Source organism: Danio aesculapii, chromosome 12 (genome assembly GCF_903798145.1).
Source record: "Danio aesculapii chromosome 12, fDanAes4.1, whole genome shotgun sequence".
In the NCBI taxonomy this organism is placed as follows: domain Eukaryota; kingdom Metazoa; phylum Chordata; class Actinopteri; order Cypriniformes; family Danionidae; genus Danio; species Danio aesculapii.
The window spans coordinates 38,316,556-38,460,734 of record NC_079446.1 but is presented as its reverse complement, the minus strand read 5'-3'; the positions used below and the strand labels follow the sequence as shown (position 1 = coordinate 38,460,734).

General features: G+C 36.1%; 2 protein-coding genes across 2 annotated transcripts; both read right to left on the bottom strand.

Annotated features, from left to right (window-relative positions):
• Positions 1-24,457: 24,457 nt before the first annotated feature.
• hs3st3b1b (heparan sulfate (glucosamine) 3-O-sulfotransferase 3B1b) lies at positions 24,458-55,332 on the bottom strand. Its single transcript, XM_056469386.1, has 2 exons — positions 54,482-55,332; positions 24,458-29,574 (listed from the first exon to the last, which is right to left on the bottom strand). Exons 1-2 carry the CDS (start codon positions 55,051-55,053, stop codon positions 28,956-28,958), a joined length of 1,191 nt encoding a protein of 396 aa, XP_056325361.1. The 5' UTR covers positions 55,054-55,332; the 3' UTR covers positions 24,458-28,955.
• Positions 55,333-66,664: 11,332 nt separating this feature from the next.
• Positions 66,665-134,212, bottom strand: LOC130238699 (protoheme IX farnesyltransferase, mitochondrial). Its single transcript, XM_056469796.1, has 7 exons — positions 134,072-134,212; positions 133,174-133,316; positions 130,300-130,588; positions 128,511-128,635; positions 83,879-83,949; positions 71,841-72,073; positions 66,665-67,875 (listed from the first exon to the last, which is right to left on the bottom strand). The coding sequence occupies exons 1-7, from the start codon at positions 134,127-134,129 to the stop codon at positions 67,451-67,453; spliced, it is 1,344 nt and encodes a 447-aa protein (XP_056325771.1). The 5' UTR covers positions 134,130-134,212; the 3' UTR covers positions 66,665-67,450.
• Positions 134,213-144,179: the final 9,967 nt, after the last annotated feature.

Here is a 144,179-nt window from a genome sequence, read left to right as displayed (position 1 = left end):
GGTTTGTCAGAGACACAGGCACGCTCGCACACCTTACACTTTTTTTCTCTGCTCTGATGACAGACAAGGGCTCGAGCCTGAGGCCAGTCAACCAGGTCACTGAAACACATCTGCGTTTGTTTGGATTTCCTTCATCAGACATGCTGCATTCAGATTCACAAGCTCCATGCTTTCTTACGTAACTCTGAAAATGTACTCGTTACTCAGTCAAGTCAAGTAACTAGTTACTGTAATTAAACAACTTTTCCACTGAAAAGTATTGGTAAGGTGTTAGCTTTCTTTTTTAGGTCATTTATTTAAAGCTACAACATACACTTACCAGTCACATGATTAGGTACACCTTACTGATACCGGATTGGACCACATTAGCCTTCAGAACTGCCTTAATCCTTTATACTAGCATAGATTCAACAAGGTACTGGAAATATTCCTCCGAGATTTTGGTCCATATCGACATGATAGCATCACACTGTTGCTGCAGATTTGTCAGCTACACATCCATGATGTTCCACCACATCCAAAAGCGGCTCTATTGGATTGAGAACTGGTGATTGTGGAGGCCATTTGAGTACAGTGAACGCATCATCATGTTCAAGAAACCAGCCAATCAGAGTAGATTCATGCTTTATGACACAGCGCGGTCTCCTGCTGGAAGTAGCCATAAGAGGATGGGTACACTGTGGTCATAAAGGGATGGACATGGTCAGCAACAATACTCATGTAGGCTGTGGTGTTGACGCAATGCTCAATTGGTACTAATGGGCCCAAAGTGTCCCACGAAAATATCGCCCACACCATTACATCACCACCACCAGCCTGAACTATTGATACAAGGCAGGAGAGATCCATGCTTTCATGTTGCTGACACCTAATTCTACCATTATACCCTACCATCCGAATGTCGCAGCAGAAATCGAGACTCATCAGACTAGGCAACGTTTTTCCGATCTTTTATTGTCCAATTTTTGTGAGCCTGTGCAAATTGTAGCCTCAGTTTTCTGTCTTAGTTGACAGGAGCGGCACCCGGTCTGGTCTTCTGTAGCTGTAGCCCATCCACCTCAAGGTTCAACGTATTGTGCGTTCAGAGATGCTCTTCTGCATACCTTGGTTGTAACCGAGTGGTTACAACTGAGTTGTAAGTGGTTATTTGAGTTACTGTTGCCTTTCTATCAGCTCAAACCAGTCTGGCCATTCTCCTCTGACATCAACAAGGCATTTGTGCCTACAAAACTGCCATTCACTGGATATTTTCTCTTTTTCAGACCATTCTCTGTAAACCCTAGAGATGGTTGTGCGTGAAAATCCCAGTAGATCAGCAGTTTCTGAAATACTTAGACCAGCCCTTCAGGCACCAACAACCATGCCATTTCAAAGTCACTTAAATCACCTTTCTTCTCCATTCTGATGCTCGGTTTGAACTGCAGCAGACCGTCTTGACCATATCTACATGCCTGAATGCATTAAGTAGCTGCCAAGTAATTGTCTGAATAGAAATTTGCGATAACAAGCAGTTGGAAGGTTGTGTACCTAAGTGGCCGGTGAGTGTGAGTGTGTGTATATGTATATATATATGTATGCATGTGTAGTCCAACTCATTGTACATGCAAGGAATAAGATATACATATTTACATGAGCTACAACTGAATGGAAGCTTCCATTAGACATAAATAAAACAGTATAGTATCAATCAGTCAATGTATGTGTGCTGGTGAAACTGCACCTCTTGATGGTTTTGTTCTGACATAAATAAAACAATATACTACCAATCAGTCAATGTGTGTGGATGTGTGCCAGTGAAACTGCACCTCGTGATGGTTTTGTTCAGCTTCTGTCTCCCTCAGGCGCTGAAGTGTCTTTCTCTCTGAGCAGCTTTAGCCTGCATTAGTCTATCAGAGAAACATATCAGATCAACATCCAGCCAAATGGTTATGTGGCACCAGTCTGCTCCCCTAACCAGAATCATTCAGTTCTGTCATGAAGACATCTGCTTTCCGTTCTCCATCTCATCAAATGACAGAAAGAGAAAGAGAGAGAAAGGAAGAAAAAAGTACACTAGGTTTAGGTTGCAGAGTGAAAAAAATCCTGTGGATGGAGTAGATTCTTCAGGATTACTGGAAGAGTTCACACCTGTAACAGCTATAGATCGTCTTTTTTTTTTTTTTTTTTTGCAGAAAGACAGAACATGCTCTTCATGTTAACTTCCCTCAACCTAAAGAGCGATGAAATCCCCTCCTTCCACCTCTCAAAGAATCATAAATACGTCATTTAGAGTACTGAAAGTGGCTCCAACTGAGCACTTACACGGAGATCATTTTTATGATTTAGAAGTGCAGCTCATTTTTGCTTTTAATATGAAACTCTAAATCAAACCCAGACAAATCCAGAAGCTTTTCCCCCTGCTACTCTTCTGCAATGTGGATACCTCAAACCAAAAAAAGACTACTCAAAACTCTTCTCAATCTTCAAACTAATGAAGATTAAACTCCAACAACTCTTTCGCTTAAATTTATACACCTAAGATTGCTTTTATTCATTCATTTTTCTTCAGCTAGTGCCTTATTTATCAGGGGTCACCACAGTGGAATGAACCGCCCACTCTTCCGGCATATGTTTATGCAACGAATGCCCTTCCAGCCACAACCAAGTACTGGGAAACACGTATACACTCTTGCATTTACACACTCATACACTATAGACCAGTGCTGCCTAAACTCGGTCCTGGAGGGCCGGTGTCCTGCATATTTTAGTTCCAACCCCAATTAAACACACTTGAACCACCTAACCAAGCTCTTACTAGGTATACTAGAAAGCTCCAGGCAGGTGTGTTGAAGGAAGTTGGAGCTAAACTATGCAGGACATCGGCCCAGACGAGTTTGAACACCCAGACGTTTTTGTTTTACACAATTCACCTAAAGCGCATGTCTTTGGACTGTGGGGGAAACCAGAGCACCCGGAGGAAACCCACGCTAACAAGGAGAACATGCAAACTCCACACAGACATGCCAACTGGCCCAGCCGAGACTTGAACCAGCAACCTTCTTACTGTGAGGCGACAGTACTAACCACTGAGCCACCCATTTTCAAAATATTAATTCAATCCCATGCAAAGCATGCTGGGAACTACACATCCATTACTACATATCCACCATTAATATTTACTTAATATTACTACATTTGCAACGATTAAAAAAACCTGATTATTTAAATATTATAATCAAATGAATATTAACTCTTTCCACTGATTTCATTTATTACCTCAAGTAAATGTGTAAATATTAAATATTTACTTAGAAAATTCTAGTTGTCCTTGACAATATTACAATTTTAAAATTTAGAGAGTAAATTTACTAGATTTTACTACACCAAAAAGTAATTTCTTTTAAAACAGTTCTCATTCTGTATGCTTTACTTTTTCCACGAAACACACCCATTATAAGTAAACATACTAATTAAATTTAACAAATTAAAACGCTTTATAAATATTTATTCAGTTTTATCATTTAATATTGAGTTGCAAACTTCCCATAGCTAAAAAAAACAAATTGATTCATTTGACAGATTAGGGTTTATTGTAGTAATTAGTTTGCTGGTTTAGTTTGCTGGTTTTACAAAAATAAAAAAACTATTTTTGCCGCTTGCTCAAACAGCTTTTTTAAAATGAGCTGAATAAACACAATTTTTTTGGGAGGGGGACAACTTAATTGTTTTATGTTCAATCCAATTAAATTTGTACAGACAATTAAGTTAACTTAATCATTTTTTTTTACAGTGTACGAAATCAAATCAAATAATAATAATAATAATAATAATAATAACAATAACAATAACAACAATACTACTACTACTACTACTAATAATAATAATAATAATAATAATAAATAAGAAGTCACGGTGGCGCAGTGGGTAGCACAATCCCCTCACAGCAAGAAGGTCGCTGGTTCGAGCTTCGGCTGGGTCAGTTGGCATTTCTGTGTGGAGTTTGCATGTTCTCCCCGTGTTGGTGTGGGTTTCCTCCAGGTGCTCCAGTTTCCCCCACAGTCCAAAGACATGCGCTATAGCTTAATTGGATAAGCTAAGTTGTCCGTAGTGTATGTGTGTGAATGAGTGTGTATGGATGTTTCCCAGTGATGGGTTGCAGCTGGAAAGGCATCCGCTACGTAAAACATATGCTGGATGAGTTGGCGGTTCATTCCGCAGTGGTGAGCCCTGTCTATTAAAGGGACTAAGCCGAAAAGAAAATGAATGACTATATGAATGTATAAATGAATATATAAAAATAAAATACCAAGAAATAAATAAAAACAAGAGTTGGTTCTTTTGTCGGCAGGTGAATTTCCAGATTTAATCATCTGACATTCATCTCTGGAGCGGTGCCAAAATTAGCATAGCAACATTAGCGTTTTTTCTGTTATCTCTGTGGAAAAATTTGTGTGGGAGAAAGACGAGGTCTGCAATTTGCCACCACTGTAATTTCACTTCTCCAACTTTAAAATCACAACACGGAGCAGCAATGGAGATCAGATGATAAACTCACAATGAGTTCTTCTAATTACAACTCAAGCCCTCCTCTAACTTCCTCATCATCAGTTCTGTTCATCATTAGCCCACCCACTCCTCTCCAAACCAGTGTAATTGGAAAAAAAACAAGCCGTGATCACTGCAGACGTTTGGTTTCAATGCAGAAGAGCACAAATCAAGAAACAATGAGTGTAAATAACTAGCCAGGAAACCTATTAAAGAAAAAGTAATCAAAGAATTTAAAGTTACAAAATGTACTAAAAATCATGAGAAATTTTAGAAGAGTTTCTGTTCTGTTAACATATTAAATATTTAATTTATGCAAATATACTGTATCCTTTAAACATACATTTAAAGAAAATATTCTGATCCTTTACTTTTCCCTTTAATTAAAAAAATTAAAAAGTTTAAACTTTTGTACAAGGCCATTTTCATGAGCAATTTCATATTTCATTTAAAATGTGAGAGCTTTTAAGTTAAAAAATATATATTTATAGTCAAATTTCTCTCTTTTAAACTCAATTGGGTAAAGAGGAACACGTTTTCAAGGGTGTTTTTGAGTTTTCGTTCCCCTATTCCATCTCCCTGAAGCCTGTGAATCCATTTTGCTGAACTGCACCGACAGAGTTAAGTATGCATGGTCAAGCATTTTTTTCTTATGGCTGCTTTTATAGGCCACATTTTTATGCAGGTTTATATTGCACTAAAGAAAACCAACAACCTCCACCTCTCTCTCTCTCTCTCTCTCTCTCTCTCTTTTGAGAAAGCCATTAAGCCTCTGTTTTCTTATTTAAAATGGTAGGTGTAAAAGTGTGTCAGGCCTACACCTCTGTGCTTGAGCCTGGATATAGTGCTGTCATGGCCTCATCACTTCATCTATTTAGAAAAATGCCTCAGGTTATGACGCAAACATAAGCTTTTGCTTTTAGTTTTTTTAGAAATATTAGCAAATGCAAAATGGATCTCTCTCAAAACCAAATGCAATTCCCGAAAATGGAACTTTAATTATTGTACACCATGTTTAAAGTACACATAAAATCAAAACTAACCATATAGATTTTGTTAGCTTACATTGCCAGTTTTGTGGTGAACAATACACTTACAGTACCCTTTCACAATGCACTTCCCATTTGTTTTCAGCTCAATACTCAGATTACGTCTGTCTGAGATATTGGGCGTGACTAACATAGTTAACCACGCCCCTCCAACAGAAATGGTGAGGAGGAGGTGTCTGTTAGGTTATAATAACTCTCTTAAAAGCCTTTTGCCAAATCCAATCAGCTCCCAGTAGAATAAAACAAGCCACGCCCACTGTTCCATAGCAAAATACAACTATCCAATTAGTTTCCAATTAGAATAAAAATCAACTCCTGTCCTATTCTTTTTCCCTGTTCATTCATTCAAACAATTTAAGGCATTACAGTGAAATGACAGTCAAAATTCTGAAGAGACTCTTTTGGAAACTAATTTTATTTGGTATAATTCTGATGTATTTTTGTAGTTATTAAAATAAACAGAAAACAGAATTAGAGGTGAAATTACATGTGTTCAGAGCCAAAACAAAACCACGACCACATGTATTGTCAGATTTTGTGACAAGTTAATCTTGGCCACTTTTGTCATTATAATTAGTGTTTTTGTTTATTTATTCATGAAATAGGCATAGGTTAAATAAATATTTTAATTGAGCATATAGCAGCAGCCAATAGCCTAATAACATCATCATTTTACCTACAGTTGATTTAAGACGTCGATCCGCCAATAGTACCTGATCTGCTCCAAATTCTCACATATATACATATACAACTATATTTCATTTATAACACAGCAAGCTTAACATCGCAGGCAGATCCAAACCAAAATACAAAAGAGGTAGGCCTACAGGAATTTGAAAATGAAAGCAAACTTCATCCCGCAACACTATTTAATAGCCTAGAATGCTCGTGGACGCAAAATTCAAAAGCAAAATTGTAAATAGCGCGATCACGCATTCAAAGCGGGCGCCTTCGATGTTCATCGTACTCAAGAATGAGCATCATAAATGTAGCATGTAACAGCTTTATTCAGGAGGATTTGAAAAAACTTCTGGAGTACCTGGAGTTGACTCTGGTATTTGGTCCATTGAGAGTCAAGGAATCGACTCTTTTGAAGTCGACTCCCCATCTCTAGTGCCATGCCTCCTTTTTAAAATCGTACATTTTTGTACGACTAAACTCAAATTAGTACAAATTAGCCACTAAACTGAAAAAAACGGAAAATACAAAAACCTACATTTCCATGTGAGATCAGGCTGACTAAACCAGCTGCAACATGCATTCTCAGATGAGAAAAGGTATCACAATTATGGCAGGTCGAGGACAAATGTGTAATTCTATACTGCCTGTTGACTTTTCCTTCGCTCTTTGTTTACTTCTGATCAATCAAATGCAATTCAGGAAATTCTTCTAGCCAATTACTGATGAGGATGTTGTCACATGACTGCTTTTTGATTATTTTCAACTGGTGCAGTTCAGAAGACCATTTGTCGTACGTGGATTTTTTATTTAAGTGGGTTTATTTTATATTATTAAGTACTTTATTCATGTCTTTAAAAGCGAGAAACAGAATTTGTGCTGTTCAATGCATGTGCTCTGGGGATGTATTTCCCCACCAAAGTCAAGAGTGGATCTGCACCCATGATATATGAATTTGTAAAATATATAAAACTCAGCGGAGAAATTAAAATGGTCGTGCCAAACTGAGTCTGGTTTCTCTCAAGGTTTCTCCCAACTAGTGAAGTTTTTTTCCCTCTCCGCTGTCGCCTCAAGCTTGCACGGTTTGGGATCTGTAGAGCTGCGCATCGTTGGATTTGCTCTTCAGTGTTTGGACTCTCAGTAGTGATTTTTAAACCACACTGAACTGAGCTCAACTGAACTGAACTTAAACACTACAAACTGAACTACACTGTTCCAATTTACTATGATCTTTTATGTCAAGCTGCTTTGAGACAATCTACATTTTAAAAGTGCTATACAAATAAAGGTGAATTGAATACAAGACTATTGCAATACTGAGCAAGACTGCTTACTTCAGTCAGATCAAATAAAAAAACTCAGTTAATAAATATACATCATTTCCGTTCTAAATAACATCCAATCTTTCTGTGTCCTACAACTGCAATAAATGATTAAAAACCTACCCAGGGTATTTATGCTGGGAAGATTCAAAAATATGTCCAATTTTTTGCATGAATGGAGGCCTGCCAGCAGACTCTTATCATAAATGTTTATGCATATCTAAAGTGACTTTGGCCGTGTGCTATAGTGATGGCAGGTATGCAATGATGCATGTCTGAACGGGTTTTGGTTGAGCGATGACATGTCATTTCTGTAATATTCACACACCAACACGTGACTGAATGCACAATCTCTCGCCCAGTCTGTAAACATCTCCAACTGTCCACTTATTGCTTTAGATGGTTCAGTCAATAAAGGCCAGGTGGGAGATGCAGATGTTAAATAGCTGGAGGTTATATATCGACTTCATTCTGTCCTGAAATGGCATTTAGATGGCACATAGTCAGGCCATGGTCCTAGAATGAGAAGAATTGTAAGGCACACACACACACAGATTTTTAGACCCCATTTGCAGTAGTGAAACTTCTCGTCTGGCAGTCCCAATAGTCCAAAGTCAGTCTCTTATTAAAGGGGGTGACCAGGCCTGTGGGCATGAGAATATATGAATAAATTGGCTACACTAATGCAATGACCTTAAAACTGTGAGAGGCATTCACACCCTCAACTGTCTATTGATGTAATAGTTGTAAGTGGGAAAAAAAAATGAAAGGAAACATTGATTCCAACATCACCTGGAGAAACTCTACACCGTGTTTCTACCCTACAAAGGATTGGGGGACGTTCTGCATTAAAATTCAGAATACAAGTCATACAAGAGTGAATATAGAAGAAAGATGGTTTACAATCATTGTTTTCTTTTGTATTCACTGTAAAAAAAAGTGTTAAATTTATGGCAAAAAATGGCAGCTGTGTAACCAGTATTTTACCGAAAAAAGTACGGTAGACAGTGGCTCAGTTATTAGCAGTGTCACCTCACAGCTCCAGTTTCCCCCAGTCCAAACACATGCAGTATAGGACAAATGGGTAAACAAAATTGGCCGTAGAGTATGAGTGTGTGTGTGAATAAGAGAGCGAATGTTTCCCACTACTGGGTTGCAGCTGGGAGGGCATCCACTGTGTAAAAAATATGCCAGAATAGTTGGCGGTTCATTCTGCTGTGGTGACCTCTGATAAATAAGTGACTAAGCTGAAGGAAAATGAATGAATGAATGAAATACGGGTAAAAAACGTATTTTCAACGTAATCTCATGGCAATTTGTAGCATCTTGATTTAATTTTTATGAATTTGAACGATCTAATTTGTACAATTTAGTACGATTTGCTCATCACTCAATGACTTTTGGGTTTAGGGATGGGGTTGGGTGTACGACTAAACTCATACAAATTCGTATGAATTAGCTACTAAACTGATAAAATGCAAAATGCTTACATTTTCTAGTGAGATCAGGCTGGTATTTCAGCAAACTACCATATATTCCATTAATTTATACTGTTAATACACCAATGTTTTGATGTTCTAGCACCTACACATCATATCTTTGTACAGAGACAAAAACTATAAGCATGTGGTGACGGGATGAAAGTCATATGATGATCCAATGCATAAAAAAAAACAGCTAAAACAAAACTATTAATGTCAACAACAAAAAAATCGTAAAAAGTGAAGTGCCGTGTAGGAAATTCTGAGGAAGTCAATTTACAGGTGTTAACCTTATATATTAAGGAAACTTGCTGTTGACCAGGTTGCAGATTTACTGTAGCATTTTTACAGTTTAAATTTACAGCCATTGTTTAGAAAAGTGACTCTTTAACTCAAAATCGCATCAAAAACACTATTTTCAATCAAAAGTGGATTTTTTTTTTATACATTTTGTCCAATTACTCAAAAGTGTGTTCTGGTGGCATGAAAACACAAACTGGTGAAAATGCGTATGTGCACAGATGCTTAGTTTCTTTACAAACAGATCTCACAATCATAGTTAACAAAAATACACTTTCGCAGATTTGATTTTTTAGTATGTTTTTGACTAATAGATTTTTTCAGCGTTTAAAATTTTATATATAGTATAGCATATAAATATTTAACATATTAATAAAACATTTTTTTATGTAATATAGTATACAAAAAATTCAAAAGAGCAGTAGTTATTTGAAACAGAAATCCTTCATAACATTAAATGTCTTAGTAATTTTTTCGTAACGTTGTAAACATCTATAACATCTGATGAACTGAATGCATTCTTTCTGATTAAAAAATACAATAATAATAGAAATATTAATACTAAAGCAGTGTACATTATTTTTTACAATATTGTCTTGTGAAGTAAAAAATATTTATTATAGTTATATAGTTAGATTATCTATCTATCTATCTATCTATCTATCTATCTATCTATCTATCTATCTATCTATCTATCTATCTATCTATATATATAAATTATAATAAATATTATTTTGTCGTTATGGTTTGATTTACTATTACAATATTAAAAATACAGTCATAATTACAGTAAAAATATGTTATATATTTAGTTTCATAAAATCTGGCAGTAAAGACCTTTACAATGTTAGCAATCCGTGCTGTATGGGTCCGGGTCCAAGCCGCTACTCATTTGAATTGAGAAAATATTTGTTTATGGCCACTTTTTAGTCCTATCACACATTAAAGTGAATTTATTGAAGTAAATTTTTTATAAAATCATGGTGTACGCATCAATCTCTAGACTTGCTACATCATAAAATGCCAAAATGTAACAATTTATAAAAAAATGAATCACTTTCTGACCAGCGGATATTAGACATGGACATATATTTTGCGATCGAGATTTTCTAAAGTATTACATTGCTTTGTGTACGTTTATTATTACCATGTGATGAGTCTTCCCATTCAGTTTGATATAGCACATGGACCCGCAAGGTGCTTCATGAGACGTCACACTTAACAAGCTGGAATTTATTATAATTTAATATAAACATTTATATATACATTTTGTTAACATTATAAATGTCTTTACTGTCTCGATCCACTGAACACAAAAAGATTTTTACTACAATCATTACTGTATAATTAATATTAATATTGTAATAATAATAATAACAATAGGGGGCGGCACGGTGGCTCAGTGGTTAGAATTGTCACCTTGCAGCAAGAAGGTCGCTGGTTCGAGTCCTGGCTGGCTCAATTGGTGTTTCTGTGTAGAGTTTGCATGTTCTACCAGTGTTCGCGTGGGTTTCCTCCGGGTGTTCCAGTTTCCCGCACAGTCCAAAGACATGCAGTACAGGTAAAATGAATAAACTAAATTGGCCATAGTGTATGAGTGTGTGAATAAGAGTGTGTATGGGTGTTTCCCAGTACTGAGTTGCAGCCGGAAGGGCATCTGCTGCGTAAAACATATGCTGGAATAGTTGGCGGTTAATTCCGCTGTGGTAACCTCTAATAAATCAGAGACTAAGCCGAAGGAAAATGAAATGAAATAAATAAATAATAATAATAATAATGTACCTTTTCATGCATCCCTAGCAACCACAATCCCTTAGCAAACACTTCAACTACTAACCAGAGAGAAATGACACTTTTTGCATGGTTAAACACTAAGATTTCTCGCAGAAATTGTAAAAGTCAATCCCATCTTAATGCTGATAATGTGAGCCCCATTACTGAAAACGAGAGCCAGTCAAATCCGAAACAATAATGGACAATGAACTAATGGAACTGCAGGGTTTCCATAACCATCGCACACGCACAGGCCCAAATGCACCAGCAGCCGATAATGTGCCCGATAGACTGTCTAATACCTTTGAATGTTTTTACCATTAAACGCACAGCCACACACACACACACAGTCCGCTCAATCCGCTCATTAGGGCTTTCCTGAGCCTCCGGCCTTTAAGAACGGCTAGAGTCTCATCAGACAGCAAATTAGACTCATCCATTCGTCTGTGCGAGAGAAAGACTTCCTGCGGGGACACAAGTCAATTGTCCCATCGTTGTGCACGCGCACACACACACAAAAAATGTTCCTGCTCTCTGAATTATTGATGGACGTCAGTCAGTGTGTCTGACCACATTTAAGTGTTTCCACGGGGGGTCCAAAAGCAATCAAAACACACACACACACGCGCAGCTGGTCGTTTTCACCATCTTCAGTCATCTTTTGTTTTGACGCCAGCGCTATTGATGTTCACTAGTAGGACACAGAATTAAACTTGTATTTGACATGTGCTATTTTAATCTAATCAGACAATCACGCATGCATAATCTCTCTGTGAATGGAATGATATGACATTAATATTATGTACGCAGTCTACTGTATTTTTAAAGATGGTAAATAAAAGAGTAGATACCATTAATGTTTCACAGACTTCACCATACTACTATTACAGTATCATCTTGGAAAATGGTTATTTTATGTTGTCCAAAAAAAAAATGTGTGAGTTATAAGCAAGTGATTTGACTATTGGTGTGACTGTGTGTCTGTTTTACTATTTAATGCTGAGGCTCCAATATTGCTGGCATTGAACAATATAAAGTCATGAATTAATGTAAATGAATGCACACATCTACATATTAATCTCTGCATTAAATGAAGAAATGCTGTTGATATTTTTTCAAATTTTTAAAGTTATTTCACTTTATAATTTCAAACCCTCTATAAAATAAAAGGTTATTCAGAAAATATACATCAGTAGTACTAAATATGTTTGCTTTAAAAAATATATATTCTTTCTATGTTCATACATTCATTCATTCCTTTTTTTCTATCTTACTTTTTCTTTTTCCCTAAAATTGGCTGATTTGACCAACAATAACCAAGTAAGCTTTTACAAAATAAACGGTAAATCAGAAAATTTCATAAGTGATATTTAATATTTTGGATTTCAATAGTTTAATGTTTTTTTTTTTTTATATTTTTCTCTTTCTTTATTTCTTCGTTCATTCATTTTCTTTTCGGCTTAGTCCCTTTATTAATCCGGGGTCGCCACAGCGGAATGAACCGCCAACTTATCCAGCACGTTTTACGCAGCGGACGCCCTTCCAGCTGCAACCCATCTCTGAGAAACATTCATACACAATCACTCACACTCATACACTACGGACAATTTAGCTTATTCAATTCACCTGTATCGCATGTCTTTGGACTGTGGGGGAAACCGGAGCACCCGGAGGAAACCCACGCGAACGCAGGGAGAACTTGCAAACTCCACACAGAAACGCCAACTGACCCAGCCGAGGCTTGAATCAGCGACCTTCTTGCTGTGAGCCGACAGCACTACCTACTGCGCCACTGCATCGCTGTCTTTCTTTCTTTCTTTCTATTATTTGTTTATTTATAAATTTATTTATTTATTTATTTCTTTCTTTTATTTCTTCCTTTTATTTATTTCTCATTCTTTTTTATTTATGTATTTACATATTTCTCTTTCTTTTATTTATTTCTTTTATTTATTCATTCATTTAATTTGTTTATTTTTCCCTAAAATTAACTGATTTGACCAACAATCGCCAAGTAAGCTTTTACTAAATTAAAGGTTAATCAGAAAATGTCATCAGTGATACTGAATATTTTGGCTGTCAATAGTTTTTGTTTATTTGTTTTTTTAAATATATATATTTATTTTATTTATATTTCTTTCTTTCTCTTTCTTTCTTTTATTTATTCATTTTTTTATCAGTTTAGTCTGTTTATTAATCAGGGGTTGCCACAGCGGAACGAACCACCAACTTATCCAGCACATGTTTTACACAGCATACAGTGTATATATATTACATCCTATTATGATTGAGCTACTAGGGAATTATTCCACTCGGAACACAACCAGAAAGAGTTCTTCAAAGACTTCTTCAGAAAGAGAAATTCATAGTTACTTTCTGGTAAAAACTGCACACCTGATCTTTTTTTTTTTTTTTTTTTTTCAAATCCCCTTATTTTTGTCCACCTGTCCCCACCTGCGTACCAGGTCATATATTTACATTTCCTCTATTATGTCAGCGCTGAAACCAACACCGCTGTATAAAAGACAGCTGCATGACCAAGCATGCTGCTTCCTGCAACAGTTACCCCATCCTAAACCTCATCAGATCCTGTACAGATTACGCACACTGTTACCTGTCAGTCTGTTGGCCAAACGCTCCTCAAAAGGCCCAAATACATGGATCTGGACATATGATATTCTCATATAAGCAAGGGATGGAATACATTTAATTCTGTTGGCCTGTTGGCACAAGGACCTGGTGCAGATATTATCCTCCGAATAGAAGAACGCAGGCATATTAAATGAAGAAACGCACGCGTTGAGAGAGCCAAGTTTGAAGGAAACACCTGTGAGGGTGTTGTATGTCAATGTCGAAATGACAGCCCCTTTACTCCCTTCACAGCAAACAAACATGTAGAGTGCTGGAATTTCTCAGAGACTGACACAAAATGTTCCAGAATGATGTTATTTGCTGCTAATGTTTCTCTAATATCACTCTTAAATTTCCTTCAACAACCCTCGATGAGTCAACAACTCTCATGAAAAATTTAGACAAATGTAACCACTAATTCTAACACACGCATAACAAAAGTTAAAATGTGAATGAATGGAAATAAAAGCTTCATTTGGCATTAAAGGGTTAGTTCACCCAAAAATTTTATTCTGCTATTAATTACTCTCATATCAGACGTTGTATTGTCCATAGTAAATGCTCACAATGATCTGATAGAACACATTGCTGAACAAAGTTTTTACAATTTGTTTGGTACACAAAAGTGTACTTGTTAGGGCTTATTAGAAAGAATTCATCTTACACTCTCAGAAATTAGTGTACGTGAGCTGTCACTGGGGTGGTACCTTTTCAAAAGGTACACATTTGTACTAGAAGGGTCCATATTGGTACCTCAAAAGTATATATTAGTCCTACAAATTTTAAAAGGAACACTTTTGTACTTTTTAGGTACTAATATGTACCCTTGAGGTATTAATATGGACCTTTTAGGTACAAATGTGTACCTTTTGAAAAGGTACCACTCCAGTGACAGCTCGTGTACCTTTATTTCTGAAAGTGTACACTCTGTTGTTTATCCCTACTTGTTTTTTTTATTACTTGCAGGGGTGAGGGGGTTGTTGTCAATCCCAGTTGTAAGTGCAACAAATATGAACTTGACTTCTAGTTAATCGTTTGGAAAAGTGTCAGAAGGTAGATTTCCAGTCACCAGACATGAACATTATTGAGCAGGTCTGGGGTAAGATGAAGGAGGAGGCATGGAAGATGAATCCAAAGAATCTTGATGAACTCTGGGAGTCATGTAAGAACGCTTTCTTTGCCAATCCAGATGACTTTATTATTAGGTTATTTGAGTCATTGCAGAGATGTATGGATGCAGTCGTCCAAGCTCATGGGAGTCATACACAATATTAATTCTTTTTCCACTGCATCATGACTTTATATTCTTTACTGTACATTATTTCTGTTAAGTGACAAGACTTTTGTCTAAGCAAAGGCAGACCTTATTGTCCTAATTAAATAATTCAAAATCAAGACATGATCATATTTTATTTTGGTAAAATAAGCGTAATCTAGAGTCCTTTGCCTTTAATATAACCTGATACCAAATGATCAACTAGAAGTCAAGTTATTATTTATTGTTTCTAAAACTTGGATAGGCGACAAGACTTTTGTCAGGTAGTGTATATTCAATCCACTTGAATTTGTAAATCTAATAAGTGAACTTAATTCCTTCATGTTGTCCCAACACAAATTGATTGTGTGGAACCGAGAATTTATTTACAATGTAGTTTGTGCTCCGAATAAACAAATATCTCGGGGGATAAAACTTGTTTTGTGTGATTCTGTTCAGCCTTTTGTTACGTCTTGTTACTTAGACATTAGTTACCTTGGTTATTTATTTGTCTCCACCACTCTTGTTCTCTTGTTTAGCTAAATGATTTTAGCTCTTGTGTTAACTTCACGTTGTCTGATGTTTTTGTTTCTTAAGTGATGTCCCTTGTTTTGTTCTTTGGTATATTTAATAAAACTTAACAAGACTGCGTTTGGATCCTCACTTCATTATTTCCCTTTTTGTGCAACACATTTGATGTGACAGAAACGACATTAAACAGACAGTTACATTCCCATCCATGACTTGACACTTACAACATAAAATGTCAAGAGCGCAAACATTTCTACAGTCCACCAAATGCCACCATGTAACAGAAAGCAGCATCATGTAGTTCATGAATTAATGTGGCATCATCTGAATTATTGATTCCTCCTCTTTTTTTTCAGCCAGCCATATTTCCCTCCATGACGCATCTTCAACAGTTTGGATTAGGACTGAACAATATATCATTTGAGCATTGATATCACAAAGTGTGTGTCTGCAATAGTCACATTGCAGGATTGGATTCTTTATTAAAGATAAAAATATATATATATTATTAAATATTACTTTATATACACTCAGCGGCCACTTTATTAGGTACACCTGTCCAACTGCTCGGTAATGCAGATTTCTAGTCAGCCAATCACATGGCAGCAACTTAATGCATTTAGGCATGTAGACATGGTCAAGACGATCTGCTGCAGTTCAAACTGAGCATCAGAATGAGGAAGAAAGGTGATTTAAGTGACTTTGAACGTGGCATGGTTGTTGATGTCAGATAGGCTGGTCTGAGTATTTCAGAAACTGCTGATCCACTGGGATTTTCACGCACAACCATCATTAGGGTTTACAGAGAATGGTCCAAAAAACAGCAGCAGTTTGGAGGGCACAAATGCCTTGTTGATGGCAGAGGTCAGAGGAGAATGGTCAGACTGGTTCGAGCTGATAGAAAGGCAACAGTAACTCAAATAACCACTCGTTACAACCGAGGTCTGCAGAAGAACATCTCTGAACGCACAACACGTCCAACCTTGAGGCGGATGGTTTATGACCACAGTGTACCCATCTTCTAATAACTACTTTCAGCAGGATAAAGTGCAAATCATCTCAGACTGGTTTCTTGAACATGACAATGAGTTCACTTCACTGTCAAATGGCCTCCAGTCACCAGAACTCAATCCAATAGAGCACCATTGGGATGTGGTGGAACCGAAGATTTGCATCATGGATGTGCAGCCGACAAATCTGCAGCAACTGCGTGATACTATCATGTCAATATGGACCAATATCTCTGCGGAATATTTCCAGTACCTTGTTGAATCTATGCCATGAAGGATTAAGGCAGTTCTGAAGGCAAAAGTGGGTCCAACCTAGTACCAGTAAGGTGCATCTAATAAAGTGGCCGTGAGTGTATATATGTTTGTAATTTATTATATTTTATGCAGATGCACTTGATCATCCCAGTTAATATAAATTAATGAAATCTTTTCAAATAGAGCTGCTCAAAATATCTGGTGAAATTATATTCATATTGCAATATACCTGCAGTCAAAGACAAAATTATTAACCCTCCTGTGATTTTCTTTTTCAAATATTTCCCAAACTGTGTTTAACAGAGCAAGGAATTTTTCCATAATATTTCTCATAATATTTTTTCTTCTGGAGAAAGTCTTATTTGTTTTATTTTGGCTAGAATAAAAGCAATTTTTTAATATTTTAAAAACAATTTAAAGGTCAATATTATTAGCCGCCTTAACCAATATTTGATTTGATTGTCCCAACCCTGTTCCTGAAGGCACACCAACATTACATATTTTAGATGTATCCCTTATCTGACCCATTAGCTTCAGGGTTTGGAGTCTCTTCTAATGTTCTGATAAGTCAATTCCGGTGTGTTTGATTAGGGAAATGTTGAAAATGTGTACTGTTGGTGTGCCTTTGGGAACAGGGTTGGGAAACACTGGTCTACAGAACAAACCATTGTTATACAATGACTTGCCAAATTACCCTAACTTGCCTAATTAACATAATTAAGCCTTTAAATTGCACTTTAAGCTGAATACTAGTATCTTAAAAATGATCTAGTAAAATATTATGTGCTGTCATCATGGCAAAGATAAAATAAATCAGTTATTAGAAAATAGTTAGAAAGTTTAAAAAATGTTCAAAGAAATCTTCTATTTGTTAAGCAGAAATTGGTTAAAAAATATATAATATAATTCAGGAGGGTTAATAATTCTGACTTGAACTGTATATCAAACTGTATAGCAAAACAACTGTATAGCAAAACAAAATATCGCAATGTCAGATATTTCCAATGTCGTGCAGCCCTAGTCTGGATGTCTGATGCCTGTCAGATTAAATATGCTACACAATCATAGAGAAAGGGCGAGGGGGGTGCACTGTAAATGAGGCATGGGGGCTATGCGTGTCAAGAAAAGGCCAGGTGTCTGAACCCATCCAAAACCATGAAAACAACAGCAGCCGTACCCACAACAGCCCCGCGGCGGCTCTGACGACAGCAAGTCATCGGTTAGGAGTAAAGCAGCAATTACCGGATAGCGCTCAATGCCCAAAGCTCAACAGCAGCAGCATAAACACTTCCTCTGAAGGTGTCCTGGCTCCAAGCCCTCACGTCTTTAAGAAAGAGGCACGTCATTCACCTGTAAACCTCCTAATCAGATCCATCAGTTATCGGCATGCCAGCAGAATGAGGTTTTGGGAGAAGGCCAGTAGAGTCGGAATGGTGTAAACAGGTTAACCGGAATAAAGTCTACACTTCAGCTTGCGGTGAGCAATTATCCGAGTCTCAGACATGCCGGTGTTGTCTGTTATGTTGATGAAAGGAAAACAATTATGGCAGAAAAAAAAAACGGAAAGCTGAGACATGTCTTGCTCTTCTCTTCGGTTCCCTCATGGCGTCATTTTCAGCCATCTGTAACAGGGGATGTCAATTAGCTAAATACGCGACAAGTTCTAGCAAGAATGATTTGAGGTAAATCTTCCACCAACTAGCAATTATCAAAACAATGAGTACGCGAGCGGATTCGGGATTAAATCACAATTGTCGTGGAAGCACACAAACAACATTAAAGTCACAGACTCCCGGTTGTTTACAGCATATGGCTCTCCATTCCCAAGAACGCTTTTCTCCCGCGAGGACAGAGTCACCCAGGGTTTGGCTTTGCTCTATTCCAGCCAAGGATCTCTAAGATCGGGTAACACCTCAGCCCCACAGGGGGTCCCTGGGGCCAGCTGTGTTTTCAGTCCATGTCAACCCTACAGAATGTCAGCCGGCCCTTAGAGTGGAAAAAGATGGAAACAAGGTGTGTGGAATCGGATACTTATGGAAATAGAGCAATGTTTGATCACATGAAAAACAGCATGAACAATAAAAGGTCTGTAAACAATCTTGAGACAAGAAATGTATTATAACTGTGATTAGTGTCTTTAAACTTACTTTTTTCATGCAGTAATTTAGTTTCTATTAACTTATCGTTATGCAAGTTTAATATCTTAAAAAACCTTCTTTAAAGGTCCTGTGAGGTGCTTTGAAATAAGCATTTTTATTTATTGTAATCTCAACTGAAACATGCATAATGGTCAACATTGGGGTGTGAAAATAAGGGATATCGCCACCATAAGAGATATCCAGCTGGAGCGGTTTCATTGTATATAAACAGTTAATGATTAGTAATATGTTTTATTTCTAATTATTATTATTATTTACAAAAGAAAAAATAAATAGTATACATTAGCAGGAAATCAATTAACAAACAGTTCAGAAAATTTTAATTAATAGCTATTATACAGAAATAGAATCGAGTCATTAGATCTCATTAATCTTTCCTTCGCTGTATAACTTACACTTTCTAACAAGCTAAATAATTTGCCAATGGGGTAAACTAAATATTCTATTTCAAAGTGAAAACCAGATTATTGTGTTTGATTTAAAGGGAAACCTATTTCAGCTCTTTTTCCAGATTTAAGATACACTGAAAAAAATTATTCAAAGATGATTCCTTGGATTTACTCAATTGTTTTTACGTTAAGTGGTTGTAAACAATTTATTTGGCCTGAATTTAAACAAACAAATTGAGTTGAACATTATTAAATTTAATTTGTTTGTTTAAATTCAACACAAATAAATTGTTTGCAACAGTTCTGCATGCAACACTTTTTTCAGTGTAATCTTTTGTGTCTCCAGAATGTGCCGGCAAAGTTTCAGTGCATATCTGATGTATCTCTATTTATTATACCTTTCAGAATATTAGAATTTTCAGCTCTGAACACAATGTAGCTGTTTTTGTTGCCTGTGCTAGTTCTCCCCGCCCACCGTTCCCACATGCCTGTCAGAGTGTCTCCGTCTGCGGCTGCTTCAGATAAACAGCACAGCGACAGACATGAAGGAAGCAGATTTCACGTAAGATTTGTGAGAAATACTACAGTAAGAACTTTCCCAATTATTATTTGATGATCGGAGTTAATTCAAGGTTTTCTGAAGTTAATTCAAAGTTTCTGCAACGATGAGTCACACGCAATGTAGTTACAAAGTTTACGCACACACACATAAAAACACAGAGTGGGCATGTTTAGCTTTGCACGGTAAATGTGACAGGATACACGTTAATATCCACTGCTGTATGGATATCTGTTAATGTACAAATAAATCCTGATTTAATGTCCACAAACGGGGATTGAAGCATCTTCTTTTGTAATTGTACAGACATGTGGCTGTGGTGATTAAGACGGTAAAATCGCTGTAATTCTTTACAAACATGCACTGCTTTAAAAACATTTTAAACTTGTGAAACTGATTCTTCATCACATTTGATGATGATTGATGATCACAGAGAGCTCAACAGATCTTTAAGATGTCCTGTCTTGTTGATATGATTATGCACATTGTCAATCAATTCAGTGGGTGGGGAAACCACAATCCTAAGTCATGTGGCAGGGATTTGGATCCTATTTTAACGTCAGGAAATTTAAATAAAAAATAAAAAAAATAAAAAGAGAGACTTATTGTTTTTCTATCACTCCAATATGACTGTGGACACACTATAGCTACACACAGTTCTGTCCAAACAGCGTCCAAAAGATGATTTTCATCATAGATGGCCTTTAAGGAAAAAAACCCACTTAATTTGAACTTATTATTTCTAAAAACAAGACAATAGTTTTAGATATTTGGACTAGAAATGAGACAAAAACTCTAAATAATACAAGCCTTTTTATGCAGTGAATAAATAGAATAAGTTTTCCTACTTTTGAATTTTTCAGTCCTCCTATATGGCACAAATGCATTTCCAGGACAAACTTTTTGAGAACATAAAGTAGTTTGAAGCAACCTGCGCAACCAGCAGAACACAAAAGATCCCTCATACATCCTCAGGTGACCTATATAGGGCTTTGTAAGGTTTTAGTGTCCGTGGCAGATGCTGCTCCACCACACTTTCTAACCCAGGTGCAAAATCACCCGTCCCCCGAGACTACACTGCCTGAAAAAAGAAGAACTGTAGTGTTGTTTGATAGCCTAGTGGCTCTGGCCAGCAATAAACAGAGCAGTGTGCTGGTGGATCTCGCCACAGGTATATGGACAGAGCTCTCCTTTCATTAGAGGGTCAGTGGGTGGGCTACAGGAATGCATCCACTGACTGTCTCCTCTCTATATGAGGTAATAAGGAGAAAGAAGCTCTGCACTAGGTGCTAAGCTACTGCCCAAATCCTCATCTGAACTATTTAGAAAGCAGAACATAGAGACCGTGCTATAACTTACTGTGGTTTGTTCTTATTAAACCTGCAGGTGAATAGGGGGAATTAATAGTTATTATCATCATACATCCAGAGTTGATGGATTACAATAAGTTTTGAATAATAATAATAGTTACAAATAATTAAAAGAGATTGACTTTGTTTGTTTAAACAGGCAAATAAGTTACTGTTCATTAAATGATTATATCTAATTTTAGAGCTGGAATTTTGGTTATTCTTTATATAATTACACAATACAGAACATTCTGAGGGGGTAGAATCATTTGTTTTATATAATCAGTCCAATTATGTATGAACAAATCCCTCAGAAAAATCCTCAAAATGAAGATATTAAAATAAATAGATTTATGGCTCAAAGTGGTTGATTCTATTATTGTATTTACTTTTTTTTTTTTTACTTTAAATAGTGTTTTGGATGTGTTCATTCCATTAAAATGAAAAAAAAAAGTCCAAAATCTCAAAATGGACAGGTGCATGAAAAGGTGTTTTAGCCTGTTTATAGGCTAATGTTGTAAATATACTATTTATCTTGATAAGAGATTTTAAAACAGCTATACCCAAGAACACACTATAGCGGAATTACCAACCTACGTCACACAAGACGTCACACGGATTCGACCGCGCATACCGGTTGCAAAAAAAGACTGGTTGGCTTAGCAAACATGTGGTGTTGTGCGGTAGGATGCCAAAATCGAAAGTCTAAATCCAAAAATAGAAAACTTAAATTTTACTGTACACTGCACTGCTTTTAATGCCAACCACAGACGTCTTTGGCTTACATGAGAAGAGCTGAATGGAGTGAGGACCTAATTAAAAATGCTTGACTCTGCAGTTCTCATTTCACATCAGGTAAGTTCACGCTATGCAGAATCATAAACTTTACTCATTTTGAATGCAGCAATGATTTCAGTAAAAAACTGTTAAATATGGTGAAATAAACTGCGGTCACTGAATGCTTAGAATGACATGTAAAAGTTCACATACCCTGCATACAGGTGCAGTTCACTGTCAGAATGCAGTTGTTTTCCTTGTTGATGATTACCCAGGCCTTGTACAGTTCCGTCTTCTTTCCTTGTCTTTGGCTAGGCAGAATCTTGATTTTTAGCACTACAAAGTTTAGAATCTGGTAATCACGGAACATTATTTCTTGCACATGACCACACAGAATAACATTGTCGGCATCCCAAGACTTGTAGGCCTTAAACTTCTCTCTTGTAAAAACACATGGAGTTTCGATGAGATAGTTGTATGTTTCGGGCTGGATGCTTGGCCTTTGGCCTTATCCAATATCCATTGGGAGGGTGCTATTACAAATGGACCTGTCAGACGACACAATAACTGTGCTTATCACTGGATGACAAGCTGTTAAAATACACTGAAAACATTATGTAAATAATATATATATAGATAATATGTAATCAATATAACTTATTTCTAATACAACACCAAACTGCACCACGTCGGATGTCATTCCCTTGCTGTTAGCGCTTCCGGTTTTTTTCCGCAACCTCGTTGCACGCGCATCCTGAATGTTTACAAACCGGTAAAAAAACTAAAAAGAAAAGCATCGTGCGCAAATAGATACCGTTTACTGATAATAAACACACAGCTGCCACATGGATGCCATTAAACACCTGCAGTTTAGTGTTCTTCGAGCAAGATTTAGCAACAAAACGACGTCAAACAATAAAATGAATCACTGAGGCGCAACTAAAATATACTGCCTTCATAATCTTCAGCATTGAGTCAAATCTTACCTGAGCTGTGAACGTCAACTCGTTGTCTGTAATAAATGTTATGACAAACTCCTTAGCCCACACGCACACAAACCAATAATGATAATAAGGAACGCCTTTCTAGTTCTCTATCACTTATGAGTCGGTTCTTTCTAACGAATCCAAACGGCTGATTTCCGAGTAATGAGTCGGTTCTGTGAATCAAATATTAAGAGGGGGGGTTCGGGTGGTTCGAAAAACCCACCCCCACTACTGAAGTCCAGAATTTGGCTACTATACGAGCTATATTTGTCCCATTTTTTATAGTATGCCATCATAAATTGTGAAAATAACAAATAGAAGAAGGCTTTAAGACAAATTTTTAATTATTCAAATGGACAAATTCTGACTGAGGAAATGAACTGGCCGGTTTGTTATTTGCCTATAGGCTACAGTTTTTCCTAATTGTTTTTTTAATGATACAAGATAATAAATCTGTATTCGAAAAATAAGCTTTTTTCATATTTCTGTTCAATATTTTTTATTTAAAATTATAATCTCATTACATTATTTATAAAACTGTAATAACTTGCACATTTGTAAATAAACACTGGTAAAATAATATGGTAAGCACTTTGAAAAAAATGAAGGAAATATTTTTGTTGCACCAAAAAGTATGAGCACCATCCGACAAGCCAATCCAAAACACAATTAGTGCTTAAAAATGTCACTAAAGTGCAGAATTTGAACCTTGTAATTTAATAAAAGATCAATCAAATAATTGCAAAAAGATACACTTTTGAGAGAAAATGAACCACCCCTTTCAATAGGCTAGCTATGGGCCTGCTAATGACTTTTTAGTTTAAAAAGTCGAGTTACTGTTAGAATCAATATAATATTGCCGATACTGCATCAGCCTACTGCCTTTCTGAAAATGCCATTGTAATAATTTTTCAATGATGACTATGTTGAAATTAAGCAATTTAAATAATGATATTAGACAAAACTGACAACACTGAGAAATTGTGATTTGTTTGAAAGTGTATAAAAGTGTTGTGCTTTTTATGGTTTATTGAAATATGCCTTGCATGCCTATTTTTTTAAACATTACTGAGGTTTCGACTTCAGATTGTAGTTATACATTTTTAAGATGATTGTAGATTAACAATAATGAAAATTGATTTTGCAAAGACACTGACTGGTGGTTCAAAGAGTTCATTAATTTATTATATTTTAATATGTAAATTAAACAATATTTATAGAAGAGAATAACATTTGCAAAGTTGTGTAAAGTGTAAAAAGTGTTCATTTTAAAAGTGACAATTTCTTTTTCAGATCGACAAAATGCATTTTTAATAAACCCATTTTCTTTTATAGTCAACAATTATCGTCAGCCATGACTAATATAAAAATAAAAATTAATTAATTAATAAAAAAATAAATAAAAATTGGAGTCATCCAGTTTGGTAAAATATATATTTTATTTTATTCTTCATACAAAGCAAACGTATGAATGTTCAGTATTTAATTATCTAGAAACATCTGTTCCATTTTTTTCTCTTTCATGGTGTAAAATTAATTTGATACCACAAAATACTTGGTTTACATGTCTTCCTCATCATTTGTACATAGAGATCACTTCTAGTCTATTTATTTGTGTTATACTCAGAGTAAGACCAACATCTGTATATCTCTGTGAGGTTGAATAAAACTCAACCGTTAAACAGATGCACACTGCCTGACCGCGAGCAAAGCTATGAAACTTGGCTCATACCACCTTTGACAGATCAGTATTCATATGCGATTCACATGTAATCAGCGACAAACTCTACCCAGGAAAAAAAGCTCTTCTTTGCTATCCCGGGACAACAGTTTCTGAACCAAAAACCCAATTGCACTGGTTAAAAATCACAGGAGGCCCCGTGGGTGAGCATTTTGATGACAATCCGCTTGACCCCATTTCTTCTATCATCCAACTGATTTGCTTTTAAATGCAATGTGAATGCAAGAAACGAGCTTTGATGATTTGATTACAGTTGGAGGAGAAACTTCGCATTGTTTCTCTTTTTCCTCCTCAGAACATTTGATTGCTTGATGAATTGAATATAGTAGGAAAAATGCCCTTGGAGCTCTCGCCGCTTAATTCGGACTCAAAGGCCAACAAGAATCGTATGGCTGTGTCCGCGCAGCTGATAAATATTACAATCTCCTCTCTAAATGAAAGGAAGTTGGCTTAGCGTAGCACAGGACTGGTTCGAGGCACAGAATGTTGTAAAACTAAACAAAAAGAATCAGTGAGCTGATACAGAACGCTTTCATTGAATTGTTTTCGAATGCATTCATCCAAAAACAAACAATTAGGCAAACCTCTTCCCTCTGCATTTCATTTTCCAGTATATTAAACAGGGTGGGTGAAAAAGGCGAAGTTTCAGTACATTCGTAATGCTATATTCATATGCCTTACAACCTGCATGTGACCTCACTCTTTGAAAATCTGCTCCCAACCTGACGTTAAAGCTGAGGTGTGTTTAAAAATAAAAAAAGTGGCATGTTTTACCTTTTAAACCCTACACCTTATGCCTCATTCACACTAGCAGCAACTTTGTGGCTGCATGACGCTCTGGATGGCGACCTGCTGCAAACGCAGGTCTGTGTAGGTATACAGTGTATCCGGAAAGTATTCATAGCGCTTCACTTTTTTCACATTTTTTTTTGTTACAGCCGGTGGTGTAGTCTGGGCTATACACACGTATACTCAGTATGCCTATTTTTTTTTCACTAGCAGTTTGGGTATAACGACTTCTGAGGATCAATAATTGTGTAGACTCTCGGTATACTCACTTGTTTTGCTGATTAGACTTCCCTAATTTACGTGTATTCGCATCCCCTTTAACTGTGTATCAAATGTTTATTTTTTAACTCTCATCTTAATTTGTTGCAATTGGTGCATTTTTGTTTATATTTTGCACCATTCCCCGCCCCCTGATGACCACAGCAGCTGTGAGAAAATTTCGTGTGTTTTCAAAGTCAACTGAATGATGTCTCGCTGAAACGTTCAGGTAAAATTATAAAACAGCATGGGGGGTTGGGTGGGTAATAGTGCACCACCATTTTTTTAGGACTACAGCCTTATTCCAAAATTGATTAAATTCATTTATTTCCACAAAATTCTACACACAATACCCCATAATGACAATGTGAAAAAAGATTTGTTGAAATTGTTGCAAATTTATTAAAAAAAAAAAAAAAAAAAAAAAAAAACTGAAAAGTCACATGTACATATTCACAGCCTTTCCCATGAAGCTCTAAATTGAGCTCAGGTACATTCTGTTTCCACTGATCATTCTTGAGATGTTTCAGCAGCTTAATTGGAGTTCACCTGTGGTAAACTTAGTTGATTGGGCATGATTTGAAAAGACATACACCTGTCTATATAAGGTGCATGTCAAAGCACAAACCAAGCATGAAGACAAAGCAATTGTCTGTACACCTCCGAGACATGATTGTCTCGAGGCACAAGGCTGGGGAAGGTTACTGATGCTCTGAAAGTTCCAATGAGCACAGTGGCCTCCATCATCTGTTAGTGGAAGATTTTTGGAACCACCAGGACTCTTCCTTGTGCTGGCTGGCCATCTAAGCTAAGTGATCGGGGAGAAGGGCCTTAGTCAGGGAGGTGATCAATAACTCCATAGTTACTCTGTCTGAGCTCCAGTGCTCTTCTGTGGAGAGAGGAGAACCTTACAGAAGGACAACCATCTGTGCAGCAATCCACCAATCAGGCCTGTATGGTAGATTGGCCAAACAGAAGCCACTCCCTGCCTGGTATTTGCCAAAAGGCATCTGAAGGACTCTCAGACCATAAGAAACAAAATTTTCTGGTCTGATCAGACTAAAATTGAACTCTTTGGAGTGAATGTCAGGCGGTACGTTTGGAGAAAACCAGGCACCGCACATCACCAGGCTAATACCATGCCTACAATGAAGCATGGTGGTGGCAGCATCATGCTGTAGGGTAGTTTTTCAGCATCAAGAAGACTAGTCAGGATAGAGGGAAAGATGAATGCAGCAATGTATGATGACTAATCTTCCAGCCGGACAATGACCCAAAGCACACCGCCAAAATATCAATAGAGTGGCTTCACAACAACTCGGTGAATGTCCTTGAGTGGCCCAGCTAGAACCCAGACCTAAATCCTATTGAACATCTCTGGAGAGATCTGAAAATGGCTGTACACGGTTGCTTCCGATTCAACCTGATAGAGCTTGAGAGGTACTGCAAAGAGGAATGATCAAAAATTCCAAAAGACAGGTGTGCCAAGCTTGTGGCATCATATCCAAAAGACTTAAGGCTGTAATTGCTGCCAAAGGTGCATCAACAATATTAATGAGCAAAGGCTATGAATACTTGTGTACATGTGATTTTTCAGGTTTTTTATTTTTAATAAATTTGCAACAATTAAAAAAAATATTTTTTCACATTGTCATTATGTGGTATTGTGTGTAGAATTTTAAGGAAATAAATTAATTTAATCCATTTTGGAATATGGTTGTAACATAAAATAATGTGGAAAAAGTGAAGCGCTATGAATACTTTCCGGATGCACTGTATACAGCATGGATACAACCAGCCTCTGAGCGAGCTTAGAGAGAATCCCGTGAGCTCTACTGATGCTCCTATTGGCTGTCGCTCAAAAAAGTTGCTCTTCATTTGCATAAAGTTGAAGGATTCTCAACTTCATCGCATCGCTCGACATGCCCACCTAGTCGCCAACGGTCGATGTCGCTTGCCCTCTATTGAAACGAACGGTCGCTAGTTGTTTTGCTGCTGCGAGTCTCCCGTAGTGTGAACAAGGCTTTAGAGCTGATCCTAAATCAGATGCTCAAAGCTGCATTAAATAAACCCTGTCATTCATCTTGCCTTCAAGACAGCCGCCATCTCAACGGTCACGGGATGAATTTCACAGATAAAGAGCGACCGACTGTTTCTCCTCGCTTTCAAGTAGAACGACAAACAAAAGCACATGGAGGCTCACATGAGAAAAAGATGAGGCATCTCAATGCAAGCTTGTTCAAATTTGGCAAGACAACAAGAACTGAGATGCGTTGGAAAACGTGTTTTGATGGGGTTTCAATTTCTAGCATGAGTCACATTTGGGTGAAGCTTCTTCATAGAGATATAGGGGCCTACCATCAATGAGGCGTATATCATTTGGCTCTTGCTTTTGAAACAAATCCAATGCTATCTTGACCTTTGAACCTTTCAGACGGCGAAGCAGACCATTTCTGAAGCCAATCGATCGGTTTAGATATGTTACACGATTAGCATAATGACGACATGCTACGATTTAGCCATCGACGGATTGGTCATTCATTACAGAACCCTGTGAATGAAAGGCCAGCGGTCGGCTCTAAACATGAGTGACACTGTAAGTAGCAATTAGGGCTATTGATCGTCATCTTATTGAGTAAAGGGACCTTTCAGATCAGCTCTCTTGCTTATCAGCCAAATGTAGTGGGATTCAGGCCAACATGGAGTGTAATGAAACATGAAATGCGGTCAGAGTGTGGGATAAAGTTCATTCGCCCGCCTCTGTCACAAAGGTACACACCAGAACTGAAAGAGAAGCACAAATGCACGGCTTGTAAATGCACGATACCCGTAACACACTGTTTGTGTTTGTTTGTTTTGAATTTTCGAATTCGGAAGCACCATTAAATTCATTATGAATAGAAATACGCACAGCAAATCAAAAACGTGGAATGTCGGCGGTGAGACCAGAGTTGGGCCGGACGTTATGTACAACATGGTTAGGCAGCTTAGTGAATTAATTGCTTAGAAATTAAAAATAAATTATTATAAAATAGATTTCTGTACATTTTACATATATATAGCAATTATTTCAATGTCCATTTGCCATTTCAAATACACAGAAAAAGGAAAGAAAAACGACAGGTCCTCCAATTCACCATTAATCCCAACCAAAGTTATGACCAGTCATCTGGTAGAACTTCATGTTGAAAGGCCTGTAGAAGTCTCGAAGTCTCTGCACGACCTCCGGGTCAATGTTTGGATGGGTTCGCCCTTTGGTTTTACCCAGGCAATGGGGCTTACTGCTGCCCTCTGCCTTTTTGAGACAAGGGAAGCCCTTGGTCTGGTTGAAGTAGAAGTGTTTGTCTGTGATGATCCTCTTCAGGCCTAAGAAGTCCTGCACGCGGCCCAGCTCTCCGGCCGGGTCGCTGATCAGCCTCTCTCCGCTCACGAACAGGATCTGGCTCATGGGGAAGAACTGCAGCCAGTTGTCCAGGTGTTTGGCGTAGATGCCGATCTGAATGGCACTCCACGAGGTGTCGATCAACCCTGTAGTCCTGTTTTTGAATGTCAGGCTCTCAAAAGTAGGAATGTCAGGCTTCTTAGACAGAGTTTGTGTGTAGTCAGAGATGGCTCTTGTGACGGGGTCCCGAACCACCACTATCAGCTTGGTGTCACGGGACATGGCGTAGATCCTGGATGGAGCTTCGCGTGTGACAAAGTAGCTTGGTGTTTTCTCCATGGTGATCTGGCCCTCCAGGGTCTTCGGCATCAGGTCCCTGTGGAGAGAGAAAGAGAAAGAGAAGGGGGTTAAGATGGAGACCTAATGAAAACAAAACTTTGCATAACGCAATCAAACAGATGGAGCATGTGGCGTTCCTCAATCAATGAGCCGATTCAAGGCCATGATTCTGGGTCAAATGTGATTAGCATTGGTTGCTAAACAAAACATGCATTCAAACATCACAAACCAACATGTTAAATGACATATGACTAGGCCCACATGGAATCTGTGCGCGCAGAAATCCGCAAATTTCCACAGATTTTTATAATTGACTTGAAATGTGTGTAAATTTACATTTATTCAGTTTTTTAAATAATTTCAGTAATATTATTGACTAATATGAATGTGTTAATTTGATTTATTAACAATACAGTTTGTAAAGTAATATGTTCTGTCTTTTAGTTGAGATATTATATGAGAGACTTGCTTTGTTTCCCAAATAAGTAGATCTAACTGGATTTGATTGTAAACATTAAATAAAGTATTATTTTTCATTTCATATATTAAGTTTTTAGTTACGTTACTCCCAAGATTCTTCCGCATAAATCCTCCATAAATTTTTTTTTACTAAATTCTCAGCAGAAATAGCAAAAAATGTCCACAGATTCTAAATAGTGAGCACTTTCTGATGCGTTTTCTCCCTCTAACTTTTATGTTTTCACTAAATCTAACTTTGTACTAAGCAGATTTTCTAACACTATGGTAAATAGTAGGGTAATCAAAACAAGTTAACATTTAATTGGCTAATCCGCTTGGTACAAGGCTAGTTGTCCTATAGAGCCCTGTCTTATTCTAGTTTCAACAGCGTTCCAGTGTATGACCTCAACGATAGCGTTATACATGTGCTGACCACCCAGAACTAAACAATGATGTACACTTCAAAAGGGCAAATGACCATACACTTAGCAAAGGCCTTCAAAACATATGTGCATACCACATAGACGTTCTTCGGCTCATTTAAAGAGAGCATGAAGCTTTTAGGCAGTTATAGGGTGAAATGGATAGGACCACAATCAAGGGCCTTTTTTTTTTTTTAAATGAAAGTGAACATGCATGTTAACGCCAAAGAGGCTTGGGTTTCACAACCCGGCCCAATCAGGAAGAGTGGATTATAGTGGAAGAGGTGATAACGGAGGACTTTGATGGACGCATGGGGTTATGGATCCTATTTCACTGGCACACGCTCTCAGAAAATGTTGACATGTAAAAATGTACAGAAACTAAAACAAGAACAAGTTTTAAAGGATGTCTAAAGATAACAAAGTGTGAATTTCAGCCACACTCAGACATCAACAGACCTTGAATGAGCCTCCTTAGGGTATCAGTGTGCACAGATAATGCTCTTGTTGGTGTGTTGTCTCTGGTGTATCGAGTCTTGTTGTTAGCACCATGGCTAATTTACTGCCTCACTGTGAAGTGCTCTGTCAGCATCTAGTGTAATCCTGCTTTGCGTGTTTATACCCTGTAGAAATGAGCGCACAAGCATTTAAGAGTCTGCAAACAATTTATTGAGGTTATCACACACTTCAGGAGATCACAGTTTATTCTATCTCTCCGTGCAGAATGCAGACTATTTTTACCACTGGTGTTCACTAGTTAGAGGTGAGACCCCCTCAGCACCAGAGAGAGGTGTTATGATAAACAAAACCACATTTCATTGGGGACATAACTTTCAAAGTATATGTTTTTGCACCAGGTGCTTCTGCGGACCTAGATTTTCTCTGCAGTCTGCTTTTTTATTTGATGTACAGCAACTGCAAAGCTCCAACTCTCTGAGATTAAGGAAGCCATGTTTCCACTAAGGCCCAATCCCAATTCTACCCCTTAGCCCTTCCCCATACCCCTACCCCTCGTTTTGAGTGTTCCAGTGAAGGGGTAGGGGTATCCCAATTCTCTTTAGTTTGAAGGCGTAGGGCTAAGGGGAAGGGGTGAATAGTCCTTCGAACTAAGATTTTTCAGGACCACACTCAAAAGAAACGGGTAAGAAAATTTCCCAGAATACACCAGCCACAACAGCAGGATCACAGCACTGGGAAGTAAGGAGATCCACAAATTAGTATTTTTTGTCATTCCTATGAATTTTTACAACAAGCAAGCATATGTTTTAATATATTCATAACCGCGTTCGTGTTTTACCGACATGCTTAAAAAAAAATCCATAATAATAACTCCTGTATAGCAGTTCCACAAAATTCTGACACTCAAATACCCTGTCAGTAATGTCTAGTGGCTGGCAATGACCTTTTTACAGTGTGCCACATTAGATCGTTATGATGACATAATATATGCCTTCAGTGATTTCCTGAAGATAAATACCAAAAAATAGCTCAACTGGAATAACTACAGCAGTCGTGATCGTCAATCTCATATGAAGCAAGAGATCGCGATGACATATGATGACATGTGCAGGTGCTGTCCCAATTTTAGGGGTAAATTTTAAAGCCCTTCCCCTTCACCCTCGGATTTAAGGGCCAAGGGGAAGGGGTAGGGGTGCAAAAATAGAATCGGGATTGGGCCTAAATCTAACTTTTCATTAAGCAGCTTTTCTATCATCATGTTAAATAGTAAGATTAACAAATAAGTTAACATTTAATTGGTTGATCCACTTGGTACAGTGCCAGTTGTCCAAAAAGTCCTGTCTGAATCTAATTTCAACAGCGTTCCAGTGTATGACCTCAACGATGTTATGTTAGTGTTGTATTTTACTGACCACCAAGATCTAAACAATGATGTTCACTTCAGAAGGGCAAATGACCATACACTTAGCAAAAGTCTTCAAAACATGTGCATATCACATAGATTTTTAAGTTCACACAACTAAAACTATGAAAAAAAAAAATGTCATTTTGCAAGAAAAAAAACAAAAAACAAATCAGGCAGCGCTTAATTCAGAAAACGAGAACAGCCTAAGGCTGCAGGAGGCAACATGTTGATTTATTTGATGGAAAACCGTTGGCAGATTTGTGTGGTTACATGGCTTCTCTAAAGAGCTGGCCACAGATCCAATTATGATAATATCAGTTTGATTACTGCTCTGTCAGAACACTGGAGTTAGAGTTTGAGAGAAGAAACACACGCACACACAAAAACCTCATTAATCTCTGTGTAATGAAAACAGATTATGTTAGTGCCTTTTTATGCAATGACGAACTCTCTCTTACACATGGCTGCATGGTTTAACTGTTTATTTCTAGTCTCGAGGACAAATATTTAAGCCTCCATGTGTGTGATTTTAAGGAAACAAGTGTATTTATGGCAGCGCGGTGGTGCAGAGGGTAGCGCTGTTGCCTCACAGCAAGAAGGTCGCTGGTTTGAGCCTCGGCTGGGTCAGTTGACATTTCTGTGTGGAATGTGTGCAAGTGTGGTGCTAACGAGGTGAGAGATAATGCAAGTTTTTACTGTTAAACAAACCAGCCACACTTACTGTGTCAGCAAGAAAAAAGAAATGTCACACATATGCAAAAATGACTACAATGAATGAACTGACAGCATGCATTATTATAATGAAGGACATACATATAAAAAGTATGAGTTTAAATAAACAGAAATAAATATAACATAAAAGAATATATGTAGTAAAGTAAACCGTTTTTAAATATTGGGATTTAGCATTTTTATTTTGGTGCTCCATACACATACAGTAGAGGAAATAAACATTCAACACATCATAATTATCCCAGAAAACGTATTTCTAAAGGTGCTGTTGACTTGAAATTGTCACCAGATGTTGATAATAACTAAAGAAATACATATATGAAAAGAAAACAAATCTAATTAGTTTACAAATTACCATATGTGTGATAAAATGAAATGACACAGGGAACAAATGTTGATGGCAGCTTAAAGATGCCTCTCATGTGGAGAATGAAGTCACAAGAATTCCTCAGGTGTGATTTTTTCACAGACTTCAACAGATTGTAAAAATCTTGATGATTCTGTGGGTCTCGTCTATCAAATCTGAGCTTTATTTTGTATTTTCTATTGGATTCGAATCGGTTGATTGGCTGGGCCATTCTACAGCTTGATTTTCTTTCTCTGAAAGCATTTAAGGGTTTCCTTGCCCTTTGGACCATTGCCTTGCTGAAATGTCCACACTGGTTTCATTTTCAGCATCCTGCTAATGTAGATAAGACTAAAGCAGCTAATATTAATGTACAATGACGAAGGGCAGAGGGTTGCTAAAGAACTACTGAGAGATTTCAGCTGCTGTCTGGGCTTTCACTGCCTTTTTACACCTCCCTTTCTTCATGTGTTCAACACTTTTATCCTGTGTCCTTTCATTTTATTACATATAACTTCATCTGTAAGCGGATTAGATTTGTTTTCTTTTCGTATATGTATTCCTTTGGTTGTTATCAACATCTGGTGGAAATTTCAAGTCAACAGCACCTTTAGAAATGTTTTCTGAGAAGAATAATGTGTTGTGTACACCAAAATTATATATATATATATATATATATATATATATATATATATATATATATATATATATATATATATATATATATATATATATATATATATATATATATATATATATGGTGATAGAAAAAATGCAGTTAAAAATATTATCAAACCAGAATCTGCTTGAAACTATATAGTTTGTGTGGACTCTAGTGCGATTTTCAATTGTTGTGAAAGCAATCCAGACGTACTTGCTATACTACAATGTTAACCAGCTACCACTATTGGGGGCAGGGGGAGTGAGATGGAAACTTAAATGTAAACCAGGAATAGCTGGAGAAGAAAAAGTTACAAAAAAAAAAAAACTTAAAAGCCTCTCATCTCACTTCTTTTACTTTGGAGAGGGCAAAAGAAAATGGGAGGGAGGGAGTTAAGGAAGACAAGTATGCAAGCTCTTGGAAGAACAATAGCCTTTCTTGCCCGTTTTGATTTATGAGGTGCTTCTTTTTAGACATTCCGTCAGCAAACAGGCAAAGCTTTGACACCGGGGCCCTCTATTTTACCCTCTTTTCTTTGAAAACCGAGCATTGTCCTTCAATGATCTGAAAGAGCAAGGGCCGTGGAGAGGCCAGAGAGGAAAGGGGGAGGGGTGAGCATTGAAGGATGAGTGGAGAGCACTTCTCCCGCTCTCTCAGGGCAGGGCGAGAGGAGGTTGTGGAGAGCTCTTGAGTCGAACGTGTGCCTCAAGTACCTCGCAGACACATGCCGCACGCTGCCACTGGAGCAGGTAAAGATACGCCATGAATCAATTATTAAAACGGGGATTAGAAAGTGGATATGAGTGCTCGAAATGATTCTACTGATAATAGGGTCACTCCTCTCAAGTGATGAGGCAAGGTCAAAGATTGGGTTTTCTGTCGCAATTCGTTCTGACAATCTGATGGTCAACACAGTTGTGGATTAACTTTAGAAAGTGCACTGACAAAGTTGTGTTGAAACTGGAGAGAGCAATAAGTACATAAGCTAATATGACTTTATATATATCATACAGATGAAATAAGAAGTCTGTTGTTTCATATTGTGCGCTGTCATTTATTTTGTGGCATCACAATGGGGATGCAGAAACATGAATATTGTGTAACAAATAATAAACAATTATTAATTGTGGAATAAACAGATCATCTTCACGTATCCAGTTCTTAATTTTAGCCGGATCTTGCCAAATCCTGTTCCAGGAAATGTCAGATATTCATGTTTTGCAGTATTTATTTAAAGTGATCCAGCATTAACTTTTGCATGGTGAATACCTGCATGTGTGTGTACGAGAGAGAGACAGTGAGAAACCGTAAGAGTCCGAGTGTAAAAACAGCGTGCAAGGCTGTGTGGATTGTGTAAGTGCAAAAAGAAATAATGGCATAGTGGCCTACCTAAATTGTATTTGTATTTTCAAAATGCCAGAGACAGTAAAGCATACATTATTTTTTTAAAAACAAGAGTAAATCTGACAATGAGCCTGATCAAAAGAGATTTTGAGAAGATGAACTGCGTGAATGGATCAGGAAAGCATGAGGCAGAAGCAAAGTAATCTCAAGTCAGCCAGAAAACATGATGGACGATGTAGCTGTAGGCTTTTCTTGAAGGTTGGACTGAGTGAGTCATTTTCGCTTGGCACATAATAGTGAAGTGAATTGAATATAAGTGGTGTTAGTAAACTGGATAGTGGTGTTTCATACGATTTATGTTTGTAGCTACACATTTTTTTTTTACCCATTGTTGACATATATTGATTTATTGCACAAAATAATTAAAGACCATTCAGAAATTTGATCAATTGTTTTGTATTAACTGCTTAGTAACGTCATGTTCCAGAAAAATTGAAATTGTGTGGCGGATGTTGGCAGGGCTTAATTTGTGCCGGAACACCCCGGATCCGGCACCTCTGAAATTTGATCCAGTACCTCATTTTACCGATCCTCCTCCTCAACTGCCGTCCACCCCCATCCGCTGTTCACTTTCACTTTCTTCCTCGACTCCCCAACACTCTTCACTTTCGTCCGCGACACCCCTTCACCATCCACGACACCAAAATTTGAGTGTAGTCATGTTAGAAACAATTCCATCTCTTTCAAGTCTTACCTGGAAGAATCATGTGAACGTTTTTTTATTTTTTATTTTAATCCATGATATATATGCGCGTCTAATTTTGTATCTGAAACTTTTTGTGCTGACATTTTGGCCAGGACCCCTGGTAGAAGAGATGCATAACTCAATGGGAAATTCCTGGTAAAATCAAAGATAAATAAAAAAAATTAAAGATTGTGAGAAAGTTGCGATCTTGAAAATATAATGTTTACATTTTATTTCGTAATATTTTTTGTTGGACCTGTAATTATTAGTTTTTTTAAAAGTATTTTATATTTATACATTTTTAATCAAACTTTTGCCATGAAGTTATAAATAAACTGAGAAATATTCATTCATTCATTTTCTTTTCAGCTTAGTCCCTTAATCTGGGGTCGCAGGATACGAGATGAATTATATCGTGATATGAGGCTTTTGTCATATTGCCCAGTCCTACCGAAAAGTCAGAAACTTAGATTTCTTTGACTCTAGTTTAGGATCAGAATCACCCTGAGGGTCATGTTGAAAAGCTTTTTATCCAGCACAGATAAATCAACAAAGGGAGAGAAATGACAGACGAAAGCACAAGAGAGAACAAAAGGGAGACATAGAAGGGAGTTTTTATAACTATGTTTTTGTCTTCCGTCGAACTTGATTTGTCAAGAAGGGCATGTTTTGCCTAAGACAGACACAGTAGCCCTCAAAAAAGCCCCTAAGCTTGCTTTATCTATGATCTCATTGCTTTCAAGCGACGTGGATTGTAGTATACTTGTCTTTCAACTCTGGCATTATTATGGTTATACTCAGGCTAGAGTTTTTGTTCTTGTGCTTTGTGTTTTTTTTCTTTGTATACGCAAACTGATATGAACTAGACGCATGTTTTAAAACTAGTGCTTTAAAGTCTTGAAAAGAGAGCCATACCTGTGCTTTGATTCTGACGAGCAAGTCAAAACAGACACGGCTTTGGAACACCTGTGTGTGCATCTTTGATAGATGTCTTTTATGAGTGAGAAGTAACCGCCGCCGCTGCTGCTGCTGCAGTGGCGGTGAGTTGAAGAGCTGTTTGAGTAAGCTGCAGCGCAATAAAATCTCAGCAGTCAAATAAACTTAAATTAATTGCCAATGAGTTTAACAGCTCAGCGGCTTCGGCTTGGTACACTAGAAAGATAAAGAGCAGAGCCACGAAGCAGTTACGATGATCTAAAATGGCAGGCTGTGTTCCAGAATGGTAGTGTGAGCTTGTCTATGCATGAGGATAAAAGAGTGTTGGCGAAAGAGTATCATAAAGACTCAGTTGACTCAAAATGTAATATTCTGGAGAAATTACTGTGCCAAGTACTACATTTAAAAACAAATTAGTGTACTTTTACTCCACTAAATTTGCATAGATTGGTGGACTCTCACTGAACCAACAAAATAACTTGCAAAAAATAAGCTGCTCGTGAAAAAATAAAATAAATACAGTGCTTGCTGCTCATAGATTGCTGATTTTGAGCTCCAAAGTTGTAGAATGTGGAACAGCATGTGGTTGGGAGTGGACAGAAAAAGGGTTTTCTGTATCTGCAACCAGTTGTGGGGAAAAAAGTAATATATTACAATCTTAAGTAGGGCTGTGCGATTAATCTAAATCGAATTGCAATCGCGAGTTGAAACGTTGCGATTAGCAAATCGCAAGAGGCTCCAATATGAAATATGTATTATTTAATTTCCCCCGCCCAGAGCAAATGCGTGCATGGTGTCTGTGTGTGACAATCTTACTAGCCAAATGAGTGAGCACTATTTCGTTCTGCCCAATCAGAATTGCTTAAACGAACTATGCAGAACTCCCACAAAAACAAAACAACAACAACACACAAACAGGAAAGCGCGGACGAGTGGGATGATGGTGTCTGCCACTTGAGAAGCATTAATAGACAAATTAATATAGAAGAAAAACAGGACATAATATAGGAATAATTTAGTTTCTAAGTCACAAAAAAATTAAAGTTTATAATGTTTTTTTGTAACTTTGGTCATTTGTTTCGAAATACATGTGTATTTCGTGTGCATTCACGGCTCACGATGCATGACTTTATGGAGAGCTAAGACCTACTAACTACTGTTTGCTTTAAGAACATGTTAACAAATTTAGTTACAAACTAGCTAGTAGTTACAAAGCCTCTATGTGGACTTTACCTTTCAGTTTAAGAAAGTACTTACGAACAGCTGGTGCAACCCTACCCTGGAGATAACTATTGCCATAACTCACTACCTCGCTAAAGACACAGTGCCTTTTATTGCAGTGACCAAAGAGGGATTAAAAAAAAACTCATCTAAATGCAGGATAGGAGACATACACTTTCATCTCGCACCTATTTTAGCCATTTTGGAGTACCACAGCTGTACGTTTAACGTCATAGTTTGTGTAGCATCTGTGATAATTAATTTGATTTAGACACTATAAGCTACAGAAAGACTCTTATCAGCCATATTAGTTTGCTGAATGTTCTGTATTTTTTATAATTATTATTTTTTCTCTCTAATTTGAGTTTAACTTGTTTACAGAAAGGTAAGGTCCTTTAATTTGTGTTTTCTGTTTGCTCTAGAGAAAATTGAGTGTTTAATTTCTGAATATTTAAAAACAAATTTGAATAAATATTTAAGTTATTAGATAAATATAAATATAGATATTTCAGTTCTTTTTTTAACTAACACTTGCTGCATTTTAGCTGTAAGAAGCTATGATACGGAGTACTGAGCTGAAGCTTGACTACAATATTAAATCGCAATATCTGTCAAAGATATCGCAATTAGATAATAGCCCTAAACTTAAGTCAATTTTTTTTTTGTGTAACTTAGTCACTTCTTTGTGAAAGTATGTTTTACATTATTGTTGCAGGTTTTTTTTTTTAAAGAGTACGATTAAAACTGCAATACGTTTCTTTTTTACCCAACACCGTCTGCAACTTGCAATTCACACACTTCAGCCTCTGTTTCATAATCAGACTATTGATTACAGTGATCTAACCCCAGACTACCGGTGTCACGAAGATCTGAGAGTTTGAGTGACACTTCACCCTACCAAAGGCTACAAGGCTGCCTTTCTGGCCCTGCCACTCTTACCCCTTGCACTTTAGACTGAAGTGGAGGACGGAAAAAAACAGACATGACATTCATGCATGAACAGACTATGGCTAATACTCGAAAAGAAACAGACGGCTTGTTGAGACACTTCATGAGTGAGAGAGAATGATCTCTTTTTTTTTTTGCATGCAGACTCAATTGTGTTTTTAGAGCTTCTCAAAAGTTCTGATGCACCAGTTTAAAGTATAAAGCAGCTAATTTTGACATCAAACAAACACTAGAGCATGGTCAGTACTATTCAGTGTCTGGAAAGTCTGTTGGGGGAAATATGGATTCTGTCTTCAATGGAGGCCGTGTGGCTACATCTGGTAAGTCCAGGCACCTCCCAGGCCGCTTCATACAGACAATATTTTCTGCGCTTTGTCGTCATAGAGACCTGAGCGAGGCTGTAGTTTTGAAATACACCCCGCGGAGCCTGGAGCCTTGACATTATATTTAACCGCAGAGCAAAACTGCTGTCGTAAATCTATGGAGCAAAGCTGGGTTTTATAGCACGAGTACCAGGAGAATGGAAATGGGGAGAAAAGAAAGAGAAAAATAGCACGAGATGGAGCCAGGATGCGCATGTGTGCAGAAGCTTTGAGTTACGGCTGTATTTTGAGAGGTACCCAGCCACTTAGAGCCTCCCGATGGTTGGTTTCCTGAGTGAGAATTGCCAGAGATCTCCTCTTAACCTCCAACACTGAAGCTAAGAGAATGCAGATAGCGTGAGCGTTTTATGAATACCCCAGCATCTAAAGGCTATTCTTCACCTTTCCCTCATCTAACCTTTCTTCTTCTTCTGTCTAGCTCTTCCTCGGGTTTCTCCTCAGCCTCTGATCTCTGCCATGTAACCCTTACGTGAACATAAAGAGGTGTAAACGGCCGTCTCCGTCGGGCCCGTCTAAGGTGTTGGTGTGTCTTAGCTTCGGTTTCTGACGGATCTCGTCACAGGATCCAGATTCGACGGATGGAGAAAGCCTCTCACATGGAGTGACTGCTCTGACGGATAAATAATGAAGGAACAGAGAGGATTGCAGACACTTCTGACCTACCTTTCTCTGAGAATAGACATGCTCTTTTTTTAGAGTAGTCTCTAAACAGGGTTATACCTTAATGCTGATCTAGTTTCTCATTAAATTATTATACTTCAGCTGGGCTCAGACTTTCTGAAAACTACTTTGTCAGTCCCTTTGAGGCGCAAAGCGTGTGTAAAACACTAAAGAGAAACATGGAGATGTGTATATTCTCTCTCTCTCTGAGCAGGGGGTTTTGGTTTTTTTGGTCTGCTTCAGGGTGTCAAGGGCAGAAAAATATATTTAGGTCTCCCTGTAGTGCTGTATATATAAAGACATTGGACATAAAGTGAATATCGTGAGAGAGAGGGTATCTACTCAGCAATCATACTGAGGTCTGGGCTCCATTTGTGCCAACCACAATTTCAGGCCCATTTTCTTTCTTCTTTTCTTTCTCTCTCTCGCTTTGGAGCTCATTCGAAACCACAGCAGCCTCTGAGAAGGGCAGAACATGCATAAATCACCGAGACCTCAGGCTCTGTACGTTGCAATCTGCCCAGACTCCGCTTCAGCTTTATTTGCTGCCATTCAACACCTACCAAAATCTCTTTAAAACAAGAGTGGGGTGTGTTTTCTGCTGTCCGGGCTACACTTTGAGTTACGGCCGTGTGCTCCTGCCAGCTGAGTGGAATTACTGTGTGTTAGCGACAAGGCTGAGCAAGAAGAGGCTGCCATCAGCTCTGAATAAAAGATGGAGGGATGAGACGGGTAATAAAGTGCACTTTTCCCTTTCTCACCACTCACGCATGCTTTTTACAGAGCTCTAGTGCTTATTGTTGGAATCACCATGTTGGCCGCACTGTACATGTGGTCCTGTGATATTAGGGTCATATCAAAAATTTTGTTTGATATTTGGGTTATATATAAAAATATTAACGCGGCACCTGCCTCAAATTATTTAGAATATCCCAATACTCTGGTTATATTCTGGTGTCTGCATATGGCTGACAATTTTAATTAGACCATTTAGAAAAGTAATCTAGCATACAGTGCAGAAAAATAATATGTATTATTAAATACTACTATGTTAATATTACTATATCTGTTATTATGTATTATTACTATTAAACAGCCCCTATTATGTGTTTTTGAAAATGACCTTCCATGCAGTGTGAAACACAGCACTAAGTGAATGAAAACATCCAGCTGAGGTTTAAATCTGAAAGTGCACCGTGTTTAAAATGATTCTTTAACGAAATAATTGATTCAGAGTCTAATAAATTGATTGTGTTGGGTTTGGATCATTTGCTTGAATGTGTTGATACGATACATCAACAAATATGTAGTATCGGATCCGGTAAAACGTGAACCCGCCTTTCCCTTCAGACACTAGTGGAGCGAAGGGGAACGCGGGACTGATCATGACACGAAAATGACGATCACTGACTGATGGAGATTAGGCTGTGGGGAATAAAGGGTTAAAGTTCATTTTCACAACAATACCAAAGTATAGCCAACCATGTGCTGTGTTGATTCTTGTCATTTTTCAGATTTTTGATACAATAACCTATGTTGCAATGTGGGATTCATCGGCCGTTTGCTATTAAAGGAACGAGTGGCAGAAAGTATTATGTATGAGACTTTGTCAGACTTTGACAGGGACTTTGTCAGTAATGGTTACAGTTCATATGGACCAGTTTCTTCTTCCTCCGGATCATAACATTGAAGTGTACATTTGTTGCCTCGTTTTGTGTAGTTTGGAAAATATGTGTTTAGTTGTGTGCTATAACTTGTAATCGATCCACGCAGCTTGTAATCACTTATCTATTATAGATCAGCAATCATACTGTATCTCTCTCATGTTAAACCTTCATGGGGCTATTCACATATTGCATCCAAAACCATGTTGAAAACGCGTCGCGATTTAAATTTTCTGATTTAAATGCATTTCTGAACTCGCAATCCTCTGCCGTTTGTCTTTGCTATGGCCACCATCAGCTGTTTCTCACACGCACTGCACGGTCAATTTATAAAATAGTTCAACTTTTGCCACTGTGTGGATTAATAGTGAATGTGTGTTGCTGTTATTAGTTGGGGTTAGGGTTAGGAGTAGAGCAATATGCTGGTGTTTAACTGCATTGCTTTATTGCATTCCTGCATTGGGCTTTCACACACTCTGTGTGCTACTTCATGCCAGTCGTTTCTCTCTGTCTTGCACTGAACACAGTTGACTAATTACAACAGACTGGGTCATCAGACCAATCAGTGCAGATTAGCTCCGTGCTAAGGAGGGGTTTGGAAACAAATGAATCGCGAAATAATTCATATGGGATTCGTTGGAGTAATTAGGTAAAAATAAATGCATATATTTGACAATGACAGTGTTTTTTGTCCTTGCATGCATATCATCCTGCTGTTGGAGACCCCCAAAACCAAAATATGACTATTTATAATGCAAATTAGGGGCTCTGTAAGCAATCAAAAAGAAATAATTTATGCTGGACCTATAAACGTATAGGTTTATTTAACAATAAACATAGATTGATGCTGATGTCAATCAAAACTCCACTTTGTGTAGTGAAAATAATAGAGTAAAACCAAATAAAATAATTTGTTTGGAATCACAAACAATTTCAAGAGTTCACACTAATACTCGAATAAGTAAAAGCATATTTGGCATGCTATCTCAGGAGAGAGCCCTGAGCTCTGAATATCCACAAGCACGGGGCGCCCTCTGTTTAGACAGGAGGGAGAGGGGGGAGTCTGAGCTCAGGTAGGTCTCGAGAACTCCCCTGCTATTGGACTTAGGAAGGAGTGGAAGGAGCCGGGTGGAAGGGGGTTTTGTCGAAAGAAAGATGATGACAAAGGTAAGGAAATCGGACTATTTATATGCATTTAGATATGTCTGATTGCTTGGTTAGTGATTGATGGAGACCAGCTGAGAAAAAAAACTAACTTTTACGGTTTATTTCCAACAGCTGGGGTGCCGAAGAAAAAAATAAAAATAACAGCTGTTAAATTACAGAAATTTACTGTAAAATAACAGAGGTTGAATTACAGAAATTTACCAGAAATTTAAATTTAAGGAAATTTCTGTAATTTAATGTCCGTTATTTTACGGTAAATTTCTATAGTTTAACCATCGTTATTTGACGTTTTTTACCGTAAAAATCACAATTTCTTTTTACAGTGTAGCATGTGATCCTCTCAAAATTTGTTTATAAAACTTCACTTAACTACTAGATGCAGTACTATCCAAAATGCCTAATGCATGAAAGTAAAAAAACATAATAAAATAAAATTCTAATTCAGAAGCCAATCTAACTCCATTACTATCTGAAACTTCTAACGCATACAATTCCGCATCCTATTTGGGCATTAGCCATTCAGTATTGAGCGATCCAAGTACGCTCACAGTAATCCCACAAACACTAGCCTTTCCATTGAGTCTACCCTTGAGTTATTAGCAGTGATCAAGCCTGTACCCCAGTGTTTATCTTGCTCTGGCTAATCCGCAGTGATAAGCCTGTTTACTTTGGGTGTTTGTAGAGGGTGTTAACGGACTCAGTCCCACACTTCATTTACATTCCCACTGAGTGACACAACGAGTCTCTAGACTGTTAGCGCTGTTTAGTGTAACTACCAATGATGAGGCTTTAGCTTGTTTACCGAGCTATAAAGGCTATTAGTGAAGCTACAAAGCCAAAGCGTTTGCAGATTTGCCTTGGAATTGTAAACAGGGGATATGGGGTGTGTGCATTTTATTAGAAGTTTCCGAATTTATGTCTGCTGTTTGGTTTTAATGCACTGGTAGAACGCTGAAGCATGCAAAGCTAAATGTTGCAGAGGATTGAAAAGTCTTAACAGAGCACCTTATTGTACAGTAAGTCTATGTCTGTGGCAGATGTTGTAAAATTTTTGCCCTTTTTCACATTTCAAAGTAGTCTTGCTCAGACACAAGAACTCACATGCATGCGCCTATTACATCCTGTTTAGTTTGGCACATGATCCGCTCCAGCTGAAGTGCTTTTGAACACAGGTGAGCTTTAAAGAGATGGGGATTTCCTCCAAGTCTGTCAACCCGTTACATCAGAGGCTTATAGCACAGCTGCATTACTTTGACGCTGTGTATTAATGGTTTACAAATTCCTCCAGACTAGTATTCTTCATCGCTAACCCACAATTAGCCAAATTATGTGGTGATAGCACTAGAGCTGACAATTAAACTCCACGTATAATATGAGAAGCCTAACAAGAGTGTACAGCTCTCTCCTAAGGCAACTCTTTTGGAAGATAGCCTAGTTACAGTCTGCTTTAGTATATCAACCGGCGCTGAAGACAATATAACTGGCGTGAAGCACAAAGAGATCACTGTCAAACGCTTCTGCTGAAAGTAATCAGCCGAGTGCGGATGTCACAGGTGTAATCTGATTTCAGGGGTTGCTATTTCAGCAGGCATGTTGATGTATTGCGAGTGCGATGACAAATGTTTTTGCTTTCCTTTCTCTCTGCTGTCCGTATTCCAGAAAGCCTTACGGTCCCACAAGAAACAAGATCTGGTGTCTCAGTGCCAAGAGGACAAGCCATTCAACCACATAATGCAGATTTGAAGAGACATTTGAGAAATGGGCTATGAAACTAAGAGAAAAAAGTGAATGAATAACTGTGCTTGGTTTGTTTTAAATAACAAAGTCTTCTGACTCACGATCGATATATGACTAAAAGTAATTATATTCATATTGGATCCAGATAACAGAAAAAATGAAGTACTGATGAATTAAAGTACTGATAAAAAGTACTGATGCATTAATAATGCACTAATTCTGATAAACTGATAATAATCAAATAGCTGATTATTTTTTCTTTGCACACATCAGGGTTCATACGGTCCTGCAAAACCTGGAAAAGTCATGGAATTTTGACAAGGCTTTTTCCAGGCCTGGAAAAGTTTTTCTAAGACAAATAAACCTTAAATGTTTTGGAAAAGTCATGGAAATTTGTTTAATAAATATCTGTGTACTTGAATATATTTGAGATGATATTTGAGAATACATTTTAAATACAATAGTGCAGTTCAATAGCAACACTCGAGCACAATACCCAACTGATTCAGTCATTGCCTAGCAACATAAAAGGTGCACCGCACTTCTTTTTTTTGTCAACAAAAAAGGCAGTGCCGTGCATTTTTGGAACGCAAAATCTTGTTCGGTGTGATCGACCCCTAAAGGTCCCGGATCATCAGGTAACTGTAGATAAATGGAAAGTTATCTCCTATTAAAGCAATGTTATTGTAAAGGATGATAACTAAGCCATATTAACGAAATTATCTTGTGCTATTTGCTTTTCAAACAAAAGAAAGCAGGTGAAAATCATTCTGTGTGCAATAGTGAAAGTATGATCACGTGCACACGGTTAACGTTAGGCTCAGTAATAATCTGTTCAAAGCGACAGTGGCAACCACTGCTACTTACAAAAAATCTGCAGATCTCTTGATCTTGAACACTTATCAGACATGCTGCTTCTTAATTCCTAGAGCACATTTCCATGCATATTGACAAACGGTCAAACTAAAATTGTAATCTTTAAGGATGAGGACGCTCTGGCAACTTAAAAATTACTTTCAACCAGCCAAAGAGGCTAGTGGGGGTGTCTGTCTAACCCGCCACAGCTGAAATCTAGCCGCATTTGGCGAGTGTTAATGTCAAGCCCTGATTATTATAATGTATATTGAATATGAATAAATATATTTAAAAGAAAATAGCAATGGTTACCTAGTGGAACCGTATTGTGAGGTGTTACCATTCAATTTATACATTAATACAATTTCTAGACTAATAATATAAAAGTAATTAGTGAGAGTAAATTACGGTAGTTTGAGTAAATGTGTTCATTACTGACAATGCCAAAAAGTCACATTTTCACTATAATAAAGTGGCTCGTCACAGGTTTCCAACAATTCTCTAGCTAATCCCTCTCTCTGGAAGAGCGGGAGAGGGAAGAAAACAATGGAAAAGGCTAAAAAGAGAAAGTAAGGACAAAAGTGGTGACAGTTCTTGGGCTACAGGGAGAAACTGGCTTTGTTGCCCTGGAGCTCAGCTCATGCTGTGCTCCTCTGGGCACATCAGCGAGAGTGTGTGTGTGTTCCTTTAATTGTCTGCTTCTTTTCTCGCTGAGGTTAATGGAAACCTCAGGGGGCCTCTACTTCTGCCTGATCCTCTGCCTTTCACTTTCTGGAGACATACACACACAAACAAACATACTGTAGTGCCTCTAAGAAAATCCTCCACAGTCAGCGTTTGCATTACATCACGCCGAGACCCTTTCAACACTTCCTTCTGCTAAAAAAATTCTCAGAAGGGCGTCAAACTTTCATAAAATGAGCTCTGATGATCACACACTTGGGAGGAGATGGACCTGGTAGCAAACAAGGGCTAACAATTACCGGACCATGCTGGCAGCAGTGCGCTGTAGCCCCCAGGCTCCTTTAAATGCTGTTTATTTAGCTACAATGAATGAGCATTTACTTGTTGGAGGAGGAGCGCTAGCATTATTCTGACATCCGACATCCAAATTATCACCTCGTTTAAAACAGTCCAACTAAAGGCAAACTCTAAGGGAGGGTTCGTAAATATTAGGCTACTGAAATAAAAAAGGTGAATGGTTTTCACCTTGAAAATTTCTCCTCTTTTAACACTACATAAAATTTTTTATTAATCATGCCTATTATTCATTCGTTATGTGTTTGTTTACATGCATGAGAGAAAATATTTCAGTACGAGGGTTAGAAACACGAGTGCTTAACATCGAGTTCCGGTCTGCCTTCATTTTCTCCTCCAAGCGGGAGGCTCCTGTTATTTTGCTTTTGGAGGAGATGGAGGTTTCTCAATGGCAGACCTCCACATTGGGCTTCTACTGTCCGCCTCTCCCCAGGCCATCCCTTTCACAATTAGCTGGTGGTAATTTGGTGAATGAATGCAATCTAATAGAACATGCTTTATAGTTAAAATGCTTTTGCAAAGAGATGAATTAAGAGGATCTTCTCCAGGCATTAAAAACTTACATGTTATCATGTAGAGACCAATTGTATATCGGATGAAAACAGAGTCCTACTGGTTGGGAAATTGTTTTAGTCATCCCTATTATTCATTTTAACATTATATATATCTAGAAGAGAGAATATTTCAGTACGAGGGTTAGAAACACAAGTGTTTGACATCGAGTTCCCGACTGCCTTCATTTTCTCCTCCAAGCGGGAGGCTCCTGTTAGTTTGCTTTTAGAGGAGATGGAGGTTTCTCAATGGCAGACCTCCACATTGGGCCCCTACTGTCCGCCTCTCCCCAGGCCATCCCTTTCACAATTAGCCGGTGGTAATTTGGTGAATGAAAGCAATCTAATAGAACATGCTTTATAGTTAAAATGCTTTTGCAAAGAGACAAATTAAGAGGATCTTCTCCAAGTATTAAAAACTTGCATTATATCATGTGACCGAATGTAAATCGGGTAAAAAAAGGGTCCCACTGGTTGAAAAGTTTACCGAGATTTCTTTTTCCAATATCGGGAAATTGTTTAAATCATCCCCTATTATTCATTTGTAACACTGTTTACATGTATGATAGAGAATATTTCAGTAGGAGGGTTAGAAACATGAGTGTTTGACATCAAGTTCCCGTCTGCCTTCATTTTCTCCTCCAAGCGGGAGGCTCCTGTTATTTTGCTTTTCTAAAGAGGAGATGGAGGTTTCTCAATGGCAGACCTCCACATTGGGCCTCTACTGTCCGCCTCTCCCCAGGCCATCCCTTTCACAATTAGCCGGTGGTAATTTGGCGAATGAAAGCCCCTTTCTCCAGACTTAGACCCACCCTGCTTGGTGCACCCCACTGGTAAAGCCATGCCAGCTCAAGTAGGGGCCCTCTCATTGCTGACCAGTGTGCATGGTTGGGGGTGGCATTATGTGGGCACTGAGGCCTACAACAGCCCCGCCTCTAATAGGGGGACCAGAGCTTAATGTGGGGCCCAACTTTAATATGGGTACAAGGAAAGAAGACACGTCCGAGAGGAAAAGAGGAAAACCGAAAATGACAAGAAGGTCAAGAGAGGGGGCAGGAGATGGTTTGTTTCTTTGTGTTTAATGCCATGTAGCTATGGCTATTTTAATGGCCAGAAAATGTATACTGCAATTAGATTATATACAGTTTTTACAATGTTGGATGTTATCATGAGTACCTTTCACACAATAGCCCCTTTCACACATACAGACATTCGTTCCGTCAATTTCTGGTAAGAGAAGTTGTAATATTACCGGTAATTTGCGGGAATGCTGCACTGTGTGAACGCAGGTAAAAACAGGGTCCCACCGGTTGGAAGATTTACAAAGATTTCTTTTTCCAATATCTGGGTTAATTTCATGAAGTTGGTTTCTTGTATGCAGATCCCATTCTCTTCACCATTTGTTATTAATATATGAACAAATTATTGATTTTAGTTTAAAGGAGGTGAAGGGATGCGAAAGAGAAATCTGCATGGTGGAGATGAGTTCCACAAGAAAAGAAATGCTAAGGCCAAACACAAAAGCAGAGTAATCCTTTGGTCTAAAGGATGCTGAGCAGTTTTGCCAACACTAAAGCATCATTTGGAGGCAGTCCTTTGAATGTTCTCAGTCAGCTCCGCGCAGGCTTTCAATAGAGGATGTCAACCTGCTGACTGCTGAATAGACAAGCGGTCAAGGTTCAGATCCAGCTGAGTGGAGGAAGTCTATTCTACCATGAGACTGAACAGCTTTCATGGATGCTGCTCCTTAATTCGGGCCTAGTTTTAATTTGCAGGAACAAATATGTGCATTTGATTGGCATCAGCTTTGAGGTCCGATAACTAAGTGTCTGTGTGTGTGTGTTCAGGAAGGACGAGGGGTGGATCAAGTCTCACCTGCAGTGCAGATGGTCCTTACAGAGGCAATGTTGCTCAACTGATTCCCAGATAACCCAAGCCACAAAGACCTTTAACCCTACACCACACAGTGCCCGTCACAGCGTAAACTAATCAATACATGTCGTCCCACAGGGTCTAAGCTGGCTTGAGTCATTATTTTGTGTTTATCTGAAAAATAAAGGTGCATGTTTCTTCTATAGCAGTCACCAACCATCATGATGAACACTTTTACTACAACAAACCACTAAAGTTGACATCACAGTCCAACATTATGGGGTAAAATTGAAATTTCAATCAATTAATCTTGATGTTTATTGGAATATTTATTTGTATATCTTGATTTTGGTATTATTAGGACAATCTTTCTCATAGTTCCTAGAACTATTGGCAGATGCAAACAATTTTTGGTGTTTACAATGCAAAAATGTGACTTACTGAGCAGAAAAGTTGCGACTGTTGGAAATTAGAATCTTGGAGAACTGGGCCTTGTTATTTCCTATATGACTGTGTTCTTGAAACTACCCTTGTAGAGAATCAAATACATGCAATGTAAGCAGGGTAATCAGATTAAACTGATAAATGACTATTAGGAGCTGGTTCTTTCAATGAATCATTACTTAAAAACTCAGGTGTTACCGTTAAATCATAAAAATCAAATCGATTTTAAAACTGGAGGCTCATTTTACTGTGGAAACTACAGTTAAATCAGGGATTAAGTCAAAGGAAAGTGAGTGAGTGGGTGGATTTTAAAACTAAAGTATTCCCAAATGATTAGAAACCTAATCATGCCAAGAACATGTGAATCAAAATCCAAACAAATCATGAACTCTGTATCAATCCCTATATCAACTGCTCACTGTTTACCAACACAGCCAAACTTTGGTTTGATCTCATTCGGCACTACTTAGACAAGGCGGCCCCTGCTTTGTGCAAGCAGGAAGGAGGGGGTCACTGGCCACAGCATCTGTATGGGTCACCTACATGGTGGCGTGAACACCCCATGGAGTGTGGGTACAAAAGGAAAGGCATCCATCCAGAAATCACCATTGCATGGATGGAAGTGCTCATCTGGACAAGGTGGCAGGGGGTCGTAGCCCTCCAAGGACTTGAGAACTTTTCAAATGACATGCTTCCGAGAGCGCTCCCTGGTTTGATAGTGGAATGGGACTCTTACAGAACAATGCTCCACTTGTCTCTTTTTTTGATAAGCATTTACAGACTGTGTAGTTTAAAGGGTACTATTCATAAAACACACCCTTTAAAGACTGTAAGAAACCAAACTTCACAATGTTTGTTTTGCTTTGTTATTACTTAGGTGAACAATTAATCTGGGCAAGTTAATCCACTTATAAAAAATGTTTTGGTAATCTTCAATCAAAATCTGACCATTTGCTGTTGTCAGTTTGATGGCTTCAACCTCAATATATTCAACGCCCCTCTTACCATTAGTTTGCTATGAGGGAATGATGCACATAAAGACCCCACCCCTACTCAATATTCCATTTCAGTTGGAAAAACAAACTGAGATAAATGTCTCAGCAACTTTAGGTTCACATGGACTTCAATCTCAGGACGGGATTGTTGTACTTTTTTTTAGCAAAGGAAAAACCTTTAAACACAAACTGCAAAAGATGCAATGAAAAAACAGAGTAAAACTACAAGCAAAGAAGAGTCGAGTACCATACCTGCTTGAGTAAATCTGAAAATTATGCAACATAAAATCAAACACAGAGCTAGAGTATGTTCACTGTTCCAGCAGTCTGTCTGAGTGGGTGGGATTTTTCTGAAAAGCCAACTCGACTGCTTATTAAATCATCAGTCTCCGCAAAAATACTGTAAAAGCAGTGAAAGCAGCAGAGATTTTGCAAGGTCTCACAAATCAGAAAAGTAGTTGAAACTGAAAACTGCGAAAGGAGGACTGCCAAAGTTATTACTCAACTCAACCCACTACAAGTTTAGCTATTCGCACTGTAATATCTCTTACAAATCAACTGGCAGTTGCAAACCTTATACTAACCGGATGATCCTACATAACAAAAATATAGAAGAAATTATGAAGTGCCTGCAAATAATAATTGAATGTCTATGAATCATACCCCACATTTACAGTATCTGAATCTGCCTGAACAGGTCTAACCAGTATTGAAGAACAAAAGCTCATCTGCCATGTCTCTTGTTCTGGCTCTCTGAAGCACAGGAAAGAATAAAAATGTCCTGATGTACACAGATAACAACCACAGCAGAAATCACCTCATTAAAAATGTTTCCATGCACTGGGATTACTTTAAAATGCATTATACTTTTCCAATGCACAGCAAATCACTTTGCTTATTATGGGACTCTAAAACTGAGAATCAAAGTTCGGTTCAGAGTTTTGAAGAGAAAAAAAAGACACTTTGACCATTTAAAAAGACAAGTAGGTAATGGCCATGCCAGCGAAGAGGGTTTATTTTAAACGCCCTGCCTCCAACACCGCTTTAGATCAGACATCGAAGACAGAAAAGAGCATAAAGTGACAAGCTAAAGTAATGAAAAAAAAAGTCTGCATTTGTTTGTATTCTGTATCTTCAGCTCAAACAGCAGTGGTCACATATACAACTTCACTGTGACATGGCAAATCCAACTCAAATCAGCTGCGATGGCATGCGAATCCTGTAAAAGTTTTGACAGAAAACTTTGTTGGTGGAAAACAAACCGTGTACCCAATGTTTTCATTTTCTAGATTTTGGAATGTAATTGTAAAGTGTGCAAAGACTTCTAAGTTAATTTAAACTGCAACTCAATGAAGGCTATGTAGTTATTCTTGAGCATTAAATAAAACTGACATCAACTGACCAGCCGACTTCACTTTTTTATAGTTTTTTTTAGGTTAACCGAAAGGGGGGAAATACTCTTTTTGGCCCAAAAAGAAAAAAAAAATCGTTAATTCTAGCTCACTTTTAGGTCAGTTTTACTAGAAATAGTCTAAATTGCAATTGACACTGTTTTTTTCTTGATAGTTTAAAAAGTTAATAGCATGATTCATTTAATTGAGTTTGGGAAAATGAAGACGTGTTTAAAGAATCTGAATATTTTTGCAGTCTTCGCTGATTTTGCTGGAGCAGCTTGAATTTGCATTAGACTGCAGTGAGGCCCCGCATTTAAATAATTAATCAAATAAATCTTTTTCTCTCAACATGCTTGAATATAATTCGCTTTTCATCTAAGCTGGACTATCGAGCATTCACTTCAACGCCCATTCTTTCATCCGTCCTGTTTTTTGTTAGGGGTCCTGAAATGTTGCATATATTTAAAAGCAGTGGGCTTTCACCCCCTCAAACCTTTGCAAATCCGTTTAGAGAGACAGCCGTGCAGTCCAGGACTGTTTTATCAATTTATTGAGTGTTTCTTTCCGCTCTGTGTCTGGGGTAAGCAGAGACAGACTTTGGGGCAATAAATCCCCCTTTTCTCTTCAGTTTCATTTCATCCAAGCTATAGATTTTTATTACATCTTACAGTAGAACATTAAATAATGTTCACAAAAATGTCATCACTTTTAAATAACCATAATATATAAGCAACTAAAAAAAACTAAAGCTCCTCCTAAAAGTGATTTAAAACAAATGTCTTGAGTGCTTAGTGAATTATAGCGATTGTAATGAATTTATGAGATCTCATGCTGTGTTCTGGCACTTTAGTAAATAAAATGAAAAAGGCCAGTTAACAAGAACAAGAAGTAATGAGTTACCTTACATATATGTTCTACTTAAACACATGCCGAAATACTTAACTTAACGTGACATTTTACGGAACAAAAAATAAATTAAACACAGCTGAACTTGGATAAACTTACATTCAAAACATTATAAACAAGAATATAATTCACAAGATATTTATTTTATTGATCATTTCATGTAAAATTACTCTGATTTTAATTCATTTATTTTTTTTACCGCTTAATTAATTTAACACTGCGCACTGGAAACTAAGGTCACTCACACTATCGCAAATGCTTCCATCATTAAGTTATTCAACCGTTTAAATTGATAATTTATAATTCATGCCAAATCTCCCTGGTTTTATGAATATAAAAAAATGTGGTCAAAAGTGCAATGCAAAGTTCTTCTGCAAAACTTTCAGATTAATTTTACAGGTAGCTATACTGGTAGCATATAGTAGCTCTAATTTGATTACATCACTATTTAAGGAAAATAGAAAATTGTAGGCTACTGTGGCAATAAAGAGAAGCGTGAGAACTGAAGTGAGAAAAGTTACAAAAGTGAAGGGCAAAGCAGAGGTCCGTTAACCTGCAATGATCCAGTGTGTCCAACAGAGACCACTGCGTCATCTGCGGTCGGACACGAGACATCTCTTAACATATTACAAAAAAGTATCAATGCATAAAAATATTGTTTATTCGAATAATATCCGTCTGAATGAATGTGTGTGAAGAATCGTGGTCAAAATCTCAGCCATCTAAAGTCCAAGTGAAAGAGCTCGACAGTAGCAGGAGCAGCGAGACCAAAGTAAATGTTTAAACTGGAGTCAGAAAATACGGCTACTGCAACGCTGCGTTTACAGATGGATAAATGCAAACCATTCACAAAAATAAAGATTTCTTTAATGGAATAGAAGCTTCAAAATATATCCAGCGTTTAATAAAAATAAAAAACTTATGTAAAATGATGTTCATGCTGAGAAAGTTTCAATCAGATCGTGCTAATGAATATATATGAAAAAAAAAGACAAAAAAAGGGAACACTGGTGTTTTTTATGTGATCTGTGTTGCAAAATTATTATATATAACATACAGCAGCGAAGTAAAATAATAAAGTTCAGATAGACCATGAACTGATCATAGGCTTTATGAATTCTAAAACTGCGTACTGAATTTCAATATCTGGAATATGATATGCATTCAATTATTTTAATGTGTGCAAGCTATATATATATATATATATATATATATATATATATATATATATATATATATATATATATATATATATATATATACTTTTTAATAATTAATTTTCAAAGGTCAGAACTAATTACACTTAAAGTGGTCGGCAAAGAGCAGTTATTAGTCGATAATGTGACTTAAATGCAGCAAACAAGATAAGTTTTATTCCGGATGAAATTTAGTCTCGTTAGACTCGTGAGAAAATGCCAACAGGCACACAAAAAAGGTAGAAAACAATGGCAATAGATGAAATTGTCAGGCCTAAATAATGAATAAAAGCGTTGATTGAGGAAGTGGAAGGTGCATCCTCAATGTACTTTTTTGTTATATTGGCTACGACATTGAAGAAAACGTAGGTCAGTGGATGTGTACATATTAATAGCATTCGTACCTGTACCAGTCCAGTCCGTTATCATAATTCCGGTCGAAGAAGTGCGGCTCTGCTCCGACCGCGCGTATATCTGGATGCACGCGCAGAAACTCCAGCAGCGCGCGCGTCCCGCCCTTCTTCACGCCGATGATGATCGCCTGAGGAAGCTTCTTACTGCCCGAGCCGTTGGAGAAAGTTGACAGCGCGGACACCCTCCGTCCGTCGTCCCACTCCTCAGCTCGGTCTGTGTCCCCTTCATCTTTAGAAAAGTCTCTGGGAGCTCTCCTGACCGCAGGCTCGTCGTAATCTGACTCTACGTCCGTCCACGAGCTCTGCGGTCTGGACAGGAGCTTGGACATCATCAGGTCCGACCGGCCACTTTCTGCCTCGGCGTATTTCCCCAGGAAATCCGTCTCCTTCGCTCGATTACTATTGTCCACAACTAAACTCGGTGGCATAGTGGCACAGTAGCCCACACAGGAGTACAGCATGTAGACCCAGAGGAGCAGCATGATGAAGAGGAGCCCGAGTTTCTTCTTCACGGGACTGACGGAGAGTGCGTAAAAGTGGTGACAGAACAGGCTATATTCCATAAGCCCTGTGCATGCAGACTATCACACTCCAGCTGGACATATTGACAGGTACGTACAGTTCTGCCCAAGTCCAGAATCCTCCCCTCAGGAGTCTTTGAAAGCCATGAGTCCACAATTAAATCCTCAGAGGTGAAACAAACTAGCCCAAAGTGGACGGGGGCATCAAGGAATGCGATTTTAGTCAGCTGTTCTCTCTCATATCTGCGGAAGAAAACGAGAAAACCGAGGAGAACGACCGGTGCACTTGTTTCCCAGCCGTAGGAGCTGCTCCCGGCTGCATCCTCGAGTGTGTCTGAGCGCTTTCGGGAGAGTAGACCTTATAGAGCGCTGGTGTTTGTGATTGACAGCAGGGCCAGCCTACCACCGTGTGCTCATTTAAATAAAGGCGGGGCTGCGTAATGATGCCTGCCAATCAGAAATCGAAATAGGCGGAGACGTTAGACAAGACACTTGGTCGCAGAGCCGATTAAACGCTCTTATTGGATAGAGAAACATTAGAGCCGAATCCCTTTATTCCCGTTTTTGGGAGTTTCCAAGTGTTACAAATTTTACGCAACTGAACGGTTTAGAAGGGAATGAGGATTTGGGAAGTTCAACGGGTTTTTCGTACACACTAGCTTAGGCTATAGGTTGCAAATCTATAGGATATCTTAAAAATACAATTTGTAAAAAAATTAAATAAATGACAAACGTATAAGGGCGCACTAAAATGTTAGCCTTTAAACTTTTATTCTTTTTATTATTAATATACATAATAAAAAAGAAATTTAGCTGACTGAAACCTAGATTGAACACATACAAAAAAGTTATTTATTTAATTACTATTAAATCATATGTTCGGTAGTCTTTCCCGGCATCTTAGAAATGGCAAGCATCTAGGATAAATATTCAGACATAAAATAAGTCATAAAATGAAAATAAATAAATAAATAAATCTGCTCTTTCAGTCGCCTTAATTGGGTTCAAGTACTCATAAATAATTAATATAAAGATACATGTGAAGGTGAAGTCGGGTAAATAAAAATAACTCGAACAAGTCGTGTAAATAAATAAAAAATCTTTGCTCTAAAGAATGTTAACATGTTCAAACTTTTCCGACCTGTGTAGGAGAATGCTGAATTTAATATAAGAAAATAAACAGATTTACTTATATTATTTAGTTATCATATTAATTGTTTAGTCTTTGTAAATAAATTGAATAAAATAAGCTTTAATCCCGCATTTAATTATGAAAGTTGCTTCCACACAGTCAGAGTACATATTTTGCAGACATGCTCTTCAATTGACGGGCGATTATTTATGACAGTCTTTGTGTCGTTTTGAAACACAAAACATGCGGCATTTCAACTCTCTATCAGTCAGGTTTTTAAACACAGCTTGTGGTTTTGCACTCCTCAAAAGTGAACAAGTGTGTTGCTGTTAACTTGAATGCATGCAGCGATTTCCGCGGTCACACACACTCTGGACAATAAATGTTAACATTTGAAGATACGACACGGTTTTTAGATGATTCAATATTTCGAACATCATTATAATCAATTATAATTCATTACAGATGAATAATTTATTTACTTATTGTTTATTATTTTCAGGCCTGGCCATAACATGCGAATGAATAAAAAGCTTTAATCTAAGTTGTCCTAAATGCAAAACGGTTCTAGTTCTTGTCCTAAAATAACTTGGATGAACATTTTAGACCCACTTGTAATGTTGACAATCATGAAATACAAGTATGCATAATTATAATGTTCAGGGTTTCTGCAAGTTTCACCAAGTGAAATTTAAGGCTTTTAAAGACATTTTTAAGACCATTATGAATGAAATTTTAGACTCATGCAGGGCTACACTATAAGGAGTTTTTTTTAAATGGCCCAGATGGAAAATATTTTTATTTGCCTCATCAAAAAAATAAAAAATAAATAAATAATAATAATTTAATGCATTTAACAATGCAATAATAATTTACATTGAACAATACAAGGTCGCTGGTTCGAGCCTTGGCTGGATCAGTTGGTATTTCTGTGTGGGTTTCCTCCAGGTGCTCCGGTTTCCCCCACAGTCCAAAGACATGCAGTACAGGTGAATTGGGTAAGCTAAATTGTCCGTAGTGTATGTGTGTGAATTTGTGTATGGGTGTTTCCCAGTGATGGGTTGCAGCTGGAAGGGCGTTAGGTAAAGCATATGCTGGATAAGTTGGCGGTTCATTCCACTGTGGCGATCCCAGATCAGTAAACGGACTAAGCAGAAAAGAAAGCGAATGAATTTATTAATACAATAATAATTTAATGATTAAAAAAGTTATTTTAGATATTTTTTAGCCAAATATTTTAAATATAGTTTCAAAACAAGCAAGCTCTAAACATACACTTTTTTCAACATTAACTTTCTTTAAAAAAAAAAAAAAAAAAAAGACAAATGTTTTAAAAATTATAATAAACTAAATTATGCAGACAACAGTCTGTCCAGCTCAGTATACTATGGTAAATAGAGTTAAAATTTTCATTTTTAGATAAGTTTAAAGTTTTATTGAGATGGATTGTTGATGATTGTATGGGTTTTTGCTAGATTGGGTTGCTAAACATGAACAAAGGAAAATTAAGACCCGATCAAAAAAAGATTTAATACCAACAACATAATATTTCAGTAAACCTAGGACTTTTAAGGCCTAAAATTCTGTTTTTTTTTTTTGTTTGTTTGTTTGTTTTGTTTTTTGAGATTTAAGACCTTTAAAGACTTTTTAAGACTCCGCAGATACACGGATGGTGTGGTTAATAATGTTAGTTAATACAAAGTCTGACTTTATGACTTAAAGCAAATACAAACTTTTGCAATTTCATTCAACATTGAAACAAAACTGAATTTGAGGCAACTATTTATAGTTATATTAGGTATTGCATAAACAATAATTAATTTGCAAACAAAAATATAGACATTTGTCAGAATCTTTTCTAAATAATAATAATAATAATAATAATAATAATAATAATAATAATAATAATAATAATAATAATAATAATAATAAAGAGACCACAGTGTCAGAAAAAGAGTTAAAGTCTTAAATGTTTATTGAATAATGAATTACTACTGAATAGGGGCAACAACAAAGGCTAAATTCGACATGTTTGATTTTGTGTCTCTACAAATTCCTGTACGTTCATTATAACTCAAACGCAATAGGAGTTGTTATTGACATGAGTAAGTGTCAATTTGTTCCTTCTAGCTGATATTGAACAATGAAGCAAATATAAAACAACATTGTCAAAATCAGTGCAGCATTTTTCTGCATCATTATTGTCTCTGGCACAGACTTAAGACTCTCCTGTAACGTATGAACTAGAGCACATTTGTGAGATTGATGTCACAGTGCGGGTTTAAGACGGAGAGACTCCTATAAGACAAATATATATGTGCAAGTTTAAAGAAGCTCAGGGAATATTTTGCCCAAGAAACATCCGTCCGCCCCATGACTGATTTCAAGCAAGTGGCGAGGTTAGGGTATAAATCAGTTTCAAAAGCCTTTCACTATACTGTTTTTTTCCTTGCACGCTTCGTGCCAGGAATACTTGATGCGCTGCTGCTCGAAATCTGCCAAAAATGTTTGTCATCCTGCCTAACATGCTTAAACAACAGTTAAAGAGTAGAAAAATAGTGTTTTTAGCTGTCACTCAAGAGCTGAGAGGAAAGACACTGCAGGTGAATAGGGTTAAAAAAAAAAAAAAAACACACCAAAAACTAATACACTGAAAAAAAAAATTCCTGGTTGCCTTACATTTTTAAGCTGAATCAAATTAACCTTGAGTCCATTGAACTTATATTATGTTAAACTAACCTAAAACAGCTTGCATAACTTATAAAATTTAAGTTAGAACATGATTAACTTAGTTTAATAAGTTACAATGAACTAAAAACATATGCTGTCATGACTATTGATCATATAATTTTTTACAGTGTAGTTAACAAACATTCCCCAGCTGATTGTCATCATTGTAAATTGTAAAATTTTAAAAGAATTTTAAAATTGTAAAAGAAAAGTATAACATGTTCTCAAGAAAGTTTAGAATAAAGTAAATAAGCAAATTAAGTAGTATTTAATTAAATATATGCACATTTGCTTACAAAATTATGAACGTCGGACTAAGTCTTGTTCAAAATTCTTGTTTTATTTTTGGTACATAAGAGAAAAACTTTACACAGGCTGCCAAATTAATCGCATATGCAGTGTATATTTATTATCTATATATAATTACAAACAATAAATAAAATATAATATTTACATATCTATTTATATACACTGTATACAATTACAGAATAAAAAGTCATGCCAACGTGCGTTTTTAAATTACTTTAACTTAATTTACAAAGTTAATTGGATTTCGTTTTAAGTCAGCTTAACTGATGTAATTTAAATTGACTTGAAAAGTTAAATGGGTTCCACTTAAAAATTAAAATGAGCAACATTTTTTTAACAGTGCAATTTGTATCAGATATAAATATTTTATACATTAATATAAATAAACATTTGATCAAATATAGACATGTATGCATGTGTACATGTGTGTATGTGTGAGTACATGCGCATATTAAGTAAATACAAACTTTTTTTTTGATGCAATTACAATTAATAGAGCGATCTGAGATTTTTTTTTAAAAAACTCCATAATTCAGAAAGTACTGCAAACAGCCACAAGGAAATCATTTGTTCATCAGATTTTTAACAGTGCAATTTGTATGAGATATTAATATTTTATACATTAATATAAACATTTGATAAAATATAGATATGTATGCATAAGTGTGCGTATGTATGTATGTATGTATGTATGTATGTATGCATGTATATATATATATATATATATATATATATATATATATATATATATATATATATACAGTATATGAGCGTGTATGTGTGCGAGTACATACACATATATTATGTAAATACAAACTTTTAGATGCAATTACAACTAATAGAGTAATTTTAGAGGAGATTTTGGTATATAATTTTATTGCTCCATAATTCAGAAAGTACTGCAAACAGCCAGAAGGAAATCATTTGTTCATATTTAAAGAATAAAATTTCACAAACCAGGCAATTTATGTAAATGTAATTATGTAAGATCTGTGGCTCAGTGAAGAAAAAAAGACATTGCTTTATACTTGGAATAACCACACACAAATTGATAGTCAAACACTTAAAAGTAGGCATGGGCTGATTTAAGATTCTGACGGTATGGTTGGATAACCTTGGATAAAAATATCACGGTTTCACGGTATTGTGATTACGGCTCTAAAATATGTTCTTTTTAAATATCTGGATAAAAAAACTACAACTTTTTCCCCCTTTGAACACAATATATTTTGTGTTGAGAAACATTTGAAATATTTTGGAGCAGTAAACATGTCAGGCTAAATAATTCAAATGAATCAGTGACAAACATTTAAACTCAATTCATTTTTATTTCTATATCACTTTTACAATGTAGATTATGTCAAAGCAGCTTAACATTGAAGATTTTAGTCTATTGAAATCGTGTCAGTCCAGTTTTCAGAGTTGAAGTTCATTTTAAGCCTTCTGCTGTTTGAATTTGTTTCAAAAACAGAGATTTCTTTACAATTTAAAATGGCATTTTTAGATATCTTTTCTCCTAGAGATACTGTTGCTATTAAAAAAACAAAAATCCTACATATACCAGAGGAACTGTATAACAGAAAATGATGGTGGTTTTAAAACCTTGACTTTTTTAAACCGTGGTAAAATGGTTATCGTCCCATGCGTACTTAAAAGTATATATTTTTCTTTTTCGTACTTGAGGAAAAGCTAATAAGCACAAAACTGAGAAGTGCATGAAAACAGGATTTTAACCTGCGTTGTCTTGCCTTCTGTGAGAAACAAACCAACAAAAAATCAAATCCTCCCGCATTTCAGTGTTGAATTTCAAAGCATTTTGTTGCCTGTAAATGAAAAGAGAAGAGAAATCCACCTGTTGCTATTGTAACAAATGAAGGTCCGGGAGGCTGTTAAAAACTGTAATGAGAATCCAAGCTGGATGAGAAAAACCACAGAGAGCCAAAGATCATTATGGGAAATGTGCTCACCTCCTCAGGGTTCACGGCGCTCATAATGAATGAACGCGCTGTGAGAAACTCACTCGGACTCAAACAATATTTTTCCCCGAAAAGAAGATTACTCCACTGATGATGCATTTGTCAAGCCTCGCCTGATAGAGGAGAAAAAGCATTTAAACAGGTACAGTCAATAATACAGTGTTTGGATTCGCATGCAATTTACAGAACAAGAGAAAAACTATTAAGTACACTCAAAAAGTGGCATGTGCTGTTTGTTGAAGTCAAAATGATGAAAATATTTTTCTTTTTCAAATATTTGCCAAATGATGTTTGTTTGATATGTATTAGTTGCTTGGATTGTATTTGAAAGTATAGAATTATATTCACTTCGCAGGGAGACTATTTTTTAATATATATTTTTGATCTATATTTCACCTCGGATTTTGTTATCTGTGTGTCAATTTTAATAAATTTTGCCTAATTCTGTTTATCTGTCACCTCAGATTACTGCTTTTATTGTTTCCCAAAGGATCGAATCTGATACATCTCCTTTGTCATTATTTTCTAGGAATGTTACTAATCTGTCAGACAGATACTCCCAATATTTGACATCCTTTAATAACACTATCAAATTTCAAATACTACTTCCTCTAGACTGATTAATTTTTATGATATTACATTATTGATATACAACATATTGTAACAGTCTTAAATCGATTATGAAAAGATCAATTCTAGAATAACGTTTGTGTACTGAAGTGTAGAATGAAAAATCCTGACCTGTGGAATGGATCGCTCTCCAGCTGTTGTAACTTTTGCACATAATTATTTAATAAGAGCAATGATTTGCTTGTAGTTAGACAGGGTTGCGCATTGTATCTAACCTAGCATTTAACAGACAATTATCACCAGCCATAATGACTTTTGTATTCATAAATGAGGTTTAACAGAGCAAGGAAGTTTTCACTGTATTTCCAAAAATATTTTTTTCTTCCAGAGAAAGTCTTGTTTTTTTTGTTGTTGTTTTTCCCGGCTAGAATAAAAGCAGTTTTTAATTAATTAAAAAAAAATAACATTTTGAAATGGGCAACTTCCTATTCTTGGTATAAAAGAGAACTTTGCTGGAGAAATATTATTAAATTTTTCCTTACTCCACAACAGAAAATGTCATTTCATGCACTGTAAAACATGATATGATCAATTAGTCATGACAGCAAATGTTTTTAGTTCATTGTAACTTATGATTAACTTAATTTAATAAGTTACACAAGCTGTTTTAAGTCAGTTTAACATAATATAAGTTCAATGGACTCAATGTTAATTTGATTCAGGTTAAAAATAAGGCAATCAGGATTTTTTGATTTCGCGTGGAAACTCAAACTGTTGGAGGCATTGTGGATCACAGGACGATAGCATTTTCACATAATTTGGGGGATGTCCTAATATTACAAGTTTTGGAAAGGGAAACAAAGTTTTTTAGAAAATATTTTAACTGCTAAAATTAATTTCAGTTTTGAGGTACTTTATTTGGGTATGCAGTCAATGGATTCCTTGGAAAACAAGAACGAATATATGTACAGATACATCCTTACTTCAAGTTAAAAAGCCATAACTAGATGCTGGTATAAACCTAATCCACCACAAATGTAGGACTTGATTGAGGTTTTGAAAAAATATATATTTATTATGGAGAACAATACATACAGCATGCATAAGCAAAACCATCTGTTGACTTTTGGTTTAAATGGATTGAGAACATAATTCCCATTCAACCTCATGTCTATACATTATATATTGCTTTAATAGTCTACAGAACAAACCATATTATACAATGACTTGCCTAATTACCATAACTTGCCTAGTTAACCTAGTTAAGCCTTTAAATTGCACATTTCATATTCACAAGTTGAATACTATAGTATTTTGAAAAATATCTAGTGAAATATGATGTACTAATATTGAATTGGGGGGAAACATACAGGGGGGATAATAATTCTGACTTCAACTGTTTATAAAAGAAGCTAAAAACACAATTGTTAAGGTTTTTTGGGCAACTTAAAAGTTTGATGTTCAATCATCTTAAATTTGTAAAATCTATTAAGTTAGCTTAATTCCTTCATGTTGTTCCAACACAAATTGATTGTGTGGAACCCATAATATGTTTACAGTGTTTACTCAACACTGTAAAAACAAAAACAAACACATTACTTCAGCTTGCTACACGTACATGAATTGATTAGTTTCCACTTAATTTATTACAGTTTTTAGTAGGAAATAAGTTAGAAAAACCTTCCTCCCAGCAAGCATTTTTTTTTTTTAAAGATGTCTAATAGATGTCTAATAGGCGTCTAAACATAGTCGTCTTAGCTAAAACAAGGCTAAATTTGGGCTGTCTAAATCTAATAGACACCTATAGACATAAACTAGACTAGCCATCAGATAAACAGAAATGAATGACTACACATAAAGTCTGTCTATATGACGACTAGTCTAGTTTTGGGCAATTCTTAGATGTCAGATTTTCACTGACAGTTTAGCCTTGTTTTAGCCAAGCTGTCTACATTTAGATGTCTATTAAACACAAAATTGTTTGCTGGGTTCTTTTAGGTGTAGGAAGTTGAAATAATTTATATAAGTTGATCCAATGAGGCGTTTTATTCAGCACAGGTTCCATACAATCCCTTAATCTCATCTAAATGCAAATCGGTTAAGTTAACTTAATGGTTTTAACAATGTTAAGTTTATTGAACGTAAAACAATTAAGTTTTCCCTCAACAAACTAAAGAACTGTGTTGTTTCAACTCATTTTAAATAAGTAGTTTGAACAAGCAGCACACTTTTTTTTTTTTTTTTGAGTATAGTGTCTATCAAATCCTCGCGTACTGAAAAGTTTTCGTCCCACACAGGGTGTCCATCCCGAAAATCAGATCGAGCGGAAGCTGTAAAAATCATGGTGGGAGAGTCGGCGGACCCCAGGAGGGCTGGAACTGCTATTCAATCTATGGACATGTTGGGAACAGCTGTTTCTCCCCCTCCATCCCGTCACTGCCTCTCTGATGTTAAGGCACTGGCTGCATCTTTACGAGGAGAGGAATGTCCAAATCTCAGCATACAGTATATGTGGGCATCTAATGGAGGTGCTGAGAGAAGTGGAACTGCGAGGGAAGTATCGAGTGTTGCAGCCGGACAGGTGCAGAGGTCGATACTTAGGAGATTATACAGGCTGATATCTTAGCCAAATGTGTCCAGAGAGAACAGAGGTTGTTTCCAGGGCCCGTCTGGAGATGCCGTGCATGGGAGAATTCTCTAATGCGAAACTTATGATGCACATTTATTAACAAATATTACTGATATCGCAAACATCATGTATGGGTCAAAGATCATCCAGACAAGTCATTTTTCTTTCCGCAACATGTGTGGATATACAGTGGAACAAAATGTTATGTCTCGCAGGACCACATAAATAAACAATCATAAATATGAACACAACACTGGATGTAAGAGCTATTTTAAACCTACGCATAACTAACATATTGGAACAGTAATCTAATTATATTAACTACTAACTATACACACAACCTAAGACAGAATATACAAGTACTTTTACATCAGGCAGAACAATATTGTGCAAGATATTGTGCAAAAGAGACAGTTTAAGTTTGAAGAAAACTAGTGCAACATGATTTGTGTCACATTCACAAGTAAATATTGCTTTCCTTATTGAGTACTTGTAAAATGGAGTTTAAATAGTGTCTGGTGCATTTGGAGAGAAGAGGGTTTCTACAGGTGGTTAGTCAGGCCACTCACCTGTGTGAAGCACTCTTAGAAATGCAGTTTTTTTTTTCTAAAGATATAATGTCTTATCATGGATGAGCATTAAATGAAATGTACAAGTGTCTTTATATAAATATTAAACATATATTAAATGTAAGTGTTTCATAGAACTGTTATGAAAATAAAAGTGTCAAAATATGAGGGGAAAAAGTGTTCTAGTTTTATTTGTTTAACTGAAGGATAATCGTAACAAGCATGACATTGGATTTTAATAATGCATTAGTTGCACAATGATTTATAAATGTAGTATTATCAAATTATTCCAGTATTAATCATTATTATAGCTAATGAAAACTGTAAAGTGTAAGCAATATTTATATAATACTGAAAAATATACTTAGTCTGCCTATTTTAATTAGAAATATAAAAGAATAACTGATCATTATTAAAATATTTAGCTGTCAAAAGTAAAACAGTGGTTTAAAGGATAGTTCAAAAGTATAAAAGTTAATTCCTTAAGATCTTAAATAGAGCTTTTTAAAATTATTTTTCTTTTATTTATTTGTTTGTTACAAACTATTGTTACACTGATTGCATTTTGGTCTTTAAATCAGAGCAAAAATGCAAGGAGAACTTGTCAGAAAAACATTTAAAAGACACATTCACATTATTTTGATGCTTGAAACCGCTTATTATCGTTCTGAAACCAATATAAACATTAAATATATAAATATATGTCAAAATAAAAATGTGCATTGGTTAAAAGGGCTACATAAATCATCTTTTAACCAATGTTTTATTAGATATTTTTTATATTTTTTAGATTAAATAAATTGATATGATTTTGGTAAAGATTCAAATGCCAATGATGAAAGTGTAGTATGTAGTATCTAGTAGTAGGTAGTAGCAGACTACGAGTACATTTACATGGACACCAATAATCCGATTTTAATACGATTAAGCCAATACTCTGATTAAGAGTCTACCATGTAAACAGTGAATTTTGATTAAGGTCATAGTCAAATTAAACTGAAATCGAATTAAGACACGTGGAGTATGACGATTTTAGTTGCAGTGCATTACAGACATGTAAACACCGCAATCAAACTATTACCATCATGTAGGATTTTCGCTGCATTTTGCGACAGGATAGTTTATACCTGTTTGACACGATTCTCTGCACCTATTGAGTCAGTGAAGGAACATGGACACTTGCATCGTGAAATGCAGAGGTTTTTTGTTCCCATACGTCATGCAATATCAAACTCCATTAAAACAACACTCTTCCAGGAGTTCATACTCGCATCCAATATCTCCTTTGTCACGGGGGGCATGCATAAAACACACCTGAATGAAACAAAGTACAAAACCGCAGTTAAAGTTGACAAATTAAAAATGAAACACACGAAATTACATGAAACTCCAGAGGAAATGTGGCTAGTGTGGGGACGCATTGATGTTAATCGAATTATGTTTTATAACATGAAAAACGGGATCATAAAAAGAACATTCAAAAAGCAACTCATGTAAACACCTTAATCATGTTATTGTCTTATTCAGGTTAAGGCAAATAATTCGATTACCGATATCCATGTAAACATAGTCAATGTCCATTTAAAAATAAAACAATATTAAAACGCAGCTTTAAGAATGAATGAATTATTTAAGAAAATAAAATAGTTCAAACATTGCACACAAGTTATCACCTAAAAAAGAAAACACAAGTGCTTCTACTGGCAGCATGCTTTCAAATCAAAACTCAAACACAAGCTTGATCGTAACATTTTATTAACATGAACTTTCTTTTATTGTGTCTTACACAAGTCATTGGTAGAGTGAGGTCAGATCTGTGTAAAACGTCGCCATTTGGAGCAAGCCAATGAAGTAAAAAAAACTCAGCACTTTTACATTCAATTAATTAACATCATTAATTTAATACTGGGGACTTCAAATGGGTTTATTTGACTAATTTTCAAATAATAAACTATCTTTGATTAATCTGATACCTGAAAGCTCTCCAAAATATCAGCCTTTAAACATCTCAACTCAAACTCAGAGGGACGGAGTTTCATACAATAATAAAGCCTTCTGGGCTGACAGATTTTTTACCAACCCATTAATTTATGCAATGAAATATTAGAAAGTGAAAACGTCACTTAGCAAGTAATTAAAAGAGGACAAACTTTGAAATGCATTAGCACAAACCGTTTTCTGCACTTAACCAAAACATCAACAGTAACGGCGATTTGAATGCAAAATGCTCTCTTGTAGACCTTCAATTTCCGTTATGCTTTTTACATAGACGCACATGAGTCTACAAGCTTTTAATCAACAGGATGGGGGCTGCGTTAAATAAATATATCATGTATTTACACGGACATTGATTTGTGTACACGTTACCTGAGTGAATTCAGGGATTTTTAGCACTTTTTTTCCCTGATGGAAACTTTCAAAATGGAAAGAGGTTATGATTTCTAACTTTTGGTGTCTTTTAAGTGCCAAAATAATTATTTAGTGTGCGACAGCAATTATCGAGCCAGTATGGAAGTATGTTGCTCTACAAAGCCAAAGAAGCCGAGCTGGACGTGACAGCGGCCTCGTCCTGCGCCACGCGGCTCTTTTTACAGGTGAGAGCCAGCAGCAAAAGCATGGGCAGATGCCAAAGACTACAGAAAAACAGCTTGCGTGAGTTCTGCCGATCGCCGTGCCTGTAAAACCTGAACGCCAGGTAGCTGATGTAAAGGTTAATGGGCAGGGAGACTAAAGGAAACGTCCAGGTGGTGACGTCCAGCACGGGGCCCAAAGCTGAGAGGAAAATCAGGGCCACGCTGTGGCGCAGGGCCACACGCTTACAAAGGCCAGGATGGGTGACGGACATCATTCGGTACCCGCCGCGCGAATAGTCCTCTCTCAGATTCCAGCTCAAGGCATTAAAGTGAGGAAACTGCCAGGAGAACAGGAAGGCTCCCAGTAAAAGTGCTCCTGGAGAAGAGACAGAGAGAGAGGAAGAGGAGAAGTGAATCAACAAAACAAGTTCTTCCGGATTATGGGTGGAGGAAGGAGGAAGGTGAGAGTGCCCTGCAGAAGACGGTTGATCATTGAAAATATGCACTAGTTCTGCACATCCTGCTGTGGAGGAAGCAAACAGCACACTGGCCTGTGTTCAGAAAGGTGACACTGCACAAACAGCAGAGTTTGTGTTTGGTGTGTGTGTGTGTGTGAGAGAGAGAGAGAGAGAGAGAGAGAGAGAGAGAGAGAGAGAGAGAGAGAGAGAGAGAGAGAGTATGTGATCTTAGAAAACACTCTTGTAGTGTAATCCTTTGGAAAACACAGAGCGCAGGGCAGCGGGACAGAGACCTCTCACCTCTCACATCTTTTTATGGGTTGTTTGTTTTTGAAAGGCTCTCATAAAATACCGATTTGGAGGAAGGAACTGATGGAGATAAGCTGACAGAGTGCTTTGAGGAAAGTAGATGGGTGAATTACAAATATGACATCTGTATATGACTGAGGGTTATTATTTAACATTGTATATTTTTAGAATTATTATTCTTTTTTTAGTCTGATGCTGCTAAATAATAACTGTTAATAATTGAAAAACATGGGTGAAAAGTTGGATGCATATGGCAGTGTGTGTGTATACTTGAGACTAAGCTGACACAGAATCTGTTCGCACAGAAATCCATAGATTTTTAGCCCATCGTTAAGTGTTTATTTACTCATGTAAATGTGTGTAAATTAATTTCAGTAATATTACTTACTAATATGCAAATGTTTATATAGTATATTTTAATACAGTTAGTAAAGTAATATTTTCTGTCTTTCAGTAGATATATGAGACTTGGTTTGTTTATGAAACAAATGGATTTAATTGGATTCGCATAGTAAACCTTAAAAGTTAAAAAGTAATAGCATTTTTATTTAATGTTTTAAAGTTTTTATTATTATTATTATTATTTTTGTACTAAATTTTGTGCAGAAATAGTAAAAAATACTTAGCTAATTGTGACCTATGATTTTGTGATGGTTTTTTGAAAAATATCATAAATCGAAGAATTATTTTTTTTTTTCAGAGCATAATGACATCTGGCAAAGATAAATGAATGTGTAGAACTTATTTTGATTATTATTGTACAATACAATGTACTTCTCAAAATTATATTAACAACAAGTTTAATAAAAAAAGAAACTTTTAACAAAATGACAGCTATGCTTGCAAGTAATATATTGCCAAAGTAATCTGCAATTTACTTGCCCAAAATAAGAAAAAGCTTACATTTCTTTTATTAAACTTCAAAAGATTATATTAATGGTTTGAGTTAAATGCATTAATTGCTTTCCCACTCATTTTTTTTATTAATACATATGTATAAAATTATTAATTAAATTATTTAATAGTGAATTAAACAATTAAAAATTAATCCACAAAAACAGAAACCACAGAACTTGATTTTAGAAAAAAGGCCCATGACATAATGGTTGACGTGTTTTCCATTCGGTTAAGATCAGCTTTTCTTTAACAATTTAGAATTTAATTATTAGAAAGTTGTATGAAAAAATTATATCGAATAAACAAAAATATGGGAAAAAAATTTAATGATATATAATAAAATAAGAGATGTTCTCATCCAATTTCATCCTCACCCTAAAAGAGGTCATAATAACATTCAGGTTTGGACATCTGAATAAAACCACGCTTGCAAAGGGCACTGAAACCCTCCTTACTTCAAGAGGCACATGCGGTTCTCTGAGCTCGGAGGAAAAACATGTAAATACACACACAAGCAAACACTTCAGCCGTTCGCTTGTGAGAAAACAGAGCTCATGGTTGCCACAACAGCACACTTTAATAGTTTAGTAGACCCCCTGCTGTCTTCCACAAACACTTTATTCAAGTATGAGACATCTTCAGAAAAAAAAACACCGGCTGCTGAGTGTATACACAACTGCAACACTCATAAGTGGACAGAGACCTCGGGACTGGAAGAAGAGTCAGTAAAAGTCAGAAGAGGCATATGGATCATGTACATCACTTCACTGGAAGGACTGCACAATTCTGAACTCTGGGGAAAAACTGAATGTTGAAAGATAGAGAAGGATTTTACAATTAAACATCGTGATGTGAGCCTAATTGGAGATTTCTGTTGAAATACGAACATTTAGCTTTGTTGCAAAAGAGAGTGCATTTCTTTATAGGGTAATTCATAACACTGCCAATGTCATTCATGTCCACGGTGTTTAAATGTGTTGCTATGAGGAGATCCTTGAGGATTTAGATGTTGAAAATGTCTACGAGAATCAATGAGTGTAGATCTTACAAGAATATCCAATGCTATCTTCATAACTTTTTGATTTAGTGGCTAATCCTTTAAATTTGTATGATCCTATTCATACAATTTAGTATGATTTGCTCATCGCCCAATAACGGTTGGGTTTAGGGGTGGCGTTTGGTGTTTTTAAAATCGTACATTTTCATACAACTCTTTCAAACTCGCATGAATTCAATTAGCCACTAAATTGACAAAAACGTAAAATAGTTACGTTTACTTGTGAGATCAGGCTGGAAAATCACTTAGTAAGGATCATTATAAAATTTCTTGGCATTCTTTTAACTATTTTTGAATCCCCGATGTGGAATTAAAAAATTTAAAAATCGAGAAATATATTAAAAGCTATTTTAACATTCAAAGAACACAAAAATCAGCCAATAAAATAGTAATACTTTATGACTGATTTAATATAAACAATTAAGCTTTAAAGAGAATAAGAAGCATATTTAAAAATAATACAGATAGTAGGATGGTAAAAAAATAAACTTGAGAGTAAAAGGTGGCAGTGATATTTAACTTTTTATGATCAAAAATCTATCAATTGACTTCAAAAGACTTAAATAAAGACTAAATAAAGCAGAGAATCATGGTGGCCAGAGTCCTTTAATGGTGCATTTTAATCCTTTTTTGATCTTCCACTGATTACAAATGTACTAAAACAGCAGCATGAACATTCTTATATAAACATCTCATTTCGTGTTCTATGAGAGAACAACAATGATTCTAGTTTATAACAATGTGCCAATGAGAAAATTCTAATACTTTTTGGGTGTAAACTATCCAGTTTAGATCACTATTTGTAGCAGCAATTGATTTTACTGGTCCTGTTTTGATTGTAAGTAACGTTTCGGCTATATCAACTTAACCTACTGACCCTAAAATTCTAACATGTAAAAGCAAAATTATACTTGGGGTGTACTCACACTAGGCTATCTGAACTGTGCCCAGGCATGCTTGACCCCCATTTCCCATTTCGTTTGACAAGTGTGAGTGCTCTGAATCGGGCCCTGGCATGGTTTAGTTGGCTGGCCCTCGCCTGGTTGGAAAAGGTGTGCCAGTGGCCCAGGTACGCTTGTAGAGTGAGTGCAAACCTGAAACCGAAACTGAAGATGCGACATCACTGTTAAGGGACTGTTTCATATGGATTTATTAATCATTTTTACTTTACAATGAGCGCAAACTGTCATAGTTTATTAAAAAAATACAAACCCCTCGCTGAACGACCTTCAGCAAACCTCCTAATACATGCAGTACGATGACTTTCAATAACATTTATGAAAAGTGAGTGTAAAAGTTGAGTGTCAAAAGTTGAGGATCTGTTCAGCAAAGGTTTGACTGTGTGTCAATGCATGTCAAACAACTTAAAGTGATACAAAACAATATAAATGAAGCAATCTCCATTGTGCTAAGCGAGAGTGCTTCTTTTCTGTTAAACTGAACAGTCGCATCATCGATGACACAAGCGTGCTCAGGCTCGGAAGGTTTATTGTGAGCCTGGGCCGAGAGGGAGAGGGGAGGGGGGCGTACTAGTGTGAGTACACCCTTAAACGTTAAAGAATCTTTAATAGGAAACCCTTAAAATGTGTTTTCCGTGTCACTGACATAATGTTTGCATACCTGGATCGAGAGAGCCGGTCGCTGCTGTCCAGCCCATCACAGGTGGGATAGCGCCCACCACTGAACCCACCCAGGTGTTGGCGATGCTGAGGCGCTTCAGAGGAGTGTAGCAGCACGTGTACAGGAAGATGTTCAGGGCGCCCAGGAAGCCAGTCAGAGGATTCACACCCAGGGTCAACAGGGTCACACCCGGGATCCCACAGGCCAGAGCGAAAGACACGGCATGCAGAGGGCTGAGGAGACATGGAGGACAACTTCAGAATGATGAATACATGATGTTTAGATGAGGTAATATTTTAATTTTTTATTATGTCCACTAGGGGTGTGTGATGTTTTTATCTAGGATAGCATCATAATAATCCTTTTAATGGTAACTTAAGCTTAATTATGAAGTGTCACATTATGCAATATATATATATATATATATATATATATATATATATATATATATATATATATATATATATATATATATATATATATATATATATATATATTTATATATATATATGAACGCATTTCATTGCATGATGAAGCCTATATTTAGAATGACCGTCAAATTTATGATATGATCAAATACATATGATTTTTTGTATAATATAGTATATATAGCAAATCCACATGAATGCAATTTTCCTGAAGGTAATATTGAGTGGCTCGCTGTATATTTCAGTCAATATTTTTAAATTAATCACTCTTTTGCCCTTTTTTGTCATCAAAAACAGTTCAAAACAAAGCTGCAGCTGAAAATCTTTCCATATTAGAGCAAAACTGTAGTCTGAATTAATCTGTTTTTATTTAATAAAGCCAATGATTCAAAGATGATGAATCCATATAGACAGCCACTTGCTTTGTTTCTAAATGAATCTATTTTGAAGAGAAAAGAATGATTGAATAAATCAAATATTAAAACAAACAGGAAGTTGCCACCATCTACTGATTATTTTAGTATAATAGTTATGTTAATCTTTATTGTGCTAATATTTAACAATAAACAAAACAGAAATGTTTGAATTATATGGCAGATAGAACGATCGAACGATATAGACATAACGATAGACAGTTAGACAGAATGATAGACAGGACGATAGACGAAGAGACAGACATACAGAGACAGAGAGACAGACATACAGAGACAGACAGACAGAGAGACAGAGAGACAGAGAGACAGACAGACAGACAGACAGACAGACAGACAGACAGATAGATAGATAGATAGATAGATAAAGAGACAGACAGACAGACAGACAGACAGACAGACAGACAGACAGACAGACAGACAGACAGACAGATAGATAGATAGATAGATAGATAGATAGATAGATAGATAGATAGATAGATAGATAGATAGATAGATAGATAGATAGATAGATAGATAGATAGATAGATAGATAGATAGATAGATAGATAGATAGATAGATAGATAGATAGATAAAGAAAGAGACAGACAGACAGACAGACAGACAGACAGACAGACAGACAGACAGACAGACAGACAGACAGACAGACAGACAGACAGACAGACAGACAGACAGACAGACAGACAGACAGACAGACAGACAGACAGACAGACAGACAGACAGACAGATAGATAGATAGATAGATAGATAGATAGATAGATAGATAGATAGATAGATAAAGAGACAGACAGACAGACAGACAGACAGACAGACAGACAGACAGACAGACAGACAGACAGACAGACAGACAGACAGACAGACAGACAGACAGACAGACAGACAGACAGACAGACAGACAGACAGACAGACAGATAGATAGATAGATAGATAGATAGATAGATAGATAAAGAGACAGACAGACAGACCAAAAGATACATAGAACGAAAGATAGAACGATATAGAATGATAGATAGAACAAAAGATAGATGGACAGACAGACAGACAGACAGGCAGAATGATAGATAGAACGATTGATTTATCTAAAATTCTATCTGTTCTGACTGAACAGACTGCAAACCAAAAATGGTTGTGAACAGCAAAAGATACCAATGGTATGAGCTGGAGTCCCTGTGCTAATGTGTCCTGTGTTAAGTTAAACTGAATTTTGGTTTTCATAACATGATGAACTTTTATATGAAAAGATCAAGCAATGATTTGATCCCTTGTGTATTCCAACAGATACATTTACAAACCAATAACCACCACCAAAAGAAACTAAATGACTTCAATTCTGTTTGTGACCAGAGCGGACTGAGAAGGAAGCGTGCATAAAGCGCATATATATATATATATATATATATATATATATATATATATATATATATATATATATATATATATATATAAATAACACAAGTATCTGAGATAAGCTTTAGTGTGGTTCTGCGAGTTATATTAAAACAAAAGCTTGTGGGTTTCTGCTACAGATTAAACCTCTCCTGGCCACATTTCTCTGTGCTCCATTGGCCGACCACTTCCTCTAAGGTTTATTAAAAGCAGTCAGATCCAATCCAGCAGAGGCGTCTGGTTCAAATTCACAGCTAACTGCTCCATAAATTAGAGGGGTATTGAGACAGAGACCAAAGCGTAGAGAGGAAAAGAGGGCAAATTTTCCTCCCAACAGCAGGAGATTCCATTTTAATGTTATTATCATTGTTATGGCTGTTTTATGTGGTGGAGGGGTCTATATGAGCCCCATAAGTTAACGGGGTGAGATCAGTTGTTTGAGGGATAAGGCTGACTAACGCTAGGAGCAAAGCCACTGGCATTTCCTGCACTACATGAAGGAAATTACTATTCTAACGCACCGTAATAAACTAGATATTTCAAGTTTGTGCATTATTGAATTCATCTAGTGTTACAACGGATTTGTTCATCCAATGGGCCACTTGTAAAAGCACTTTTGAGTTATTGAAATGGCTGTCAGGTCTTGATAATTCAATGTGGGTGACATCAGGGTTTCATATAGCAGCTTTTCGCATAAAGAATCTGAAAAGTATCCCGGATGAGGCCTAAATAATGTCGACTGGTCATTGGAAAATAAAAATAAAAATGTAACTTTAGTCTTCTTTTGAGGTTACTTAAACTTACATTACTCATCCCACATGATGTTATCATTTTATCTGTGTAACAGTATCAGATCTGTATTCTATTTGTGTCAAAATAAAAGTAACAAATGTTTGTAATGGGAGAGCTCATGAAAGCAGAAATGAAATGTTCTATTCCTGTGTCTGAGGAAAAACACACATTATGGAATTTCTTTAAATTGAAGTTGGAATGAAACAAAGGTTGCACCATGGAATGAAGAGAATTTATTACACTAAGTAAAATAGTATATATATATATAGAAAAATGGTAAAACATTAAAAAAAGAATTTGACATTAAATTGATTAAAAACATCAGTAGATTCACAAACTCAAAATTATAAAATAATAAAAGCCGTTACTTTAAAATATTAAAAAGATATTGACATTAAATTTATTAAAAACACCACTAAATTCACTCAAATTCTAAGATAATAAAAATAATAAAAAGCAGCTACTTAAAAATATTAAAAACTGTATAAAAAAATAAAAAAAAAAACCAAGACCAAGTAAATTTACTAAAACTCCAAATTATAAGATATTAAAAAGCAGTTACTTTAAAATATTAAATTAATTGTAAAAATTAAAAAAAGAAATTGACATTGAATTTATTAAAAACACTTGTAAATTCACTAAAACTCTAAATTATAAGATAATGAAAATAATAAAAAAGCAGTTACTTACACTAAAGTTAAAATACACTACTGGTCAAAGTTTGGAGTCAGTAGGATTTTTAAATGTTGAAAAATAAGCTTCTCCTGCTCACCAAGGCTGCATTTATTTAATCAAAAATACAGTACAAATTGTAAAATGGTGAAATGTTATTGCACTATAAAATCACTGTTCAAAAGTAGTTTATAATTTAATTTAATAATTTATTCCATTGATTGAAAGATGAATTTTTAGCTTCCAGTCTTCAGTCACATGATTCTTCTGAAATCACTCTAATATTAATTATTATTATTTTTATTATTATTATTATTATTATTATTATTATTATTATTATTATTATTATTATTATTATTATTATTATTATTAATAATAATATACTTATCACTATTATTATTATTATTATTATTATTATTATTATTATTATTATTATTATTATTAATGGTAATAGTAATAAAAGCAATAATGACTGGTGTAATATAATTAGCAGTTACAAGAAGCAGTTATTTAAAATTGTAATAAATATTTAACAATTTAACATTTTTATTTACATTTAATAAATGCCGCCTATAGATCAACAGAATAATTTTCTTTAAAAAAAAACATGGAAAAACAACTGACCCCAAACGTTTGACCACTAGTGTATTTAAGTAACTGCTTTTTATTTATTTATTTTTTATCTTATAATTTAGTTTTAGTGAATTTACTGGTGTTTTTGATCAATTTAATGTCAATTTAAATTACATTTTTACCATTTAAAATGTAAAAAATTAAATTACAAAAGAAACTGACATTAAATGTATTAAAAAGCCAATAAATTCACTAAAACTCTAAATTATAAGATTTAGAGCAGTTACTTTAAAATATTAAACTAAATTATAAAAATTAAAAAGAAATTGACAAAAAAATAATTAAAAATGCCAGTAAATTCACTTAATTTCTAAATTATAAGACAATAAAAAACAGTTACTTAAAATATTTTTAAAAATGTAAAAAAAATTAAATGTATTTAAAACGCTAGCAAATTTATTAAAACACAAACCTTTAAGATAATAAAAATAATATAAAGCAGTTACTTAAAAATATTAAAATAGATTGTAAAAATTAAAGAAATTGACATTGAATGTATTATAAATGCCAGTAAATTCACTAAAACTCATAAATAAAAATGTAAAAAGCAGTTACTTTAAAATATAAAAAATAAAAATTAAAAAGATATTAAATGTATCAAAAAAACCACTTGTAAATTCACTAAAACTCTAAATTATAAGATAATAAAAATAATAAAAAGCAGTTACTTTAAAACGCAACTTTTTTAGGTTCAAATCAATTAGGTTAACTTAAATTTAGGTTGTTTGAACATAAAACTATTAAGTTGTCCCAAAACAATGTCAATAATTGTGCAGTTTCAGCTCATTTTAAATGAGTCGTTTAAACGAGCAGCAAAATATTTGTGAGTGCACAAAACGACAGTGAAAAAGGACTTTTTATAAATAAATTTGTGAAAACAACAACAACAGAAATACTCCCCAAATGAAAAAGCTGAGATTCAGCTTTGCTCCGTCTCATGCATATCTCTGCCTTCAGGCTTACATCATAAGAATGTGACAGACATCAAAGAAAACCGTATCATCTTAAGTCAATGTAATAACACACTGACAGCCGTACGAGTGCGTGTGCGGGCGTAAACAGGTTGCGCTAGGACACATCTAATGCATGTAATGACACGTTCTGCTAGGTGACTCCACTGTTAGCGTGCTGTGCATTTGTGTTGGGCTCTCGGGTGTCTGCGGGGTGTCAGGCGAAGATGCACAACAGATGAATTCCTCATGTTATTGACAGCCAGTCTGACAAAGATGACGTATTTGTAAACATTCAAGGAAGCAATTTTCTAGTTGGGGTGACAGAAACAGAGGGTGTGTAACGGCTGTCAGATCACATCGGTGTGTTTTCATGTAAACGTTGCTCTTGAAATGCTGTATGCTGTGTAAATGGTGTAGGCTGTGTTTACACTAGTGCTTTTTCATTTTAATACAGCGTTTTAGAATATGGCCGTTTTTATTGCGTTTCATCCACACTATACAGCCTAAACCACATGATGTAGACTATTATGGCCCATTTCCACTGAGTGGTACAGTACGATACGTTTCACCTTTATCAGTATGTTTATTATTTACATATTATGTGTGTTTCCACTGCCAAAAGGATACCAATGGTGGGCGTGGTGTACAACAGAAAGTTTCAGGCAACGTCATTCTCACTCGAAGAAATGTCAAGTAAAGCTGTATATGCAAATATATGCATGTTCACACGTCATGCGAGAACCACTTCTCACAAAACAGATGCTTTATATAGAGAAATACTTCTGTGTGAATGTTTATTACTAACCTTTCTATGAACATGATTTGATTATAACTGCAGATCAATGAGAGTCTCTGCTATGTTACCAATTACAGTAAAATTACACACAGCATACATTTCGTCATTAATTGGGTTCAAAAACAACATGAAATATAGCCTACAGTCAGTGCGAACTTCTCAATGGTATCTTTAATCTTTACCAGCACATGTAACCTCTTGTTAGAAAGTAATTCCGTCATTCTGAGTTCAAAATAGTCCAAAAGGTGATGATAATAGTCAAACATGGCAGTTTGTTCATGTTTTAGATTGCTGAAAGAATCATTTGTTCCTTTGTTTTTCCAGCTTCTCCATTGCTTTTTCGCACTTCACTCTCACGTCTGTCCCTTTCTGACAGCATCGGATGTCAGAAGCACTTCAATAATCACACGCACGTTATCATCATCAGCTCAAGTTCGCTATTTCAAATATAGACGTGCGGGGAGCTCTCTGGAGAAAGTAAAACTGCTTGCACTTTTAGACGGGCTCGTAAAACAACAGGACATGCCAGATTTTATTCTTCTTGGCTTTGTGGCTGTTCATCAAGACGATGACAAGGTTTGCTTGAGCTCGGGTCGACCATGGCTCATTATCATATGTATATATTATTACGGTGTAATGTCTCGGTTGTGTTTTTAAAAATGGAGGTTCCTTTGTTTTCATTCTCCAGCTTGTGTATCATATAGACAGTTCTATCATATCATTAAATTAATTCTACAAGTTATACAATTACATTATTAATTTAAGTATTCAACACATCAACATTTTTCTCAGAAAACATATTTCTCAATGTGCTGTTGACTTGAAATGTTTCCCGGATGTTGATTTGGTTGAACAACTAAATAAACCGATTAATGCAAAAAAAATATATATATATCTAATTAATTTACAAATGAAGTTGTGTAATAAAATGAAATGACGCAGGGAAAATGTATTGAACACACGAAGAAAAGGAGGTGTAGAAAGGCAGTGAAAGCCCAGACAGCAGCTGAAATCTCTCAGTAGTTCTTCAGCAACCCTCTGCTCTTCGTCATTGTAAATTTATATCAGCTGCTTCAGTCCAGCATCTACATTAGTAGGATGATGAAGCTGAAACCAGTGTGGACATTTCAGCAAGACAATGATCCAATACACAGGCAAGGAAACTCTTAAATGCTTTCAGAGAAAGAAAAACAAGCTGTAGAATGGCCCAGCCAATCACCTGACATGAATCCAATATAAAATACAAATTAAAGGTCAGATTTGATAGACGAGACCCGCAGAACCATCAAAATTTTTACACTCAATTGAAGTCTGTGAAAAATAAATTGACACCTGAACAATTTATGTGACTTCATACTCCATATGAGAGGCGTCTTTAAGCTGCCATCAGCAAAAAAAGCCTTTTATATAGAGTATTAAATACGCTTCAGTAGTTCAGTACTTTCTCCTTGTGTCATTCCATTGTTATTACACAACTCATTTTCAGATTTCTTTGTTTCGTTTTTTTTTATTTGTATTGTTTGGGTTTTCAGGTTCAATTCCATGTCAACAGCTCCTTTTGAAATATTATTCCCTAGCAAAAACACGATGTTCAATACTCATTTTCCCCGCTGTAAATCAAATAAATAAAAAAAATAAATAAATAAATAAACTTTACTTTTGATTTGAGGGGGAGTTTGATCCACCTGTGCAGACCTCCAGCAGCATGGCTGAATTAGTGCTGTGCTACTGCGAGGGTAAATCTCACAGTAATTAAGCAGCTCTGGGGGACGTTTCCAGAAGTTTGAAATAGAGCACCATTTATCTGCACACCTCTTCTTTATCTTCTGCTGCTTTAGAGAGCGAGCCGGGACTTAAGCTGCAAGGAATGTGATGTGTTTGAAAGGGAGTGAAATTGTACAGCTATATGTTTTCCAAATGAAGATAAGGCATGACATAACAATGGCCTGCAAACCCAGATCACACAAGAACAGCTTTTAAAGCACATCATTTGGAAACTGGCAGGCAGCACATATGACTCACCTCTTCACTATCTATACTTTATCATTATAATAAATAATAATAACAGCTTGAAAAACTAATTTGACTTTTATATTACTTATACTCACCATTTCTGGTTAAATAGTTTGTGTAGTTTATTGGTGCATGTTAAAATTATTAACCCTCCTTGGACATTTTTATTCTTTTGAAAATATATCAAAAGTGTTTATTAATGGAGAGAAGATTTCTTTTCAACAGGTTTTTAAATATAATAATGGTGACAGTGCATAATATTTTATAAACAGTTTTTATATTTTATTACTTATCTTTCTACTTTACGATATTAGTATTCTGCTTAAACGGCCATGACCCCCCGTCTCAGCAGGGTGTTTTCACACCTCTAGTTTGGAAAAAAGTCAGGAAAGTGGGTGAGTCCAGCTTTGTTTACGTGGGAGTGTCAAGTGGCGAAAGAGGGAAAGGTCTGCACGAAAAGGGGAGTTTCAGTACATTTTCACAGCGGCAACAAAGACGCAGGGGAGATAAACAGTGACTACGCTTATATGGACATCAGTAATCGAATTATTTGCCTTAATCTGAATAAGACAATGATATGATTAAAGTGTTTACAAGTGTTGCTTTTTGAATGTTCCTTTCACGATCCTGTTTTACATGTTATAGCACATAATTCGATTAACGTCGTAGCGTCACCACGTTATCCACTTTTCCTCTGGAGTTTCATGTAATTTCGGGTGTTTCATTCTTAATTTGTCGACTTTAACGGCAGTTTGGCACTTTCACTTTCATTCAGGAACATTTCATGCATGCCCCCTGTAACAAACAAGATTTTGGATGTGAGGAACTGCTGGAAGAGTGTTGCTTTAATAGAATTTTTGATAACGCATAACATGACACAACACTGATGACCCATGTCTCCAAACAATTCTTCTTCTTTCACTTGTTGTAATTACGGTTGGCAACACAACGTGGCATCTCTCTGCCGTCTTCGAATCTATCATGCATATTAATGAAGTTGCACCTCACACACAATAGAGCGCGCTGATTGGCAGTCTGGAAACACTTGGAAGTCTTTCTCTTTAAAGTGCAGTTAGGTTATTAGGTTAACTAGGCAACAGTTACAGTGGTTTGTTCTGAAGCCAATCGAGAAAAAAAAATCTTAATAATAATATTGCCCTTAAAATTGTTTAAAAGAAGCCCAACTAAAAGACTTTCCTCAGAAGAAAAACAATATTATAGGAAATACTGAAAACATCCTTTGTCTGTTAAAAATGCTTGGGAAATATTTGAAAAAGAATACAAATTTCACAAAGCCATTGAAGTTGACACAGATAGTGAAGTTATAAACCATGCCCTCTTATTTCCTCTGAAGCAGGACTGAGTGTGCTCTTGTCTTTGATTGTGAGTGTGTGTTTGAGATGCAGGATAAGCCAGGGTGTTTGGTTTGGGCTGTTTAGATTACGGAGACTGCTCGAGTCATTTGTTATACCCTCACGTCAACAGATCTGCCCCTTCTGTTGTTGCAAAGTGACCCTCAAGGGAGTGAGAGAGGGCAGGGGTCCTGTTTGGTTCAATTCCACTAACACACCCAATTAGTGTGAAGTAATGGCTGTCAAATGTGAGATACTCTGCTCGAAAACATGTGTAAAAATGAAAGAGATGGACACAGAATATGTCATTACTGGCTATTGTTGTGATAGTAATAGGGCTGCATGATATTGAAAAAATCTGGCATTGCGATATTACGAGAGAGAGAGAGAGAGAGAGAGAGGTATACATAATAATATATATATCATAAAACAGTGACTGTCAATCATAAAAGTGTCTGTCTGTCTCTCATATATATATATATATATATATATATATATATATATATATATATATATATATATATATATGTGTATAGAGAGAGAGAGAGAGATGACATGTGTGTATCTCTCTCTCTCTCTCTCTCTCTCTATATATATATATATATATATATATATATATATATATATATATATATATATATATACACGCACATAAAACAGTGACTGTCAATCATAAAACTGTCTGTCTGTCTGTCTGTCTGTCTCTCTCTTAGATTTATATATATATATATATATATATATATATATATATATATATATATATATATATATATATATATATATATATATATATATATATATTAGTTATTAAACAACTGAAACTTTTGCCTATTCAAATGTAAAACTAATGCAAATTCAAGATAAAGAAACTATTTCAATTCAAAATATGATTGTTTATCAGAATCTTTGTTTAACTTGTAACAGATTTCTTTATGTAAACAACATACATGAAGAAATAAACCATCAAGATCCTCAAACGGTTGGCTTGAAAGCCATACTTATTACAGAAATAAAAACACAGGCATGTAAATGCCATTTGAATTTCAAAACAATCAATGCCATTAAAAAACAAAAATTATTTCCATGTTGGATTCTAAGTAGACTACAAAAAAATGCCAAAATACAGGCATTGCAAATATGGAAATTCGAAAATTATAATAAAAAAAAGCGTTGAATACAAACAATTGTGCTCATTGAAAAGTTGTATTGCTGAGAGTTGAGAACATTAATTATAAAGTAGGAACAATTTTGCTTAGTCCTCCTTTACATTCAGCCAGCTGCTAAGACAGTCCAGTCTGTTGACATTATTGGGGCACAATGTGGCCCTTTTCTTTTGAATGATGTGACCTGAGAGTGAGAACAGTCTCTCACAAGCAGAATCGCAGAATCAGCATATGAATTTCGGTGCCACTGGTGCAGCGACAAGGACGTAAGAAGCATCAAAGCATCAAAGGCACACACAGGTACGCATTGTGTCACAACAAAGACTATAGAATTCTCACATGGACTTTAGTCACACCGTCTTGAAACATTTAATTCTAAACAACTTTTAGGGATACGGACACTGTCCGTTTGTTCTTGTTGCTAGGAAACAAACACACGCACACACATACACACTCACACACAACGTGCGCACTACAGTGCACACAAACGACTCCCTTCAGATTCATCAACACATACGATCGCATTCATCAAATTTGTTTAAACTAAGCGTTCTAGAGTATGGCTATATTGTACAAGCAAGGATTCTGACACAGCAACGTGAAGCAGATGCTTTACAAAAGTTGCGTGTAAGGGGGGAAACTGTCTCTGACAGCTTGCGACATCATCTGGCACTTTTATTGAGTACATTTACATGGACACCAATACTCCGACTGTAATATGATTAAGATAATAGTTTTCAGCTTTCTTCAAAACACTTTCTTTTGTGTTCAACAGATTAACGAAACAGATTCCCTTTAAGTCTTCAAATCCATTAACATTGCCCATTTGTGAAGACTGTCATGATAAACAAAACACTAAAAAACTTTTAGTAAGCTTATTTAACACAAAAATAGAAGAAATCCAGTTGAAAATAATTGGGGCTTTATGATAACCAAACAGAACTCTTCTGAATCAATTTAGCAAGCTCGTCTAACAGCATGCAGAAATTACACCTGCATCCCACATTAAGCCCACAAAACTACAACAAAAATAAATGAGTCACCATCACTAATTGAGTGGTGTACTGTCGTGACCCATGGTTTGTCAGCAGTGGAGTGAGACGGGACGAACAGAGAAAGGCACACCTACACAAAACTGGATCAGGTTACACAGGACAGGTGCACAAGCGGCAGACCAGCGCTACAGATATCAAACAATGGCATATAGTTTCTGATGCCAGCAGGCTCAGCTACACACAAACACTGGGCTACTTGAGAACCATGTGCAGAGTAAATGATGAGCATAATGAGAGTAAGGGAGACATTTTTGCTCTTTACAAATATTTGGTTTGCGTTTGCACAAGGCAAGCATGTTTGAATCTAAAAAGCTTTTAAAACACACCCCAAAAGTGAGAGTCAAGAGTTGTCAAGGAGCTTACCTGATCTGTCCTCTGACCAGGGGTCTGTTTTTGGTACGATTCATGTTGGAGTCAAAGGGCACCTCAAAGTACTGTTAAGGAATGGAAAAAAAAGAACATTAATATATGAGGTATTAACAATACTAAATCTGTACAACACACATGCATTCATAAATTTGCACATCTAACTTTTAAACACTGGTATTGTTAAACACATATCCTCTTAGTAAGAACCACCAACATTTTTTGTGTAATGACCAACAACTACACACACATACAAAAACACCTCTTCAATTACATTGAGACATTTCTGTTTTATTAATTTCTTAATACCGATTTCTCTATACGCCATTTCTCTACGCCATTTCTCTAAAATAAAATAGCTAGTTAGGGCATTTACGCATTTTGACTTAAAACAACAAAAAATATGCCAAGTTTCGTAAATCAATACCAAAGTCCCTTTGAGGCAAGTCACTTCACTCGGTGGCCATCTTTGAAACGTTGCATGCTCGGGCATTCTGTTTGAATGGGGAACATCAAATTCTCCAAAAATGCTTGCCAAGCTTATGATTACATTTCATATTAGGAATCGCCAACAAGTCTAAACAACAACTGTGTTTAGTTTTATTTCTAAACAATCAAATCACACAAAATCTGCAGAAACTCACATCTGGTCTGAGCCCCTCCCCCAGAGAATGGTCAGTCCATAGCTATCAATGATTGGCTCCTGTACTAGAATGCGGGGCTTTATTCACCCTTACACTTTCCCCCTATTCAAAACTCTACGACTGACATATCTTGTGTATTCTATATAGGGCTGCACGATATTGGAGGCCTTAAACACAGATGAACACTTAATCATAAACTTTCACTCTATTTTGGTTAAACTCTACAAATCACATACATTCTGTGTCTCCTGGGCAACTTTAATTCAGACTCAAAATTGCAGATCTGCAGATCTGATGTGACTATTGCAGGTGTGCACATTGCTAAAACGATATATTGTGCAGCCCTAATTCTATAGTCTTTGTCAATTAGGGTTGGGTCGATAGACGATGGATCGCCTCTCACTATCATTGTTAAACCTGATATTTCATTCATCTTGTCTCTATCTAACGACTCTTCTGTCTTTTAAATCTACCAGGTAACGTGTCACAGTGTCCGTACACTGCTTCAATATTTCACTTTTACGCTTGTATTTAATAATTTTAGTGAAAACATCAGATACTATTGGTTGGTTGCTGTTGGTTGTGCAGCTTTTTTAACCAACCAAGTTTGTCGACGCCATTATAACGACATCGATCACACTGCCTATTCATGCCAGAGTCCCGAGGAAAAAGTGATTGACAGGTGGTAATTTGTGTGTAACTTATCTTTATTTATTTATGATTTACTTATGGATAAAACAAAGACCATGCGGGTCAGGTAGTTGAAACGGCTACAAATAATTAATTTGTTATGAACTAAATATTCATAAATAATTAATTCACCACTGCCTACCACGTCGATGTCATCGTCCATCGCAATGTTTTACATTAGACATTGTACGATGACAAATTAGTCAACATCGCCCAACCCTATTGTCAATACTAACCGCTAGGGAAGTTAAATAAATTGCATTTGGTGAAATAACTGTGATCTTTAAAATCAAAATAAAAACCTCTAAATGATAATGAAAAATTTTTATTTGAAACTTAAGATATAACAGATCTTTGTATAATAAAACAAATACTACCAGCACAGCTAATAATTGTTTGCACCTTTTTCTTTGTGGCATATAAAAAAAAAACAGCAAAAAAAGCTTAAAGACTTAAAGACAGGCACGTTTCTCATGTATTCTCTGAAACATCTGCTCAAGATTTCCAACAAACGCATGAAATTCAAACCCATAAATGGATCGATATGAACGCACGTGTTCGAGACAGAACGACAGAGGTTGCTTAGGTGCAACAGGGACGATTAAAGTAAAAAAGGTTTTCTGTTTTATGGCCTTCTGCTGGGGAGTCTGCACAAAACCCACCTCGGGGAATCTACAATGTGAGAGTAAAACACAAACACATGGGGCGTTTAAAGCCAGAAAGCGGTTATTCAGTCTGTGAGAGACAGCACATGCACCTAATGAAGAAAACAGATAGCTCACTTTTCAACCCCAAGAATTTCAGGATCCATTTCTCCTAAAATATGGCCCCCATAAAATAACTAATAAACAGATAATCCATTCCTCTTTTCCTCTCTTAATTTACTGTCCGTTTGACATCGGAAAAGAGTCCACTATTAAAAACGCTCTTGTTGTAGATAATACATTTCACGTAGACTACATTTATATTTTGCTAGATGCCTCAGAGAATGGGACCTGTACCCACTTGTGGAGGACAACAGGGGGAAATGCATATTATCTGTGACGGTGCGTGTCTGTTTGGAATTCCCAAGCATCCTCTGGAGTTTAAAGAGGATCCCTGCTAGTGCTATTTGCACAATTGATAACATCTATCAACCGCATGATATTTCCCATCATGCATTTCAACACAAAAGAATGTACCAAAATACAGTCCCTCAATGTTTAGACTAATGCATGAGGAACGGGCAGGTCAATAAAACATCTCAAGGAGGTAAAACAACAAACTTGGTGACAAACGTGTCGCGGGAGATTGATTGTTTTTCATTTGGTTTCAGCTATTTTTGGCCGCGCTTTCAAACTCGGACCAATGTCATCCAGAGTGATAAAGTAGCCTAATACAGTGCAGAGGAAGTTGAAGCCCGAAGTGTGTTGTATAAAATTGGAGCGAAGCGTCTGCTGAGTCTCAAATTTATTCTCCCGGCCGTCAGTGTTATTGCACTGGAGATCCCGGACGGGGCAGGGCACAGATGTGGCCGTTTCTGAGGCCCCTGCAGTTTTAGGGCCGAGGTGTTAATTCTATTTCCTGGGTCAGGAAGCGCGTCAGAGGGTCGACCGGAGCGAATTTCTGCTGCTCGGATAGTCTCTCAAGTATTAGCCGGATGCTAACATGACTGTTACAGAGTGTATCTTGGCTACAACTGCAACATTTTAGACCTGTGAGATTTCAAATGCCTTGTTAACCTACAAAAGGACAAGAGTTTACGTTAAAAGACTCCCAGTAGTAAGTAAAAGCGAGATCTGGGACAGAACACTGGCTAATGTATTAGTAAGCGAACCCAAAAACGTGTATTGACAACTTATTGAGAAATGAACACAAGTTTTGAATGTTTTTGATGCTTAATTCGCATGCATTGTCACGTTTCACAGATTTTGTCTCTCAGGGTGGTACATCATCTGGTTCACATCATCACCCCCAGACCCCCGACACTTCTGCTTCAGTATCTTTATTGCCGATGAAGATCACACTTTTAAAAAAAGACACTGTAGAAGTGTAAATGAATATGAATAGAGCACATGAGAATACAGGCTGTCATCTCTATATTTAAGGCCCTGAATAATCAGAATTTTGTCTTATTTCTACAGTGCATCAGCACTTGTTAGAATGTGTCAACATTGTTTCTTCAACAATGAAAAAGCATAAGTCTATATTAGGGCTGGGCCAATAAACAATATTCGCAATAAATTTTACGTCAATAACAATGATAAGCTCTGGACTTTTTTCCTCTATACTGATCTAAGAGCCAATCACACAGCAGAAATGTGCAACAAAGGAAATCTAAAGTGTGTTGATATTAGAGATGTACCGAATTTTCGGCCACTAAAAATTTATTGGTATTGGTATTTACAGTACTGTAAAAATACTCACAAACGCCTCTGTCAATGTTTTCAAACGTGATTTACCTTACATCTGAACATCCATAACAAAGCTTTTTCCTCATAAATCATTTTTGTTCAATAGAGAGCCAACTCTTGTCCTTTTGATTAGCATTGTTTCTTTTGTGTAATGCAATTTAATTAACCGAATTGCAAAGTATGTTGCATATACATCCATAACGCATGCTTATTTTCCTAACTTAAAATATTAAAAAATGTTTACAGATTACAGTTTACAGGCCATCTTACCACAATTTATCTCCTCCACACTGTCCCGTGATGACAATCAAGCATACACATTTTTTTTAAAACACATAAGGCATTAAATAAATAATATTTAATATTTAATACTTGTTTCCTATCTAAGTGCATTGTTTTTTTTGTGATGGTATAACGCTATTGAAACTGACACCATTGCTACTTATTGATCCCGTGGTATATCATATTACCGTATTACTAAGTCTACTTTCTATGTGAGTTTTTACTGCAAATGTCACATCCATAACACTGCAATTGCTCGGGTGTGTAAATTTTTACACAGACCAAATAACGAGACGTTATTGCAAAGCAATGTAGTACAGCAAATTCCAGTGCACTTTGTGTGCGTATCAAGAAGCCTTAATCCTCATTCCACTCTTATCGAGACCACGGAGTCTGAGTATATTTAGAAAACGGCTACATCAGCACAAGAGTGATACTGCAGAGTTCACTGTACTCAGGGCTCTGGGTTCACTCACAGGGAAAAGCGCTGTGACTGCAGCAGCGTGACGGGACAAAGTGACAGCCACAGCAAACAAATGCTGCCTGGACTATGAGACCGTACTAACTAAAGCTGATGAGAAACTTACTGTAACACTGACAACTGTTTACTGAAGGGAAGTGCATCCGAGGGCAAACGCACTTACATAAACATGCAAACAAACTGAAAACTCAAATATTCTCATGAAGAGAAGCGCACGTGTACGAAGACATTTACAGACGCAGCTGCTGTATATGAGAAAGACATCGACGATGATCAGGGGTAAAAGTAAACACCACCTGCTTAAACACCTGCTCAGCAACTTTTTTTATCCCTCTCCACCTTTGCAAACAAAAACTACAATCCAAATTCTCAATCAACACTGCGCACATTGTAAGCACATGCGTTTAATGATGATTCCTCATGCTGTCAAAAGTCCAGGTGCAGAAACAGTTCAAAAGTGGACTTAATAGTCCACTGCTTTAACAAAATTACCTGCCAGATTAGAACAACAGGTTGCAAATCATTTCAAGCTCTTCTTTATCAACAGTGGTTCAAGTTCAACCTGAGCTACGTGATTTCTTTCAGGTTCCTGGAGAAACTGTTGGCCAGACCACTGCACTCACCATGCAGTAATTATATAGAGTGTCTGCCGCGCTAAGATTCCACTTTAAAGGTGAATGAATGGATCACGGTCTGCTGAATTACAATTACAAACTCTACCATTTCCCTGTTTTGTGAAATTCAACAATGGAGAATAAAAGTTGGTAGGAAAAGAGGCAAGATCTCTAAAAAGTCTTCAGTTATGATTTAATTATTTAACAATCAGCTGCACGGACTTCCTTCCTTTCACATCTGGAGAAGCAATGTTATTGAATGAATCCTACAGACGGGATGTTAATGATGCTTTAGTGTCCTATAAATTTCAGCAGTATATAGTTGAAGTCAACACCATCCCTGCGTCCAAATATGGCTATTTCCGTATTATATACTTTTTTACACTTAACAGTTATTTTTTTAAAAATGGTAGCTGTTGTAAATGAATATAACTGTAAATATATAGTAAAAACTGGGCAATACATTAACAGCTATTAAAGATATGGCGTTGGCTTTTGCACATTACAAATTTTCCTTTTTTAAATGACTTGAGTCTGAACTGAAAAGTAGCTGGATGCTTATATGGTGTACACTACCTGACAAAAGTCTTGTCACCTATCCAAGTTTTAGGAACAACAAATAATAACTTGACTTGTAGTTGATAATTTGGTTTTTATGAAAGGCAAATGCCTCCAGATTATGCTTTTTTACCAAATAAATTGATCATTATTATTTAATCAGGACAGTAAGGTCTGACTTTGCTTAGACAAAAGTCTTGTCACTTAACAGAAATAATGTCCAGAATAGAATATAAAGTCATGGTGCAGTGGAAAAAGAATGAATATTGTGTCTGACTCTCATGAGCTTGGACGACTGCATCCATTAATCTCTGCAATGACTCAAATAACTTATTAAAAAAAGTCATTTGGAATGGCAAAGAAAGCAATCTTGCAGGACTCAGAGTTCATTAAGATTCATCTTCAATGCCTCCTCTATCTTACCCCAGAAATGCTCAATAATGTTCATATATGGTGACCTGGCTGGCCAATCCTGGAGCAACTTCTTTGCTTTCAGGAACTTTGATGTGGAGGCTGAAGTACGAGAAGGAGCGCTATCCTGCTGAAGAATTTGCCCTCTCCTGTGGTTTGTAATGTAATGGGCAGCACAAATGTCTTGATACCTCAGGCTGTTGATGTTGCCATCCACTCCGCAGATCTCTCGCATGCCCCATACTGAATGTAACCCCAAACCATGATTTTTCCTTCACCAATCTTGACTGATTTCTCTGAGAATCTTTGGTCGATGAGGGTTCCAGTAGGTTTTCTGCAGTATTTGTGATGATTGGGATGCAGTTAAAGAGGTGATTCATCTGAAAAAAAAATCTACCTTCTGCCACATTTCCAAATGATTAACTAAAAGTCAAGTATTATTAGATGGATGACAAGACTTTTGTCAGGTAATGTAGATGCTTATATATTATATCCGTATGAAGTTGATCTAGATTTACATATCACAATGAACTTTTCAGTTTCTCTTCAGACCAGCTACCACTATACACAAAGATATTTACCACAAACTTTTTATTTTCAAATGTAACTAAAATAACATAAGATAAATATATTATTACTCATTTTAACAGGATAAGATTATAAAACAAAATAAAAGGGGAAAAAAAAATCTATATTTTGCAAGAAATGTCATTTTCACTTGATTCCATTTTGAAATACTGATTAGACGGTTTACGTTTGAATAATTCATTTCATTAGCCACCATTTTGATGTCAAATCAATCATATAATAATGAAAAAATACAATTAAAGACCTAATTTGAGGGAGTGAAATCTAATTACATGTAATTATGAAAAAAATAAGTTTCATTTACATTAATTCCCATGGTCTACATGTAACAAACATATTAAAACCATTTCCCATATTATTGTTAAATATTATAATCAACATCAAAATAAATTGAGAAAAATTACACAATTCTTTTAGCTAAATCACACAGCCATATCTAGTAATGCCACTTTGGAATCCATTTGTTCTAGATTCATTTTGGGAACTATTTAACATCCCTATTCCCTGCTATCTCCACACAAGAGTCAGGATACAAGTCCTTCTATCCAGCCTGGTATCTGAGCTGTGATCATTTGGTCTCTCCAGCTTGGAGCACTGCGAAGAACCTGGCAGCAGCTCAGCTGGCACAGTGACAGGCTTGATTAATGGCCCGCGCAAAGCAGAGTTGAGTGCTAAACTGTCCACATGCTAATCAGCCAATTACAAATGTTCTGCTCTACACTAGCGCTGCCTCAGTGCAAATCAATGTACTTAGTTTCGTTTGCCAGCGGCCACTGGAGAAGATAGGGGGACTGGGAATGCTTAGGGATGCTGTACTGCAGAAGAATGGACAAACATGAATACAGTAATCTGTGCATCATCAGTTTAACTCAACTAAAGACTTGGTCTTGGTAGTCACACTAAAAACACAAAAAAAAAAGGCACCATTAACTTCACTGTGGGCCTTTCTTCTTTTTTTTTTGGTTTGGTTCCAGCACTTGCTGATGTTTTTGCAATGTTTGTTCCAGTTATTACGACAACATTAAAAGGTATTTCATGGTGATGACATAAGATGGATGAGTGCTGTCTAGTTCAGTTGGGTGTTGGAGACAGAGGCTAAGCCGGTGGTTCTAGAGGCCTGAAAACCTCCTGTGGGAAAGACAAGCTAGTTCATCATCTTTGGCCTGATGTCACTTCACATAACCCAGCTCATCATTAAGGTGAGCCTTTATTTCGCAGTTGTAATCCCGCCAACACGGCGCATCCTACTGCGACGAGGCCTCAAGTTACAAAGAAAGAGCCAGAATGGCTAACGATTCTGGTTGCGGTGAGGTAAGACAACTGTGATGGATTGAACATTAAACAGTCTCATTAATGATCACGTATTTTGTGTTACAACAAAAACAACAAGGACTCCCTAAAAAAAACTTGGGGCAATTATAAGTTAATCAAGCCACTTAAAACCAAGCCAAAATAATCATTTCTTCAACAAATCTGGGGTACATAGCACAATCAACATAACAATGGGCCTGAAATTTTAGGCAATCTTTTTAAATTTGGTGATTTGAGAGTTTCATGTTCTTCACTAGATGTTTAATGAAGAAACTTCCCTCAAGTATCCGCCTTGCGTAGGCATGTTTATGAACAGAGCTTTCTACTAAAAACCCTCATTAATCATGACCCTGATAATCAAAGCTCAATTTAAGTCTCTGGCAAACTAAACAAAGACACATTTGAGTCATACGATTATTTTTACAGAGGACGCAAAGATATTCAAGGCCACATTAGGCTTTGATACGATGGGCTAATCGTAGATTTGATTTACCTGTGATATATCAGTAAAGATTAAATGTTGACATTCCCAGATTACCATTAAGACCATGAACTGTTTGTGCAACGGAGTCGTTTAATATCAGCATCTGTGAGGATGTCAAGCAAGCATGTGTTTATCCAAGAACGCATGAGTATGTGTTTAGATTATATCTGGTGCCTGCGGCTGTGTGTGACAGCATAAGTCTCCTGAGAAAAGAAGTCTTGCAAATGCATGACCCTAAAATGCTTGCTTACAGTGTGTTTACATACAGGCGTAGAGCTTATGTCTCCATAGAGGTGGAACTCAATTCCCTGCCATTGTTGAATTTGTTGCCTTCAACAACATGTGGCGAAAAAGCATTTCTTCCAAACATTCTTGCCAACGGATGTTGAAGTTTACTTCCCAAGAGGCTGGATCACTTCAGGCGGCCACGGTTTGATTGCACTTTTAACATTTCACCTCAACAAAGATGTGACATAAGACTAAACATTCTTCATTAAGCCATCTCCCCAATGGACATTTGAAAGAAGTGGTTTTCTTATCAAGACATTCATGTCAGCACCCTCTCCATCTACTTGATCCATGAGGCAGAGATGTCAAATTTTCAGCCGAAGAGACAAATATTCAGGCATAACATGCAAAGTATACACACATTCCTAGTGGTATCTCACCTATAGAAACTCTTTTCAATGTCTAATCTGCCTGTTTTATTCTCTTTTCTTTATCAGCAGTTTGCGGTAAGCGCTTAGACATGTCTGGACACGGGTCACAAGATCTGTTTTCTCTGCTGCAACTGCATCTATCTTTCTGCGAAACTGCAGGCTGCCGTTAACTCCAAGACCCCAAACAGTGTTTGCATTCCATAATTAGGACTCCTTTTCACATCCCTACACGTTTATCTGCCTGCACACTTTAGTCAGGACACCAGGAAAGGTAGATAAAGGATTAAGTCGAATGAGGCAAGAACATCTATTGATTAGAGTTGAACTAACGTTGAACTTGCGAAGCAATCTAAGAAGGATACAGAAATATTACAATTCCTCTCAAAACCTATAAGTGGCCATAAAATTATATCCTACACTATGCTTTCATCTAGTCATTTTTGAGAATGTTTAACATGAGGGTTGCATTTAAAAAGTTAAGGTAAGGGGATAGAATATACAGTTTGGACAGTTTGTAACCCAACTATACAAAGTCCTTACAAAGATAGATATACAAGTTCAGGCCCGGATTGGCTAATTGGGAGAACCAGGAGTATTCCCGGTGGGCCGGTCCATTTTTTGGCTGCGAGGGCTGATGTCCCTAGCTGCCTGCACTCACAGTCATTTTCATTTATTTATTTATTTATTTATTTGACCATAGCCTCACTCTTTTAATTCATTATTTTACCGCAGCTCCACTATTTTTATTTATTTTCTCGCAGCCCCATGAGTAGAATGTAGCCTGCAAGTTAATGATGACGTAATTATCATTCGACTCCCCAACAGCAGCATCTTGCTCATCAGCTAAATCATTTAAGAGATACGTGAGAGATGAAAATTTTATTATATAAAGGAGCTGAAAAGGCCAGAATTAAAAAAGCTGAGAACATTTTTCGTTAAAACCAGCAGCAGCGAGAGCACAACAACACATGAAGACGATGAAGCAGGCAGTAAGTTAACGTTAAGCTAGTTAAGAGCAGTGCAAAAAACGATGTCTGCAAACCACCGTTTATGTACCAAACTTTTTCCTTGTACTGTAGCTCTTCAGCAGCAGTAGCAGCCTCTTGTCCAGTTTGCTTCTAACAGTGAAGAGCCAGGCCACGTAACATTACCAAGCACCAGAATGGGCAGGTAGGATTGACAATAAGTGAATATAAGAATTTGAATAATTAATATTAATGAATATTACACCTGCTGAATGAAAAATGCCCTGAGACAATTAATAAAATCAGATGATTCACTACATTAATAAATCTGATTTAACTTGATCAGAAAGCTAAAAAGGGGAAAAAAAAGAAGCCATCATTAGAAAGTAATACTGTGGTTAAAAATGTCTGGCAGATAACTTGTCAGCAATACTTGTTTTATGCTTTATTTTTGTTTAATGATATCTGTAAACAATTTTGCACAGAATATATATTCAGATATTGCAGAAAAGGACAGTGTGATGTTTTAAAGAATAGTGTTGGAGATTTAGCTAGCCTTTAATGTTCTTATATTTATGAAAAATATCTGAAGATATAAAGCAGCTGTTTCCTTGAAAAAGATATGATAGTGTCATTCGAAAATTCAATACATGTAATATAAATCTTTATTTTATACATATAGCCTAATATATATATTTGTATTTATTTGATATTTTTTTAATTTCAAGGTTTGGATAGATAAGAAAATAGATTTTACTACACATTACATTGTGTTAACTGTTCAAATAAATCTTCACTAAAGTACTGAATTGGAAATGATGTTATTTTAATATAGTCAGTCGTGAACTGAAATGGGCCGGTCTAAGGCTTGAAACTCCAACTCCGGCCTTGTACACAGGTGTTGCTGCATCCCAATTTGCATACTTATACAACATCCTAAAAGTATGTACTTTTTTGTGAAGAAAAAACATTTGAGTGTGTAACAGAAGAGTATACAAGCTTTGGGACATACTACTTCCCCATTAACAGATCGTTGTGTTGCTTAGTTTTGAGCCTTGTCAATCATCCACACGTCAGCCACATTTCTGTTGTATTTAATTTCCTAACTTATTGGAGAAGCAGCAGCAGGTTAATCTCCTATTCACAAGTCTTTCATGTAGACAAATCTCCTCAGGTCTTTGGATGACTACGAATTCAGATGTTAACGTCCAAACATGTCTTTATAGAAGTTCAGTATTTTTGTTGCAGATGAAATATAGCACAAGCGACTATTGTTGTATTTTTAGATACAGATTTTAGAATATTTAGATTTAAATATGTTCCAGTTGGCTAGATATTAATTAACAGTCATATAAACATCTTAACCGAAGCCTCTCTATTTGATGGTTGGTCTCGTGCGTCCATCGTGTTTGTAGTATATTTACACTTTTCACCTGCATTTGTAGTTCTAATCGAGTTCCCGTCCAACGCACTGTGGGCAATATCAGCGGTTAGAGTATGGACGCTTCTACACTTAAAATTTTGACCAGAAATAGTAAACAATTCGGAAACCTTTGACATACTCTTTTCAACATACTACGATTTAGGACACACTAATTCTATTTTCATATACTATTTAGGACGGATAGTATGCAAATTATGACTCAGCATGTGACTCCTAGTATCGGAGATATCCAGCTCACTAAATTTACTGGATACACTATAATTTGCTGGGACAGTTTGACAAGGCTGCCATTCCAATCTCCTCAAGGCTGTCATTCTAAACTGATTTAATTCATGCAGACAACGCACGAAGACAAGATCGTGTTGAAGGCCAAATAATGAGAGAAGAACATATGTATTCTGTCAAAAACGGTCAGCGCTGAGTAAATATCTAAGAAACTGGAGGTCTAGACATGGAAGATTGTCTGAATGGCTCAAGCTCCAAGAGTCTTGGATTTGATCGCCATCCTCTCCAGCATTAAAGTTGGTAATTACAAAGCAGACACTAATTGTGGTTTTTCAAAACCCATATGACAGGGTGCCGAGCAGCAGCATCCATGGAAACCAGCCCTGTTATTAGCCTGAAGGCCTCTGACAGATGGGGTATGGATTGAGTTAAAGATGCAAGTCTTGTTTTAATGGGGGCCTCAGATTAACCTCCGTTTAAGGAAAAACACCAAAAAGAAAAAAAGTGCTCATCATTTCAGACCAATTCTGCAACCATCAAGGCACCACTGGAGAAGCGTTTGAATTATTCATGACTAAAGAACAGTGCCATCCATGCTAACAGATGGAAGCAAGATGGTTTTGAAGAGCTTGACTACGTGCAAAGAGTTTCTGTCAACCTCAGTCCGATCTCGCTTCATGCGTTTGGCCCTCGAGACCCTTTCTACTCTTCTTCTTGTCCCTTAGTCAGGCTTGTCGAAAGCAATGTCAGGCTGCTAGCTCTGCTGTCAAGTCCTTTGAGTAAGTCGTCAACCATCTGTCGCCATTAAACGAAGCAAAATGGTTCCTGTCAAAGTGAAAGCAGATTAGCTGGGATGACAGAATGATGCTTCACTATAAAACGGTGAGAGGAAACGGACAAGCTGTGGAGAGTAAGAAAAAAATGGCAATGGTCAGTTTGGTGTGTAAAAATAAAAACAGCTGCCTGGATGCTTGGTGGCATTGTGCATCAAGGTTATTATCGTTAACGAAAACGAATGAAAAAATTAAAACTAGACTTGAAAACATTTTTTTTTTTAAACTAGAACTAACTGAAACTATTGTGAACATACAAAAGTAACTGAAACAAAATTTATAGCAAAAACATCCTTCGTTTTCCTCTTTGTAAATGTATTTAATACATACTGTATGCCTTTTAGAAGTAAATCTATTTACTTTGCGCTGCCAGGTGTTTGACCCATACAGCACCTCAGAGTCAGTAATCCTGATGCCATTGGCCAGACCAAGCCAGTCCTCCTCCAGTCATCCTCGCTGTTGCTCCCGTGAACAAAAACAACGGCTGGACATGACAGCAGCATGGTGACAACATTAAATATGATCCAAGCAGAAACTTATAAGTATTAATTTAACCCATTTATCCCTGATAATAGGTTTTATTTCTGTATTAGTGATTGCGATAGGGAACGAATCGTTCTTTTCAACCTGATCTTCTAAGTGAATCAGTTGAACTAGTTCACCAAATCGAACTGAACCATTTGAAATGATTCATGTCTCCAGTGAGCACTCTTATCCACAAACTACTTACTTTTTATCATTCCTGATACCCCCTCTGACTCGAAATAAACCAATATATACGGAGTTATTCAGTTATTAGAACAGTACACTGAAATCAGATTTGATAAGATTTGACAGATTTGACTGCGTATGCGTGATTCCGCAGGTGAATTGAACACAAACAGTACATGACAGCTTGCTGGGACTGAACTAAATTTGTAACAACTGCAGCGCAGTTAAACCGAAGACTTAAATGAGAGGGTCTGGCGAAACGTTTATTTCATAACAGAAAGTCATAATGAAATTTAAATAAGTGAATCATGCTGGGTTGCAAAACTTAATTGTAAGAAACTTTTCAGATTATGGTGATGTTTTAACTGACTGAAATCATGATTGCTGACTACATAATTTTGATATGTTGAGTCCAAACTAGGGATGGGTATCATTAAGGTTTTAATGGTATTGCTACTTTTATCGATACCACTTATCAGTTCGGTACATTTGTAGTGTTTTTTTTTTATAAAAGAAAAAACTAATTGAACAGAATTAACAACACTTTATTCTATTATAAAATATAATTAATATAAAATAAATTAAACCAATCATTGTAAAACAAATAAATAATTTTTTTCTGTAAAAGAATGTACAATGGTTTGAAGGAAACTGACTCTTAGTTTTAAACCATTCTTCTGGATAAAAATCAAAAGGTTTGCCTCTGGCAAAAGTCAGGATCTTTCTTGGTTTATTGTGCGCCCTGCAGTTGAAAACACCATCTTTGAGTTGCAAAATGCAGTTTAATGAGATGATGTTCATGATTTTTCATTAGCGCATTCACATAAAAGAGTTAACAGTATTTTGGGAGTTAACTGTGTTTTTAATCCAGTTTTTTAGCATCTTGCAATGTAATGTAGCATAGTTTATTATTAGGCTATTCATAGGCAATATTTGTAAATACAGCTGATATAAAAGTATTTTTAATGTTTAAGATTTATTTAGGCTACTGCAAAAAAAAAATAAATAAAAAACTGTTTTCATTGTAACCTAATGTGTGTTTATTTAACTAATAATATTATACTAGTTTAGGTGATTGACTGCTGGCATAACGATGTGGATGATGTAACATTACCGTTAGCTAGGCAGTCCAAAACTTTTCATTACTTTTCATTGCAGTTAATGCACTTTTGAAAGATATTTTCACTTAGCCAGATTATTTGCGTTTCCACTTATACAAAGAAAACAACTTGTTGTGTTTGTTGCAACGGACATTGTCACTGTCCACTCAGGAAATACAACTCGTTTAGTTCACTCTGCAAGCTTACGAGTTTTGCACGAGTCTGTGTCGCGAGCTATGTGTGTGCGCTTAGTGCGAGCCTCCTCTGAGTGTGCGCACACTGCCGAGCATTTCTCATGTGAGATTGCCAACTGTGCAGACAAATATCAAGTAATCGCAAATTAGAAAAGGTTGGTCCGTTAAATTATGCTACTGTAAGTAATGTTTATTCAGCAATAATTGTGAAGTAATGATAGCAGAACAGTTAACGTCAGAGCTTATTGATACTTCGGTCTTTTATAATGTAGCACCGATACTGGTAAGTTACAGAGTTTTGGTACCCATCCCCAGACCAAAGATGGAAAGATAGTCACAAAAGATCCAGTCCACGTTAAAAATCCAAACTTCTAAACTCAGAAGCAACCCTACACACATATTGTAGGGCTGCTGTCTTGTGGGCTGTTGAATTTGAATTTGAGGATGGGTAGATGGCGGTGTTCATGTGTCCTCTGAATACATGTTGCAAAAATATACCTTTGGTTGAGTTTGTATTATACAACATTTATTCTGATGATTTTGAATATTGCACCTAACAAATCTCCTAATTTACAAAAAAAAAATAAAAATAAAACTAACACTGAAACTAATAAATACTAAACTAAAAATAAGCAATTTCAAGATATAGAAACCAATAAAAACTAGTAAATCTGCCTCTAAAAACTAATTAAAACTAACTAAAATTGAAAACAAAAAGTCAGAACTAAATAAAAACTAAAACCAATGAAAAATCCAAAACTATTATAACCCTGTTGTGCATCTCCCATGTATTTCACACATTTTGAGGTTAGCCCCCTTTAAGGCTTACTTCGAGACTCAATTAAATGACAGGAATCCATGCTCCATAAACCACACAAGCTCGACCACATACAGGATATGGCTAATCAGCAAATTAGAAGCATAATCTCAAAGACGCACACTTTGACTTTGACATACATGACTCTTCTGGTGGTTAGCCAATTAATGCAAACCACAAACCTGAGCTTTGATTCCAGCCTTGTATTGTCTTTAATCAGAATTTTATCAAACAGGTTTTTCTGTATATATCACCGTGATGAAATCAATGAGGAATGTGTTGAAGAAATGCCAGTGGGAAGATTCCAGAGATGTGAGGAAAAGTGCAGCATGGCCAATCCCCTCGATGGATGGAGAAACAGAAAATTCGCTTTCATCACCTGCCTATAATGAGAGCAGCGTCCTGAAACCAACGACAGCTGGCTGTTTAGTGCTTTTGTGTTCCCTGGATTAAGCGAAACAACAGATAAAAGACAGAAAACCCTTCAAAACGTGCAAATAAAAGATATGGCTCTACACTATAAAGGCTTTCGGGTTTGGAAGGAATTTCAAAGAATTATACTTAAAGAAAGAGTTGCCAAAATAATTGTTAAACATATAACATGACGAAAGAAAATATGGTAGAAGCCGTTAGGTTCTTAGGTGTCATTTGTGAATAAGAAAGAGAATGAATACAAGAACACTGCCTGAACTTCAAACAAAAATCTAACAGCCAATGGATCACACTAAAGAGGGCAACATCTGCATTTGACATGTAGCTGGAAGAAGCGTCCGCTAAACACTGTAAGATGAAGTCGATCCTGCTCAATGTCATGTTTTAATCCCAAAGAAACTCTGTGGAGTCGCATCTGTAAAGATCACAGCAAGGAATTAGTACTTGTGCAAGTTAGCTAAAAGCTGAAAAAAGGGAGTGAGAGAAGAGTAAATGTTTTTGTGGGGATTTTCTTTCAAATCTCAAGATAAGACAACAGTATGAAAGCACAAAAATTAAAGTCTAAACAAAGAATATGCTAATAAGAATATAATGAAATGGTATATTGTAGGGTTGCACAATAATCCGGTCCTAAAAAGTATCGCAATACCCTGGCTCTCAAAACGATACGATACAGCATTTTTTTTGTACCGGTACTTTTGAGTGACAGCTGTAAATCATGTCACAACAAATGTGATATGCTGAGATTTATGGTCATATTATTCCCATCCATATATTAATATATACATTTGTAATTATATATGAATATGACAGGATCACTGTGTCATGAACATTAGCTATGTTTCCATCCAAAAATGTGAAAAACTTTGTGCAAAACTGGATTATCACATAAAAATACGTGCAAATAAAGCAGCGTTTCTATCCAACGAGTCAAAAAGAACAAAATAGTCACTTCTTGATTATCTGGCGCCAAATACAAACAGTAAAAACTGAATTTTCTGCAGTAGAAGAGGCTGCGTGAAACTTTTCTTAATTTAATACATGACTTGCGCATCAGAAGGCAATCCTGACATGCAGTGAATGCGCGGTGGTGTTTGGAGGTCATTAATAATATAACACTAATACTGAAACAGTTAAGGTGTTTTATAATGACCAAAACAGCATTTCAGATGTTTTACAATGTGCTCAGCCTGCTGGTTTATCCATTCACACATTTTCATCATCGCATGATCTCTTATAATAAAATCACTTGACTTTTTTAATGCACATACTGGAATTGTTCCGTAAAAGTGTTTCCATCGCAGTTGAGGAGCATATTTTCTTATCGAATAAAAAGTTTATCCTACTCAGTGTTATGCGCATTTTATTTATTTATTTTTTTTCAAGATTTATTTTTGGCCTTTATTAGACAGGACCGTAATGAGACAGGAAGTTGGAGAGAGAGAGAGAGAGAGAGAGAGAGAGAGAGAGAGAAGGTTGGGAAATGTCCTCGAGACGGGATTCGAATTCAGGACGCCCTGACGTGCTACTGCACCATATGTCGGCGCGCTAACCACTAGGCTATTGCGCTGACTTTTATGGCAATTTTCAAAATGTATGCACATCTTGACGTTTCCATCAACCATTTTTTATGCACATGAGGACCAAGCAACATCTTGTATTGCTTTTTACAGCATTGGCTGAACTAGTCTGAAAAATATATATGCAATTTATGATATGATTGACATTTTAAATACATTAAACATGTTCAAGATTAAAGTTTTTAAATTTCTGAAGTTGAGTAACTTAATTTCTTTTTAATGACTGCATATGTTAAGGTGGTCAAGCTGAGAATGCTGAGTAGTATATACCTATATATGAACTTCAGATGCAAAAACCTTGTGCCATCTGAAATTTTCTTCTAAAATGACCATTTTTCTGAGACTCCTTTTATTTTTGTTCACTTATTTCACATTAAAGGCAATGAAAATAACTTTAATTGACATAAAAGTGAAATTACTCAACTCATAGGAGCTTAAGGGAAAATGCTAATTTTAGGAGAAAAATTCAGATGAAACTTAGAGGTTTTTGCATCTGAGCTTTTCATATAAAACTCATTGAATGGGACACATTGCCAAGTTTCTGCTTTAAAAAAAATTGCCTTTGGTAATATTAGTTCAGAGTGGCATGTGAGAAACAGACATTGACACAGAGCTTGTCTGGAGTCACAAAGTATCACCGCAAAGACAGGCCTGCAGGTGAGTCATACACTAAACACAGTCTACCAATGGCTTCTTCCGCTGAAAAATCCCTACCACACCTTTTAAGCCACTTACATGGACAGTAATCAATAATTATACCCCTCTAGTCAGTCAAGAGTGACATGGTTTCGTGACAAAACATCAGATGTCAACAAATTGCCAGCTCAAAGAACCAAAGTGAGCGTATGTTAAGCTGATGAGGGAGATGAAAATCACATACAGGTGGCTTTTGATCAATGCACACCCAAAGATGCATTAGCAAACTTTTAAAATAAGGAAGAATGCATACACCACTTTTGAGTGGTGCTGTTCAAAGCAGGATAATTTAGTGGCTTGACACCAAAAATGGGTCAAGAATGGCTACTCCTTTACGTTGAGAGCTATTATTAGTCAAAAAGTATGTTTTTGTAAAGAAATTTGCAAAGCAGCAACTGGAACTCAAAACAAAGTGTGCAATTATGACTAGCTAAATGTAAGGTGGCTGCCACTTTGGACTTCAAGAGCTTAATCATTTAAACCAGCTCTTCAAGTTCTTAAAAAAAGTCCAACTGAGATAAGCAGGACAAATACTGCAGAAGTTCAATTTACCTTTGGCTGGTTTATTAGGCCTGTAGAAGCTCAATAACATCTGTAATTCCAATTTACAGCAAAACTGCCGTTTGTAATTCAATCAAACTGAATTACTGCTAATAGGACATGATGCAATCTCAACGCTCCACTCCTGGAGATGACTAGAGGTCAATTCTGTGGCATTGGAGGTGCTCTGCATGCAACCAACTCTTGCAAGTTAAAATTAGCATTCAACACAAGCCTGTGAGTGTGGTGCTAACAGGGCTGCTTTTGATAATTAGTTACGCATCTCAGAATTAAACAAAGTGTTCCTATTGGTGTTGGCTGCTACCTTTATCAGGGTGCAAACAAAAGTAGACTTGGTAAACATCTAGCTTTAACCAGCTAACACCGGAGATCTTCCTTTGAAATGGGCAGACATTACTGAAGATCACTGGTTTAGGCAGACGATACCACCACCAATGATGTGGCAACAAAACTTTAAACAAACAAATCCATGTTGAGACTGCTGCATTAGCATTAAAGTTGAATGTTCAAGCATTAGATTCACACTCTAAAAAGTGCCTCACTGAGACTTTAACGAATGTTTATCAGAAAATAAACAGGTAACCATTTCATTGATGACCCTCTCACACCAACAAAGCAAGCATACTCATATAAACACTCCTGTGAAGTAAACAAGAAAATGGCTGACAAGATTACACATTATTCCTCAAATGACAAACGTCACTACCCTTCATTTCCGCCACTCTTTTCACTGCCCACTATTACATTAAATTACAGTGTTGTTTAGGTGCTCGGATCCGCATTCACTTTACAAATGAAACACCTAATTTTAAAAATCATTTTGTTCCAAGAAAGAACATTGGCTGCAAATGGAAATCACAAAAATAGCTGCTGCTAATTTGGACACGTCAAATACCTGCTCGTCTTCCAGAACTCAGGGAAAATGTAGTTCAGCACAGATGGGTCTTGCGGTTATTTTCAACTTCCAAAACTTGTCAACCAGGCATACTAAGACATTAGATGCAGAGGTGTTTGTAGGGCTGGGCAATATTGCAAAAAATAAAATCATCACGATATCACGTTTCATATCATTCGATATCGATAATTATTGAAAATATTATTATATAATTCATTTAGGATTATTAGGATGTGTTTTTTTTTAACCACTTTATTTTAATTTAACAACATTACTAAGGTAAATAGGTTTTAATAGTCAAAAACAAAAATATTTAAACAAAATATGTAATCCCTTTATAATAAAATAAACACAAATGTTAAAGAGAAACTTAGACTTGATAAATAAAATGTTAAAGTGTGTGCAATGGTAAAGCGTAAATACTAAACAATCAAAGCTAACTTTAAGGTGTGAATAAAAATGATACAGTAAACCTCAAACTCGGTCAACAACACAAATTCTGATAATCAAATCTAAGCTTTCAAGTAAAGGAACCAACCATCACTATTCAAATACATAATGCAACACTTCAAATTGTGAAGTTGAATGACTATATTACCCCCTATGCTAAAAAACTTTTTCAGATAGGGTGCTAGTGGCTAGGATGCACAAGAAAAGAAACCAAAAAGCCACATCCTTACAACCTTTTTTATGTAGAATATCCTCATTGCTGCTATACGGCACTTATTTTTGCATGTGTTGTTTTTCTGACCTGAAGTGACAAGCGCGTACACATGGATTCCTTGACAATGGACTTTGCGCTCATGCTCCCCTGGCGTCTCTCATAATTAGGTGACCATTAACCATTTTTTTTGAGGAATACAAACGGACAAATCATTGCTGCAGCTCCGATGCAAGTTTATGAAGAAATGTAAAAAGCGCTGCAGTGTTTGGGTGCTCTGTGTTTGTCTGAGGTAATTAGTCTGCCGTTATTACTGAAATGTGAATATTCTATACATGTGTGAAGCAGATTGGTTAGTTCTACTGACATTAATTGCGGTGCGCTCGCAGCATTCTGAAAAGTTTGAAACTGTGCACGCTGCTTGCACAACATGTGCGTGTCACTCCCATATGCGTGTTGCACAAGTCACGCGCCTGCATGCTCAGCTGTTTCATTTTGATAAAACTATAGTGCTTCATACCGAAACTACATACCAAATCTTTTTTTTTTTTATCGATATTGACAATGGTGTTCTGTCTATAAATATAGATACCGATACCTAGATGTTTGCCGAATGTATGAGTTACTGCTTCACAAAAAAAAAAAAAAAGGAAATTTAAAAGTTTGATAAAATATGATTGAAAACGGACATGCCTCTAGTTAGAACTGCTAAATACAATACAATATTCTGGTTGATCAAAGATAGTGAAAGCACTCATTAGATGCCTAAATAGGCATGAGACGATAACTGGTTTCAAGGTTTACTGTGTTTTGGAGAAGTCAAGGTTTTAATACCACTAAAAAGTTTTGTTATACTATTCCCAAAATATATGCAAGGTTTAATGTATTTTTTATGTGTTGTAAATAAATCTGTGCTTTTGAAACTAATGAAGATAGCAGAAGTCAATGATTTATTTTAACTATTTAGCCTAACATGTTGACTGTTCCAAAATACTAAAACATTTCTTAAAATAAAAGAAATGGTGTTCAATGGGGGGAAAGTTGATATTTTCCATTTAATTATTTATTTATTTTTGTTTTACCCAGACATTTAAAAATAACTTATTTTAGAGCAGTAATCGCAATACAGTGATACCGTAAAACCATGGTATTTTTAACCCAAGGTTATCATACCATCAGAAACTTATACCAGCACATGACCATTCCCAAAGGAAAAAAAAATGTTGCACAAGAAAAAAGATCTTACTCCGAATTATGGTGTCCCCAGTCATCAGAGGCTGCCTTGTGTGGGAGTTTCCCATAAATTTACTGAGATCCACTGAATGCTGATTAATTGGTCAACAAAGAGCGTGCAATAGCAGCACCATGTCTAGACCTGTAACCTCTGCTGATACGAACATGAACCACCTGCCAAGGCAGTTCTCTGTGTTGATGTGTACTTCTCGTAGGGGATTGTGGTAAATAAAAGAATGATAAAGTGATGAGCGCAGGGTAAGACACCTCGCGTGCGAGGATGCCGGCACTGTGTGAAAACCCCTTTGATCAAACACACCGACGATGCACAGCTCCACCTGAAGAAGCCAATCCCCAGGGGAAGGTTTGTTGTCTTTCTTTTGTCAAGATCCCGTCTGGCTTTGACTCTACCTGTGTGGCTGGTGACACGTGAAGTCTATGAAGCCTCAGACATGCAAACAAGTCTCGCAAGGGTGAATGCCTAAACCACAAAGACAAGGACCATGAGAAAAAACAAACCACAAGAGCACCAGCGAACCCACAAAGTCTGAATAAATACAAGGTAGCCCAAGGCTGGCCAAAAGCACCACAAATTGTCCATTGCTCAAGACAAAAACCCACTATGACTAGCAGTTCATCATAATGCAAAACTAACCCTGTATAAATGTAGCATGCCTAAAGGTGAAAGGCAAAAGTATTGCACAACACAAGCCAAAGGAGAAAAAAAATGTTTGGCTTGACCTCGACTTTACACTTCAAATAATGTCAAGTGATATCAAAACTGACATTGGTCGGAATTATCCTTTCCAAAACAAAAACTGTGATTCGAAAGACCTCAGCAATTTTTTAAGTCCATGCCAAGACTTTTATTTGGCATGTGCAAGACCTTTGAGCAACCTCTAACCCATAAAGCACATTGAACAAGCCACAATAAACAGGCCGCACTATGCATGACATGTATGCATGTCAATATTGCCAAAAGTGTAATCTGTAACATGACATGATGATATTTTATTCATGTGCTTTTTGGTGAGAGAAAAGTTATTCTTGGAAGGAAACACGAGCTTCTGAAAGTTTTCCATGGCTTATTCAGTGCCTGATAGTAAAGTATACTGATGCACAATCATGGTTGTAAATGAATGCTGGCTTTTGACAAAAAATGTTTACTTGAATAAACAAAACTGCCTCAGAAATTGAAGATTAAGGCAAAACACCACCTGCACAACTTAACTAAATCTATTATGGTGGTCATGATTACATTTGTTAAGTGTTTATATGTAGCTTTGCATTTAGATTGGCGCATGTTGTATCAGTTTCCATTTTACACATTTTTTACACAACCAAATTGACCAAGAAAGCGACCAAAGTTGCAAAATAAAAAGAAATATATACAAAAATAAATCATTGCGTGCAAAGGCTTTCATATCATAACAAATTGCCATATAGATTTGCATAAACAGCCACTAACGGTAAAAAACAATGAAATGTCCTTCATATGATTTTCTAATTTCAATATGCAACAGAAAATGAAACCCAATCTATCTGGCAACCAAATTATGGTATCAATTTCCTGTGACAACGCCATGTTTTGTGGCTGACATTTACTTAGAACAATGCCACAGCACAAGCACTTGTGTCCATATGTAGCCTGCGGTATAATATCCCATAGCGTACAGTTTGACATAGATTGACACCCTGTGGATGGTAGAGACTGGGGAAATTAACTATTAAACGGCTGCTTCTGTTTAAATATTCATTCTTATCCTGAACAACGTGAAATAGGCCATTGAACAGCCTGTGTGCCACCGTGCCATCTGATCAGAGATCGCCCACTGATTAAGAGTCTGTCTTTTCACAGCACCCTCCTCAATGGATTCAAAGCTTACGGCAAAAATGAAAGCGGAGGTGACTCATCCCTATTGTTAAAGAAGAAGTGTTAAACAGGCTCTCGATTAAGGCATCCATTTAAATGTAGAGATCACCTTGGTGTTAATTCCTTCCTCAGACACGTTTTCACCTCCAGAAAAAGGTGATCTCGCTTCGAGCGTTGATGGCGAGAAAGCATTTTCAAGGAGCTGGTCACATTTTACAGTGGAACTAATGTGATTACAGACGGGAATAAAAGATTCATAAATAATTGATGGAGTACAGCACGAACCCCTAGGAGATCACCATTGGCATTTTTGGGCAATCGTAACTCAAATGGACTTGTCATTAATTTAATTCAATTCATCTTTATTTCTATAGAGCTTTTACAATGTAGATTGTGTCAAAGAAGTAGGGTTGCATGGTTTATCAGTACTTCGGCAGCACCACGATACTATGGCACCAAAATACTGGCAGTTCCTCTGTAGTTTGCAAACAGTAGTATCAATATTAACGGTTCTAAAATGGTTTATACTGCATGTTGAAATGTCATTTAAATGTTCACACATTTGTGCCGGCAAATAATGAATAGACCACTTTATTTTATTTTAATAGTCTGCATTAAAGCTGCAAAACTGAATAGAATTTGTGCCTTGTTTTCTGATGCTTCAAACAGACATTGAACCAGTTCATGAGCATATAATTTAGGTACAATGATCGCGACAATCTCTTAAAAAGAACAACTTACTAAAGTGAAATTTGCAATTACATTGGATTGGTACCTGATTAGACAACAGATGAGAAAAACCAAAAATAGCAACAGAAAAGAGTAAGAAAACAATAATTTTTCACTTCATATTTAGTTAAAATCTTTTCTTTGTATCTTAATTTTAATGTATTTTTTGTTGTTGGTCAGTTATCTACAAAATAAATGAAAAAATAATTGAAGTGATGCGCGTCAAAAGTATTGTTCCAATACAACACAAACTGTCAAACAAAAGTGAAATATTCATAGTTTAATTATAAGTGTTATAGCATTTCAGTCAATTTGCTTTATTTAATAGATTTGAGTTATTAATTAATACAGTATTGTGATACTACTTTGATACTTTAGTTGGTATAGTATCGTGACCTAAATTTGTGGTATTGTGACAATCCTACAAAGCAGTTTAACATAGAAGTTCTAGTAAATTGAAGTTTAGTTTAGTTCAGTTCAGTGTGGTTTCATTTTCACTGCTGTAAGTCCAAACCCTAAATTGCAAATGCATCTACTGTATGCGCAGCTCCACAAGTCCCAAACCAAGCAAGCCATTGGCGGCAGTAGCGAGTAACAAACTTCACCAATTGATGAAAGTGAAGGAAAAAACCATAGAGAGAAATCATGCTCAGTTGGGCAAGACCATTTCTCCTCTGGCCAAACTTCTTGTGCAGAGCTGCAGTCTAGGCACCGGAGGCTGGAGAACACTGGACGTCCATCATGGAGAAACTACTCATTAGCTAGGTTTTGATCCAATTTGTTTTGCACATTTTGGAATATCGCATAAAAATGCTTAACGGAAACGTCAAGATGCGCATTCATTCTGAAAATGCAACAATTCAGTAGGATAAACCATTTATTCAATAAGAAAAATGTGCATAAACTACAACAGAAACACATTTACAGATTAAATTACAGCATGCACATCAATAAAGTCATGTGCTTTTGTTTTAACAGATCATGTGATGATAAAAATAGCCGCAATGAGACCTCATTAATGGACAATCAGCGGACCGACCACATAGTTAAACATCTGATATGTGGGTTTGGTCATTCTAAAATCCCTCAGCCAAAGTCAGTCATCAAAGTGGTTCACTATTATTACCTCCCAGAACTGTCTTGAGCGTCTGCCCTCCCAAAGAATGTCTCACCTCTCCAAAAGACTGAAGAACACTGCCTGTTCATTGCATTTCATCTTCTGAGCCACAAGTAATTTATTATATAAGAATAAAGGCCCCCAGTGGCTTCTCCTAACCAGCAAATTTCATTTTTCTTTTTGATATGTGGCACCATTTTATTAGGATGTGACAATTTTGTCCACTTTGACTCATTGGATGGAAACAAATCGCAAACGTTTTGTGCGATATTCCAGTGTTGTGCATAAGTTTAATTTGCATCTTTGGATGAAAACATGGCTATTGGCATTTAGAAGTGTTAAGATTTGGCTGGAATGAAAACTGGACCTCTTTAAAGAGCTTCTTCAATGCCGGTCGGGCTTGCTTTGAAGATGCAGCGGCAATAAAACTACAGTCCACAATGTCATCATACTGGAGGAATTTGCAACCGTTTGAAAATGTATCATCTGTCACTGAATCTCATGGGGCAACAGATAAAACTGCAGGATGGGGTGCTTCAAAACAAGACGGACTGGTGTGATGTCTTAGGGGGCATCTGGTTACAACTTATGGTTCCTTCAGAGGTTCTGGAAAACAGCGTGAGAGCTCCAATGTGAAGAACAATGGTAACACTGGGTCCCGAGGGACAGAGAGAGCTGACAGGAATGCCAGAGCTTTAACAGATGGGTCCAGAGAGGCAGGGATTACACTCACAGATAGACCAAAACTTCAGACATGTGGTCTATATTAAGATTTGACTAGTGCTGTCAGCTAACATGAGATGCACTTTAGCTAGAGATGAAATAGTGAAAAGTAAAAATATACTTCAGTTTTTATGTGCGCATGTGGTTCTTCTTATAGTGCATATTTTGAAATCAGAAGCATGGTGCACCAGCCAAGTTTAACAACATATGCACTTTTAATTGTTTTGGATTTTTTAAAAAGTTTAATTAGAAAGTTTTAGTTCTTTAATACAGTTTTAAACTTTATTACATTTTATTAAAAGTCTTTATCCTCTGCACAAGTTTTACCCATTTGCTTGCATTTGCATTTTACCCAAATGCTTTTCTTACTTTGATTTTCTGTTTTGTTTGTAGTCCATATATTAGACGAGCAACACATACACTCACCGGCCACTTTATTAGGTACACCTGCCCAATTGCTCTTTAACGCACATTTCTAATCAGCCAATCACATGGCAGCAACTCAATGCATTTAGGCATGTTTACATGGTCAAGACGATCTGCTGCAGTTCAAACCGAGCATCAGAATGGGGTAGAAAGGTGATTTAAATGACTTTAAACATGGCATGGGAGTATTTCAGAAACTGCTGATCTACTGGTGTTTTCAGGCACAACCATCTTCAGTGTTTACAGAGAATGGTCCAAAAAAAGAGAAAACATCCAGTGAGCGGCAGTTCTGTGGGTGAAAATTCCTTGTTGATGCCAGAGGTCAGAGGAGAATGGCCAGACTGGTTTGAGCTGATAGAAAGGCAACAGTAATTCAAATAACCACTCGTTACAACCAAGGTATCCAGAAGAACATCTCTGAACGCACAACACGTCCAAACTTGAGGCGGATGGGTTACAGCTGCAGAAGACCACACTGGGTGTCACTCCTGTCAGCTAAAAACAGGAAACTGAGGCTACAATTCGCACAGGCGCACCAAAATTGAACAGTAGAAGATTGGAAAAACGTTGCCTGACATGTCTGATGAGTTTCGATTTCTGCTGCGACATTTAGATGGAAGGGTCAGAATGTGCCATCAACAACATGAAAGAATGGATCCATCCTGCCTTGCATCACCGGTTCAGGCTGGTGGTGGTGGTGTGGGGGATATTTTCTTGGCACACTTTGGGCCCATTCGTACCAACTGAGCATTGTGTCAATGCCACAGGCTACCTAAGTTTTGCTGCTGACCATGTCTATCCCTTTATGACCACAGTGTACCCATCTTCTGATGGCTACTTCCAGCAGGATAACGCACCATGTCATAAAGTGCAAATCATCTCAGACTGGTTTCTTGAACATGACAATAAATTCACTGTACTCAAATGCCCTCCACAGTCACCAGATCTCAATCCAATAGAGGACCTTTGAGATGTGGTAGACCGGGAGATTTGCATCATAAATGTGCAACCGACAAATCTGCTGCAACTGTGTGATGCTATCATGTCAATATGGACCAAAATATATTAGTAATATTTCCAATACCTTATTGAATCTATGCCATGAAGAATTAAGGCAGTTCTTAAGGCAAAAGAGCGTCCAACCCGGTAATAGTAAAGTGACTACTGAGTGTATAGTGTTGTTTTAAGAAATAAGATCAAACTTATGAGAGTTTTTCCTTAAATCAAGCTAAAAAAAATCTGCTAATGGGGTAAGCAAAATAATCCTTTGTCAAAAGGAAAAATAAGAATGTTTTAAAGGAAAAAAACTCAATTTTAGCATATTGTTTTTTAAAGCAAGACAATATTTTTGAAAAATTTTCTTGATTTAAGAATTCATTAGATATTTAGTCGAGAAACAAGACAAAAATAATCTAAGAAAAGGATTCTTATTCAGGATATGTTTCAAAATGCCAAACAATTGACACAAAGTCAATGTAAGATTTTAATAATGATCACCAAAACAAAGCAGCTTGACTTTATTAGAGTTGTATGTTCCAACATTTCCATCCAATTCTCTCTCTATTTCTCAGTCACAGCGCACTCCTTCTGAAGCAGCAGCACTACGCATGCAAATATGGATTTTAAAAATGCATGAAAACTACAAGCAGGCGACAACCACTCTACTGTCTGTGTCGCTCAAGATTAAGGGTGAGATGCCTGCAGTCAAAACGCAAAGCCTCGTGGGATAGTGCAGGTCTTCACATTCTCCGTATCTACAGTTACCCCTATGCAGGAAAACATTGCGCGCTGTCAGATATGGAGATGTGATTACTTGCTTTCTTTGTGACGACTCCTGTTCGTGTTGTTCCAATGACACGAGGTCGTCCCCAATCCAGGATACATTTCTTTATAGATCAGGCATTAAAATTTCATAGCAGGAATCATTAGAGAACACTGAATCAGTCTGAACGGGTGCAAAAACAACACAATGACAAGCTAATGTAATTTACTCTTTTTGGTTGCTATTTAAAATCAACTATCATGCGAGAATGATTACAATTAACGTTGTTAAGGGAAGCAGAAAAGGGTCCCTAGCACTTCGACAACCCTGATCAAACGCAGAGCACAACTGAAATTAATGTTTTACAAAGCCACAAATGACTTCAAAGTGTGATTTGATATGCTGCTTCTTAGAGTCACGCTTCTGCATTTGCATCTGAATATCTCTGGAGACTCCTCGAAACAAGTAGGTGTAGAAGCACCTGAAGGTTTAGATCTTTTTAATATATATCAGTAGGGAATTTCCAAGATCATAACAACATGGAAACCCCAGAACTATGAAGTCTGAATGCATGTTAAGATGTTTTAAGGTGATTAACGTGTCTAAATGTGAGATGCTGAGATGGGATGTGGTTATTAAGAAGATTAAAGAATCAAGTATATTTTCACTTTTCAATGTTGTCATAAAGCACAATGTCATTAGATGTGCAGTGTCAGTTTAATTTTTGACCATCTTGACACGTTTCATTAGTCTGTTAGCGGTTTAAGTATTTAAGTATTTTTAGTTATACCCTACTGACCTTATTCTTCAATGTGGAAGTGTGCTCGTTTTTGCGATTGTTTTATGGTGCTTTAACACAAATAGACATCCTGCGGCACGATTCAAACGAATGAAGTGGTGCAAATTGATTGTTTTGCACGTTTGCAACTTTAGCGGACATCTGCGCTGCGTTAACGTCAATTCAATTAAATTCATTTTTATTTCTATGACACTTTTACAATGTAGATTGTGTCAAAGCAGCTTAACATAGAAGTTCTAGTAAATTGAAACAGTTCAGTTCAGTTTTCAGAGTTTAAGTTCACTTTAGTTCACTTCAGTGTGGTTTAAATTTCACTGCTGAAAGTCCAAACACTAAAAAGCAAATCCATCAATGCGTAGCTCCACAAGTCCCAACCAAGCAAGCAAGTGACAAGGAATAAACTTCACCAAATGACGAAGTGAAGGGAAAAAACCTAGAGAGAAACAAGGGTCTGTTGGGCATGACCAGTTCTCCTCTGGCCAAACTTCTTGTGCAGAGCTGCAGTCTAGGCTGGGGATTTTAATATTCACATTGATAATCCAGAAATCAATGCTGTAAAAGAACTGATGACTGTTTTGAACACTTTTGATCTGACTCAGCATGTTCAAGGACCCACACACAATCGTGGACACACTCTTGATCTACTTATAACTAAGGGTTTACACATTTCATCAACTGTTGTTAAGGATGTTGCACTATCTGATCATTTCTGTATTTTCTTTGACATATTGATCACTCCAGCTATTAAAGACAGATCTGTCTCTGTCAGAAAGAGATGCATAAATGAGAACACTAATGAGCAGTTTATGAAGGCCATATCGCTAGCACCAAGTATATCTGCAGACTCTGTTGATTCTCTTCTTGATTTGTTTAACTCTAAAGTTAAGAATGTCATAGATGACATTGCTCCTGTTAAAGCCAAGAAGATAACTAGCAGCCAAAGGGGATCTTGGACTAGGTCCCCAATAATACAAATGACGAAAAGACAGTGCAGAAAAGCTGAGCGTATGTGGAGAAAGACGAAACTAGTAGTCCATTATAATATCTATAAAGACAGTCTTCGTGCTTTTAATATGGAACTAAAAACTGCTAGGCAGACTTTCTTTTCAAGCCTTATAAACAGCAACGTAAACAATGCTCGTAAACTCTTTGCAACGATAGAGAAACTCACAACCCCCCCCAGTCGGATTCCCAGTGAGCTACTCTCTGAAAGCAAATGTAATGAGTTTGCTCATTTCTTTACTGACAAGATCAATAATATCAGAAAGACAATCAGCTCATCCAATCAGCCAAATTGTGTCGACGTCAGACTAGCTCAACCACAACTTAAGAAATCAGACATTATGTCCGATTTCATGGCAATTAATGGCAAAATCTTAGAAGAGATCGTGCAAATTATGAAAACATCAACCTGCAGTCTTGACACGCTCCCCACATCATTCTTTAAAACGGTGTTTACCTGTTTAGAAATGGATCTTCTAAAAGTGGTAAATGCTTCACTTCTCTCGGGGATTTTTCCTAACTCACTTAAAACTGCAGTTGTTAAACCCCTCTTGAAGAAGAGCAACCTGGATAACACCATATTGAGCAATTACAGGCCCATCTCAAATCTCCCTTTCATTGGCAAAATCATTGAAAAAGTTGTTTTTAACCAGGTTAACAAGTTCCTAAACTACAAGGGGTGTTTGGACAATTTTCAATCTGGTTTCAGACCACATCACAGTACAGAGAGCGCCCTTATAAAGATAATCAATGACATCCGTCTAAATACAGATTCAGGCAAACTAACAGTGCTGGTACTGCTCGATCTCAGTGCTGCATTTGACACTGTCGATCACAGCATACTTCTGGATAGGCTGGAAAACTGGGTTGGGCTGTCTGGGACGGTCCTCAAATGGTTCAGATCTTACCTTGAAGGAAGAGGTTACTATGTCAGTATAGGTGACCATAGGTCAGGGTGGACACCCATGACATGTGGAGTCCCACAAGGCTCGATTCTGGCACCACTCCTGTTCAACCTTTATATGCTCCCTCTGAGCCAAATAATGAGAAAGAACCAAATCTCCTACCACAGCTATGCTGATGACACTCAGATCTACCTAGCCTTACTGCCTAATGACTACAGCCCCATTGACACCCTCTGCCAATGCATTGATGAAATTAACAATTGGATGTGCCAAAACTTTCTTCAGTTAAACAAAGAGAAAACTGAAGTCATTGCGTTTGGGAACAGAGATGAGGTTCTCAAGGTGAATGCGTACCTTGGCTCTAAGGGTCAAACAACAAAAAATAAGGTCAAGAATCTTGGTGTGACTCTGGAGTCAGATCTGAGTTTCAATAGTCATATCAAAGCAGTTAGTAAATCAGCATACTATCATCTCAAAAACATTGCAAGAATTAGATGCTTTGTTTCCAGTGAAGACTTAGAGAAACTTGTTCATGCTTTTATCAGCAGCAGGGTGGATTACTGTAATGGCCTCCTCACTGGCCTTCCCAAAAAGACAATCAGACAGTTGCAGCTCATCCAGAACGCTGCGGCCAGAATTCTGACCAGAAGCAGGAAATCAGAGCACATCACACCTGTCCTCAGGTCTTTACACTGGCTCCCAGTCACATTTAGAATAGATTTTAAAGTATTATTACTGGTCTATAAATCACTAAATGGCCTAGGACCTCAATACATTACAGATATGCTCACTGAATACAAACCTAACAGATCACTCAGATCTTTAGGATCAAATAGATTAGAAATCCCAAGAGTTCAGTCAAAGCAGGGTGAATCGGCTTTCAGCTACTACGCCCCTCGTTGCTGGAATCAGCTTCCAGAAATGATCAGATGTGCTCCAACATTAGGCACATTCAAATCAAGACTGAAAACACATCTGTTTAGCTGTGCCTTTACTGAATGAGCACTGTGCTACGTCCGACAGATCGAACTACTATGTTTTTCTCTTCTTTTTAATTCTTTTATAACACATTTTATCAGCTTTTATTTTATTTTATTTTTATTCTTACCATTTTTATGTTTGTTTTTATTTCTCTTATAATTGTTTCTTTTATTCCTGTTTATGTAAAGCACTTTGAATTGCCACTGTGTATGAAATGTGCTATATAAATAAACTTGCCTTGCCTTGCCTTGCTAGGCGCCGGAGGCTGGAGAACACCGGACGTGCATTGTGGAGGTATTAGCTAATCAGGAGCTTGTTATAGTATAGGTGTGATTACGACTCATCAAACTGGGCTGGGCCTAGACTGAAGCACCGCTGAAAGCTTCTATCATCCAGGTATAGTTTCTGGAGGAGTTAATGAACTCGCAGATCTGGGTTCACCTCTGAACGAATCTGGACTCAGACACGGCGCCAAACGAATCTACACTGTTTTTCAGCCTTCGTAAAAAACAAAGCACAGCTAATCTCTGGATAAAATCCATGTTAGCCATTTAGCAGTGAATCTAGAGTCACCGGACAGACCAAAGCCCCGTCCATGATGCAAATCTGCATCTATTGTGAAGTGAATTTGAAGCGAGTAAACTCAAAATGTTCGTCTGGTGTGAATGCAATTCAATTCAACTTACTTCTATAGCGCTTTTACAATGTAGATTGTGTCAAAGCAGCTTCACATAGAAGATTATAGTGAATTAAAACTGTATCAGTCCAGTTTTCAGAGTTTAAGTTCAGTTCAGTTCATTGTTGTTTATTATTCACTGCTGATAGTCCAAACACTGAAGAGCAATCCATTAGGGCACAGCTCTACAAGTCCCGAACTATGTAAGCCAGTGGCGACAGCGGTGAGGAAAAAACTTCACCAATTGGTGAAAGTGAAGGATAAAATAACTCGAGAGAAACCAGGCTCAGTTGGGCACGACCATTTCTCCTATGGCCAAATGACTTGTGCAGACCTGCAGTTTAGGTGAATACAGCATTATAACTTCTGATTCAGTTGCCTACAGGAGAAATGACTAATAAACAGCCAAAAATGGTCAAACTACTTGCTCTACAAACAAGTATGTTCATGACTAGACATAAAAGGCAGAATATTATAATAAGAAAATATATTAAAAAATATAAGAAAATAAGAAAACATATATATAAATATATAAGAAAATAAAAAAATAAAAATCAAGCAGCATAATGAGCTGTTTTTAATGTCTAGAAATCAATGGAAGTGAATGGCACCGGTAGTCTTGAGCCAAAAAGGTTCAAATGGGTGAAGAGTAAGGTCAATAAGTAGAATTTATGAGCACAGAGAATGTTTCCACTGATTGAATCAGTTTTTTTTTTTCAGTTACATTATCAACTAAGATTCAAATGTTATCATATACAATGCAGTTTGTAAAGTTATATTTTCTGTGTTTTAGTAAAGATATTATTTGAGAGACTTGCTTTGTTTACCAAACAAGTGGATCTAATTGGATTTGCATTGTAAACCTTAAAGTTAAAAAAGTTATTATATTTTATTTTGTGTTTTCAGTTTTTATTATTTACAAAATTTCACAGAAAGAGCAAAAACTGTCTGCAGATTCTGTCTAAACCTTTCCTGTGAGTGCCAAACAGAACATGTTAAAATTAAACTCGAAAAGCATGCACTTTTTATTAAGAGTTATTTTAAAAGTTATCAAAATCTATAATAAATACATAGAAACTGTATAATAATGCACTGATATTGAAGATTTGATCATATATTCTTAAATATTACAATAATATTTTTTATTCATATTATTAACATCAATTATTATATAATATTATATTGTTATTTTATAATTACTCTATTTTTATCATTTATTATTACTAATAGTAGTACTTTTTTATTATTATACAAATACACTTTTATTTTTAACACTACTTTTATAGAATAATATGTTTACTTAACCCTAAATCTGCACAACTATATAGCGTTTTAAATGAGTCATTCGGCTAACAAAAAAAAGTTTTGCACATCCCTAAAAGAGACAGGCAACAAAAAGTGAGGTGAGCCATAGAGAAGAGGTCAGGGAAACTCAGTGTGTTTTGCTTCGGCTTGTCAGACGCTGTTCATACTCTTGTGTGCCTGCCATCCTCCGCGACCCACCGCACACTCACAGCCGTCTATCTCAACAGAAGACATGACACGAAGCCACCCCAAAATACCAGGACAGGATTTACAAAAACAACACGGAGTTGACACCTCGCAAAAGAGGCGGTGGGAAAAATGCGACTGTGTCCTTGTTGGCAAGAGGACGCACAAGAAGTATTTTCTTTGCTGTGGCCTCTTCACCCGACTGCTGATTTTCAGCATTTAGCTTGAGAAAAAAAAGGCTCTTTTGAGCTAATTATCAAATTAAGTAGAATTCAGGGTAACGTTTTCATAGCAATCAAACGAATGGCCATAAATGTTTAACTCAGGTTGAAGGCAAAGCTACATCATTACAACTGCAGATATATAGCTGAGCACATACCTACAATCTCAGCAAACCTTTTTAGCATCCAGGTAAGTAAAATTACATATTTAACAAATAATACAACATGCACCTTTGAAAAATAAACCGCACGGAAAGAATCCAAACTCACAAAACACGTAACCGTAAGTGACATATACACTGTAAAAAATGGCTGTGATTTCAACGATAAAAAAAAAAACAGTAAAAATGCTACAGTAAAAATCCGAAACCTGGTTAACAGTGCGTATCCTTAATATATACGACGAATAATCGTAAATTGACTTTCCCAGAATTCCCTGCATGGAACATCACTATTTATGCTTTTTGTTGACATTACTATCGATCTTTTTTAGTTGTTTCCCCCTCAGTTATGTACATTCGATATTTATGTTACATCTAATGTTGATAAACAATGTTTATTTTATGACTTTAATTTTATGCGTGTTACCATACTGGTGTTTAGTAGCTGTGTGAATGACACGGAGCACCTTCTATACACTGATACCCTTTTCTGATTATGGGAAAAGTTGTTTGTGATGAGCATTGGTTCATTATGTAACTTCCTCATCACCACATGGCTGTGTTAACGTGTCTATCTGTGTAACAAAAGATGTGTAGATGTTGGTAATTCAAAATACAGATATATTACATCTATAAATTAATGAAATACGGTAGTTCACTGTAAAAATGAATAATTACTTTAACGATTTGTATCGTATTTTTAACGGTGAAATACTGGCAACCACAGCTGCCGGCTTTTTATCGTAAATTTTACGGATCTATTTTTTACAGTGTAGATATAAAACTGCATATTTTGTCCCCTTCGCGGAATGCAGCATCAACTCTGGCTGGCCATTGTTAAGGGATTCTGGGTTTTCTAACAGCATTCCTGACAGTTTCCAAACAAGGTTACACTGAAATAAGAAACCACAAAATTGCAATGTGACTTCAGGAAATACTCCCAAGGAACCAAAGGCTAAAAGCAACAGCCACCGATTCCCAGGCCTGTCCTTCTCGCCTCAAAGTAAATCTCCTCACGGACACAAGTAAACACAAAGCGGATGGGCTTTTGAGATCCCCCCAAAATCAGCTGCTTGGTGTTTGATGTTCAATCTGCAGACAGCAAAGCTTAACAGGATCCACCTTAACTTTGATTTGTTTGTTGTACGTTTAGTGGACTCTACAAGCTTGAAAAGGATCATCTTTGATCACAGCAAACCGCACGGGGGTGGCAGGGATGTTTTATAATGGGGTGAAGAAAAAAAAAAACTGGCACCACATCTAAGCATGTCATTCTTCTTTTATTTCCCTCTCTGGAGTTATAAAAACCATAAGGATGAGTTAAGAGCGGGGATCAGTTACCGCCAGGTATGGGTGTGCCTAAGACCTGTCACATTACACAAGATGAGTCAGGACTAGGAGAAAGAGATCAGAGAACTACTACAATGACCACATGGCACCTGATTCATGGCAGCATTATACCAGTTTCTCAGTTTTACTATGAAAAAAAAAAAACACACAAAAAAAAGTCTAGTCTTCACAAAGCCGGCGAGAAAGAACAGCATTCATCAGGTGTTCGGTACACCAAATAAATGCAACACAATCAGAATGGCTTTCGTTGGCCATGTGTAATGCAAAACTGTGTCAGCAGGGTTAAGAACCAGGAATTTCTCTTTGTACACGGTGCTAGAAGATATGATGACAATCACGTCACAGTTTCTGCATTCACACAGAGCTCCGAGACTTCAGATAGTGCTGGAGGCTTCGGGAACAAAAGAGACAGACTGTATACAATATCTCTGTTACACTGTATTCGTACAGCATAAACAAACCTCCCATCAGGTGCCCCCAGTGTAATCTTGCAATCTAAACCACCATTATAAAAAACAAAAACACAAAAAATACACCCTGTTTTATGTTTACTTGAAGTAATAGATGTTTCTTTTCAAAAGTAGCTACAATATTTTACCATTGTTTTCTTTAAAGGTTCAAAAAAAACCTGGGGTACTTTTTTGATGATTTGTGTGTGTTGTGCATCAGTTAAGACAACGTTAGCACCCATCAGCTTTAATTGTGGAGAAAACTGGATAATTTTGAGCTTTTGTCAGTTAATTTGATCTTCCGGGTTTAAAATAATTTTTGTGCAGGATCAAAATCAGTGACAAAGCGCAAAACAGCAAGTGGAGATATGATGCGTCGGTTTCTCATTATTATTCATAGCAGAGTTTTCTTATCCTATGAGAAGACCCCATTTCTAAATTATTCATGATAGCACATGCTTTCCGAAGGCAAAGCAGACCTGCCAAGCTGTGAGACCCAATGACTAGGTGATACACGGGTCGTGTGTTTTTTTTTTCCATGATCCACGGGGTTTGTTGCATATTGTCCCCGTGATTCTGTCAGGGCCGATACAGCAAAGCTGTTGGTTTGCAGCAAGCATTTTTTTTTGGGAGAGCTGTTTGAGAACTGGTGAATGGCGGGCTTTGTTTTCTATCAGTTGAGTTCGTTACAGTCTATGGTTGGTTATTCAGACACATCGCTGTGCTGCTGTGTTCACACATGTTTAAAATCCTCCAGATTACCGGCAGGGTTAATGGTTGCAATGTGAAACACACTGTGAAAATGTCCTTGCTCTGTTAAACATCATTTGGGAAATATAAAAAAAAGACAAAAAAAAAAATAAATCAAAGGGGGGCTAATAACTAATAATTCTGATTGCAAATGTATGCCTACTCAATTCCAATAATGTTTTGAATACTCAGCAAAAATACCAAAATCTAGATAAATATACAATTTTAATTATATTACTCACACTGTGATATTTACTTTGGTTGTACCACCCACCCTTACTGGCTACTGTGACGCACTAAACTTCAATTTTTCTGTGTACACATCCGCGGACGCAAAACCAATGACGGCTTTGAGTAGGAGGCGAGACAGAGGGGCCAGACGCCATCTATTTCCATACTGTAACGTGCAGAGTGAAGACTTGGTGAAAATGCCAACCACTTGCCACAAGAAAGCCAGCTCCACAGTGTATGGATTAAATGTCTTCTGAAGCCAAAGAAAGCCTATTAGTCTCAGAGGGAACCTTCAGAAACACTTGCTGAAGTCTCGAGGCCGTCCAGACTGAAGCAAGCATCAGAAATACCAGAGTTTCACTTAAATAACAAAACTAACATCTGATTCCTGTGTTCCAACAGGCTTTTTGGCATATAAAAGCACACGTGATTGATGAACCTGTTCTAAGTACTCCATCCCTCCTCACTGTTCCTGCTCAATTAGAACTTCAAAGACAGCACATCAAACGCAACAAATTTACAGAGAGCCCATCTGTCCGCCTTCACTCGCGCCGTATTCGGCCATTACCTCAACCTCCTCAGCCTCTAAGACTTTGTATTCATTTTATTATCAAACACACTTGAAGACCAGGTGAGCTCTGATTTTGAATTGAGCAAAGACGTCAATTATAGCTAATCAACTTTTTCACCATCTTTAGAACTTCCAAAATGACTTATTAATTTAAACCTTTGATGTTTATCCAAGGTTTTCTCCCATATTACTGATTTAGCATTAATTGTATTATGGACAACCTGTTGTTCAGCACGCTAATCAAAAGGGTACCAAGTCTGTTTAATCACTGAAATAATGTTTCAAATAAATGGACTTTCCATTTATAAGGATAGCTCACCCAAAAATGAAAATGTGCGTTTCCAAACCTCTATGCATTTCTGTATTCTGTTGAACACAAAAAAAGATGTTCTAAAGAAAGCTAAAAACCTTTAGCCAATGACGTCCATTGGTGCTGCAAGATTTACAGCTTCAACGCTTCCCATTCACTTTGAAGGGGTGACGTCAGGCGTTGCCGAACTGCATTGTGGATATGTCTGCGCCGTAAAAGAATAAATAAATAAATAAATAAATAAATAAATAAATAAATAAATAAAATAATAATAATAAAAAAATTAAAAAAAAAAAAATTTTTAAATCTGTCGGCACCGCTTAAGTGGCATTGCTTACTGCAGAAGTTGGGACTTGCTTAACTTTTCAAGCGCCGACGGAAGCGTCAGTCAATCAGATCACTGTATGGAAATACACCAGCTCAGTCAGTGGCCTATTGCTGACTAATTTCATTGGCTGACGCTGCGATGACGATCGCGTCAGCCCCAACTTCAGACACGCCCTCTGTCAAGCATTGACGCTGAAGCCCCGTGTGAATGGGGCGTTAGACCCTTTTCACATTTCCGGGTTTCTCGGGTTTAGTGGAAGTCGTCATATTAGGGTAAATTTAGAGCACAGTGAATGGGAAAATACAACAATTTTTTTTTTAAAATCTTATTTGCTCAAATAATAAAAGAAAAACTCCAAGATGATGTTATAAAGATGTTCAGAAAAAGGAAAAAATTGAGTGAGACTGATGACGACAGCCATTGAGAGAGAGAATAACGTCAAATTTACTGTCATGTCCCATAGATGCTGCATTAGAAATGCCTCGCACAAGTAGTAATTCGTTTTTTTTGTCATTTGAAGCAAAGATGATATACTACATACATAAATACATATAAATGTTCATACGTTTAAAAAAAATCTAAGTATTAAAAACTTTCAAGGATTTAAGATGCTGATAAGCGTTAAACACGTCATAACAGACTTGTGAAAAGAGTGTATTGGAAAAGTCTGACAGTGCAATATTTTGTCTTTCTGCGATATATATTGCGATGTGAATACGATTTTATTTGGAGAACATTGACTTTGTTGGGAAGTGAGTCTCGAAAAAATTTATAACAAATAAATTAAATTATTTTAATTAATTATAACAGAAACATTAAAAGTGAATTAGTTTTCTGAAGAGTCTAACAGTATTCACATACACATACTGAATAATCAACACTTCATAGACTTTATTACATTTAAAGTAATATTTATTTAAGTTACAAACATTATAATTTATTGTGGCCAGATGTGGCCAACTGTTCACACAGTCACAGGCACTAAAGGGATAGTTCGCCTAAAAATGAAAATGTACTCATTTACTAACACTTCACTTGTTTCAAACATTTATGAGTTATTAACATTTCTTTTAGGGGTGATGCGGTGGCGTAGTGGGTAGCACTAGTCGCTAGTTCAAGCCTCGGCTGGGTCAGTTGGCATTTCTGTGTGGAATTTGCATGTTCTCCCTGTGTTCGCGTGGGTTTCCACCAGGTGCTCCGGTTTCCCCCACAGTACAAAGACATGTGGTACAGGTGAATTGGGTATGCTAAAATTGACCGTAGTGTATGTCTGAATGTGTATGGATGTTTCCCAGTAATGGGTTGAGGCTGGCGCTTCATTCCGCTGTGGCGACCCCAGATTAATAAAGGGAATAAGCCCTTGAATATGTGAATGAATAATATATTTTAGTGTTAAGGAAACTCATAAACATTTGAAACTAGTTGAAGGGTAAAATGAAAATAGTTAGTAAAGTTTAATTTTTAAGTTCACTTTCACTTTAAAAACACATACAGATGATAAACTTTTACTCCATTATGATTAAACTCTGCCTTGGGTCAACTATATCAACTTTAATCCCAACTCAACATTGCATATCCTGCGATGTGACTATTGTAAATGCACACATTGTGATATCGATGATGAAACAATATATTGTCCAGCCATAACGTCCACCGTAGGACAAACAAATACTATAGAAGTCAATTGTTACAGAAATCTTCACAGGATCACATTTAATACATTTACCAATGTACGAAATAAACAACTTCAAATTAGAAAACCGATATTAAATTGCAATAATATTTCACAATTTTGCTTTTTTTTCTTTTGACCAAATAAATTAACAAACGATTTCCTTCAATAACAAATCTAAAACAAAATCTCATGAAAATTAGATCTTACAATTGGAGGCAGGGAAATTGTTTATAAAGAATAAAGTACAAAAATACTTAGCAATGCTAGAGCACAGTGCAAACTGAAAACTACAATATTCAAATGATTTTTCCACAACTCTATTCAGCTTATTTTTCAATGCGGAAGTGCGCTCGTCTTTGCAATCGTTTTAGAACTTCAGATTTAGTCGTCTATGGGAGAAACGACTAGAAATAATAAACAGCAGAAAATGCCAAACTACTTGCTCTACAAACAAGTGTGTTCATGACTACACACAAAAAGTAGAATAATATAATAAGAAAATGTCATTTTGTAAGATCAAGAAGCTAAACAAGCATTTTTAATGTCTAAAAATGAATGGAAGTTAATGAGACTTAAAGTCTTGAATATTCAAATTGTTGCGCCCGCTCGAATGTAAATAAGGTCAATACTCTACCATATTAAACGTTTTTATAATTTTTTTTTTTTTTTTCACATTTGCACAAGAGATACACTTGAATGCATTTTAATACAGGTGGAAATGGTAATCCAAGGAGCAAAGTTATGAGAAGGCCCACACAGAATCGAAACATGCAACCAACAGCAGATTTTTTTGCCCATCATTGGATCAGTTTATTTACTCATGTAATTATGTCTAAATATACATTTATTTCGTTTTGCTATTAACTAATATGCTAAATTTTAATATGATTTATTTACAATCCAGTTTTTAAAGTAATATTTTATGTATTATAGTAGAGATATTATATGAGAGACTTGCTTTGTTTACCAAGCAACTGGATCTAATTGGATTTGCATTGTAAACCTTATTTAAAAGTTGAAAAACATCAGATTTTTTAATTTAATTTTTCATTTTTAGTTACTTTACTAACAAAATCATACTGCATTAATTAGGGCTGGGGGATTATTCCAAATCGACATTCAGAACCTAAATCGATAAAAAAAAAAAAAAATGTTGTCACTTTTTTTTAAATGATGGCGTTATGTGACCCCGCTCATCTGGTTTATTCTTCTGCGTCGAGTTCATGTGGTCCAGTGCAACCTTTGCATGGTCACAAACCTGGACATGCACCTTTCAAAACATTTAACTATAACTGGGTCATGGCAATCACTCAACACAGTAGTGTAAATCAGCAAGGCTGAGGGTGATTTACTTCAGCAGCCACATTTGATCTCTGGTCAAGTAGGATGATGGATCCATTCTTGAGCCTTACTTTGCACTACAATGATGATGATTAGACGCTGCGCCAGAGGTGCCTTGAGATGGCATATTTTCCATTACATTAAAATTATTGTTTACATTAAAATATTTGTTTACAGAAGATGAAGAAATGCACTGTTTAAAATGTTATTTACAGGATATAAATGAGTTATTTTATTTAGTAGAGATGCTGCTTATTTTTAACTTTTAACATGAAAAACACTGAAAATAATCTACTTTTTTCCAAAAGTGCAAGTCATTAATTTTCACTTTTTTATAAGAAAAAAAGTGACTGATGATTTTAGGTAATGTGTGTTTTAATTTCAGTTGTTCAACATTGATGTTCAATAACTAACCATAGATAGTAGATAGTCTGGTTCCTTCAGTTATTTTAAAATCAAGTAATGCACCCTTCATTCAAACATCTCTCACTTGTAATATGTGAGCATATTTACTGTATGAAAGTCAGTGAACTATGAGGGAAAATACATGAAATAAATTAAAAAAAATAGTTCATTAATCGTAATTAAAATGTTTAATTAATCTGTATTTAGATAATAGGCCATTTCACCAGTCCTAGCATAAATCCACATATTTTATACGAACATTATGTGCAGAAATAGCATAAATTACCCGCAGACACTGTCTGGCCCTATTTATGAGTAAATATAAAGTCAGACACCTTAAAAGAGAGTGAACAAAAAGATGAAATAAACCACCATCAGGGCTCGACCCAACGGTGTGAACATGACCTTCAACAAATTACATGCCACACCTGGGTTTCAGTCAAAGACCTCCATGCATTGAAAGTAGGAGGTGATGAAACAGTCTTCATTTAGTTAATACTTTAAAGTCACGAAATGCTTTATTGCAAAAAACATGCTCCGCTTCCAGCAGAAAGCTGATTACGGATGGAGCAAAGCACGGCATATGCAACATGCGTCTCCCGTTCTCTCTGTTTCTTTTCATTCTGGCTCGCCGAATGCTTTCATCTGAAAAACATCAGAGCGGCACAGCTAATCTGGCCTAATGTATTTTTTTAGACACACAGCAGGAGTGGAATGCAAAAGACTCTACAATTGGCTCACTTAAGTGCTGATTTCTTTTCTGCCTCTCTCTAAACGAATGACAAAGTGCGCTGTGAGAGCCCATATCGAGTGCTTGTGTCCCGTGTTTGTGTAACACACAATGAAACTCTGCTGGGCATTGCGGGACTCACTGAAGTCAAGCCAAAACTGCAATGAGACTTCATCCATCTAGCTGTACACAAGCAAAACAATAGAAAAATCAACAGACCGCCAAGTAGGCAATTACTCTGGCTGGAATGCTCGCACAGAGTCGAGGTTAAGTACCAAAACTAGCAGGTAATACATTTCTAACCATCTACAACTGGATTTGTGTCTGCCAAGGGCCTGAATCATTACATCTAGCCACACTAGGGTCATCCAATATTTAGATGTTACAGCTACTTATAGAATCATGGAGATTTAACTCTGCAAGTTTATTAATTGAGTTACTGTGAAAGAAAAGAATGCAGAATTTAGTCTACAGAGATAAGTAAAATATGGAAAAACATTTCTAAAAGTACCTTAATCCAATTGAGTCAAATTAAACAGGTTAACGACAGAAATGACTGATTCATTAAACAGAACATCAGAATTTTAATGAAAACTTTATCTCAAGAATTGAGTCTAAGTCAGTGGTTCCCAAAGTGTGTGTGTGTGTGTGTGTGTGTGTGTGTGTGTGGGGGGGGGTCCTCTAACATTAAACGATGAATAGACTTGAGCCTATTGGTTTGTGTGCGCCATTGTGTGCAAGGTTTATATATTTAAAACCACCTCAAAAAAATATTTGGGGGTCACTGACATTGTTATTTTAGGGGTCGCGGGCTGAAAAGTTTGGGAACCTAAGAAACACTGAGCATCAACAGGAATAATAATAATTATTTTGTTTGACTAATTATAGTCACTCTATAAGTACCTTATTCCGTTGACTGAACTGGATGATCATTTTTAGCCCAGTTTTGTGCATTTTACCTCCAAATTCTCTCAATGCTTTCAGAAGATTCAATTCTACATTGTTGTATAGATGTATTTAGGGCTGCACAATTCTGGAAAAACTCAGATTCAGGATTTTGTTTTGTTTAGAATAAAGATCAAGATTTTCTTACGATTCTGTAGATGTAAAATAAAAGTTAATATGAGTAGGCTATTATATTGTTATTTCTGATATATATAATAATAATAATATTTAGGCCTACAGTGCTCAGCATAATTGAATACACCCCATTTTGAAAATGAATATTTGTATCCATTTCTCAGTGAATGTAGGAAATGTATTTTGTTCCTTTAAACAAAACAAATTTATGAAACAGATATATTTATTAAATTATATTTTAGTCACCAAACATATTTAGAAATTGAAAATTAACTAAACAAAATTAACTAAATTTTTCTTCTCTTGATTTTTCCTCTTTTTTAATTTTGTATTTATTATTTTTCTATAACATATAAATTTGGATGTACTTGTTTTTGGATCATTATCGTAAGTTATTTTTGTTAAATAAGCTCCAGATTTGCCTACAGTACTGACTAATCAAATGTATGTGCACAAATATAATATTGTATAGCTTGCTATATATACACAAATTGTTCTAACACTTGCAATATAAATATATACACTAAATTATGATTGTATGCTTATAATTTAAATAACAAGAATAAAGTAAGACAAAATATGCAGGCTCAGTGCAAAATTAATTTGTAGGCTTTATTAAGGTAAATTTGGATTCTTGAATCGGAGTATTTAATTCTTTAACCAGAACACACTTGAGACCATTTCTTTTCTAAGAGGTATTTTTGTCATTATTTAGACAGGACAGCTGGAGAGAATATAAAGCAAATGGAGATGAAAGGTGTGAGATAAGAGAAAAGACCATGAGCCAGGACTCAAACATAGGAAGCCCAAAGCATAACGATGCATAGTGTACAGTGATTAATCTGCCTGCCTTGATTAATTAGTCACGGCATCCACATGTACAATCAATTTTAGATCTAAGAGTATTCAACAATAAACATGGACCACTTCATACACACACACACACACTCACAATATGTTCTAACACTTGCTAGCTTGTTCCAGCTGAATGTCGGGTCACTTGGCCTCAGATGATGTGTTTGGTCAAGTCACGTTCTGCTGAGTGTGTGGTTATTTCATGAATGTGTATGGGGTGACTGACCTGATTGATGGAGTTGGCCGTACAGGACGAAAGACCCGTTCCCACCGAAGCCATCAAAAAAGCGACAGGGTCGAAGGGCACTGGAGCCATGGCGAAGCCGGCAGCTGCTGTAGTAACCACAAGGGCTAATGACAAAAAGAAAGAGTGAGGTTACAAAGAGTTTATTGATTCAGCTGAAATGGTTAACTGAGTTTCTATTAAATAATAATGACAAAAATACATACAATTCAAAATCTAAAAAAAGGCTAACAGAAACCTGGATAGCAAATTGCTTAAGTAGCTGTACATATTAATGTGTATCACTAGGTTGCATCTACTCGCTAAAAATAAAATATTTAAAATTTAAATATAAATAAAAAAGCAATCATTTATTTTTGTAAATACAGCTTTAAAGGAACACTCCACTTTCAGGCTAATTTTACATGTCTCAAAGAGTTAAACTGACTTGAACCATTTTTGAATCTACTTAGCAGATTTCTTGTTCTAGCGGGGTCACTTTTAGCTTAGCTTAGCATAATGAATTGAATCAGATTGGACCATTAGCATTTTAGTAAAAAAAAAAAATTTAAATAGTTTCGATAGTTTTCTTATTTATTTCTCGAGTCTTTTGTAGTTACAACATTTAATAAAACAGACAGAAATTTTTGGAATTTTTGCAGCTTTTATGTCTCCATGGTTTCAAGGCTCCACCCTCAAAGTGGCAAAGCAGTAGAGACTATTATGGCAGAAAGAATAGTTCCTAGCGTTGTTGGCCTGGAAAATAGTAATTTTTCATTTTCCATTGGTTTTATTACACGATGTAAATACCAAGCTTTAAATTAGAAAATTATTAACAAAATGCTAATGGTATAATCTGATTCAATCCATTATGCTACGCTAAGCTAAAAGTGACCTCGGTAGAATAACAAATCGACTGAATGGATTTAAAAATATTTCAAGTCAACTGTTTAACTCTAATTGCCCACGGAGGGGTATGGGACCACACGGGTCACCTTTATCAATGGTACCATTTTGGTGGGCGTGGTGTACGACAGTAAGTTGCAATCGACATTACTGTCGCTTGAGAAAATGTCAAAGTAAAGCAAAGTAAAGGTTCATTCCTAACCTTTCTATGAACATGATTTGACTATAACTGCATATCAATGATTATGCAAAATAGCCTACTGTAACGTCTGCAATTATATAAAATAAATAAATAAATAAATAAATAAATGCAACATATGAACACATACAGCCCCTTACAGTCTCCGATATGTTACCAATTACAGAAAAACTACACAAAACATACATTTAGTCCTTATTTGGGTTCAAAAACAGCATGCAACATATAGCCTACAGTCAGTGCAAACCTCTCATTTGTATCCGTAATCTTCAACAGCACATGTAACCTCTTGTTAGAAGGTAATTCCGTCATTCTGAGTTCATAATAGTCCAAAAGGTGATGATAATAGTCAAACATGGCAGTTTGTTTATGTTTTAGGTTGCTGAAAGAATCATTTGCTCCTTTGTTTTTCTCAGGCTTCTCTTTAGTTTTTTCGCAATTCACTTTCGCGTTTGTGCTTAACTGAAAGGATCGGATGTCAGAAGCACTTTAATAATCACGCGCACGCTATTATCATGAGCTCAAGTTCATTATTACAAATATAGACAAACTATCTCGAGACAGGGTAGATTCTGAAATAGAATAAAAATCAGGGTAGAATAAAAATCCCTCTGCCAATTTAAATCAAGGAAGACACCAAAACTGGATGTCTAGTATTTGACCCATATGCAAAAGAAGATTCAATACCTGTTAATTTCAGTTTGGAGAGCCGTGCATAAATCTCTGGTAAATCACTGTATTGAACCCTCATCTCTTTCCACTGGCGGGCCTCCAGGCGAGCTGCTCTGTCTGCCTCTGGTTCAACCTGGTTGCTCTCCGTGGCACATGTTGACACCTCAGAACCGGGCTCAGGCTTTAAGGCTGGGATTTGCTGAACCTGTCGGACCATCGAATCATCTCTATCATCCAGCACAGCAGAAACAGGCTCCTGCTTTGGTCTCGCTCTCTGGCACAGACCAGTGCTGCTCTTCACATACTGTTGCAAAAGAGAGAAAATATGCAAATGATTCCTTCACCGTTTCAAGATGTTTGTTGTATTCTTACAGGAATATCCACTTGTTACAAAATACATTAAAAAGTCTCATGTATTCTTGACTGCACAATTAATTAAAATAAGATCATGATTCAACAAAAGCTGCAGATGCACATCTTTTAGGGAAAGCAGGGCTCTGTGATCACTAGCAAATATCCTTTAAAGACCAGAGGACAATTCTACATGGACACTGCAAATCCACCACAAATTAGAAAAACTGGAAATCAAATCAGTCAGATGACTTAACAGCTTTTTATTGTCTCAACATGAATAATAAACACACAACTACGATATCATCTCACATAAAGTTTTATCTCTCAACTCGGCAAAGGTTATGAAGTTTAGAGTAAAAATATGTTATTAAATGTCAAATTTTTGAATGCTTTCAAATTTAAGCCTTTTTTAAAGACTATGAAGAATAAAATTTCTGACTTACATCGGGCTAAATGCTAAGAATTTTTTTTGACCTAGAAGAAAAAAAAATGTACTTGCCCCATCAAAAAACTAATTCTAATTAGTTATTTCTTAGCAACATATTTTAAATAATGTGTCAAAACAAGCAGACCCTAGTTGTATACATATATGTTTTTTCAACATAACATAAAACAAAACTCTTTAAAAACTAAATGTATGCACAACAGACTGTTCTAAAAGCTTTATTGAGATGTTTTGTTGGGGATTAGATGTGTGTTGGATCAATTGGGTAATGTAAATTAGCTTTACATAAACAAGGGGAAACTAAGGACCTACAAGACAATATTTCAGTGAATTTAAGACTTTTTAAGGCCTAAAATTTTGTTTTTTAATGTTTAAGACTTTTTAAGACCCTGTGGAAACATTAGATCATCAGCAACACAGCCATAGTTTAATTGTGTAGTGACGTAAACATCTGTCAAATCGCAGAACCATTCTCTAAAAACCTTAATAAATCAAATTAATAAACTTTAATTTAAAAAAAATCATTTTTGTGTAGTTGACAGTGAACTATGAATCTGTGTCGTAAATGCTGCTCCATATGAAAGTAGGTGCTGGAGATTTACTGCTGTTTACAGAGCAGGCTTAACTGGCAAAATACAAGATTATCACCTAAGATTATTTGTGCACCCCAATGTATACCCAGAATGTGTCTGAATTTTAGCTCAACAATAGCTCCTCACACAGGTCTTTTATTTCAGCATGAGCATGCTGTTATTGTGTGTCTTTAAATTCAAATGAGCTGCTGCTACCAGCCCCCTTCCAGCAGTGTTTGGTATTTTAAAGCCATGTCAGTTAGTTAGACAAAAAACACATACACTTGTTGTCATAAAAAGTGATGCGAGGCCATTAAATTTATCGTTCATGTAGTGGTTACATGCACACAAATGTATCGAGTCAAAAGTAAAATAAGTGTGACCATTTTGGTTGCATATGTGCCCGAAAATTGATCTATGCAACCTCAAGGGATATTTGGGAACATTTGTGCGACTGCATTAAATGCAGAATACATCTTTGCACCAACAAACGCAGCGCTCAGGAATAGTTTAAAAACAGTTGACATGTCAACTTGCTGCAGTAAACAAACCCCACAATGTTTGCCCTGCCTTGAAGCTCTTATTATTGGCCCACTGCGCTAGAATGCAAATGGGTTGGTTAATATCAGCTGTCAATCACTCAGTTCAGATGACAGGGAGCTACGAAAATGTAAAGGTCTGGATACGAGAGACTGAAAACCACACTGACAGATTTAGTTTTAGAAACCACCTAAACTTACAAATAATGTCACGTCTTCTTAGTGATCATGTGGTGAATGTTAATCCACCATTTACACTTTTCAAAGAGTGGATAAAACACTTCCAGTGGCTTCAAGTTCGCTAGGAAAATAACTAAAGTCATTCACTGTAATGCCGGTGGGATGGAGTTTGCAGGTAACAGTGTTTGCCACGAATACATATTTTAAGCACGAGATTTTCTAACGTTAATTAATCCTTCATTTAATCGTCACGATGCTGTCAGTCGTGCAACTGGCACTGCGTTCACCATCACAAAAGAGCATGCATTCACAGAGATTAAACTAATACTGCAGCACATGAAAAGACAGTTATTGCTATTAAGATGACGCATGCAAATAATAAGTTATATGTCAATATCATCTGTCCAATATCAGACACCACCCATGAGAACAGCACTGTTATTATCGTTATCTCAGTTCATCTCATTCACGTCAAGCAGTGCGTGCAGGGCCAGTGGGCACATGCAGAATTTTTTGTCTCTTAGTTTTGATAAGTGTTGCTTTCAAATGCAATAAATCTGTTAATATAAAACTTGTAGTAACGGTGCTCATGACTTTTGGTGCGCCTAAATTTGAAGTTAGGAGCACCAGTGCTACCAAGTAAAAAGGTTAATTTCAAGCCCTGTATTGAACAGGTCTCTGAATATGAAAACTTGGGGAAGAAATTGCAAGTGTATTAGTTTATTAGATCTGTAAAAGAGTGGTTCTGTAGCACATTGACTAGGCCTCATCCCATAAGACATCTGACTAGATACGATACCTGTCTCTTCAGAAAGCAGAGATGCTGAAACGTGATCCATTCTGCCTGATTTTTCTTGCAGAGCTGAATCAGACTTCTGGCACTCATGCGACTCCTAGAAGCATTTGCAAAAATCTTCTGTTGCACGCTGAACCCAACCAAGCCTTCAACAAAAGAAGAACAGTTCTTAATTAATATTAAACTTTTTATTATAGTAATTAATGCTATATAAACATTATATATGAAAAATGTAATAGCTTCTGGTAATTTGTAATTCACTGACATTATTGTTATTAATGCTCTATAAAAATGCCATATGAACATTTTAACAGTAGTCGTTTGTGATTAACTGATGTTTTCTGTTTATTTACACATTCAAACTGTATAAAAAGACACTGGTCTCTCTGATCTGTCAACGTTTGCTTGTTAAAGTTGTTCATCTCAAGCAATACACTGTATGTAACATGTCAACACTAAACTTTTCAACATCAAAGCTGAATTGTAAAATTTCGATTTTAATTTAATGTAAAACCATTCCATTCAAATGTCAGATTAAATAAGTTATGACTTTTCCAAATTTAATAAACTAAACTACAGCTACATGACAACATTGCAGTGTCAAACACACACCTATCTACCTATCTACCTATCTATCTATCTATATTTCATATCTATCTATCTATCTATCTATATTTCAGACCAGAGCAGTAGAATACACATATACAGATGTGACTTCGTGTAGATACTGTAATGATTCCTTATCAACATGTCTATGTCATGTAACGTTAACACTGTTGTTATTTTAAGGTCATGCTGCTGCAGCAGCGCTAGGCTAACCGGCTAGCGTTTCTTCAAAATATCCCAACGCAGCAAACGAAAGACCACATATGCTTGGTCAACATAATATAGCCGTTAATACCGTCAAGCGGAAGGCATTTCCAGGCTCCCGTCAGTTTACTACATGATGTTCTGTACATGTTCTTCCAGCAAATGACCGGCAGCCGCTGAGTCCCCTTCACACACTGCAGCGCGCCATCTTGACCGTGTGTTTCCTGTGACGTATGTCCGCTGGAGAAGTGCACGAGTCACGCGCACGAAAGACAAGTGTCCCATTACAAGTCAGTCAGTAAATCATAAATGAATGTTTAAAAAGTAAATGTATTTGTTTTTTGCCCCGTGAACAGCAGTAATATAAGCTAAGTTAAGCTAAGTAATTACCACGGGATATTATTTTACTTAATATAGATAGATAGATAGATAGATAGATAGATAGATAGATAGATAGATAGATAGGTAGATAGGTAGATAGATAGATAGATAGATAGATAGATAGATAGATAGATAGATAGATAGATAGATAGATAGATAGATAGATAGATAGATAGATAGGCAGGCAGGCAAACAGACAGACAGATAGGCAGGCTATGTTGGAAATGTATTAGATAGATTTATGTTTGTTAAAAAAGTTATAGCAGCTGGTTGAGAATAATACATACATATAACACACACAATCAGGAAACGAAGGCTAAAATTCACACATAGGGTCACTAAAACTGGACAATAGAAGATTGGAAAAACGTCAGACAGAGTCAGAATTTGGAGTCAACAACATGAAAGCATGGATACATTCTGCCTTGTATCAGCGGTTCAGGCTGGTGGTAGTGGTGTAATGGTGTGGGGGATATTTCCTTGGCACACTTTGGGCCCATTAGTACCAATTGAGCATTGTGTCAACGCCACCGCCTACCTGAGTATTGTTGCTGACCATGTCCATCCCTTTATGACCACAGTGTACCCATCTTCTGATAGCTACTTCCAGCAGGATAACGTCCCATGTCATAAAGCATGAATCATCTCAGACTGGTTTCTTGAACATGACAATGAGTTCACTGTACTCAAACGGCCTTCACAGTCTCCAGACTCAATCCAATAGAGCACTTTTGGAATGTGGTGGAATGGCCGTTTTGCATCATCGATGTGCAGCCGACAGTTCTGCTGCAACTGCGTGATGCTATCATGTCAATATGGACCAAAATCTCTGAGAAATATTTCCAGTACCTTGTTGAATCTATGCCACAAAGGATTAAGGCAGTTCTGAAGGCAAAGGGATATCCAACCCTGTACTAGTAAGGTGTACCTAATAATGTGGCCGGTGAGTGTATATAGTTAGTTTATTATAATATAGTTAGTATATTATTATTATTATTTTTTTAATTATCTCATGCACTCAGAAAACAAGTCCTCTTAAATGATGTGCATAACTATAAATTGTCCTATAATTCAAGGTTTGTCTCTCTCTCCTTCCCTGTCCTCTGCGCAGCCTCTCCATCTGCGCCGTTATTTATATTTGTGATCACAGTCATGGCTGAATCTGCGATGGGCTTCTATCTTAATGCACATCTCCAGCGTGCTTTATCATTTCCCAATACTGATACAGCAGTTTGCATTATCTGAGATGATTCAGCCTCCTTTGTAAAGGAAACAGAGACACTCTTCATTCAACATCTACTAAGCAGATCGATTTCACTTTTATCAGTAAGCACACTCAGACAATCCTCGATGATCTTGCATTTCTTCCTCCCCCGGAATTAAAGTCCTGATGGCTGAAACGCTGCATATAAACCAAGCCATTTCCCTGATTCATCGCATTCATTACAGCCAGAGCTGAGATTATCTGACCTGAGCTCCGTCCAGATCAACGTGAGTGATGGTTTAACAGCCACAGATCATGAGCTTTATTCAGTTCACACACACAGGTCTTTATTCGTGTGTGTCAGCCGGTTTTGACTTCAGATCTCTGTATGCAAAGACTAAATGAGCCTGCATTACTATACAGTCTGATGTGCTTTTATTGTTTAGCACTGTAATCATATAATGTTTATTTTTGTGATGTAGATCTTGCACGTGCAAGCATATCCTGACCTAATGATCATGTCAGCGAGTTGCAAGGTAAGAAAAAACCCTTTAATTCAGAGCAGATTTGCTTTTTAATAGCAAAAAAAGGATATTTGTTATGAGCTACTGAGCCAAAAACAAGACATTGGGCCCTATCATACACCTAGCACAATAAGGCGCAAGACATGTTGCTGCGACTTGTTGTTAATTTCAGACCAGCGCAACTCTAATTTTTCAGTTTTCTGCAACGTTATTTAAATTACAAATCCATTTGCTCCACTTTGTGGACTCTTGGGTGTTCCGGTCTAGAAAAGAGGTGTGTTAAGGCGCATTGTTGGCATTGCTATTTTAAGTAGCTAAAATAGACTGCTAAAATAACCAGCTAAAAGCAGGTCTAAAATCCAGGGCAGAGTGCGTTAGTTACATTGCTTAAAATACACAGCAATACGCAAATATCTTTACAAATAAAAAAGATTAAAGGAATAAAATATTACAAAAATGATTAGTTTATACATAAATATAAAAACCACTGCCTCCATGCCTTCTTCACCAGGGGCTTTTTCAGTTTATTCAGGACAACTTGCTTTTGTATAATGTTATTATTATTATTAGTAGTAGTAGTAGTGTTTATTACATGCATATTTATATTTGTTTTAATAAAAACAAGTTTAAATTTGTCCACTTGTCAGGTTTTGGACCATATGAATAAGAATAGGACATGTGTTTGGTTATAACACTTCATTATAATTGTTCATTTATTCGTTTGCTGGAAATTAGAACTGAATTTAGAAATAGTTTTGAAATAAATCTTTGCGCTTCACAAACGAAATTAATTATGTAGGCTAATGGATGTCTGTGTGTACAACACCATTTCCTTATCCACGAAAGAGAGAGAAAAAGAAAGTAAAGGCCGATTGGAGGAGGCTCATTCTTTATCTTATCCTCAAGCAGATGCTCTGTTTAACTGTTTTCTCGCTTGTGAAGCCTTCAGTTTTTCCACTTACAAAGTCAAATACAAATAAATAAATACTACTTATATACCACAATAAATAAATGAATAAATAAAATATTAAATAATAAAAAAATATAAATATATATTAAATATAATAACATTTAAAATATAAATTTCAACAGTATATAATTAATATGATAATATAATAAATATATTTCATAAAATAAATATGTTATATTAAAAATAAATTTTTAATAGAATTGTTAATGAATCATTTTATTTATTAATTAATAATAATGTTTCATTTAAATTAAGATGGAAAAATATATAATGGATTTTGAACTTGATAATTAAACAAAAATTCTAGCAATTTAAATAAAACTGAGATGAAAATATACATAATATACAAATATATAATCAAATATAAATCATTTTGAGCGATGTAAGCAATAACAATGGTCCAAACGTATTTCCTGTTTTCCTTTTTTCATTTCTATAGCTTCCGAGAATCCTGAAAGTTCCACATATTGATAAATAATATTATGACAGGTGTTTTAAACTTAGGATATGGTTTAATTGCCTCTTGTTACAGTTATTAAAATAGTTTGACAACAAGCAGGAAATGTTCATGAGCCTGTGACATCACCACGTTGAAATGGGTTTATAGATACATGTATATATTTACACAAGTTAAAAATGAACTAATATTACATAATTATAACTTAACTATTTTTCTAATTATGTAAATACATTTTTATCATTGATATACTGTTAATAGTTTGAAATAAGTTTACAAAATCATTTACAGTAATAATATCTGGATTATAATCATTTTTAGTTAGGGGTTTAGTTTAGTTTAACTGCAACTTATTTGACCTTCCTTTAATAAAAATAAATCCAGAAAAGACTCTGCAAACTCATTCAGTCTTCTGTTCATTGTTGTTTCCCTCCACAATTTGCAGCAATTCTTATAGTCTGATTCCCCAGAATAGCATAATTTAGACGCTTGTTTGACAATGCACTGAAAGAAAAGCTGGGATCTGAAATTAAAATCAGGAAATAGTTTACTCATTATAATAGATGTCCACAGTGACAAATCTGATCAGACACTTGCATATTACAAGCAACAAATGTTCACCATCTACAAGATGACATTATTCTCAAGCTGACTGTGAATCGCACAAAAACAGTAAACGTGGGAATGCATCTCAAGTGTTTGACAAATAGAAAACAGTTTCATTTTCTTACTCAATAATTAATGACATTATATTTGTAGTGTCACTATTACTATTTACAAATACTTTAAAGTAGCATGAATTTTTTTAATGAATCCTTAATTTTAAATAAAATGATTGCATTTTATCATATTTTATATATATATATATATATATATATATATATATATATATATATATATATATATATATATATATAGTATATTCTGTATATATTTTTTTCTATATTTTTTATATTTTTATTTCTAATTAAAAATCTTAAGTTTAATTATACAGTTTTATTTTTAGTAATATTTTGTATATTTATATCATATTTTTGTTTGTTTTACAAGTCTGTTCTGCTCACCGGAGTATCAACAAAATATCTGTGAAATATCGACAATCTATTATTTTAAATCAAAGAAATTTACTTTATTAAACAGTTATTTTAAAACGTAATAATATTTCAAATCCCTCACAGACTTTCTATATTCTTAAATAAAATAATTATAAAGTATAAAATAAGTAAATAAAAATAAAAGTTAAAATAATTCTTCTTGTAAAAAAAATCTTACTGATCCCAAACTAATATATACAGTTGAGGCCAGAATTATTAACCACCCTGTCAATTTTATTTTGTTCATATTTTTCCCCAATTTTTGTTTAACGGAGATTTTTTCAACACATTTCGAAACAAAATAGTTTAATTCATTCATTTTCCTTCAGCTTAGTCCCTTTATTCATCAGGGGTCGCCACAGCGGAATGAACCGCCAACTTATCCAGCATATGTTTTATGCAGCGGATGCCCTTGCAGCTGCAAATCAGTACTAGGAAACACATAATAGTTTCAATATCTATTTTCTAATAACTGATTTCTTTTATTTTTGTCATGATGACAGTACATAATATTTTACTTGATATTTTTCAAGATACTACTATTCAACTTAAAGTCCAATTTAAAGGCCTAACAACGTTAACTAGGCAAGTTAGAGTAATTAGGCAAGTCATTATATAAATATTATTTGTTCCGAGACAATCAAGAAAAAAATATCTCTTAAAAAGGGTTAATAAAATTGACCTTAAAGTGGTTTTCAAAAAATTTAAAACTGCTTTTATTCTAGCCAAAATAATAAAAAAAAATTCTCCTTTAGAAGAAAAAATATTATCAGAAATACTGTGGAAAATTCCTTGCTCTGTTAAACATCATTTGGGAAGTATTTGAAAAAGAAAAAGAAAAGAAAAATCACAAGAGGGCTAATAATTTTGACTCCAACTGTAGCTCACTATCAGTATGGTAACCATATGTTGATGGATCTCAAGTGTCATTTGTAGCCTAGGACGCAAATGAAGAATGCTCACGCTCTTTCTAAGAGCTGCCCTCATCCTAAAGTGACCATTGTTCCATAGAGGTGTGTGTGATAATGAAATGAGACGCTCCATAGGCTAAAGACTGAAGCTTCAGAGAGCTCGTAAAACTGAACATACCTCCAACATCCTGACCTGAGAGGCAGATGGTCAGAAGAGCTTCAACAATGCAGGCCCATTGGATGGATCTGCGTAACACACGGCACAGGTCTCGTCTATTATCACAACACAATGCAGCATCTTGAGGTGGTCTGTAAGCATTCACATTCAGAGCTGAGAGAAAGAAAAGATGAACAAAAACACTGTGACTGAAGGGTTTCTGTAAGGTCAAGCTTTGGTGGAAGAGATATATGATATGATGTGCTCAAGAGCGGGTTTAGAAGTTATTTGTGTTGAATTAAACATGAATATGGCTGGTTATTGTATAAAAAAAGAATCAGTTGACTTTACTTAAAAATGCCTTAAAAATATTAAGTAAATGAACTGTGTGGATTATTATAAAAAATAAGTCAAGTCAACTTAACAGTGCCAAGGTGCAATGGCTTTATACATTGTTCTTAAATAAAGAAACTTTTTAAACTGTACTGTACACACAGTAAAAAACATGATTAGTTGACTTTACCTAGCATAAGTGAGTAAACCGTTGCTTTTAAAACGATTAGTTGAGTTTACTTAAAAAAGGTTAGTACATCTGATGCCTTATAATGTTTAAGTAAGTAAACTGCATTATTGTAAATATTAACTTACATCAACTGAACTGTTGCGAGTTATAACAGGCTCACACAGTTTACTTAAGTTAAGAAATTTTTACATTGTACTGTACTAGAATACACTGTAAAAAAAAACATTAGTTGACTTTACTTTAAATGAGTAAACCTCTTGCTTTCAAAGCGATTAGTTGAGTTTATTCTAAAAAGGTGAGTACATCTGCTGCCTTATAATTTTAAGTATACTATATGTGCGTTATTATAAATATTAAGTTAAATCAACTTAACAGTTCCAAGTTATAACAAGTTGACACAGTTTACTTAAGTAAAGAAAGTTTTTACAATGTACTGGTTAGGAACACACTGTAAAAACATGATTAGTTGATTTACGTGAGTAAACCTGTTGCTTTTAAAAGGATAAGTTGAGTTTACTTAAAAAAGTACAAGTGAATACATCTGTTGCCTTATAATTATGAAGTAAATGAACTATGTGCATAATTATAAAAATGAAATTAAATCAACTTAATGGTTCAAAGTTATAACAGGTTTACACATTTTTCTTAAGTGAAGTAACTTTTGACAGTGTACTGGGAATACACTAAAAACATGATTAGTTGACTTTACTTATAATGAGTGAGTAAACCTGTTGCTTTTAAGACTATTAGTTGAGATTGCTTAAAAAAGTGAGTAAACCTGTTGCCTTAAAATGTTTAAGTGAATGAACTTTTTTTAAAATTTTACTAAATTTAACTTGTTGCTTTTAGGGCAACATATTTACTCAATTTAAGTAAAGTAAAATTATCACTTTGTACAGTGGCAGGGATTGGAAATGAATAGCTGTAACAAATTATATTTGTTATATTTACATTGAGATATTTTTTTACACAAAAAAAAAGTTTAGAAACACTTTACATTTAAAAATTGTTGGTAAATTTCACAAAATCTATATGGAGAAATGGAAATCAACACACAAACTACATGAAACATAATATTTATTATTACAATTAATAATATTTTTATAATATAGTTATAATTAAATATAGAAATTAATTCTAATTTATAACTATCAATTTTATTAATTGTAATTATTAAAATTTATTATTATAATCTTTTTAGCAATCGTTTTAATTGATGCATTTGTTCTTTTTTAATTTGTAAAATGTACCATGCACTTACCTTTTACCTTCTTTCATCAAATCATTTTATTTTATTTTTTCCAAATGAAACACTTGCATGTATGTGTATTCTATATATTACATGAACTATATTCATTTTTTAAATATCATATAAATTTAATGTTTTTAAGATTTACATTTTACTAATATATATATATATATATATATATATATATATATATATATATATATATATATATATATATATATATATATATATATATATATACACACACACACACACACACACACACATACACATTTTATTTGTTACCTACATTTGTAGCTGTCATTTTATTTCACACAAAAAAAGCTATTTTTAATAAGCGAAAATAAAATTAAATGAAATTATTAGCAGCACTGCATAAACTAAATACACTGCAGTCTATAGCTTGTTTATCAATTAGCCAATATACAATTTACATTTAGCTTTATATTGATTTTGTTAGTACTCTGTAAAAAATTCTGGGATCCACACAATTCCTTCATGATGTACCAACACAAACTGATTAAGTTAAGTGAATCATGTTTAGAAATTGAAGTAGATTGAACAGAAAACTATTGAGTTGTCCCCCCAAAAACCTCAAGAACTGTGTTGTTTAAGCTCATTTTAAATAAGTAGATTGAACAAGCAGCAAAAGTTCTTTTTTGAGTGTAATGTCAGTGCTTTGATTATAAATCAATTCAGTTTTTTTAAAAGGACCCTGCATAAACTAAATACTTTATACTGTACATTAAAAGTAGTGCACAAAAGTCATCACTTGTGTCACGGCAGGTTTCAAAACCTCAAAGCAACATTTAAATGAACTTTTTTGTTATGATTCCTAAAACAACTGAAGTGCCATTTGAAATGTCCTTCTAAAATGAACCTTTTTCTCAGGCTCCTGTGTGTGGGTTCAGTAATTTCTCCTTTATGGTAAAGAATACATTTTTTCCATTGCATTAAAAGTGAAATAACTAAATATAAACATAAGAAAAAATCATTTTAGAAATGAAGGGGGTTTTGCATCTTCAATTAAAAATTAAATTATTAAATCTCTGCATTACTTGTGTAGCTTAGCTTACTTTTGTGTAACTAACACCACAGGACTTTGCATTTGTATCTGCAGTGAAAGGATGACATGCTGAAACAATCGAGAGTCTCCATGGGCCCCGGGTTGTGTAACCCGAATCCTGAAGGGCCATCAGACGACCTTAAAAACAGAGAGAGCTCATAACTCGTCCACGCAAACTTGTCTGCAGCCCTCTTTAAGCAGTCAAAGTCATTCTTTATGATTGTTTACTTGTTGGGAACAGCAGGCCGGGCAGTGAAAAAAACACCCGACTGCGCCCATAAACTGCTCATCCCAATAAGAAGCGGGTGCCATGGGCTGTCATCACCCATCGATGATTTACAAACTGGGTCTCCGTGGGCTAAAAAAACTCACTGTAATCCTTCAGCGATGCCCGTTTGAACTGAATGAAAAAGGAAGAAGGATAAAACCGAAATCCAAGCCCAACAGTCCTCCTCAAAACTCAGAGCAGAAACAGATGCAGGGAAGCTCCTGTGTTTATAATTGATTTTCAAGGGCAGCCTCTTGTTGTCAGAGTTTGTCTAACAAGCTTTTTTTTTTTTTTTGCATGGCGCCCTGGTGCTCATCAAAACCGCCGGCTCCTCCTGTCTTCATTCGGGATGGCAAAGTCCACAAATACCAGGATCAGGCTGTGGAATGAGATTATTTTGGGAGATAGTCTTCAAGTCGCTTCTGGAGATAAAACAGAGAGGGTGTTAGAGTTCACACACACACAAGAAAAAAAATTCTGATTTCTGGCAGGATTGACTAAACTAGTATGGGGATTTTTTTTATGTGCAAAACATTAAAGTAGATATTTTATGGGGCGGCATGATGGCTCAGTGGTTAGCACTGTCGACTCATAGCAAGAAGGTAGCAAGAACTCCCGGCTGGGTCAGTTGACATTTCTGTGTGGAGTTTGCATGTTCTACCTGTGTTCAAGTGGATTTCCTCCGGGTGCTCCGGTTTCCCCCACAGTCCAAAAGACGTGTTATAAGTGAATTGGATGGACTAAATTGGCTAGTTGATGGTTCATTCCACTGTAGAGACCCCTTATAAATAAGGGACTAAGCCGAAGGAGAATGAATGAATACCGATGGACATAAATGTTTGGCATACACCATTTTAAAGAAGTTAAAGGTTGGTGGGACTTTTAAACAAGTCTCAAGTGATCCCCAAGACTGCATTTATTTGATTAAAAACACAGTAACGTTTGTACAAAAATATAATATACAACTGAAATATTGTAAAAATAGTTTGAGAAGGTGTTTTTGGATTAAATGTAATATTTTTCTATATTAGAAAATCTGAAGAAGAGCTTTTATTGAACCCTCACAATACATTGAAATTATATAAAATATCCTGTGGATTCAAGAAAAACTCTAATAAAGCTCTATAAAATGATGTTTTTGATCGCTAACTGGGTGGCACGGTGGTTCAGTGGTTAGCGCTGTCACCTCACAGCAACAAGGTCACTGGTTCGAGTCCCAGGTGGGTCAATTGGCATTTCTGTGTGGAGTTTGCATGTTCTCTCTGTGTTCTTGTGGGTTTCTTCCGTATGCTCCGGTTTCCCCCACAATCCAAAGACATGTGCTATAGGTGAATTGTAGGTGAATTGAATAAACTCAACTGGCTGTAGTGTTAGAGTGCATGTGTGAATGAGTGT

What these genes read in the sequence shown, in the direction of transcription:
- hs3st3b1b (XM_056469386.1), bottom strand. Translation starts at nt 55,053, where the DNA reads ATGGAATATAGCCTGTTCTGTCACCACTTTTACGCACTCTCCGTCAGT. An exon ending in AACGGACTGGACTGGTACAG is followed by an intron (nt 29,575 to 54,481) that starts GTACGAATGCTA and finishes CTCTCTCCACAG; the next exon opens with GGACCTGATGCCGAAGACCC.
- LOC130238699 (XM_056469796.1), bottom strand. Translation starts at nt 134,129, where the DNA reads ATGTACAGAACATCATGTAGTAAACTGACGGGAGCCTGGAAATGCCTT. An exon ending in GAAATGCCTTCCGCTTGACG is followed by an intron (nt 133,317 to 134,071) that starts GTATTAACGGCT and finishes CTTTTGTTGAAG; the next exon opens with GCTTGGTTGGGTTCAGCGTG. An exon ending in CTGGTCAGAGGACAGATCAG is followed by an intron (nt 72,074 to 83,878) that starts GTAAGCTCCTTG and finishes ATGTCTCCTCAG; the next exon opens with CCCTCTGCATGCCGTGTCTT.